This window comes from Thunnus albacares, chromosome 12 (assembly GCF_914725855.1).
Source record: "Thunnus albacares chromosome 12, fThuAlb1.1, whole genome shotgun sequence".
NCBI classification, from domain to species: domain Eukaryota; kingdom Metazoa; phylum Chordata; class Actinopteri; order Scombriformes; family Scombridae; genus Thunnus; species Thunnus albacares.
In genome coordinates, this window is record NC_058117.1 from 7909043 (window position 1) to 8053221 (window position 144179).

Consider the following 144179-nt stretch of genomic DNA (forward strand, 5'->3'; position numbering starts at 1 on the left):
TACTGCACTCAATTTTGTAGTATTTCCATTTGATGCTACTTTATACTTCCACTCCACTACATTTCAGAGGGAAATATTGTACTTTCTACTCCTCTACATTTATTTGAGAGCTTTAGTTACTGTTCAGATGAAGATTTGACACAATGGATAATTTAACAAGCTTTTAAAATTCAACACATTGTTACAGATGAAACCAGTGGTTTCCAACCTTTTTGACGTCTTACAAAAAGCAGTGTGTAGTCAGGGTCACATTTCAGATGTCTATGAGTTGTTAACAGCTCCACCAAATAGTGATTTTTCCCTCTAAACTTCTCACATGGTTTGATTTCAATAAATGTTCAAATGATCCAATGTTTCACCAAATATCATCAAAGATTAGAGAAAAAGTCTAAAAAGATTTGTGTATCAGAACTTTTAATCATCTCATGACCCCTCAGATTTATCTGGTGACCCTTTGGAGGGGCCCGACCCCTAGGTTGAGAACCACTGGACTAAACTAGCTAACTGTATATAAAGTAGTTGAAACTAGCTCCACCTCCAGCAGCTACAACAGTAACATGCTGCTCGAACACTGATGCTTCAGTATCAATAATCTAATGATGTCATATATAATAATATATCAGTCAGAGGGACCAAACCACTACTTTTACTGCAATACTTTAACTCCATCAAGCTCATAATACTTATGTACTTTTATGTACTTTTCATGCAGGACTTTTACACGTAATGGAGTATTTTTACCTTGCTGTATTGGTACTTTTACATAAATAAAGGATCTGAGTACTTCTTCCACCACTGATAAGTACCATATGTCCACAATAAACTCAGAACATGTCACAGTCACTCTGTAAGGCGTTATATCTAAATAAAACAGAATGCAAAGGGGATTCAATTGGAAAAAAAAAAACGAAACCTGAGCAGGATTTACAACTAACCTTATTGGCTCTGGGTTTACATGAAGAAGTCTCACACGGTGTCCGTAGATGAGAGTTTTTATTGAGCAGATCTCTGTGGAAAGCTCGCATCCGGTTGTTGACGAAGGGATGGAGGCCATCCTTCAGTATAAGCAGACACCGTCCTGCCTTCAGCCAGTTTTTGTACTCTCTGTCGTTGAGTCGGAACTCCAGCTCCCCGTGAACCATCTTGTCCTGTCTATCTGACAGGAAACATAACAAAGGAGCAGCGCAAGTTCAGACAAAGTCCTCGTGTTAAGCTCCACCCAGGCAGTGCAACCGACGCAGAAGCCACAAGGTGGCGCCATCTACCTAAGAAAGCAAGGCCGTGCTGCTCCCTGTTTACCAGGAGGATTACAGGTCCATGAGACAGAGTGTAAATTGTTAGGGTCTGATGGGATGTGTCCACAGTTTAAGACTTGGCTCTGTGCATGGAATCTCACACAGAGCAGGCTGTTTGAAACAATGTGGTTTCAGCAGCCTCACCTGGCTGAAGTGTAACTTGTAGTTTTCCTGTTGAGATTCATGACTAACTATCTGCCATTTGGTGCTGGGCAGGTTTTTTAAAGACGCTTTTAGAGATAACTCTGCCTTGTGGAGCTATGCAATGAGAGCAGTAACCAAAACAGTAAAGCTGCAGACCATAAAACCAAAACAAAGACCTGAAAGACACTAAAACGCTCTGTAGAGCTGAGGGGATCTGTATAGTCGCATGATAATTCTCTGTGGGCTCAACACTACTCGAGATCCCTTTAACATTACACATTTGATCATTTGATCCATTGTATAAAAATATTGATTATAGTGGCTTTAAACTCCCCCTCCCCTCAAAAATGTGTTTTTCTTCTTGTTCTCTCAGTTGAATGTCTGAGCTTCACTGTGCAGAATGATGTATGTGCAGAGTTTAACACTAGAAGGATGTTTTCACTTTCATCTGCTGAAAGTGGGAAGTTACTCTGAGCTCATTGAAAATATGATTTTAAGTGGCGGGCCTACAAGCATGATTTGTGACATCATCACTAGTTTTGGAAGCCAATTGTGGTTCAATATCAATTTAGTGTGATGTGGAAACTTTAAGCCTTCTGTGCACAAACAGAGAGAATGGACTTTATAATGAAGCAGGAGACATCTTGTGTCCAACAGTTAAACTTCTGATGTGAATTTGCATATTTATAGCTTCTGTAATTTTTAATGAGAAAGGAGTAAATGCCATTTTTGGATTTTAACATGATCATTTGAACACATCAGACACATTATTGTTCCAAGCAGAATATTTTTGTATGTCTTAATACATGTCTGATGGGAAGCTTTTGGTAAATATCTCATAAAACAATAAAAGCTTAAATTACTTGATATTTTGTTTTTAGGAGGTCCACATGACTGATCACATCTGATTCCCTAACTGGGTGGAGTTGGAGCATTGTGCCACCCTGAGGCAGCCCCCTGTGAGAGGTGGCATCACTAAGGTGCTACATGTGCTGTCTGCTGCGAAGAGGAGGGCTGGAAAACGCAGAGGAGCCTGACCAGCAGCTGCATGCACAGACGTCCCCGAGGCTGCTGCAGGAGGTGTTCATCAGGGAGGAGCTGGAGTTTCTGACAGATACCATGTATTAACTGAGACTATAGGGGCTTGCAGGAGGAGAGAAGATACTAACCATTGCTTTTTCAAGCTTGAGCAGTATGGACAGACATTTTTGAAAGAAAATACACCCTAAAACACTTCAACTCAAGTGACAGCTATTGAAACTGGACCTTCCATTTAAGGGTCTAGTGTGTTGTTTGGTGGTGTATTGTTGCAGATAACTGTCCAAACTTGGGCGACACTGAGATATTTCCAGCCTAGCTGCATTTTCACAGCACAATAATTTCTAAACTATCTACAACTTCTACAATATCTCCAGTAAATGTCGGATTTTGGTATCAGAAAGAGTAAAACTGCTTTAAAACTGCTTTCCGGAGTTGAATATTTATATTAAATTATAATTATACAAGTGGAGAATTCATCATAGAGGAGACTGAGGTACCAGTTTATAAAGCAACACATTGTACATGCACACATACTGTACATACAGAAAGTCAGCAGTTAACAGCTGGTTTTAAGCTCGTTTTGAGACATGTAGGAAATCATTTACTGAAACTAGAGAAGACAGGAGAGATAGGACCATAACCTTACTGCAGTTTTCAAAATGCACAAAACAATGTGTGGGATATATAACACATTATAGAGTAAAAGATACAGTATGTTACTATGCAAAAACAGACGCAGTAGGCTTATAAGTAAAAAGGCCTCTCTCTTACAAGAAACCATTTTCTAGTCAACAAGTTTTTTAGGAATGGCAATATGTCCACTGTTAGTTGGTCTTTGGTCCCAATTACTTTTATAATAAGTGGCTGTATTGCCATACAATTTTTAACATTCATTTTTTGTACAGATAAATCCTAACGACTTTAGTTACCCACTTATTTTAACTCTATTGTCACCATGAGGCTGACATTTGTGGTTCAGAGTGAAATGTCTAGGCAACTATGAGATGGACTTCCATGAAATTTGATTTATGTCCCTCTGAGAATGAACTGTAACAACTTTGGTGATCCCTTAATTTTTCATCATGCATCACCAGCAGGTTAAATTTTTAATTTGTCCAATACTAAATACCTGAAAATGTAATGACATGCCCATCAGACTCAATGCTAACATGTTAAACTCAGATGATGAACATGCAGTAGAGAAGTTCTTTACATAAAACATAAAAGTCAAGACAAGATGTAAAAAAAACACAAGACATTATGGTAAACATTATCCACTACCTGCAAACCATTAGCATGTTAGCATTATAATTGTGAGCATGTTAGTATGCTGACATTAGTATTTAGCACAAAGTAGCCAGAGTGCAGCTTCACAGAGCTAAGAGGTCAAGAGACCTGCAGTAGTGTGTATACAAGTATGATCATGTATGTGTACAACATGTCTTTCCTTATAGGTGGGCAATGATGTAGTTTCTTCTTTCTTTTTCAAAGTAATGAGAGACATACAAGATAAACAGGAAGACTGAAACTAGTGTTTGTCTGTCTCTGATAGCTCTCTGATTGACTACCTTCTGCCTGGTGCATGCTGGGATACGCTCTAGCCCCCGTAACCTCGACTTGGAATAACAATGGAACGATACGAGAAAGAAAGGTAAGAGTAATAAGTCATTATTCATTTTTTAACTGTTGTACAAGATAACCTAGAAATGCAGCTGTGGAAATAGGGCGAGGTAGTCACAGGATCCCCAATTAAAACATATTACATTACAATTATGAAAATGAAAAGACATTTGTGTTGTATCAAATAATTTCATCTTTACATGAAAATTTAATTAGTCTTTTAGGATGCACAGAGAAAAACAAATATTCCTCTATCTTTGTAATTGGATCTCTACGGATTTGACGATAGTTAAAGTAGATTAGACGCCCTGGAGTGTGTGTGTGTGTGTGTGACTGAATGTGTGAGTGTGTGTGCATAAATGAGCCCTGTTCAGCAGTCAGTCGAGGGGACACAACAATATTAATGTGAGTGTGTATGCGCTTGTAGGTATGTACGAGTGTGTGCAAGCGTGTGTATAAATACATATATGCATTGGTGTGCATGTGTGTGTGTGTGTGTGTGTGTGTGTGTGTGTGCCCACAATCCCAGCAGGGAGTTTTTTTTTTTAAGCAGAGGAGATCAAAGAGACATTAGTATTCTGAAATAAATCACATGCTCAGGCCTCACTGCGTGGGTCCCCAAACACATACACAGGAGACACACACACTCCCTCTCTCTCTGTCTCATTCTCTCCGTCTCCTCCTTTTTCTTTCCCCTACCATCTCTCTTCAAAAGACACAACCAGCCCACACCTCCACCACCACCAGCGCACCACCCCTCTCCTCCACCCTACCCCCTCCTCTCCCAACTCCACGGCCCCTAGCGGCCTTCAGAGCTACTGTATCTGCTTACTGGCTCTGAATCCTTTGTTATATCCTTTCAGTTTCTCACGTTCCAACTTGAGCCCCGTCTCCTCCCTCCGTCTGCAAATAAGCAGGAAAATGCTTTGTCAGAGAAAACTGTTGTTCATCGCCGAAAAAGTCAGAAACGCAAAGTAGGGGTTTTTGACAAGTATATCCTTGGGGAGAGACCTCTCATTTTCTCCCCCTCTCTCCATCTTTCTCCTTTTCTTCACCCCCTCTTTCACACCTTTCTTTCACACTGCCTCAATCCAACTCTTCTAAGCTCAGCAGCAGAATGATTCTGGGCGATGGTGATTTTTTTTTTTTTTCTTCAGTTTTTGGTGCGGGAATACCTTTTTGGAGGTGTGTGTGCACTTCTAAGACTTTTGACAATGCTAGGACTTATTTGCAAGTTCTGAAGTAATGGGAGCTGTTCTGCCAGGCGGGAAGCATTAGCCGGACTTCACTTTGCTCTGAAAAATGGTCACTGCTTTTGCCAGCGGGAAAAAAGATGGGAATAGACGAAGAGAAGTGAGAGGCAAAGGAGAAAAATGATTGACATGGTATAGCTGGGAGAGGAAGAAGCTCATTTTTAACCACAGAATTATAATGAGAAGCACATAAATGCCCCCTGTAGCTCCCTGACAGTTACAATATCCATGAGATTCAGGGTTTTCTTTGTGCTTTGTTGTGTGTGTGTGTGTGAGTGTGTGTGTGTGTGTGTGAATACGCATGTATGTGTGCATGTGGGCACGTGTGTGGGATGGATAAGTTTAGGCCAATGTGTACATGCATGTACTTATTTATGTGTGTGCATGTATCTGTGCATGTCTACTTGTGTGTGTGTGTCATTTTGATAGCCACCCACATGAATATGCAGATCAGTTTTAGAGAGCGTATGTGCTCAGCATTAAAGCCCACTCTCCACTGCTGACCCAATTTCACAGTGCAGTGTATGTGTGCGTGTGTGTATGTGTGCAGGCGTGCACTTGCTTATCAATGCATTTCGCCAAGCTTGGAAAAATCGTGCAGCTAAGACGGAGGCGTGTGAGTAGGTGTGTGTGTGTGAGTGTGAGTTAGCCTGTGACTGTTTATAGTGTTTATGAAGCAAAAAAAAAAAAAAAAAAAACACACGCGATAAGTCTCATCCACCACTTACACATTCACAGTTGGCTGTGGATAACAAAATTCACATTAATACATGCTGACCAACCTGCAGTCCTGTTCTGCTTCTACAACCTGAATCATATTGCTCAGTCATCATTTCTTCATTTCAGACACATTGTTGAGCTGTTTGCCTCACTTTGACTTAGGTTTTTTCCATATAAAATGTACTTTATATAATATAATAATATAATTTGTACATTTTACTATATTATGAAGGAAAAGGTTAGAGTGATACCTTGGGCAGAAAGATTAATTACTCTCATATCTGTAGGATAAATATGAAGCTAGAGCCAGTGCTCAGCCAGGTTAGCTTAGCTTAGCATGAGTGGAAACAGGAGGAAACAGCTAGCCTAGCTCTGTCCAAACATAAAATTATGCAGCTGCCAGCACCACTAAATCTCGTGAAATACCATGTTATATCTTGTTTGTTTAATGCGTACAAAGACTGAAGTGTAAACGTGACAAGTTGTGCTCTTACATAAGTACATTTCTTGCCTAAGTGCAGCAATTTCCACCTGCTTCTAGTGCCTCCAGTGTTTATTCTAAGCTAACATGTCTCCTGTTTCCTGGCTGTAGCTTCATATTTAATTAAATACTTCGACTTTCTGAGAGATAGAAGAATGATTTCTCTTTCATGTCTTTTACTCTAAATATGAGGCAAAACAGCAGCTGATTAGCTTAGCATAAAGGCTGGAAAAAAGGAACAGCTATTCTGGCTCTTTCCAAAGGTAAAAATATCAGGTTACCAGCACCTTTAACGCTCAGTTAACACATCTGGTTTCATTAACCAGTACAAAAACTGATATGCAAAAATGACAGGTTATGTTAAGCTAAGCTAACTCAATCTCCTGGTGGTAGCTAGCGCCATATTTACCGGACAGACATGAGAATTGATCTTCTCATCTAATCTATTCCTTTAAGCAGAAATGGCAAAATATCTATGTTGATGTCATAACAAGACAAAAAACATGACATGAATAAGGATAACATGAGGATTCAGGATTAATTTATCTTCCATGAGGTGTGGATTTTGTAATCATGCTTTATAATTTATCAAACTGACCAAACAACAACCTTTCCATTCAGCAGTAACAGCTCCACTTGTCAATAGAAATATGTCTGTATCGGCTAATCTCTGACAAGTTTAAACCTTTTGCTTGGAAATGATATGAAATGCAGCAACTTTACCTTTTTTAAAAGTGTGGAGTTTATTGAATTACAACAGACATTATATCAACAGTCTTCAATGTTGTCAACTCAGCAGTGCCAGTCAGCAGAAACATCCAGGACAAGCCGGCGGTTCGTCAAGCCACCGGTAGATGGAGACGTTGAGAGGAGAGAGGCCCAGTGGCAGAGCTGAGGTAATGGCTCTCTGGTCTTTTGTTCCCTGTATTCATCCTCACCCTCCACCCTCTCCTTCTGCCTTCCAGTCTAAACTCCCCCTCATGGACTTCAAAGGAAAGGAAGGAACTAGAAAATAAGGTGAATTAATTTGCGCCCCCCCCCCCCCCCCCCCCCCATTCCATGCCTACATGTTGCAGCGGATATGCTTTTTAATTGCTTGTGCTAAATACATAACCTATTTTTGTATCCTTTACAAAAGCCTAAATGATGATCTGGGTAGAATCTATGCAAATGCTAGAAGCCCTCATAAAACATTAAAATTACTTCACAAGTAAAGCACCTTGAAAACAAGTTACAAGAAAAAAAAAAGGACACTGTAAGCTCGGCCAGCGTATGGCTTAATAAGATCTGGCACCCAGTGCTGCAAACTCTGACAGACATTCCTCGGCATCTTTAACCCTCAACTCAGAAGCCTCAGTGCAGACTGAACTCTGTGAAGTAGATCAATGGGAGGATTATCGCAGGACCAAGATGCCAGTTATAGAGCAGCTCTGTGCTGCCTCAGTGAGGGGAGAAGATTGAGAGGCTTTCCTTTGATCTTGTGCTGGCGCATCTGAGAGGGGCCGCTGCTGATGATAATGATGCTGAGGCCCATTGCAACGCCAGGCTGGGGCTCGGTCCCACTCTCACTCCCATTCCTGTACTGGAGATATAAAAGGCTGGTCTGTGGAGGGTTGAACGGGACAAACGGATTTAGTCGGAAGGATTGTGGCTTCGTGTGAATTTATCCCAACAAATGTTTTTGTTTTTGTTTTTTTTCTGAAAAGGAATGTTATTGATGCAACAGTGGTGTGTGTGTGTGTGCTCCAGTTGTTTCCTCCATCACATTAGATCCAGCTGAACACCTCTGTCCTCTTTCAAGGACACCCCTCCCTCCTCCGTGTCTCCGTCCCTCAGCTTCTCTCTCTGTCTCACTCTCTCTAACACACACACACACACACACACACACATATGCGCACACTTCACACACCATCGCACTTTCTCTCTCTCTCACTCTGTGTGACAGGCCACGGTGCTGGAGATGGCTGCTGACATTCTGGACAGTAAAAGGCTTAAGGTGGAGTGTGTGTGTGTGTGTTTGTGTGTGTGCAGAAGCAGATAGAGGAACCTCACAATCCTTCCTTTGGTGTATCTCTGCGTTTTATCTGAGTGAGCGCTGTTGTCACACACAGAATCTCTAACAGTACACCAGCGCTGGCGTCTGATTCTTGACCATTTCTGTCATTTTATTGACTCCTGTTTCTGTTTGACTGTGTGCCAAAGCCCGATGATTATGATAATAGGATGTGAGGTCAATAATCTCTTCATTAGTGCTAAATGGGAATTAGATTAGACTTTTGTTCATTTTAGAAACAGCTCTAGTTAACCAGATTAGCGCAGTGCGGATTAGGTCCAGGATGAGGACGGAGCAGTGGAGGTTAGAGAGGGAAAGGCTGACATGTCGGCCTCAGGTCACTACCAGGATGACCAGGAACACGTCATCTGATTGGCCGTCAGTCATGTTTGGTGAAAGGTGTTGGGACGGATTATTGGCTACTGACCAGGGACAACAGCGTGCGATTGGCTGGCGGGTAAAACAGTTTGACAATGCAGTGACACAAGACAAAATCTTGGTGTCTGAGGACGTTTTCGTTACTTCTTTGTGTGTGCGTGTGTGTGTGTGTGTATGCCTGTATTATGATCTCGAGCTAACTCCCAGAGCCTATCTAACACCTCTCTCACACATGCTATCCTTTCTCCTCCACTGTTCTGTTATTTCTTTACCCTCCTCTCTTTCTCATCCCTTTGCTCCTAAAGAGCTTTTCTGTTCAACTGACCTCCTATCCACTTCATTTGATGGGCCCCCGCTAAGAGGACTCCATCCCCTCTCCCTCTCTCTCCCACCCTTTCCCTCGTCTTCCTCCCTCTTACTCTTTTCTCTCCGTCTTTGCACTCTCTTTCTCTCTCCCTCTCATCATCATCCTCCCCGCCTTCCTTCCCTCGCTACCCCCTGTCTATTCTGTGGCCCAGCGTGGGTGGCTGAGTTTAATGAATTCTCTTTTCTCTCTGCAGCCAGGCGCTGATTTCTGATTGTGAAGAAGTGTGTATGTGTGTCGGTGTGTTCTGAGTGTTTTTAAATTTGAATTTATTGAAAGGATAGCCCCTTGAGATGGAGCATCTCATTTTCTAGGGGGTCCCATTGACAACAAATGCAAGATTATAAAACACATACAAACCAAAACAGCATTACATAACAAACATACACTGCAAATACACAGATACAGACAACTCGTTCACCCTCTCCCACCCAAACCCCCAGCCCTCAGCTGCTGTACAAGGAAAATTGGATACAATGACCCGGATAATAAATCAATTACATCAGCATAAAGAGCAATTGAAGCACTTTGTCTTCAGTTTATTTGTAGCACAGATAAACTAAAGATTGTAAGTGCACACAAATTGTGTGTGTATATGAATGAGCGAAACACACATTTTTTACTTACTCACTTTCACTAGCATGGCTGTGATTGTTTTATAAGTCTAAATAAATCTCAGCCTTTGTCCTGATCAAGGTTTCAGGTTGCACTTCCTCTTCCTTACAGGAGAAAGTCACCATCTGTCAGCTTTAAAATAGATCTGCCCCGGGATGTGTCTGTTGTTGTGAACACTACCTGCTGTCTCCTGCAGCCAGAAACATGAGTCAAGAGTCTGTTTTGTCCTCTGCCTGTGTGATGTCTTACTAATGCACAGAAAAACAGTAAATGACTGCAGAAAGTGTGTGTGTGACAGGACCCTGAATGATTTTTAGTCGACCAGATTGTTTTATTGTTCAGACTTAATAGCACCAGTCTAACGGAAAAGTTGTTTGGTCAACAGAATTTCATTCAGGCTTCCTATGTGTGCACAAAAGTCAATCTGCTGTTTGGTACCAATGAAGCATCCACAGCAGATTTTAAGTCAGTGTTAAAGTGCTAGAGTGGAGCTATAGCTTTCTGTACTGCATTGTGGTCTGCTTATATTGCCTATAGCCTGTAACACAGTGGCTAATGCTAGTTTGTCAATCTGTACTATTGACTGTTTTTGGTGGGATCATTAGGCACAGTTAGATGGCTTTGAAATGTTGTTTTAAATCTTTAAGGGGACATATTATGCACATTTACAGGTCGATATTTTAAATCTGGGGCTCTACTGGAATATCTTTGCATGATTTACAGTTCAAAGAACTCTTTTTTTAAAGCATACTGGCCCTTTAAGCAGCCCCTCAGTTCAGCCTCTGTCTGAAACAGGCCGTTTAGGTGTTCTGATTGGCCAGCTTCTGGAAGCTGCATCTTGGCAGATATCCATGCATCAAACTATAGTAGTTTGATTTCGCTACTTTTTCTCATCATGTCTCATCATCTCATCAAATGTGAACTTCTCTAATACATCCAAACATGTTTGAGCTGGAATCCAATCCGAAATATAAGAGTGGAAAACACAAATAGCACATGGAAAAACCTTAGCAACAACTTTAGTAAGAGTGACTAAGGAATGGACGATGTCGGCAAGGTAGAAAAACGAAGTGTTCAGGGCACTCCAGGTCCATTTACTCACTTGCAGCTTGCTGCACATCAGCAGCTTGAGTTTGCTTTTACCCAGTTGCCATGGAGCTGTAGGTTTTCAACTTTTCATGAGTTTCATGGAGTCTGTTTGCCACCATTATCATCCGCTGTCCTCCCTTGCCTTAGTTTAAGTTAATGTTGATCCCTGCTGTTCCTTGGTGTCCTTCATCAGTGTATGCCAGTGTGTTACATACTTTTTTTAAGGTTCACTGCACATTTCATTCAAGAATCAAGGTAAGTCATAGTCTGAAAATTATGGTGTGATTACTTTGCAATTATAGTGGACTACAGGGCAAAATGGTTACCCTTTCATTTTGAGACTTCTTATTTCGTTCCACTGTAACTACATTATTGTACCAGGTAATTATTTTGTAAGTGGCCCATAGTTGGAAAATGAAAAACTGTGCCCAAAGGTAGTGTCTACAACGTCATTATTAACAAACACAATCCTGAGTGCAGTATAAGGTGATGTTATTATTTTCCCAGTACAGGCTGACTGTGCTATTTTTACTCTGCAGCCCAAAAGTTTCAGATGTGGGAATGTTGCTGGTTCAAATCCCTGCACTGGCTCGGCAAATGTGGCTTGAGAACCCCCGAATGAAAACTGTCTTTTGAGGAGCAGCAGGTAAAATACCCAAGTGACTTCATATTACTCCTGAGGCCAGCTGTTAAAGATCATGATGGCAGTGCAGCACCAAAGAGTGAATCTCCTGTTTAAAAATGATGCTGAACTCTGCTTGGAAAGTAAAGTGTGGAGTTATGTAGAGCTCAATCAACTTTCCCCATAAACATGAAAAGTAGAATTTGAAAACTGGGTTGCATTCCCCTTTCCATGCCAAATACGAGACTTCAAAAGGATGAAACAATCCTCCCTCAAATCTGAACAGCAAAGCTGAAAGTGGATCATCTCCACATCTCCACATCTGTCTGAGGTCACCGCCAGGGAGCAGGTGCTGCTGCCTCTGTCCTGCTTGCTGATTGGACAGATGGATTAGCTGCTTAACGAGTGGAATTTGTTTAATCTGATAATTGTCTCGGCGATGAAAACATATTCAGTAATTCTCTGTGGACTCTGTTTTCCTGTCCTCCTGATTAAAGACACTTTCATTCTGGCACACACAGACAAATAATGGAACAGTTGTTGTTATGACCAGAAGACAATGCTCTGAGGTGCGCTGGCACACACACATACATACACAGACACACACAGTCCCCTGTGTGTAGCCCCGCTGTGGTATGGTAATGAGCTGCTAATCTCTCTGGTTTACACAGCCAGAATGTGTGTGTGTGTGTGTGTGTGTATGTGCATTAAGGTGCAGTGTGGAAAAGCCCGAGGAATTCTCTGAGGCCGTCAACCTTCTGCTCTCACTTGGGCGCAGGCTGTCAACACATTAAATAGTGGAATCTATGTGTGTGAGAGAGAGAGAGACAGAGGGAGAGAAATAGAAAGTGAAAAGTCGACAAAAACACACTGTAAAGGCAAAAAAAAGAAAGAAAAAGAGGAAATTAGGGTAGAAACAGAAAGCAACAGTGTGGATCAGGCAGTATCAGCGCATTTGTTTACTTCCCTTGTAAAAGTAAGCTTTCTTCATCTGATCTGTAAATCCTGACTCTCCTCTTACTCTCTCTTCTGTGTTCTTTTTTGTGTTTTGATGCTGCATTGGTGTGTGTGTGTGTGTGTGTGTGTGAGCGTGCACGTGAGTGTGCGTGTTTATTTATTATGCCGAAGTCACATCACTAATTAGTCCCTGGGAGAAGCCTGAGGCCATTTGCAAAATCCCACTGATTAAAAACAAGTCCAAATCCAACTTGTGTTGTTGTGTTGCATATGCGAGCACACACACACACACACACACATACAGTCAGACACACAGAGGCACATACTGTATACAATTTGCACTCACACACACACTCACATCCACACAGCCATGTATGCTGAGGAAAGCTACTTACTGTCAAGGCTGGAACACATGTGGGCGAGTGTTTGCGAATGGGGGGCTTGTGCATGCATGTTGAACGGCTGCTGAACGCGTGTTAGAGAGCTGTCAGTTGTTAAGGCCAGTTTAATATTTAAACTCGCCGTCTAAAGTTATCATTACCCCGGGGTGGCTCCTGTCACATAGGAAACACACGCGCACACAAGGGGCACACACATACGCACACACACACACACTCTCAAAGCCTTCAGGAGCTTCAGCTTGTCACAAATCACACTCAAGATGACAAGGGCATCGTGCATTAGCAAGTGTGACAGACAGAGGCAGAGAGAGAGGGAGAGAGACAGACACATACAAGACAGAAAAAGAGAGAGTGTGTCTCCGCAATATTTCATCTTCATTTGGAATTGTATTTACATTTTTTTTTTTTTTTTTACAAAAAAAAAAGTCATACAGATTAATCCTATTTGAATTTTAATTCAAGTCTGAGCCAAAGAGGGAGAGCAGAGGTGACGGATGGAGACAGAGACTGGAAGGAAGAGAAGACACGAACACAGGAAAACACCAACAAATACATGTAGAGCAGAATTAGCAACTGATAATTAACATTCAAAAGAGAGCACTCAAATTGTTTAATCACTTTAAATCCAGCCTCATAGACACCCTCCATTCCAAAGCCCTCCAAACCCAAGAGCTGAGCCCAGAAAGGAGTCCTTTATGTCAGCTGGTGCTGAGACTAACTGCCCCTTCTCAGTCACATTCTGACCAGTCTCACACCAACACTGCTTTCCAGACACAAATCAGAGTAAACCAAATTATAACATAATGTGAAGAAACCTATTTGAAACATTGGACAGACAAAACTAAAAGCCAGAGTAGATTAGCATGTTATCTGGCCCTAAAGAGAGATTATGAATTGGCAGAATATCTCTCTACTGTTAGAGACAGAAAGCAGAGACAGATCCTCACCAAGTACAGGCTCAGTGACCACAAACTGGCAACTGAAAAAGGAAAACACAAAAAACCATGGCAACCAGAAGAAAACAGAATATGTGGTCACTGTTCGACAGGTGAGGCTGAGACAGAGATGCATGTCCTTCTACAGTGTAAAACATTCAATGAAATAATGAACATTTACTTTAACAAGTTCAACTCTGTAATTTCAGATTTCAAAGAGCTTAATGACCTCTTAAAATTAAAAATACTCCTAGGAGAAGGAGACAGGGCATATCTCACAGCCCAATATGTATTAACATGTCACAACCTGAGGGACAGTGAATGACCTACACACACACACACAAATGCATGCATAGGCAATACTGTATATATATATATATATATATATATATATATATATATATATATATATATATATGTGTGTATATATGTATATAATATATATCAATCTTAATGTTGTGTTAATGTTCATATTACTGTTATTGTGAACTGTCCAAATATTTGGACAAATTGTACTTTGATGCTTTGGCAACATTGTTCTTGAGACCTACATGCCAATAAAGCCATTTGAATGGACTTGACTTGAATTGAGGAGACGGTGACAGCATGGGGAGAAGGAGGAGGGAGTGAGGGATGATGGGAGACGCAGAGAGGAGGAGGGAGATAGTGATAAATTGCTTTGAACTTTAATGGACGTCTCAGATGCTCCTCTAGTGATGTGTTCGGACAATACACAACATTACTGGCACACGTGAGTGCTGATTGTAGCTGACAGCCAAAGAGGCCTGTCCCCATCGACCTAGAACACACACACACACACAGACATGTGCACATGATGCGCAATAGCTTTCCAAAAGTCAGCTAAAGGAAGAAGGCAGGGAGACAACTTCTTAGCAGAAAGTGCAGACAAGAAAGGGGAGGAAGGGGCCAGATGAACTGTGTGGGTGAAGGAGAAAAAAAAGAAGGGATGTTGTGGGAGAAAAGAAAGAGAAGGAGAAGTGTAAAGTCCAGAGGGAGAACGAGGGAGAAGGAGGAAAGAGGAGAAGAAAAGTGGAGAGGAGGAAGAGGAGTGAGCAGGGGAAGGTGTTGACATATGGTCAGGGTTGGGTTCAGACAAATAAAATGTTGCCTTCTCTCCACAGTGGTTAACTACACACAAATGAATCAGTAATGGAGCACTCATTCACAGTGACAAACCCATAGACACACACACTCATGCTTGCACACACACACACACACACACACATGCACAATGGCTGACATGTGAATGAAACTCAAAGACATTCACACAGAAGGAGCAATAAATGTTGACGGAGGTGGGCGGGCGGGGTGGGAAGTACGGAGGGTTGTTTGTGAGGTTTGTGTGTGTGTGTGTGTGTGTGTGTGTGTGCGTGGCAGTGTATCGTTGGAACCGCCCCACATCCCTTCCACCCGGCTGCCTCTCTGTGAGTGTGTTAGTGTGTGTGTGCTGGCCTGCTCTTTGTATCTGTTTGAATGGGGGGTTTGTCCCTCAATCTGTGCCCCTCTACTTCGCCAGATTTCTAATGATTTTCCAATGATGATTTAGGTTGTGTGTGTGTGTGTGTGTGTGTGTGTGTGTGTGTGTGTGTGTGTGTGTGTGTGTCCAAGTGCTCATTCAACCTTACTCTCTCCATTCTCTGCCCAGCTATTCTTCACAGTGCTGTTTCATGGTTCCTTTCTGAGTGTGTGTCTCTACAACACTAATATGAGTATCATGTGAGTTAGCAACAGTGTATCTATGTATCTGTGTATGTATGTATGTATGTATCTATCTATCTATTTTCCTTCCTTCCTTCCTTCCACTTGGCAGTCATGATTAGATCTCAAATGCTTAAGCCCACAAACTACAAATGTATACAGTATTTTCTTTTCCTGTTCCCGCTGATCATTTCCTAAAGTTTACTGTAAGATTTGAGATTAATTTCCTACCTTCCGGACAGCTGTTGTTTTCCATTCATTTCACTGCATGATAGAAATTCAGCTTGCACAGACTTACCAGCTTGAAATAGTTGAAGTTATCACTGGAAACACTTTGTTACCCTTATTTTTCGGATAATTTTGAAAACTTTTCTTTGGTGGCTCTTTCAAGGTTGCGCCAGCATCCAAAATGCATTTAGTTGTCTCACAAAAAGCGTTGCATTCATGTTGTTGGAAAATCAGACCTAGGACAAACAATGAGCAGCCTTGGGCGCTGCAAAAAAGAATGAAGTGGATCGGATCATTTTTTGAAATAAAAAAGTGAGTACAGCAACAGTGAATGCTTTGAGCCACATGGTGTAGCTCTAAGGATGGCAATATCAGTCTGTTGCTTGGTCCACACTGAGATGTCTCAACAACTAGATGAATGGCCCAGAAATTTTGTACAGACATTCACATCCCCAGAGATTTGATTTACTCTGAAATGTGTCAACAACTGTTGGATGGATTGCCATGAAATTAGAATGAATTCTGGATAAAATGCAATAACTTTGGTGATCTATCTCCATCATCAAGAATTTCACTTTGTCCAATTGCTTATGACTTGATGAAAGATTCCAATCATCCTCAGCTGCACTTTGTTTTTAGTGCTAATTACCAAATGTTAGCATGATAAAAAACTTAAGTAAGATGGTGGACTTGGTAAACAAACCTGCTAAACATCAGCATGCTGATTTTAGCTCAAAGCACCGCTGTGTACAGTTTCACAGAGCCGCTGGCATGGCCGTAGACTCTTAGTGTTATTTACTTTACAACTTGTGTTAACTTTGACACAAAATAAAAGCAACAAAATGTTAATTGTGATCTCAGGGAATTCTTTGAAGGTTCATTTTCATACTGGAGTGAAACGACTGGAAGCCAGTGGCTGCCTTGAAGGTAGGAAATCAATCTGCAAACTTGCGGCTTCATTTTGAAAATGGAAAGCAGTAATGAAAAGTTTATGCCTTTTGTTGTTAATGGAATAAAACATGCAAAACCACTGGCACAGTCCTTTATTGGAATGCATGAAGTAACAGTGGACATCTCTGTGGCTCTGTTAAGTAGGTCAAAGTAGGTTTTTTCCCTCCAAAAAGCCAATAAGACATGTTAGGGAGTCAGCAGGACATGTGTCGAGGCGGAGGTGGCAGACGAGCCCCCAAAGCTTCTACCATAAAGTGAATGTTTCGTCCTTGTGAATAGAGGATGAGTGCCGAGAGCGTGTATCAGTCTGAACAAGAACCTGAATGTTTCATAGCCAGACAATGGGGATATATTTGTGTTAATGTTTCATAACCGTGCGTTTATCAAGGCGTGAAGCCCCCTGCGTATGTCTGTGTGAGTGCACGCAGGTGTGCACAGTTTTAATGTTTAATGAAGGTTTGAGGTTTGAGGAGGGAGGTGTTTTGTGGTTGTTTATGCCTCGATGCGTCCTCTTTGGGTTTATTCACAGGAGGATGACCTGTGAGCTCCAACACGAGGCTGGCATTTCTATCTATGTGTGTGTGTGTGCATTAGAGTGTGTGTGGGCTTTCGGGGGGGGTGGGGGGGGGGCGAGGGAGCCATAAAAGATTCAGCTCCTCTGGCTGTATTGTTGTGGAGATAACAAATGTTTCCATTTAGTGATCATGCATGAGTTATAACTCCCAGGACATAGCTTATGCTGTTTGGGTGTGTGTGTCTGGGGTTGTGTGTCCTCACATTTTCACAGCCTCCATATAGCTAACGAGCGGTCAGACCCTGGCAAAATGAACTCAGCGGAGTTAGACCATTGTGTAGTTCGAGTACAAATTTTTATGCCTCAGGTGAGCACAAAGACAAATTTCTGCCTCGCGTATCAGAGAGTTCAGTCCGATTCTTCACACTCAGCTCTATTCTTCACACACAGATGTACAGACACAGATAGGCAGATAAAACACAGATGCGCATACACACATGTACAGACACACACACACACACACACACACACACACAGCTCTATTATGCAGTAGACCTCTCCATCCAATTGATCACAGACATGAATTTCAGAACAAAAGGGAAATATTCCACCTCAAAGAGCAGAGAATTTCTAACAGAATGCCTAAACGCGGTGCACACTGTCCTCACCGTATACTTCTGAAGCCTTTGTAACACTGAATGAGTTATAAAGACAGTGTGAAACAATGTGCGTGCAGGCGTGTGTGTGTGTGTGTGTGAGCGCATGCACATCCACAAGGGTAAGCCGCTGAGCACTTCAAACCAAGGGCCTAATCAGCACCCCATAGCCCACCCACACAACCTCTCTCTGTATCTCTCCCTCCTCTGCTCATCTTATTTTCATTCCCTCTCCCCCTCCCACGGACTCGCCTCTGCGTTCTTCCGCTCTCCCCTCCTTCCAGCCCTCGTTTTGTCCCCTTCTCCTCTTCCTGCTCCTCCCTCGAGATGGCAGTGGTGGTTGTGAAGATGGGGGTGATGGGAGGTCCGGTGGTGGTGGCGGTGGCGGTGGTGGTGAGGGGTGGGGTTGGGGAGGGGGTGGGGGACTCCTGGGAATGCTGGGCACGGCGCGAGCTCAGCTCCGAGGTCAGCCGAGTGCTCTCCCTGTCCTGGTGGTGATGTTGGAGGGTGAGGACAAGCTGGGCTGATCTAGGATCTGTGTCCCCGGGGAGAGGCGGTGACAAGGCCGCCGGCGAATGCTATGACGCTGCTGAAATATTAAAGCTAATGGATGGCGGCGGTGCGTGCCTGCATGTGTGTGTGCATGTGTGTGTCTGCGTGAGCGTGTGTTGCTCATGAGTTGCAGCTACTTGAAGTGAAGTGGAGTGAACAAAGTGGAATGGAGATGGATAATGCATTACACTCTAAACAATGGCACGGAAGAGAGATCTTAGGCCGTAATAGAACAAACCCTACTTCTGAGCATGAAAAATGGTGGAGGAGAGAAGTGATAGGGAGAGAGGAGAGGAAATGAGATTAGAGGAGATAGAAGGAGAGGAGATGAGTTAGGAAGAGAGGAAATGAGATAGGAAAAGAGGAGATAAGAGGAGAGGAAAAGAGAGAGAAGGAGAGGAGATAGGAAGAGAGGGGAGGAGTGGAGATGAGTAAGAAAGAGAGGAGCTGAGAGGAGGCGAGTCAGGAGGAGAGGAGAGGAAAGAAAGGAAGAGGAGGAAGAGGAGGAAAGGAAATGAGAGGAGAGAAAATAGAAAGACGATGAGCACATAAAAATTAGAAAAAATGAGAGACTGTTAAGATCCCTCAGCTGCCAATAAGTAGACACACTCTCACACACACACACACACACACACACACACACCGGCTTCAAGCTATCATACATATCGCCTGGAGCACAATACAGCTCGTTAGTGGGTACATGCTCAAAATGAGTCCCTCTCCCTCTCTCAACCCCTCCATCTCTCAAGCAGTTGTCAATGTTATTATTTCCAAATGAATACACACAAATGCACTACATTGTCTGACAGAATATGCTATAAATACACTGTGTTTGTGTGTGTGTGTGTGTGTGTGTGTGTGTGTGTGTGTGCCATATGACAAACACACAGAGTAAAAGAAAGGGAGAGTGCAACACTGCAAACACTGAACTCTATGATGCTATATGTTTGGGGGAGGGAGAACATGAACAACAATTAAAAATACAGTAGTAGGTTGACTAGTGTGTGTGTGTGTGTGTGTGTGTGTGTGTGTGAGTGAGTGTGTGTGTGTGTGTGTGTGTGCACGTGTTAGAAAACACCCACAGCAACACTTGTTCATATGAGACCTGAGAGAAGCGTGTTGAAATCAGTGTTGCTCTGTGCAGCTCGTGGGCATTCGGTTAAATTATGGATTTCAGTTCTGTGTCTCTGTCACCAACCCCCCCACCCCACCCCTCCCTCCCCCCACATTTCTCTCTCTCTCTCACACACACACACACACATGTATATACATGTATATATACACACACACACAGAAGGCGGATGTGGGATCTCGTTGCTGTAAGATATAGACAGAGTGCTGTTTTATCACCACGACTGTGATGTTAATTAAAATCAGACAGACGTTCGCAAAGAAATAAGTTGAGCTCATTTCCATTCTGTGTGAGAGCGGGGGAAAGTAGGCCACGCTTTGGAGGCGCGCCACCTTCGCTGTCCTACGGATGAGAAATGACTGACAAGCCGGTAGAGGAGAGGAGAGGACAGGAGAAGGAGAAAGAGACGGCCCCCCTTGTTTGTTATCCCCCTGACAATCCACACAAACAGCAGACTGCCATGCCAATGTGTCACACACTCTGGTTGTCACCTATCAAGTCTCTAAAGGCCAGAACTGGGCCACAGACTTGACTGTTGCTAATTCTTTCCACCTCATCCTCAGGCTCAGCAGGGCCCTCTGTGTCTCCTCACATAAGGCCCATTGACTTGTATAATAGGTATGAACGCTGCTGCTCAGCCCTGATGGTGCACTGTGCCTTGTTAGTCCCGGGTAAAACACTGGTGGAGCTGCACATTAAAACTCTGCGTGAGGCATCGCCGTCGTCCCTCGAGTTGGTCACACGAGCTCATATGCATAAGCTGCCTTTTATTTAAACGACACGCATACATGTAGCCACCTACAGCAAACGCACATATGCACATGCAAGCCTCCCATCAGCCCTCGGTGAGATATACACACACACAGAGACACACGCACATACACCTAATTTCCCAAAACCCACCCTGTATGTGCCTGCTGAGATGCAAGGATTTAAGGGAATTTGCCTGCCAAAGGGAACCGTGCTGGATTTCATCATTCAAATATGTTATTCCTACGCCTTAGGGCAATTTGCCGTGTATTAGTGAACATTCACGACTGGTTTCCTTTGCCAGGAACAAGATAGTAAAGTTTTCCGCTGCCAAGCATCTGTGAATTCACATTGATGCCGGAAAATAAGAAATTAAAGTGGAAAAGGTCACTGGCAATATGAAAAAGGATTTTTCTGCATGGTAACAGTGCATTTTCTGGTTCAGAAGTGACAGATGATGTAAATTTGGATGAAAAGATATTCTGTTATTCTACCATTTAGTGTCTCCCATACTTTATAAGGGATGTGGCTTTGTGGTTTGTACCAGAAGCTCAGTTTCTGTAGTTTCTGGGTTTGGCAGAGAACTGTTCATATTCACACAAAATTGATTGGACATGAAGGCTGCTGTGAATTAGGGATTTAGGTGAAATGTTCCTGTTGAGATGAATGTTATAGCTGGATAGCGCCTCAGTACTTCAAGTACTGTACAAGTCTGAGGTACTTTACTTGATTATTTCCGTTTCATACATCAACTTCACTACCAATCAGAGGTTTTATTTTACAAATATTGTAGTTTTACTTCCACTGCATTTGTTTGACAGTACAGATTTTACATACAATAGTTAAATGAGTGCTTTCACTTCTGATACTTAAAGTAGATTTTGCTGATAATTCTGTCTATTTAAGTAAAATTATCAATGCAGTATGAAGGTAGTAGCTGTGCTTGTAACTGAGTATTTTGACAGTGTGGTGTTGCTACTTTTACTGAAGTCCTGAATATTAGGGAACATGGGATTAAGAGTTCTGTTATTTACTGGAAAATCCAGAAGCTATTGAAGCTGCTACTGGACACAAAATGTTTCCTACTTTACTGTAAAGTCCATTCTCAGTGTGTGCTGGAGGCTTCAAGTTTCGACACCACACATGACCGGCTTCTAACCTTGCTGTGATGTCACAAAATTATCTTGAACACGTCTTGAACTGAGATTTAAGGTGAGCACTGAGAAGTTTTCCAACTTCAGTAGATGACTGTGGAAACAGCTGTCTGGTGTCAAACTCTGCACAGTGAAGCTCAAACATCCAAGTGAGGGAACAATATGCAAGACAGATTTTTGAATGGAGGCGGACTTTAAAGTTCTATAGAAATGTATATATGACTGGAAAGCCACATCACTGAGCCAGTGTTGTAGTCGAGTCACTGAATCTCCAGTCTGAGTCGAGTCTCCAATCATCAAGGTTGAGTCTGAGTTGAGTCTCCAAGATGGGCTCCAGTGCTCCACTTTGGCACAAAGAGCTGACACACCAATAAAAAAGGTCTGCAATAAACAAAAATGACATAGCTGTCACCGTTTCATGTTAATATCAATGATGAACCGATTGCAATTTTCTTGGCCGATTCTGATTTCCAATTTTTTAAAATTCCGATTTTCCGATCTTTCTTTATAAGAATTAAATAAGATTTTTTTGGATTTTTGGACTTAAAGGTATAACAAATTGTGAGCTTTGTGTCCTCTTCACTCACACTAAGAACTTCTACAACAACGACATGTTGTGTGCGTGTTGTGTCCCCTTTGTAGGACATGACCATACCTGTAGGCCTAGTTGTCTCAGACAGTTGGTCATAACTGTGAGATACATAACTCATAATTATGACTCACTATGTCAAATCCTATGTCACCAGATGCCCATGAGATGCTTGTTTTTATCATCCCTTTAACTATTTAATTTAATAGATTTCCATACTGATATGACTGCTTTTCCAGAAGATGCAGACCACGTATTTGCATTCCGGCCAATAGTAGACGTTTCATCTGTCTCGTTAGAGTCTAAACTCATAAGACTTGGCTGGTTAGCCTGGTGCAGTCTGCAGGGGTTTGCGGCTACAATATAACTCCCGCTGCTGGACCCATTCTGCACCGTTTAGCGAGGAAAACTCTCTGATGGCTTTTGTCTAGTATGGACTAATGGTAGAATAGCTCAGCACGACTCTTCTTTGATGCTTTTGATGCGCCTCATTAACAGTTTAAATTTACACCTGCCTCATGCATTCCTGCGGGATCCCCCCTCACATGTGAGTGGGAATGTTTGTTCTGTATAACGAGCCTCGTGAACATCTCTGATGTCTTAATGATGTTGCAGCTTATTGGTTTTTAACATTTTTTGCATATGCAGTATATAAATGGTGTAGTTGTCCATGTGAAACACCATGTGTGCCTTAATAACCCTAATAGGCTAAAATATTCCCGCTGTGGCTTCTGACATTTGTATTTAACAGCCTGCTGTAATTCATTTTCTTTGATATTATTGACCTGCAGCATCCCTTTTATAAGAAGAGAGAGTTTGTGGATGTTAATTAGACTTGATTGACGTAAATATAGACTGGTCTAAACTAAGATACAAAACTGAAGGTAATTCCAAACACGTCAAACATTCAACCCAAAGGGAAAACTGTGGGTTCACGGCCGGGAGCTATTATCCTTAGTTAATAAATGCAAACATTTGTTCCTGATGGCTCACTTAACCTCTTAATTTATGTATGACCACCAGAGCCCTATTCAGGCGAGAGCCATCGGTCAAACAGGCCTTCACAGAGAGGCACCGCATGGCCTCTTTCCCTCTTTCATCTCCGCTGTAATCGCTGCGTGTTTCACGCAGCAGCGAGCGCCGCTCCGCAGCCAGAACTGGCGCTCAAACGCGCCTAATTGTCCTTCGCATTGACGAGTCGGTTCCGGTGCATTACTGATTTTCCACTGCTTCGTGACGGCGCTCTGGCTGAGTTTGGGACATCTGTGGGGGGTCAGGGGTGAGGGCAGCCCCGGAGCTGCGTCCATCTGCCCAACAAATACCCACGTCTCTTCAGACACAAGCCTGCTAAACACCTCTAATAGCCTGTCTAACATTTGCATTATTAGCCCTAATGAGCGAGCTAACGTGAATAGAGAGTAAGCCTATTACATTATCAATGAAATACCGCCTATAATAAATGATTGCTACAGAGTAAGATGAAAATAATGACACAGTGCAAATTCTCCCCATTATCCTGGCCCAAAGCAGCACAGCCAGAGTGTCTTTCTTTTGCAATCAAAAGGATATCAAGCTGAATCTAGGACACAGACATGAAACAGCAACTTCGAGATGGTTTCCTAATCCTCTAATCTTTTTTAGGAGGACAACTCTGAGATATGTCCTTAAACTCAGTGGATTTTGAAAGAATATTCAGATCCACTGCTTTGTGGAATTACTGCCACCCTTAAAAAATATAAAAGCAGAGAAAAATAAACACTTCATTTAAATGGCTCCACTCTATATACTTCATCTAAATCCAATGAATCACATTTTTATGGATCTACAAGTGACCCATAAAGTTGAGGGTGTAAATTTAAAAAGATGGAGATCATTGAAATTCATGTAGGCTGTGTTATCTGATTAACACGCTAATAATAAAAGCTCATCACTCATTATATATAGCCTCTCATCATACACCTGCAGTGGGCTCTGTGTTTTAAATTTAAGATGATAATACCATGATAGGAATATATATGAGGACAGATGGCATGCCATTTATTTGTAAGTTGCAATATCATTACATGTGATGTGCTTTTCCCGCTTTACAGAAAACTGACCTTTAGAAATGAAGAACATCACAGATCATGTGGACTGTGTACGGTGGCCTGACAAAAAAACAATATATATTGTAATAAATCTTGCTTTAGGTATGAATGTTAAATAACTGGACTGGCTGAAAAACTACAACTGCCTCCACCTTTTTCCTAGCATGGTCCAGTGAGATCTGAGAACACCACACACTTACAACGATATACAGATAATATATAGACTCTTTATTTTACAAAGATTCATCAGACAACAGCATATTCTTAGTGGACCGAGGTTAAGACTAGCCAAGCTATAACATACCCCCATTAGACAGTGGCTTAGACGGGCAGACAACCCACGATGTGCATCAAGCTCCGCTCCCCAGAACACAGTCTCGCTCTCTCGGCTCTCTTTTACCAGTTCACCATCTCAGCGATCAAGGCCAGCTGAGAATGATCAACTCACAGAGTCTCTCTCTGTGGTGACAGTTCAGATCAGGTGAAACCCATTAGTATTTGATTAGTTGTGGAGCCTTCACAGAAAAATTACAACCCAACTTCACTACAATATCACATTTTCACAATCAAAATGAGTGTGTGCCAATGAATGAGAACAGATCTCAAAGTAAACATTTAAAGCTTTTGGCCGTTTGTGTTGATCCAGTTGAGACATGTTGTAGGCTCAACAATGACATGAGCTAATAAAGTTAGCAAACAGTTAGCTATTTACACATACAGCAGACACAGAGCAACATTCAGCTGGAGTTGTGTTTGTGTTAAGCTGATGAATGTCATTTTTTACTCTTCTTTTCACCCTGTTTCAGTCTCTACCATGTGCTGAGGAAAATATCTGTCTCTTTAACTGCTAGATGCTACGTTATGTTCATCAGCTAGTTGCTAACTTCACACATTTGGTGCTGGGAAGGTGTCATACAGCTTGTTTGTTTATGTGGATTTATTTCGCTGAAAATAGCTGTGAGATTGAAACAAACCATAAAGTTACAGGCGGTAAAACCAAAACAATGAGCTAAAAGAGGCTAAAATGTTCAGTAGAGCTAAAACACTACAAGTTACTCCTTTACAGTACACTTACTCCTGTGATCCATTGTTAATATATTGATTACAGCAGCTTTAAAGGATCATTCTGGTGTATAAAAAAAATTGAATTATCCTTTAATATACCACCATAAAAGATAGTGGGCTGGAAGTGAGTTCTCAGAAGTCTCAGCAGGAGATAAAGAACTCAGTCAGTCATTGTTTTTGAAGTATTAGGGTTCCTTTGTGCTGCAGTGTGGGAAAATAATGTGACATATGCACCTGTAGTACTTTTCACGTCACAGTACATCAATCTGGGTCTCTGCTGTGATGTAACCAACTGGATTAGCTCATTTAAGGACAAGTGGAACTTGAAATCCTACAGGGTTTCTTATGTAGTCCATTACATACACACTCTTCCTAATATAGGCTGCTCGGCTGTGGTGAAATCCAGGTTTTGAAGGGCCCGCCTGGCCCCTGTACCCCAGCCAACCACACCCACCAAACACAGACAAAAAGGCCCTTGCTCTGGCGGAACGAACCGAGTTTGGCCCACTCATTGCGTTTGTTAGCCCCACAGAGACCCTGAATATAGAACAGCTATTCTATCTAATGAGGCAGAACTTCATGGCTGCCTCTATAAAACTGTCAGCCTTCTGTTCTCTGGCAACAAAGCCTGAATTTTTTAAAGTTTCACTCATTTTTTTTTCCCAGTGACACACAAACTGTTAAGATGAATCGAACGCGGGCTTTTTCCTCTCGGTGACGCGAGACAAGTGTTGCAAACAAAGATGACTATGTGGAGAAATAGGGCGCTTAGACTGGAGGAGCGATCAAGAATAACGCCTCCGCAGGGAGAGCTTTTGATGACATGGGGTTGTAGTTTTATGAAATAGCCTACATTTGGCTTTGTGTCGAGGGTCTGTGAGGAATTGTGAGTGAGGATGTTTTCCTCCTCTTTTTATATTCTAATCTATGAAGATACTTCCTAGACCCAATACTAATTTGACTATTTCTCATTTATTGTGAGCGGAGATAATTGGGTGTTGCCTGCTGTGTGTGTTTGTGTGCCTGCAAGAATCTCTGTGTTTACATAGCTTGTTTTTTTTATCTTTGATGGCAATGGAGACTCAAAATGTAGCACGCTGACAGCGTTTCATAACTTTATCACTTGAAATTATAGTCCTGCAACCATAACACTTTTTATTTCTGCATTTTATAACACAGTGTGGAGTCAAAAGATTCTCTGTGCTGAATGCAGCTCTGGGATCAAAGATTTAACATCACATTTAGGGACTGTAGGAAAATTATTGAGGTGGTAAGGGAGTGTGACCACTATGTTTCACTTTGTAAAAAAAAAAAAGCAAGTCATCCCCCAGGGTTTCATGTTTTCTTTAAACTCTCCACTTGACTGAGAGAGAAAAACTGCAAAAACCTCCCCACAACATGTCAGAATAATATGAGTGTTAAAAAAGTATAACTTGCCAATGTCCACATTAAAAAGCCCTGATTTATAGTCAGGAGTGTTGCACCTTTAAGAACCATTTTTGATGTATTTATGTAACTATTAACGGTGTTGTAGAAGTCTTGAGTTTGCTAATTCAGAAACTCAGAGAGATACGGATATCTTAAGCAAAGAGATTTACTGACAAACACAAACTTGATCAATCAAGGAGACAACAGTTACATATCAAAGTGCCGGTGTGGACACAGTGAAATGTCACATCAAGTCTGAAGGAGAGTTGTCTGCATGCCTAGTTAAACCTCTCGCCCCATCCAGATTAGGATTCCTGCGTCGGCCTTGGCCCAAATCACAACACGTAGAACCCTTGCCATACTTGAACACCCGCTCCCCCTGGCAACAGCCTTGTGGAGAGACTGAGAGAGGTACGATTTGACCCAAGAAAGGACAACTGTCTGCCTTTTCTCTGTTTCATTTTCATAATCCTATGTATGAAAATTCTGTCAAAAACTGTATTGCAAAGGAGGGCCGCAATGAAATATAAATTTAGGACATGGAAAAAAATAAAAGACCCTATGCAGCTCTCCCAAAAAAGTCTGTCTAACCCACCGTCAAAATAATAATACCCTTCCCTTTTTCCAACCTCTACCCTCCTCTAACAATGTTCATACATTCCTTTATGTCTTTTTAAATATTTAAACTCAAATGACTACAAAAAAAGACACCATATGACTATAGGGCAACGTCTCTTTGTGGTTGACTAAACTTTGATTGAAACTTCCTTATTTGGGGTCAATCCATCAAGAGTGGTTTATTTGCATACCACGTTCTTCACATAAAATACAATTCAAAGTGCGCCGACAACAAACACAATATGAGGCGCGAGGACTTTGACACACCAGATCAGAGGGAAACACATCTGTGCTCTCTTTGACAGATATGCCTACTCATAAGTTGTCATGCAGCTGAATGTCTCGAGTGGTTCACTTCAGTAGCGTCTCATACTGGGCAGAGTGCGACTGATCCAGGAGATCTGAAACATAATTTTGTCCTTTAGTAGATAGCCTACTTTGTTGAGCACATTGTCTTTGCAACTTCGCCTCATTAGCCCTCTCATGGCCTGCATGAACAATCAAGGCTGGGCTGCTGAAATATTGATTAGCTCTATAGTGAGCGGAGAGATATTTCAGTTTTTGTTTTTTTTGGTGTGAGGCGTTTTGGTGCATATAGACTATTTGTTGAATATAGTTATTTGTCTTCTGTGGTTGTTTACTCCTAAGGGAAAACAATGCCTTCCCTTCAAAGTCTCTCTGGCACATGCAGAGAGGACACACTGATCTCATAATGCTGTGGTTGTGCGCATGTACGCTGCAGCCTGCCTTCTGTGTGTGTATGTGTGTGTGTGTGTGTGTGTGTGTGTGTGTGTGTGTGTGCGAGGAGCCTGTGCGCTGTATGGGTGTGTGTGTGTGCGTGGTGTCCCCTCATATTTTGCATTGTTTTATATGAGGCATGTGCTGTAACGTTCAAAGAGAATTATATAGTATTGTTTATGGAGGGTGAGTGCATAAACAGGGGAGCTTTAATGCTTTAATGGGGTGGCTGTGGCTCAGAAGGTAGAGCGGGTTGTCCACTAATCAGAAGAGCGGCGGTTTGATCCCCGGCTCTTCCGGTCCGTAAGGGGTGTCGAAGTGTCCTCGGGCAAGAACCCCAAATAGCTCCCAAAGGCTGTGCCATCAGTGTATGTGCGAATGAGTGAATGTTGTCATGTAATGTAAGGTGCTTTGAGTGGTTGGAAGACTACAAAACCATTATAAAAATGCAGTTCATTTACCATCTGTGAGCTGGACTTGTGTTACCTGTACAGTCCTATTTAGTCACATTAATATAGCTCTCTGTCACACTCAGTGCAGTAACGCTGCAGGGACTTGAAACAGAAAGAAAGTAGAGAAAGATAGACATATAAGGTAAGATTGGAGAGGAGTGGGAGAGGAGATAAGAGAGAGGAATTACAAAGTGAGTGCAGAGTGGGAGTTCTGTTGCCTATCAAACAAGCAAGTTTAAGAAGCATTTCCACCTTGGCTGCTAATGCACTCGGTGATTGTCTTGTGTGACTCATAGACTCTATAAAGTAGGTTAGTGGGTTATTGCTTAAAGTTAAAGAGCTAATAAGCCTCAAAATGTTTTTACTCATGATGGGAATCATTCAGCAGTAAAGAAGTCTGTCGTAAAGTTTGTCTATGATAATGAAATGTATCATTAAAAATAAAATGTTATAAGCCCACAGAGCAAAAAAAGGCTTATTTATTTGTCAGACTGCAGACCAAATCCTTTGATCTCATCAGGAGGAGTCATTTAGGCATTTTACCTCTCTGATCAGTATAAAGAAGACATCTGAGCAAAGCAGCGCCTGGAATTTTGACACATGATGGCGGATCTAACACCAGACCAGTAATGAGTGAAATAACAAAACACACATATCGTTATCATGTGACAGTTCCATCCTGAGCCATCTCCATTTGATGAATGAAGACTATCATATGTGGTTGGTTGAAAGCTCAAGTTCAAGAATAAACTTCCATGCTCAAATATACTGTAAAATTGTTGTAATAATTGTGTAAACAAAACTTTTTTTTTGATTGGCAGTGACTGTCTAACACTTGTCAGCTTTAAATAACTGTGTGTGATAGAGCTGTGGAGCATCTGTTAAAAGTGTTTCTTATATAAACACTGCCCTAATGTTGATGATTTGACTGTCTTGCCACCTTTCTTGGTAATGCTGTGTGTTATGCATCTGTTAAGGATGTATCTAATTCCTCATCTCAAGTATGTAAGGGACTGTATAAAAAAGATTAGGATGGAGTGGGTGCCTGATGTTTCACAAAAGCAAATCACTCCCCAGAGTTGTTAGTGTTCACTTTGGGCTTAGAATAAAGTGCAATTATTGGTACAACTCAGTTGATCCTGATTTAAACAAAAATATCTCAATGCAACAATTATAAAGCCCCCAATACCTAATTAGAAGTGACATTTTGAGAAAAAAGACACAATAGGTTGCAAATGCTAGTAGTCCAAAACTACCAATATGTATGTTTGATTGACAGATGTCATCAACTGTAGGAATTATGACAAAATTTGCATTTGGAGGAGGTTGGGGTGAATAACTGACTTAACAAAACAGAGGAGACTGGTGCAACAGGAGACCGCTGTTAGTTTCCTGTTTTGAGCTGTGAGTTTCACATTTCCAACTGCGAGTCAAGTCAAGTCAAGTCAAGTCAAGTTTATTTATATAGCACATTTCATACGACAGGCGTAAACTCAATGTGCTTAAACACAAAAGCAAAAAAAAAAGATCATACATGACAAAAACATTATATTAACATTACATATATAAAACATGTAAGACAATATGTAAAATTAGCAGGTAAGAAGGTATTACAATAAGGAGAGTATGATAAGACAGTATTCTTCTTCTTATTATTAAAAAGGAATAACAATAATAATACTGATTCTAAAATGAAGATTTTACCTGTTAACCACACACTTTAAACCTAACTCAAAGCTTGCGAAAAAATATGTTTTTAGTCTGCTTTTAAAAGAAGACACTGTTGTAGCAGACCAGAGCCCATGTGGTAGAGAATTCCAGAGCGTAGGACCACAATGACTGAAGGCATTATGAGCTGATTCAGAGTTTATTCTCGGTATAGTGAGGAGACCTTTATTTGATGATCTCAGGGGTCTGTCTGGTGTATATTCAGAGAGCATGTCAATGACGTAGGAGGGAGCTATGTCGTTCATAGCTTTGAAAATAATAAGAAATATTTTAAAATTAATTCTTTGTTTTACTGGGAGCCAGTGAAGAGAAGTTCAAATAGGAATGATGTGTTCACACCTTTTGGTTTTAGTTAATACTCTGGCTGCTGGAGTTTATTTAAAACCTGCTTTGCCGTTCTGGCAAAAAGTGCATTACAATAATCTAGTCGACTGGAAATAAAATAATAATTTATTAATAATAATAATGCACAAACCAACTTTTCTGAATCTGACTGTGATAGGAAAGATCTAACTTCAGATATATTTCAAAGATGATAAAAAGCAGAGTGCACAGAGAGCTACGATCAGCATCCAAAATCACACCCAGGTTTTTTTTACATGCTCACAGGGTTTTACTGACAGGGGAGTTAACACAGAGCGAATCTGGTGCCTCAAAGCCTTTGGACCTGCTAAAAGAATCTTTGTTTTGTCTTCATTTAGCTGTAAGCAAATTTTGGCCATCCAATATTTGACATCAGTAATGCACTAGATGAGATCATTCACTGGGTTAAAGTGGTTGGCAGAAACAGATATGTATAATTGTGTGTTGTCAGCATAGGAGTGATATGATATGTTGTATTGTTGAGTGATGGACCCAAGTGGGAACATATATAAACTAAACAGCAGAGGACCAAGAATTGACCCTTGAGGGACCCCATATGGAATGCTGACTTCATCTGATTCAAAGTTACCAACAGAAACAGAGAAAGATCTACCAGTAAGGTAAGAAGAAAGCCAGTTAAGAACAGTGCCTCTAAGGCCTAAACAGTGTTCAAGGCGCTGAAGGAGAATTACATGGTCAACTGTATTGAAGGCAGCACTGAGGTTGAGAAGTACCACAACAGAAACTTTATGGTTGTCAGAGCTAATTTTAAGATCATTCACAACTCTGACCAGGACAGTTTCTGTACTGTGGTTGACTCTAAAACCAGACTGGTGAACATCAAATAAATTGTTATGTGACAGATATATGTGCAATTGTTGATATACAACATTTTCAATAATTTTTCCAAGGAATGGCAGGTTTGAGATTGATCTATAGTTCTCAGGGACAAATGGATCAAGATTGCTCTTCTTTAACAACAGTGTTACGATAGCATGTTTGAGAACTGTAGGGAAGAGCCAAAACTCGTCCCCTAACCTTAACCACATTATTATTACTGTAACCATGATGACGAAGGTCGCCTTACCTTAAGGAGGTAGTAAGTTCAACCCAAACCACGTTTCCCTTTGTGTCCCATTTGGGAAACCTACCCTTATCTTTCCCTAAACCTAACCAAGTGGTTTTTGTGCCTAAACCTAACAAGACCTTAACCACAGCGTTGTCACACCATAAAACATTGTCATTTTATAACAGTGATTTGTAAATTTGGAAAACACAGAGAAATGATGTCCTGCTGATAACTGCCAAAAGAGATTAGAAAATGCTATTATGTGTTGTTTTAGACAGCTTGGAAAAACAACTTATTTGGTCATTTAATTTGGAGGACCTGACATTTCAATACTGATGGCAATATTTTTAGTGAAAATAAAAATTACCCTCACCCTTTTCTGTCCCGCCTTCACCTACTATAATTTTGTTACACTTCCCTGTCTTCCCTATAGATCACTATAAGCCCCAGACAATGTCCAATTGATTGACAGATTATCAGAGGCATTTATGGCTACCAAACTGCATTTGGCTACACATCAACTCCACACAACTAATGGAGCTCATCTGCATGCTGGTGCCTTTTTTTTTTTTTTTTTTTTTTTTTTTTTTTTGAATACACACGCAGGACCTTGCAAAGAGGAGAGAAGAAGGGGAGACATAACTTCACATGAGTGATATCCAGACGTCTGCCATTCCCTCCCTCCATGCTTCTCTTAACTCATCCACCCCCATCTGTTCATCCAAGGCACAGCGCAATCTGGCTCCCTGCAACCATCAGGTGTACGCACGCACGCACGCACGCACGCACACACACACACACACACACACACACACACACACACGCACACACACACACACAGAGACATACACACGAACAGCCCCAAGCCTTTCATTAGCGCACACTCTAACTTTTAGTTCATGTTTGTTTTTAAAGTAAGGAAATAAGGATGTGGTAGAAACTTGTTTTCACAAAACATCCTCAAACCAGATACAATCATCTAATTCTTTGCCTCAGGATCTCCAACTAGACTTAAGCAGGGGCAAAGTTGGTCCAATGTTACTCCCCATATATCCTCCCTTTATTCGGACTTGATGTGTGAATCTTTATGTGCGCTCCTCCTGACCTCCCCTGAATCTTGCTCCAGAATGCCAGTGATGGAAACAGCTCTAGACAAAAGCGGATAAGATTCAAAAGCAGTGAAAGGAAGAATGAGAGGGGAGGTGGGGGAAGTTCGGAGGGAAAGGGGCCGTGCGAGCTTTTAAATCATCATTGGAAAGTCATTAGAAAGCTGGCGGGGCCGGGCGGAGACGGCCGCACAGATTGCGCGCTCCCGAGCACAATACTGGTAATGAAGTGGAAGCGAAGAGGGAGTGTCCCAGGACAGATTTCTTTGCACTAGTTACTCCACTGGCCCTAAAGTTTCCCCACAATCTGTGTGTGGGGTGTAAAAAGCTGCATTCATGAGATGTTAACCGTTTTGTTTGTCGGGAGGAATTTATTCAAAGTGTTGCAGCAATCAGCGACAGATGGGCTGGAAGGTGATGGATCAGAGCAGGAGTTAACTAAGAGAAAAGGAGATGGAGAAAAGAGAATAAATGTTTAATGTAACTGGACGTTATCAATCTGGTGGCACTCTGGTGCCAGTCCATGCCTGCTGCTCCATTCAGATCTGGCCCACTTCGGTTCACTGCCTGTTGCAGTGTAGACTATTGGCCCCCTGTTGAATGTCCATCCCATTACTTTATTCTTACTTAATGTTGATTTCCTCATATTTCCAATGCAGTTTCACCTGATGGTCATTAAACAATCTTATTTCACTTATTTAGCGACTGTAAGAAAATGATCAGAGCAGGAGAGGGGATCAGAAAAGGGCCATGTTGTTGTACTTTATCTACAGATGAATCTACAGATTAAGATGGACTGCATGATTAAACAAGTTGAATGTGACTTATATTATTCTGACATGATAGACATTGACAAACATTGACTGGTTCCAGTTTGCCCTGTAAGAGAATTTGCTGCTTTTCTTTGTCTTAGTTAACTATAGCTGCAGCATTTCTTTAGGTCTTGGACTGTTGGTCAGACAAAACAAGACATTTTAGATGTCTCCATGGACTCTGGGAAGTTGTGAATGGATAGATAGATAGATAGATAGATAGATAGATAGATAGATAGATAGATAGATAGATAGATAGATAGATAGATTGATACTTAATCAATCCTGGAGAGAAATTAATAAAATATCTATCTATCTATCTATCTATCTATCTATCTATCTATCTATCTATCTATCTATCCATTCACAACTTCTCAGAGTCCATGGAGACATCTAAAATGTCTTGTTTTGTCTGACCAACAGTCCAAGACCTAAAGAAATGCTGCAGCTATAGTTAACTAAGACAAAGAAAAGCAGCAAATTCTCTTACAGGGCAAACTGGAACCAGTCAATGTTTGGCATTTTTGCCTAAAAAAATGACTCCATTGATGAATCAATCAAAATAGTTGCAGATTATTTATTTATTTGTCAATCATCAACTAATGGTTTAATCATTTCAGCTCCAGAAAACATAATAACCCCCAGGGAGAGCTTTTTTTTTTTTTTTTTTTTTTTAACATTCAACCCCCTTTTACACCCCGTTAATTTTTGTGCAGTCCCTTAAAGTTAGTTACAGAGAAACTTTTTGTCACTTTGAGCCTATTAAAAATAACTATAGCAACTTAACAATTCACTATTTAAAGTGGATCTTTCACTGTGAACTGTTATGACCCTAACAGACACGTAGTCTCAGCCTTCAATCTTTATTCTTTACCGTGTAGGGGCCACACACAAGGGTCTGATTAACCTGCACACCACTTTATCATGTATTCCATTTCGATACGAGTTTAGGAATAATACAGGTTGAATGAGCGCATCTACCCACTATAAGTGAAGTGCCATCTTCTCTTTAAGACCTCTATACAGGGCCGTGACACAAGTTCCTCAAGTGTCGCGCTCTCGAGCTGATGGGCGCACTCATTCCTAATCATTTTCATCAATAGTGTAGAGGATGAGGCCATCACCCAGACGAGCCCTGGAGATCTCCGGTGGAGAGGCGATAATTGGATAATTAGTGCTGGGAACCAATTAGGACTATGCGCTTGTGATGGCACGCGAGTTAAGCAAAGGTTAGCTGAGGAGGGGGGGATGGGGCGGGGGAGTAAAGGGGGTTCAGCGCTCTGATCGATTATCTTAGACACCCCCTCCGCCCCCCCCGCCCCCCCCTACACACACACACACGTACATCTTCTCTTTCTCACCCTCCTGCTCTGTCTCCCCACTTTCTCCTTCAACCGCTTATCTGGTGGACAAAAGACACCAAATCGCCTATTTCCATCTCAATGAGTTAAGCCCCAACAAGAGGCAGGGATCGGGCGACCAGCTTCAGACCCCAAATACCCGGCGATCACTAGAGCAAATGGGACCACAATGCTGAAGAAAAGAAAGAAAGAGGGAGAGGGAGGGAGAGAAGGGGGGGTCCTCAAAAGATATATTTATATATGTTAAAGAAAATGCTAATATGGCCCGTGAAGAATAGAGGGGGTTTCAGAGACTCTCTCTAATTCTACTATTGTTGAACTCGCGTGCAGACGGGCGAGATTGACACGGTGATCACGTGAGAGAATTATTATTTTTTTTTAGGTGTATGTGTCCTTCAACTGACAGCTTTGCTTTGGGGGCTGAGGATGCAAAAGCCTGTCCAACATTGTCTTTGTAACGCACGCGCACATGCACGTGCGTAAAGTTTAATCCGCGAGGCGAGACTCAACATAGTGTAATTTGCTTTTGATTGCATGTGTCTTTCTGTGTCTGTGTGTGTGTGTATGTGTGTGTGTGTTTGAGTTAGAGAATGCTGTATTAGCGGTATTAGAGTCCGGTGTGCTCTAAACACATAAAGAAATGAGAAGAAACAGGAGGAATAAAAACAGCCCCGCAGTCAGCACATTATTACTGTGCCTCAGTATATCCTCTCTGCCTTCAGAATAGGCTCTTCACAAAGCTTTTGACTGAATAAAGGATCTTCTGGATCCGACTTAATGTTGCTGCTGAAACAAATTCAGAGTTACATTATCTTCATATTATAATTGACATTTCAGTATTACTTTGCTCCCTTTGTAATGTTGTGACTAATAGTTTATTCATGGCAATAAATCATTAACTAGCTCAGTTACAAGACATTAATTAGAACACATTTTAGGATGCTAGGTTGTGAAAATCACTTTAGCTGGTGTTTCTTTGTTCCTTCCTTCTATGTTCCTCTCTATTATGTAATAACGCAGTTATAAATGATAGTAGTCCATTAATAAATGCTTAATACATTGTTAATGAATGGATTCTTCCAGTATGTAAGTGGTCATACAGTCCAATATGAGTTCACAACCTGGCAACCCAAAAGTTGCAGTTATTATTATACAGATCTATAAAGCTAGAGTAAATGATTAGCCTAATTAATTATTAATAAAGCCTTTATGAGGAATCTCTTATTAGAAGGCAGATATCACTCCCATGAAGACTTGGCTGTGATTTATGTCTTATAAGTGACCTATAAGGTTGTATTATGGTGTATTAACCTTATTTAAAGCCGTTAGTTACAACATATAAAGCTAAAGGGTGCCTTAATGGAAAGGAATATTTCTCTTAACACTCTAGAGTTTTGCTGTGGTGTCCTTAATTACTCACAGGATGATAACTCCTTATCGTTTAGGACAGGCCTGACTGTGTCTAACTATGCAAGCTGCTTGACTGGATGTTGTCCATTCAGGTGTCTCCTATTTGACTTTCTGTGGCAGATGGGTTCTTTATAGAACATGCCAACTGATATTAGCTTCTACTGCAAGGCAAGTGTTGCCCCTGAAAAAGGTGGTTGTGTGCGTGCGAGGGGAGGAGAGGAGGAGGAGGAGGGGGGATGAATGTGGAGGAGAGGGGAAAGAGAGAAAGAGAGACTGAGTCCAATGGGAAGAATGAGAAAATCTCTTAAAGAGCCGTGACGGGGCCCCGGCCGCTCTCTAAATGTATTTTAATAGGAGAGACCCTGATGTCCAGGGCAATTCATCTCCCATCTCCATGTAATGAAAGGAGCCGTGGCCGGGACCGGGGCAGGTCTGAGGAAGGGGGGAGAGTGGGGATGGAGGGATGGTACAAAGGCTGCATGTGGCTTTGCCTCATTATGCTGCAGTTAGGCGGAGGACTGCATGGAGGCAGCGGGGGTTAGGGTCCCCACAGACCGGCTCAGGGGCCACAATACCGGCGTGGACGGCTGCAAAGGGAGACCCTACCATGCCATTATCCCGCCGCTACTAACGAGGGCTTCATACGCCTTTGATATAATCTCACTATTGAAATCCTGATAAATCCCCCCTGCGTTTACAGCCAAATCCCATTTGTAACGGGTTCGTGGAAGGCTGTGTGAGTGCGTGCGTGACCGTGTAGTGTGTGTATGTGTGTGTGTGTGTGTGTGTGTGTGTGTATGTGAGTGTGTGTGTGTGTGAGTGTGTGTGTGTGTGTAGTTTTCACCTGCACCTCTCTGTTCTGGCAGGCGAGGCCAAGGAGAGTCACATGTTAAACCGGGCCGTTACACTGGCTTTAATTAAAAAATCCCCTCTCTCGCGCACAAGACATCTCGTGAGCCGATCTGAGCTGAGACCAAATTAGAATAAAATCAATGTTTAAGTGGATATAGTCCTTTTCCTGCCTCAGATATGATCTGATAGGCAAACAATTACTGGATTACAACACACTAGGGGGATGAATAATAGAAGGCTGAGCAAATTTATGGAATTTATTAATGAGAATAAAATGTGCACTAAATTGATGCTATTACCACCAGTTACACCACATTTTTTTTCTGAATGTCTGGTCCTGCCATTATTCAGCATGTTAAGCTGTCTCAGCATTATGAGTCTATCAAAGGTGCATTATATGAAATCTTATCTGTCTGGGTGAGTGGATCCGGGCACTCTGAGATTGGAGTAAAGGACAAATCATGTCGTATTATTGCATGCTTGAAGTTATTTTCCTACATCGGAAGGGGAGAGGTCACTAGGACAGCTCAGCCTGCCAGTGACTGTTGTTACTCCAGTGGTTTACACGGGACACGTGCGTGGGGATCCAACTGAACAGTGTTTAAGCATAAATCTCTTTACACTGAAAGTGCGCCTATAGGGTATAGCATCCTGAACAGACACTGCTATTCAAATGCTTTGTCCTCTAGCTCAGGGACACTGCGCATCTCTGTGCTCCCCCATGTGTTGGTGCGCAGACTCATTTAACAGCCCGAGGAACATAAACAAGCAACGGAAACTATAGCTGTATTAAATCAAGCCCCGCGTTTAGCCCACATATTGGGTGCCAAGTTTCTCGCACAGTCCAGGAATCTCTAAACAGGGTTTAGAGGTCTTTCAGAAGTCCCCCTTTTTTTCCCCTCTCAGAGCCCGGATTGGTCACAGTGCGGCTCATTTGCATGCCTCGCCGTATAAACCCTCCTGCAGACACTGCAGCCCTCTTGCGCTGAGAGAGCAGCACACCTCCAGTAGAGAGAGAGCGGAGCGCATCCAGAGTGCGCATTGAAAGACATATGGAATATTTATTACATGCTTTATACTAAAAAAAACAGCCCCGGTGAGTCGACAAGTGCGGGGAAGGAATAGTTTTTTTGTAGGTGCGTTTTGTTTAAACTCTAAATTGGACTCAGTTGTGACAGTTTGCTGAATTTCAGATTATTTTGGAGTGAAGGTGTCAAGATGGGAGAAACAGGGTGGAACGGGTTGTTGTTGCTAATGTGCGTCTCTTTGGCGAGCCTGGCTGCTGTCACATATGCAAAGACTGTGAAATATCAGACATTTGAGGAAGACGCACCAGGGACAGTGATTGGAAACTTAGCCAAGGACATCTCCTCCACTCCCTCTTCCTCGGGGGGCTCCCGGACCAATTTCAGGATGATGAAACAGTTCAACTCCTCTTTCATCCGTCTGAGGGAGAGCGACGGGCAGCTGACCATAGGAGAGAGGATAGACAGGGAGCGCATCTGCAAACACACCCTGCACTGCCTCATCGCTTTCGACGTGGTCAGCTTCTCCAAAGAGCAGTTCAAACTCATCCACGTCGAGGTGGAGGTCAAGGACATCAACGATAACTCCCCCGAGTTCCCCCGGAAAGAGTCGAGTCTGGAGATCTCCGAGAACACAGCGGTGGGCACGCGGATCCCACTGGACTTTGCCGTGGATGAGGATGTTGGGGTGAACTACATCCAAAGCTACCAGATCTCCGTCAACAGCCACTTTTCAATTGACGTGCTCAGCAGGGCCGACGGGGTTAAATATGCGGAGCTGGTGCTCATGAAGGAGCTGGACCGGGAGACGCAGGCTTCTTACGCGCTGGAGCTGGTCGCTATGGACGGTGGTAACCCGTCCCGCACCGGAACAACGCGCATCAACGTCAAGGTGAAAGATTACAATGACAACAGTCCGGTGTTCGACAGGAACAGCTTCTCCGTGGACCTGCCCGAGGACGCACCAGTGGGCTCCCTCTTGTTGGACCTGAACGCAGAGGATCCAGATGAGGGGCTGAACGGCGAGGTGGTGTACGGGTTCGGTAACCAGGTGCCCTCAGAAATACGGCAACTCTTCAGAGTGGACAGAAAGACCGGACGGCTCACACTGGAGAGCCCGATTGACTTTGAAAGTAAGAACACGTACGAGTTTGACGTCCAGGCCACCGACTTGGGTCCGAACCCGAGCCCGGCTATATGCAAAATTGTAGTGCAGGTGCAGGACGTTAACGACAACGCACCGGAGATCTCCATCACTCCCATGACGTCCATAACGGCGGGGATAGCGTACATCACCGAGGCTGCGGCCAGAGAGAGTTTCGTGGCTCTGGTCAGCACCTCGGACAGAGACTCCGGCGCTAATGGGCAGGTGCACTGCACGCTCTACGGACACGATCACTTCAGACTGCAGCAAGCGTACGAGGACAGCTTCATGATTGTGAGTACCAACCCATTAGACCGGGAGAAAATCCCTGAATATAACCTCACAGTGGTGGCTGAGGATCTGGGTTCCCCTCCCTTCAGGACCATCACTCAGTACACCATCCGGCTGACGGACGAGAACGACAACGCTCCGGTGTTCAGTAAACCGGTGTACGAGGTGGCTGTGGTGGAGAACAACGCACCTGGCGCATATATCACCACGGTCGTAGCGCGGGACATGGACATGGGGTCAAACGGGAAGGTCAGCTACAAACTGGCGGACACCTACTTTATGGGCTCCCCTATCTCCACCTTCGTGTCACTGGACCCCGCCAGCGGCTCGCTTTACGCGCTCCGGAGCTTCAACTATGAGGTGATGAAACAGCTGGAGCTCCGAATCACGGCCAGCGACGGCGGCTCCCCTCCCCTGTCCGGCAGCGCAAATGTGTATGTGAGGATAGTGGACCAGAACGATAACGCACCGGCCATCACTCATCCTGCGCTCAATAACGGCTCCGCTGAAGTCCTCCTGCCCCGGGACGCACCGACCGGCTACGTCATCACCCGGGTGGAGGCACGGGATGCGGATGAAGGCGTGAACTCGGAGCTGTCCTACGGGCTGGCCACAGGTGAACCCTCCGTGTTCTCCGTTAACAAAGCCACCGGGGAGATCTACCTCAACCAGGTGCTCAGCCACGACGTGGACGAAACCCTGAGCGTGACCGTCACGGTGAGCGACAACGGGAGGCCCGCGCTCACCTCCACCGCCACGCTCCACTTCCTCATCATCGCGGGCTCCCCACCGAGCGACAGGACAGTGTACCAGTCAGGCGGCGGAGACGAGGTACACGCGCAGTGGGACCTGTCGGTGGTGATTATCGTTGTCCTCGCGGGGAGCTGCACGCTCCTGCTGCTCGCCATCATCCTCATCGCCACCACCTGCAACCGGCGCAAACGGGACAAAAGCGGAGAAGACAGCGACTCGTACGGAGAGAAGGGCACGCTGGAGCGGGGCAGGAGCCACGTGGTGGACAACCCGCTTCTGCCTCTCCACGGCGCCGGGGGAGAAGCAGGCTTTGAGGGACACTCCTACAGCAGCCAGCCCGGTGGGTTCACCTCGGCTCACCCCGGGGGCAGCGACATGTGCTCGGCCTCAGAGGACGGCAGCGAGGTCCCTTGCGTGTATGACTCAGACAGCAACAGCAAGCCCAGAGGGAATAAACACGAGGTGAGGATGCACCTCTGGGACATGTGTGCATAGGGGTGGGTGAGGGGACGTGTAGAGTGGCACACAACAATAAGAAATCTGCATTGTGTTCATCCAGTAGACACTAACCACTGCTTTTCTCTCTTATCTCATCTTGCAGGGTTACTCCACTCTGCCTGGCTATGGGAATGGTAAGGAGGCTGTGAGGCCCATCACCATCTGGAAGGGCAACTCTTACACCACCATCTCTGCCAGGGACCCAGCCTTCAGTGGCAAAGACAGTGGCAAGGGGGACAGCGACTTCAATGACAGTGACAGTGATGTGAGTGGAGACACCGGCCTGAAGAAAGATGGAGCAGTGGTTCCTCCCATGGGTGGCCAAAATGGTAAGGGAATAAAAATTGGAAACATTTGAGTGGATTCATGATAGGAGATCAATTATTGGCTCAGAATCTAACTCCTCTTTCTTATCTCTTCTTCTCTCAGGTCTATGGGCTTGCACCAGTGAGTGTAAGGTCCTGGGTCACTCGGATCGCTGCTGGAGCCCCTCAGCAGTAAGAGCCAACGCAGCACCCTCCCCAGCCCCAACCCTTTCCTCCTTCAGCAACCTCTCCAAGACGGCCTCCCTGCCCCGGGACCCCCACCGCAGGGACAACTACTACCAGGCCCACATCCCTAAAACAGTGGGGCTGCAGAGTGTGTATGAGAAGGTGCTGCACAGAGAGTACGACTACGTCCTGGTCACCCCTCCCAGGCCTGTGAGGGTCCAGGAGATCAGTGATATAACCATCCCTGTTTACACGCCCACCCCAACACACTGCCCCAACAATGACATCTAAAAAAAGACATTGTATACACACACATACACACATACATCTACGCTCACTCTCAAAGAAATGTATATTGTACTCAAAATTTTAATTTATGAATCACTGACAATGAGAATAATGTAAACAAGTTATTTGTTGCTGTGGAGAGTGTGCATATATACGTTTATATCCTAATATTTGTGCATTTTTGTTCTATTGTAAAAGTCACATTTGAAGTCCATCCACTTTGAGAAATTTTGTTGGACATGAAGTGTATCATATGCAAGTTTTGTACATATACAGAGATTTTATTTTTTATAAAAAGTAATAATTAAGTGAAGATATGTAAATACAAATTGTAATTATTGATCTTTAAGCATGCTTCTATTTAAAATGGCCCCAGAAACTGTTGAGTTTGAGGGTCGGTGACACACAATGTATCAAATTGAACTGATGTATGAAATTATTTGAATGCAATAATAAGTCATTGTACAGATTTTTTTATCATCACAATATTCTGACAGAAAATAAACTTTGAAATACTGTTCTTGAAAATGTGACTCCTGTGTTTGTTGGAAAGATAATGATCCAGGTGAGCAGGGTGTTTGTGAATGCCTTGCAGGAATATCAGTCAGGCCAGTCACTTATAAAAGCCAACAGGCGTCGCTGTTATTGCAGCAGTGAGCCTCCGTCCTTGCAGCGCTCTGAAGAAGGTCAGTTTAATTTTTTTTTCTTTTGTGAATACGACTTTGTTGGTAAAATGCCAGAGCAGGCGCCGATGATTCACTCTGTCGCCTCAAGAATACCAAGAACAAAACCCTCACTTGTTGTTATTTTGTCATTTTCAATGACTTCATAACTGAATTTCAAGTTATGCTCAGGTTGTCATCACATAAATCAATCACCGCCCCCTGAAATGTGCGTATGGAGGTGATACACACAATGAGAACGACTGTGCGTAAAAGTGCATTTACTTGTCTCCAAAACACGAGGGGAGTCAAAATTTAAGTTTAACACCACATACAGACATTCAAATATATGTACTCTTTGTCAAAGAACATTAAGTCCTTGTGAGCAAATCTCCCTGCTCCACAGCATCCTGTCACGATGTTTTTTGTCTATCTGCCAAATGCGCACGGTGCGCCCTTACGTAATCCCCCATTATCATTCATGGATTCAGGGCATTTTTAATAGCGGCAACGGCAGCTCTGGACTCAGTTAAAGAGGGTACACTCGGTGCAACAAGCGTCCGCTTTTGCGCACTGTCCTGTAAAACATAATGTGTCCGAGCTGGAGAAAACATGCGACATTCCGGCAATGTCACCTCTGACCTGCAACAGTCTGTGGAGGCAAATGAGTGAGAAAGAAAAGGAAGGAGAGGAGTGGCGTACAAAGGTGATTTGAGGAGACATCCTCACCCACCCTTCATCTTGTTAATTGCTGAATAGATCTTGGTCTATCCACAGAGGTTGTCATAAAGCTTAATGATCTGAAATTCTGAGGATCATAGCAGGAATCAAACTCATGTAAGTTACATGAGCGGCCTATATGATCTTCAAAGGGAAAAAATGATTAATGCTTTTCTTTTTGAGAGCATAACTTCTTGCTTAAATTAGTGGTCTCTCACGGTGTGGCGATCATCAGCTGAAGGTTATACTTTACCTTTTTTTTTAAAGTCGCAGAACTTGAAATTTTATGCACAGTTTAAGTGTTGCTGGGGTCACAGAGGGAAATGTACAGTAGCTCTGTATAGGCGACTCTGTGGTTGTTCTGCTTCCTCAGCTGGTAATTAAACACGACCTGTATGAATGAGCAGGAGGGTCCACCCTCCTCCTCCTCCTCCTCCCTCTCCACGAGAGAGGGAGAGGGAGAGGGAGAGGGAGAAAGAGGAGGGGAGAGAGGGGAGTTAGTGGACTCGGTTTCTTCAGGTGTTTGGCTCCAGTCATGGCTGGGAACTCAGAGAAAGTACCGATCGCCTCGGCGGGACCGGAGGACCTGCAGCAGTTCATGCCTCCGGTGAGTGTTTGTATAGGCCGGTGCAGGTCAATGGTTCAATTATATTGTGATATAGCATACAGCTCAAAAAAGTTGGGGATCAGTGAAGGGCCAAAGTATAATATTATGCAAGACTGTGTCCTGTCATTTACCTTCCATATATGCCTGATAGACTAGACTTCATACCGTAATTTATGTGTAATGTGTATGTAATGAATCTGTCATCATATAGGCCTATAAGCTTAATTGGGCTATAAAAAGTTGCTTGTGTTAAGGCTCCAGTTATCTGTATATGTGTAACAGGGTGATATACGGTAAAGATGTGGAGATTTTGTAACTTTTGGGGTTTGTATGTTTTTACCGGAGGCCTACTCCGCCGTGGCTGTGAAGCCCGCCGCCACCGGCCGCCTGCTGAAGGCCGGGATCGCGGTGCTGATCGCCGGAGCCCTGCTGCTGCTGCTGGGAGCCGTCGGAGCTTTCTACTTCTGGAACAACAATGAAAAACACGTAAGACTGGTGTTTCTGTGACGTCTGGTATTCATGTGTGTGAGCGCAGATCATGAAATTGCAAACATTTTTTTTGGGTTGATTTTATAAGACAGTCAATCAAGTATTCAGTCTGATCAGCTGGTTCAAAAGCAGCTTTACTTGACTTCTAAAACTTTCTTTAGATAAGTTGCACAACCAGAACACAGCCCACACTATTCCTACTCCATTAAATCAATGTCATTTGATTGAAGAAATTGTTGAAATAAGTCGTATTGAATTGGAAACAAGTGGTAGATTTTCTTTACTTGTTTGAATTAAAGAGAGAAGACTCAATACTACACTCAAGCAGTTTTTCAAGATGGGTTTTTTCAGTGTAAGCAAACACTAAAATGTAAATGAAACACTCCAGTTCCATCGTGCAGTCTGAGGCAGAGCTCAGTGAATGGAGGCGTTGTGTGTATGTGGTGTGTGTTGGAAGATCTGGCAGGGTGGAGTGGGGTGGGGGGCCCCTCTGGTCCGGCTGATGCTCCAGGGGCAAGAGGTGCAAGAGAGGAGAGGGTATAATGCAGTTTTCTGAGTGTTTTTTTCTATTATGAAGTTAGAAAATGCTATTAAAGCAGTAAAGACATGATAAAGTAGGCTATGCAGAAGGTTCATCATCAAAGAGCACTGTAAGGATTGTATTCTTCTCACCAAATCTGAACAAATGTCTGAAAGAGAAATTGAGGAAAGAGAGGTTGTATGTGTGAGGAAAAGTCACGAGGTGAGATTGGAGAAGGAGGGTGAGTGTTGAAAGAGAGAGGGCTGGGGGTGGGGTGACTCTCAGGACTCTCATACCTTACATGCCAGTCTGAAATCTTGTGTGTGTGCAGGTCTACAATGTCCACTACAGCATGAGCATCAATGGCAAAGTGGAGGATGGTGCAATGGAGATTGATACAGCCAATAACATGGAGAGATTCAGCACTGGCAGCGGGGCAGACGAGGCTGTGGAGGTCCATGACTTTGAGATTGTGAGTTACAGACTTAAAAATAATTAAAAACTTCAGGAAACTCAGGTAGAAGCAGAAAACCACATTCATCAGCACTCCCCGAGCAATTTGGAGCCACTAAAACTTTAAAAACCCTTTTGGGGACATTGGTTCAATGCAGAGAAATTAAATAGACATGTTTTCCCCTGTTAGGCCAATCAGTGTCAAGCTGCATCGTCCCTCCAATTTTCATTAAATTCGGACTAGTGGTTTTTGACTTTTAATTAAAGCACCCCAATCAGGCCAATCAGACTAGGGAAGCAGCTGTTTTGACCTTTTAGCTATTAAAATTTTGACCTTTAATCATAGCATCCTCGTGGGTTTAATTTCTTGAAATATAGTGCCAAAATACATCATCAAAATCAGACATATCTGCAGTGATGTTATTTCATATGGATCTGAAGTCCCAGACACCTGCAGACACAGCTAAAGAATTTATATGGTCTAACTTTTTGTTTGTCCCCTATCCTTCCTGACATCCACCGACTTCTCCAGGGGATCACAGGGATCCGGTTTTCAGGAGGAGAGAAGTGCTACATCAAGACTCAGGTGAAGGCTCGTCTGCCTGACGTGGAGAATCTGAACAAGGACTCAATGACGTTCGACCTGGTGGGTTGGTCTTGTCTGACTTACAGTATATGTGCGAGACAGCATGTTCTCTCCATGCTGTGATGTGGTTTTCAAAGAATTTACAGATAGCCTTTTTCCGCCACAGGAACCTAAAAGGCCCATAATGAGAACTTTTAAGAACAATGTGAGGCTTTGATACAAGATTCTTTCTTGTGTTTCCACTGTGTTTGTACAAATGGGGACATTTCAGCTTTCAGTAGGAAAAGGGTCGACAGCACAGAACTAGCTTTGAGCACAGGTCACTTACTGAGCGGTGTCCAAATTTAGTCACAGGAACTCATCTCTGAGGCAGGCATGGAAAGAAAAGTGGAAAGAAAAGCAGAAGTTGCAACCACAGCTACACTTCATTTAGTTCCTGCAGTGAAAAACATCATGGTGTCTGGACAGTCATCTCTTTGGTACTTATCTGTTAAGCAATCACAACATAAACACCAACATCATCTGCATATATTCCCGTTCCATACTCAAACTACTTTCTAATGAGGAATACTTCATAATTGTATAAATTGAGACCAATGGCTTTTTAAATGGTTACTAAATAATTTATTAATCCTTTACAGATAAATAAGCCATTAAGTGAAGAACTTTTGGGTTGCCAGGTTGTGAAAATGGATTTGGCTGGTGTGTCCTCTTTCAACATAATATGCTTTGACTAACTTTTCATTTAGCACCACCAGCAGGTCAAGGTTTTCAATTATCAGTGAAATACTGTATCTAAACATCTACTGAACAGATTAGGACAAACTTTGATACAGACGTCATGTCCCCCTCTGGATGAACTGTAATAACTTTGGTGATCCCTTAATTTTTCATCTAATGTCATCATTGGTTATTTTAATTATTCCAACAATTTTATTTGTGACAAAATACAAAAATAGTGACAACCCCATTAGCCTCAGCTGTTCTTTGTGTTCCCTGCCAATTAGCAAATGTTAGCATGCTAACATGCTACAATGAAATAGTGAACATGGTAAATATTACACTTGATAAACATCAGCATGTTAGCATTGCCATTTTGAGCATGTTATTGTGCTGGAATTAGCATGTACCTCAAGTTATTCAGCTGTTTGGTTAATCAGGAATGGATTGCAGTTTGACCACTGACCTGCATGTGGGGCAACTTTGCCAAAATCTATGTACTATAACTTTTATAAACGTAGATATGATGGATTATTGTATTGAAAGTACCTTTTATTAATTTATTAATGACTTACTAACATTTATAACTGCGGACATGACAGCTTAACATGAAAGCATCACCCTTTAATAATGACTTGCTAGTTTATCTGATAAACCAACAAGTATGTGGTTACCAATCTTAGTAACTCATTTATAAAGAGTTATGAAGTTCTGAGGGATTTTTCAAACCTTGCAACTTGAAGGGCTTATTACAAATTTATAAAGCGATAATAGATAATTTATTAACCAATAATTACAACATATAAACCCTTTATGAAGTATAGTCATATTAACTGTTTTTTTTACTGCATTGTTACAGTATTCACTGAGTTTTCTGATATAATATTAGTCACTTACCATATTCAACACAATGTATGCTGAGGTAATAGCAACATAGGCAAGGATCTGTACCAGGAACACACAAGTGATTTTAGTGTGCAGGTTCTCACCACTTAACACATTAACAACTTTACCATCAGACCAATCTGCCAGAGGCTTGGTGGACTCTGTTAAGGTCAAAATGACACATGAAGAGGTGTACATATATAGCAGCATCTGTGTGTAACCCCCCCCCCCCCCCCCCCCCACACACACACACACAAACACCACCCCTTGTGATTGTTCAATTGAGGCTGTCTGATAATTAAAATCATTTAGTTCTGCATAAGCCTCACATCCACATAAATCCACATCACCAGAATTGTCTTCATGACTGCGAGTACGCATAAAACACACACATGCGCGTGTGCACACAGATGCAGGCACACAATTAATTATCACGCAGGGCTGCTCTTATTGCCTCTCTCTGCCTCATAAACGATCGTTTATTTCACGTTTGTGCTTTTGTGTGTGTTTGTGTTATTGCCTCTCTTTGCCTCATAAATGATTGTTTCATTCACATTGTGTGAGAGTGAGTGAGTGTGTGTGTGTGTGTTTGTGTGTGTGTGTGTGTGTGTTTGTGTGTGTGTGCGTGGAGAAAGGGAGATGTTGTTATAATGGTTGCTGCAGGCTGGTCATTTGCTATAATTTAGAGTGATGGCAAATATGGGTTAGATAAGTGCGCACACACACATACACACACATGCATCCCCATCCAGGGAGAGTGGGTCAGATAAACGCTTATCAGTTTAGCAGTGGAGAAAGACCCCCGCTTTTATTTGTCCCTCCAGCAAATCATTTGAGCTGGAAAAAAAAAAAAACAGCAGCATTTCTGAAAGGTTGGAGGATAACATTCTCGAAACATGGCAGTGGCTAGTGCAGTGCCGCCCTCAGGAACAAATGCCTCCGGGCAAAATCATCCCCACAGAATTCCCCTCATACCTGCAGGCTGTGGATACAGAGTATGTATGTTTACACAGTCCCTCCTCTGGAAACCTCATTAGTTTATCTGCTGCTGTTTTTCACAAACCTGTATATTTAGGCCATCCAATCTCTCCTTGCCTTCAGATCTTGATCAGTCCTGACATTGTGTATCCAGCTAAATGTTAGCACAAAGGGAGTCTGGATACTGAGGCCTCAAGGGCTTCCTTTTCACTACTTGATTTTATGTTGTTATGAGGAGCTTTAACAGCCCAGCATTAATGCAGATTAGACTCGGACAGAATGCAAAGAGTGTGGGCTGTTTTAAAGGGGAAAGCTAGTAACAAGATACATAAACAAGCGGGATATTATGCCTTCAGCGGCCAGGGACATCTTCAGATGTTTTGTTGTGATGTTTGCATGTGCGCTCGGCTCATTTCTCCTCACCGACGTGTTGCCCCCTGAAGGAGGACGAGGTGATGCCGGCCAAGTTTGAGGAGGATCTGATCTGGGTGGCGGCTGACACTCCCCTCTCGGACTCCGCCTTCCTCAGCAACAAGATCAAGGATTTGTGTGGAGACCTGCCAATCTTCTGGCTCCGTCCCACCTACTCAACTGGTAAGCAGACACTAACACTATGTAACATAATTTTTGTTCCTGGGTAGTGTTATTTCCTAATTGCTCATATCCAAAAAGTATAGAAAATGTCTGTTATTCCCTTCAAACTTTGCTTTTGTGACCAAGACAATATTTTGAAATGTACTTATTTCCAATGGGAAAACTGGAAAATGTGCACATTTTCATTCACATAAAGTCAGATAAACAACATATGAATCAAAATGAACATGTATTTATACTTAAGTTATACAAAAGTGACCACAAAAGATTTAGAAGTGAGTAGTTTTTTGAGATTTATCGGCCATTCATATGTTGTTTTTACTGACTTTCTGACACTGTGAATGAAAATGTACAAATTCGCCCATTTTCCCATGGGAAAAAGGTACATTTCAAAATATCACTGTCCTAGTCACAAAAGCAAAGTTTAAAGGAAATAATAGCAATTTTCTATACTTTATAGGCAGAAGCAATTAGGAAATATCACTTACTACCCAGGAACAAAAAAACAAGTAAAAAATTGTTAGATGGTGTAATCAGCTCATGGTGAAGATTAGGAGACGTGAAATCTAAAGATAACTCTAAGTAAAACACTGTTTTTAAGGCTATGTGAGTTTTTCACAAAACAAAGAAGATATGGGTCAAACGTTCTCAAGTATTTCCATTTAACATCGCAGCTGTTGGAGCCTCAGAAAAAAAACAGTCTAAAAAGAAAAGCACAAGTCCTTTTGAAGTTTAAGAGCTACTGAGTGTACAATTTTTAGCGTGCTGGGAGGTCACAAGTTCTCAAAACACAATTTTATTCTACTTCATCTGAGGACTTCAAAATACTGCCAAGGACACGGCTGTGCAATCAGAAGCTGTGTCACATTAGCGCCACTCTGCTCCTACATTTGGTCTGCTGTCAGATACTGACACTGTGATGTGTGCAGGCGGACAGAGGAAGGCGAGGGCCGCCCCCCGCCGGCGCCGTCAGGCACCCGCGGCCGAGGAAGAAGAGGACGTGGAGGCAGAGTTCAACCCGGAGAATCCCTATCAGGTGAGTCACACAAACAAACTCACATGTTCTTCTTCTTCAGCTGCGCTTCCGCCACCGCCACGGCTTTCACAACTGTCCGTTCAGATCTGAGGGCTACCTGAGAAGCTGAGGAGAGTTTCTCACAGCTGTGCGAGCAGCAGCAGATGCCGGGGTCACGGCGGAGGGCCCGCATTGTCACTGCGAATCTGAGTGTATGCGTGGGTGTGTTTTCTGTTAGTGCGTTTTTGTTTTTTTGTCCATGTGAGGCTGTCTGAATCTCTTTAGAACAGCTCGTCCAAAGCTTTCCTTTCAGCATGGAGGCTGTATGAATAATTCCACAACACCCCTCTGACCCCTCCTCTGCTGCTCTGCCCCCTTTGCCCTGCTGAGCACACACAGACTTCCATACATACACATCTTCATCCCCCTCCAACCCCCACACACCCATCCTCGTCCCTTATGCTGGGCCCCACTCTTCCTAATCTCCCTCCTCTCCTCTCCTCTCCCTCCCCGGCCCTCAGACTGAAGCATCCCCCCCACACTCCTGACAACCATGGAGGGGGGTAAACAGCGAGCAGTGTGAGCCGTACGCGTTTGAAAAAGAAAATATTTGACAACAAAAACCCACATCTGACAACATCCCCTCCTCCCCATCCCGCCTGTCGGAAACACATTTTTAATTGGTTTGAAAGGAGCTTTCTCTGCCGCTAAATATACAGTATCACATGGCAGAGTGCCACACAAACACTGCTGACCTCTGTCCTCTCTGTCTTCTCTCAGAGAGCTCTCGAGGGCGAAGGCTCCATGAGCAATTACAACACACTGGACCACGAGGGCGTGTGCTGCTCCGAGTGCCGTCGCGGCTACACCCACTGCCAGAGGATCTGCGAGCCGCTGGGAGGCTACCACCCGTGGCCGTACCACTACCGTGGCTGCAGGGTGGCTTGTCGGGTTATCATGCCCTGTAACTGGTGGGTGGCGCGCATTCTGGGTATTGTCTAAACACCCCCACCCACCTGGGAGATGGTGGAGTCCAGGAGGGAAGGAAGGAGGGAGGGAGGGATGGGGTTTGTGTTTTTTTTTTTTTTTTTTTCTTGAAGGGAGGGGGAGATGAAGGGAAAAGTTAAAGAAAGGCAGATGGTGGCTTCTTGTTTTTATCTGCAGCAGGTACCTGTTGGTCTGAGCAGATTTCTGCAAAATGAACAGCATCAGTAACCGTGTTCAGACATTATAAATGCATGGCACAGAATCTAGGACACACATGATCTCACATGTAAAGGTATGCAGTGCCTGCACACTGCACAGCTTGTCTTATTAAAAAAACATGCCAACTATCGATTTAGATCCATCTGAACTACAGAACAACATGCTGTCGAGAGAACAGAGGTTAAGATGAAACATCCAACAAACCCGTTTCCAGTTAAACGCATCGACATCTATTGACCCGAGGATTCAATTGATATACATATATATACAAAATGCCATCCACTTATCTCTAGGATAAGCAGGTAAGCTTGTATTTATAGAGCTGTAATCGGCCCTTTTCTTTCATTCTTTGCTTTTTGATGTAAATAAATGTATAGGGTGCAGTCAGCTGGCTCAAACAGCAGTGTTTGTTTCACTTTCCATCACTCTCCTGAGAAATGTTTGACTCCTGTGTTTTTAACTCTTCCCTTTCCTTGTTTTTCTCTCCACAAGTAGCTCTCATTACAACAATGTACTGTAAGCTTTCACACACTTTCATCTAAATGTGTTTTCATCTGCATCGAAGAAGCAATCTCAAAGTGCAATATCACTGAATAAACTTTTTTTTAAGTAAACTCTGAAGCGTCACCCCTCTATTTTTTGTTTTGTTTTGTTTTCTCTTCTTGACCGAACGACTTTATTTATATCCTGTTTGTAAATACATATTGCGGTAATATATGATTTATTTGGGAACACCCGGTCTCTCTCACTCAAAGACACTTTTCAGTTCTGAGATGTGTCACATCTGGTAGCTGCTCCAAAGGGATGAGCAGAAAGAAGTTTCCAGAGTTCTTTAATGTGAGAGTTGCAGCTCTAGAACTCTTTAATGAGACTAAAGACTCTGTAGCCGTCACGCTCCCAGATCTTACCCACGATGCAAAGCGCTTAGCTCCTTTTGATGTCACAGAGCCGCCTCAGGCAGGGGTAGGGGGTAAGGATGGGGGCGGTGTGTTTGTGTGTATGTGTGTGTCAAGGATTGTGGAGGGGTGTGTGTGTGTGTGTGTGTGTGAGAGAGAGAAGTTAAGAGTTCCATCCAGAGCCACAAATGGGCGTTTGATCGTCATGAGAGATGAAACGATGTGTGATGAATTCAACACTTAACTCAGTGTGAGAGGCTTGATGATGCGGTTTAGGAGGCTGATCCATATTAATGCTCTCTTGCCTCGGCAGGACGCCCCCTCACAGTTACAGCTACCGCATATATGTGGCTGAAGAACAGGGGAGGAACCTGCTCTTCCGCATCTCCCCGACTGCAAATCACCACTCCACCTCGGAGGCAGCATCCTCACCTCCTGGCCAAACAACTCCGGGCTCTCTGACTTGATACCAATCAAACTGCGATACGTAAAACCATATCCTCAAGCTGTCAACCATATCTGAACTGCCTGCACTCATATCAGTAATGCCACATTTCATCCCTTCCAGCACATTATCACATGAGTATGGCTTCCTGTCATAATATACTGCTGGTTTTTTGCGGCTGATGGATCCCTCCCAAGACCTTCCAACCTGCCCAAAAAACAGTTTCCAGTAACAACAAACCATAAAACACGAGACAAAGTTTTTTGAGCCAAACAACAAATCTTTTATTTACACTGAAGCTTGAATCACACTGAGGGAACGACCGGCGCTAAGCCACTGGCAGATACAGATTCCAGACAAGTCAGTTTGCAGAGTATTGCTGAGTTTTTACTGAGTGTACAGAAAATAAGAATAAGATGCGTTTATGGATATCATTGAAACAATCTCAATTCATTCTTATTGTTAAGAACTTTACATTTGTATACAAGTGCTGTAAATAGAAGTCATAAAAGGCTCTCAAATAGAAAGGCTGTAGGCATTTTCAGGAAACCAGGAGAGACAGAGGAGTTGAGAAGAGGGATGATTGGAAACCAGATTTGAAAGTTTTTTAAGTTGAATCAGAACATTTCAGGTCTATCAGTCACATTTTAAATCCAGACCTCAGTTCCCCTTCGAGTCCATTGGCCTTCAAAACAAACAAACAAACAAAAAAATCAGATAATGCAAATCAATCTGTTCAACAGAGTGTTTAAATGAAGAGAGACCCCATCTGGCGGTTAAGCTATCGCAGAGAGCAGGCCGTGTGTGTGGTTTGGTGTGGTGATAGTAGGAACGCTGTGGCTCTCTGCACTTATAGGCGGAGTGAAAACACCAGAGCAACAACACAACTGAGGGGCTGGGAGGAGGAGGAGGAGGAGGAGGAGGAGGTGGACGGCCATGGAGACTGCAGAGCAGCATGAACGAAGGTAGAGAACAGTAAGGTTAAACAGAGGGGGGGGTAGTTCAGTACTTCAGTACTTCTTCAACTCCACGTCGTCCGGTGGGCTCACATCCACTTTTCTCTTGCCCACGTCTTTCCAGTTGGTGCTCAGGACCGTACCGCCTGACTCCATCTGCACAGGGAGGAGAGGCAGAGAGAGGAATCACTGCAGTGTCATTTCATTAGTAGTCTAGTTATGCAACATCTTCTCTCTGCTTAAAAATGCCTACAGCATTACTGGTTTTATTCAGTTCAAATTCAAAAATTAAATCAATTATCTTCTTGCCCTCTCAATTAAAAAAACTAGTATTGATGATCATAGTGGAATTTTTGACTAGTAAGCAAGTTTTGTCATTTTCTTGTTAGTTCGTAACACACAGAAAGACTAAATAATGAATGATTACTTGAAATGAATGTGAAAACACCATCAGCGTGTCGGAAATGACAGAAAACTCTTTTTAAAGTGTAGAAGCATCATGACGTCATATCTTTAATAACAGAATGCTGCTTCTCCAAAATCATTAATCCACACGTACTTTACACTCTGATGGAAGTTCATTAATTATAGAGATAATGTATTGCATTCCTTTTCTTTTGACTTTTTAATTATGTGTAGATGAATGAAACAAGCTTTATTCTTCATGTTTGAATCAAGAAAACATTTCATTTGTGAACTGAGCAAAAAAAAATGCTGTTGTGCAGTTCATTACTAAACCTGTTGGTTTAATCCCCCTGGATTAGGGAGGCGATTAGGTTCAACAATGGGACACTTTATCCGCATTGTTTATTTCTTTTAATTCATTTAAGAATGAAATTGATTTATGAAAGTGTTGAAGGATTGTATCTGAGGGCATTTTACCCCCGTTAGTAAGTAAAGGCCAGCAGATTTAAAGCAGTTTATATTATCTCAACAGGCAAGACGTGACTCATGTATGCAAACATTTGTTCTGTGTTGCACAACAAGACTACAGATATCACACGGTAAACAGTGGCCTGCTCCGTTTATGGTTGAATCAAAGTAATGCAGCATTAGAAAAATGCCATCAGCACACCGTTTCTGTTGGACTCGACACATATTTGTGTTTGTGAGACTCGAGTGTGCTCACAGGCTAAAGGCGTGAAATTGAAATCACAGGGTACTTGTTTAATTTCAACGATATAGATCGTATTATTTATCTGTTAAGTTTATTAGATTTCATTTAAACATCACGGTTCAGACACAGTAGCTGCTTCTCTTCACGTCGGGTCAATATAAGATGTTATAGAGTCATATTTACTGGGAATGACATTGAACACATATTGTTATCTACAGTAGCTTTATGAAAAGTTATGAAACAGTTAATGTTAATGATGGAGGGGGGGGGGGACACGTGCTTTTGTCCGGGGGTCAAATAATGTTTTTTAGAAGGCTTAACTGATTAGTGACCCAAAAAAACCACACGCCACCTCAGCGCAACACTCACAAAAGACTTGTTCATGGCTCGCTTGACCTCGTCCGAGCCGTCCTTGTAGATCTGCTGGAAGAGCTTGTTGAGCGCCGCGTCTCCTTCCAGCTTCTCGTTCTTCTCCTCCTCGCTGATGTCGACCACCATCTTGTCCCATTTGCGGGTGTAGTGAGACGACGTTGGGTACAGATCTGATGAAGGAGGAGACAAAAGTGTTTAAAAAAAAAAAAAAAAACGCAGTGCGGTTTCCAACTAAGACCGAGTCATGAGCAGCTTTGCTTGAGAGAGATTTTTTCGAATCAGCTCAGAGGCGTTTGGCAAGACATAAAGCGGAGCATAAAGAAGTGAAACTAATAGATGATCGCTTTTATGAAACAGTGCGAGTGTTCAGTTTTTTTTAAATTGAGAATGATCAAATATATGTCTTCCTGGCATTTTTAATTTATTTACATGGTGTTATTATGGGGTAATTCACATTGCATTCAGAAACAATGGTCACCGAGGATGTTTTTACACGGCATGTTAAACCGAGACAAACATCTGATTTAGCTACGGAGTCGTTCCACTCGCATGCGGCGGGATCACATTGTGATTTGACTTCTATATTTTCTGAATGCAATACGCTGGATATAATCCCATCTAGAGATGAAGAGGGGGGAGCGATGAATGTAATCCAGATACAGATTTACATAAATACTGCCCCAGACGTGCGGCAGGCAGACATATTCAGGCCAAGTGTGGACATACGGCAATGCGATCTCATAATATCAGATGTCAAATACTGTGTTCGAATGTAACGGCGCTCCTCGAGGTTGAGCTTGTTGGTGGAAAGAATAGTTTGGCTGCCCACTTTTACTCCTCCACCACCACCACCACCACCCCCCCCCCCCCACACACACACACACACACACACTTACATAAGTAATTAATCCTGTCAGTAATGGGAAAGTGTGGGCTAAAATACTGAGTCATATTTCGCTGTCATACCTTTCTCTTTCCTGCCTACTTTTACCGTCAGACTAATGAAAGACTAGCAGGGCTTGACTGCCCACTCTCATTTTAGTGCAAGAACAGACAAACACTGGAGCTCATATTGATCTTTGCAGAGAGAGAGAGAGAGAGAGAGAGAAAGAAAGAGAGAAATAAGAGGAGGTTTAGGGAGATGAGAGCAGATACAGGAGAGTTGGAGAGAGAGAGAGAGAGAGAGAGAGAGAGAGAGAGAGAGAGAGAGAGAGCAGGAGCTGTGGACTGACTGGGATTGAAGTGTTTGATGTTGGACTCCTGTCCTTCTCCCTCCAGCTTCTCCCATCTGATGGCATCTGTCTTCTTCATCTTCATCTCCACCTGACAGAGGAGAGGGGTGACGAGACGGTGGGGGGGAGGAGGGGGAGGAAGGTGGGGGGAGAGGAGGAGGAGGAGGAGGAAAAGAACGAGAGGGAACAAGGGGAGATAACAATGTTTAACAAAATGGTCTTCTTTGGTGCGCGGGACAAAAATAACGCTTCCATTAGAGTGACGTCTTAAAAGTACAGGACATCAGATCATTATTGAGGCCAGAGAGACTGTCTGTTCAGAGCTGCTGTCGACTCAGCCTACGAGTGTGCGTGTGCATGTGTGTGCGTGTGTGTGTGTGAGAGAGAGAGAGAGACATCAGGGATATGCGGGGGCACAGCTCAATCTCAAACCTCACTGACAGACATACTGCACTAACGAGATGCCTGTCAGCCAGAGGGCCAGTGTGTGAGAGACGGAGCGAGCGGGAGGGAGGGAGGGAGGGAGGGAGGGATGGAGGAGGAGGGGGGGAGGGATCCTAATTCCACACAGCAGCATCTGATCCAAATCATTACACCGGGAGAACATGGGAGAGGAGGAAAACAATGAGGGGAGAGAGGACATGGACACACGCTTTTAACACTGAGCTGCATTGACAGGGCACATACCAGCGAGACACGCAAAGCTGCGACGCTACGATATGTGTCCCCCCCCCCACCACCACCACCACCCATTAATGGCATGTGCGTGTGTGTTTGATACGTGCGATGTGTGCACGTGAAAGGCAGCGCTGGTTATGTCGGTGCAATTAAGGAACATTTCTGCTCTGCTGGGCGATGTGATGATTCATTTATGAGGGTGCCAGAAGAGAAGAGGGAACCAGAGGTAGACGAGGTTAGAGATGAGGAGGCAGAGAGGGCTGACTGGCGGAGTGAAGCCTGAGTGAGGGGAGCAGATTGAGGGAAGTTAAGAGCGTGATGGCTGCTACCTTCTCTGCCGGGGTGATGAGCTAGTGCGAGCAGCGGTAGATAGATCACTTTGGTATGTGTCAGCGCTTTCTCCCCCCCCCCCCACCCCTACCCCCCCAAAAAGGGCCTTGTGCACAGCGAGGCATCTGTGCAGCGTCCGAAATTAACTTTGTTGGCTCACCTGCGAGTGGCTGTGAAACTATAAAAAGAAGCTCTTTGCTGAAAATACAGGTCAACCGAATACTTCATATTCATCTTTCAAAAGAATGTAACTTGTTGCCAGAGCCGGTCTGTCTGTACAATCAGGTTGTGTATTAGTTCAAATTCTGCTCGCTCAATTATAACGAGGGAAGACTGCTGCTGCTGCTGCTCGGACGCTGGCTGGGGAGACATCAGCTGTTCGTATCAGCTGATCTGACCAACTGCTCTGAGTTGCACATCATAGTGAGCTGGATCGATATCAATAAATTAGGTTTGTACTGGATTACTGTGTTGTAAAATAGCAGCAATTAATGAAAAAAATGAAGCTGTGAGGCAGAAAAACTGCCATTAGTGAGTTCTGTGGCATTTTATGATTTAAATCTACCCCAGAGGCATGTGTGTAAATATTTAGTTGTTACTTAGAGTGATGTTGTAACTTCTCTCCGTGGTGAAACCGCTTTCTGATCTGTGCAGCTTGTTTGTAATTTACTGCTGGCTCTCATGTCTCTGTAACATTTTGATATCTTGACAACGCCGGAGCACAGATTCACTGTAAACAGTGAGCTTTGTGCTATATTCAGTGAGTGATAATGGGGGTGGAGTGTGTGTGTGTGTTTGGATCAGATGGCTAATTCTTACACAGTATACCTTTAACTAGGACTTTCAAAGAGCATTTTGTTATAAGACATTAAATCATCAAGCTTAAAACTCTGTTGTACAGCCCCTATAATACATCTGGCATTTTAAAATCAGTTCACTTTGAGGTCAATTTTGTGTTTTGTTCCTCATTATATTACATTAAGTGTTTTGACTTTGCTGAGGCTGTGACTCATGCCTCTGACGGGCTTCTTCTCCACTAGTGAGCTCATAGAATTTAGAGACACCCCCCCCACCGAACCAAACTGAGAGAAAACACATTTTTTTCAAAAACAAAGTTGAAACTATTCAAACTGATGACCACGGCACAAACCTGCAGTAATGTTAAAGTATTCAGAAGGCTGTTAAAACACTGTTGATTGGTTAAACTTGTGACTGTTGTTCCTCTTGAAGCAGTTTGTGTTCGATAAAGTGGTTTCCATTGATTTTTGAGACTGTTCCTCAGGGTTTATTAAAACCACTGGGTTTTTTTTTTTTTTTTTGACAAATGTGCCAGCGATCACGGCGCTGATGCTCTTTTGAGCTGTTACAGGTCTCATGTTGTTTTGAAAACTTCAGTACCTGTCAAAGTGCTAATATGCATGACCTGTTCTCATAGCTGACAAATGCTGCTAATTGGCATATTCAGCCCACCTCTGTAGCAATGTCTGTAACTCATTAAATGACTTTGAACTTCTTTAGATCTTTTTTTCATCTTGTGTATAGATTTTTTTTTTGTTTATCTCCATTGATGAGCAGTTTCATACTCTGATATTAAGAGTTCAGTTTGAACAGCTGAAACTCAACAGCCTGTCTGAATGTTATGTATTCATTTGATTTGTTTGTGATCAAAGTCTGAGAGCAGTAAAGGACTAAAGATCGTAGACCGAGCTGATTAAACCTTATCGTCTGAAAATGACCAGCCAGTGTTGCAGGTGCCACTTTACTGTCTTGAATGTTTTTGTGATGCAAAGTGTGGCGGGCTCTGCGTGTGTCCAAGTGTGTGCGCTTGTATGCGTGCTCCTGGGCCATACAACATTAATCTGCTGCCACATCTGTGTTTCCTGGCTTTTAAGGGACATGGCAGGCCGGGTGCTGTGTGTGTGTGTGTCTCTCTGTGTGCGTTTCTGTGTGTGTGTGACAGGCGAAGCGGTGGCTCGTAAAGGGATGTGACAGCAGAGCCACATACAGGGGCCACCACCCAGGACCCCAGGGCCTGGACTATACAATACTACACTACACACTCACACACACACACACACATAGACACACATGTTGACACACACATGCTATTTACAGAGGGGCACTAGGGGTCCCGTGTCGCTTGTCACATGTGTTTGTAACCATCGACCCCCCCCCCCTCTTCCCGCCACGACTCCTCACCCAGCAGTTTCTCCCTCCTTTTCCAGATCCCTGCGGATTTCAAAACAAACTCGACTAAAAAGACGCATAAATGAAATAAATATAAACATTCTTAGACGTTGACAGGCATGCAAATTAAAGAGGGGAGACGCCACTTTAGCTATTTGCCGAAAAGAGATGAGTTTGGAACTGAATGAACAAGCGAGTGTGGGTCCGACGTCGCGTTTGAGTGTGTTTACGCGCGCATGTCTGCGTGTGTGTGTGTGTGTGCACATCAGCCGTCCGTTCTGATCAAACACACTGGTGTGTAATTGGCTCCCCGTTGTCGCGGTGACCCCTGCGGTTGGAATGTCTGTCGTGGTGGAGGACAGGAGGAGGTCGCACTGACGATAATGTGCTGCAGACGATGCTCACGCATACACAACACTGCAAATACTTTGTGCAAATGGCACAATTGTGTTGAAAGATTACTGTTCAGCCTCTGTGTGTGTGTGTGTGTGTGTGTGTGTGCGTGTTTGTGTGTGTGCACGCACACGCACACCCATGCCTGGCTTAGCCTCCCCCTGCTAAGTTGTCTTTAAAGACAGCGAGGAGATGAAGCGTAAACATTGTGGAGCGAAAAGTGCAGGGCAGCCTATTACAGAGACAGACAGACCGACATTGGTTGGGAATCAACAGCTCCCAGGGCAATGCTTTTTTTTTTTTTTTTTTTTTTTTTTTTGCTTTTTTTTTTAAAAAAAACGCTCATTAGGGATGCATGCCAATCTGGAGAAACTTGATTTGCTGATGCTGTTGTTCATTTGAATGTTTTTTTTTTCCCCCCAGTGGCTCCTTGGCTTCAGAAAAAATGAAACAGCTCCAAAAAATTTAAATGAGACACGCATCAAGAAAGCTGCTCAGTTTGTTGGGGTCTCTCACATTGTCGCGCACGTGTGCACACATTTCACCTGTAGAGTTTTTAAAAAAGAGTTAGGAGCTTTTATGCTGTCTTGGATCTTGTAATGCTGCAATTAGCAATGAGGGTTTTAGAGTGCTCGGTGGCGTGTGTGTGTGTGTGTGTGTGTGTGTGTGTGTGTGTAGGGGCCATGTGTACCCGAGGAGCCCGGTGGACCAGCGAACAGTCAGGGCTTTGTGGGAGAGGAGGTGAGTTTGAACACTCGCTCTCGTTATCCTAGAGGTAGGTGTGTGTGTGTGTGTGTGTGTGTTTGTACGAGCGTGAGACAGGGAGAAAGACAAACGATGTGTGTGTGTGTGTGTGTGTGTGTATATATATGTGTGTGTGTGTGAAGGGGCAAGGAGAGATTGACAAAGCAAAGATAAAGAAGCAAACGAGGAGGAAAGAAAAAAAAAAAGCCACAAAGACTGTAGAGAGATGAGTGTAAGACCATCTTCAGCTGTGGTCTCTGTAAGACTGAGCCCTTGTTTAAGCTGCAGCCCACGTGCACCTCTGGTATGCAGTGTCTGCTGTTGCCATGGAAAAGAGAGAAAGTGAGTGAGTGTGTGTTTTTTTTTTTTTTTTTTTTTTGAGGGGGACAGTTTTCTGTGCAGGTCAGCCTCTACCCAGCACAGTGTAGCCAGTGGATATAATGCATGACATAGACATCAGGTTATGTTATGCTACTAATCAAATTCCTCAACATCATTTTTTTTTTTTTTTTCTGCCTTTGCCTTTTCATTCTCTCTGTGGCCTTGATGTAAAATAAACCAAGTTAAACATCATCTTTGCTCTCAGATGCTCTGTGGTTTGGCTTTTTTGGGACTTTTTCTATGTTAACACCGCAGCATATCTGAAGCTGTTTTCACATGAGAATCAGGTCCAGACGTTTTCTGGAGTTGCCTTTGCTCACATGTAGAACACAAGCAGAGATTGTCTGTGTCAGATGCGTTCTCACCTGAAGGAAATAACTACGTTTGGTTTAGTCGAGGGGTGCAGGAGGCAGGACGTGATGTAAAAAAGTACACTGTTGTTATCCTTAGTTCTATAAAACATCTGAAAAATTGACGTCCGTCCCGGTTTCCTAAAATCCAAATCTTCAAATTGCCTGGTTTGTTAGACCAATAGTCCAAAAACACCCCAAAGATAATTAATTCACTCTCACATAAGACTAAGAAAACCAGCCAATCCTCATGGATGGCTGAACCTTGAGAATGTAGCTTTAAAAATGACTGCAATGATCAATCAATTGTCAAAAAAAGTGGCTGATTATTTTTCTGTCGATCAATTAATCGGCTAATCGTTGCAGCTCTAATAACCCTAAAAACAGTCAAAGGGTCAGATTATTGCGACACTTCCTGCTTCGTCTACATGCAGTGTTTTATAGGGTAGCAGACTCTCTTTGCAGATACATTTAGGATAAGATAAATAACAGGTGGAGACACGTAAGCACAAGTTGATTTTATATTCTGTTAAGGTCACGTGATTTGCGACAAGTCTGTTTCATTAGCTTCAATGTAATTTACATGAGCCACAAGAAAGGTCGTGTTGGGAAAAAGTGATGTGATTTTACCTGTATTTTACAGAAATCTCTTGTAGTTGCACCACAAAATGAAGCAGAGAGCTGGATTCAGCTGGATTTACCCCTTTATAAATAAATAAGCCTACAAAATATAGATCTAGAACTAATCTGTAACGGGGGGGTGAGGAGCTCTGGCTTGTGTTCATAAAACTTGATATTTCTATAGTAAAAATAACAGGCAGCGACTGCACTCTGTTTGACTAGGCATTTATATCATGCTTATTAATACATAATATATAATGCATCTGACTGCATCGCTATTCAAATGAGACATCAGTCGTATCGATTCCATCTAGTTTCCACTCCCCCTGTGTAGGTGGTATATCTTGTGTCTTATCACATCTCTTTTTCCATTTCCCATAAAGGTTGTCAGTCTTATTGGATTATTAATATTACTAGTCCCAAAGATTGTATTAATATTATAGTTTTATGAGAAAAATACTTTCTTCCTCATGTGAAGTTTAAATGCAGTTAAAAAGTAAACATTTCACCATCATTTTCTTATTAAATCTGGCCTCAAATATGTCGAGTATTGTATACAGGCATTAAATATGTGTTGACCACCTGTGTGAAGTGACAGCAAGTAGGTGACGTGAGGATTACCCTTTTGCAAGCTGCAGTTTAAAATCTAATGAACTGATTTTGTTGTTGAGTTACTTCTAACGAGATACAGCTTAACATGCATCTACACGCATCGGCCACCAACAGTTTCTAGACGTAAACAGAATCCAAAAAGAAGCGATGCAGAGCGTTACGTTGGACTGTATCGACAAGACCGGACTGATCAATGCCCTAAAAAAAATTCACCCCCCCTCAACAACTAAAACAATCAAAACAAAAACCCGCCTCTTGATCAGCAGACTAAAACCCCAAAGTGGTCTAAACCCTGAATCAGCACACATTCAGCCAGCACGCTCATTAGCCCACATCCTCTATAATACACACTAATTAGTCTATAGTAAAAAAGTGCCCTTCCTACTCATTAGGCCCATAATCACCTTAAACTGTGCTGAGGAAATCTGGGTGAGTACAGTCCTAATAAATGTGTGTGAGGTGTGTGTATATGTGTGTGTAGGAGTGAGGATTTGTGCATATGTGTGAATCTCCTGTTAGCTGCTCAGATGAACTGTTCTGACGTCTCCACGGGAGCCCGACTATATACGGTGAGAGTGGATTTTCTCATTTCTACTCCTGCTACAGTGAGCTTTACTAGCATTAAGGAATTATAGGTAGTGGCAGCGTACTTTATACCGCTTTAAATTATTGAAGAGATTAAGATGTTAATCTCAGCGCGGTAACGCGAGTAATGATCAGTCACAGCTTCAGCGAGCTTCTTAAACTCTGCATCAGCATAGGTTCTCTCCTTTGCTTTTTGTAGTTGTCATCTCACATCTGATTCTCTGTCTTTAAAAAAAAAAAAAAAATACAGAATAAGCAAATTAATTAATGATCAAATATTAAGACAATAAAAACCTGAATACACAGAGAAACAAACATGTCATTTCATGCTCTCTGGTAAAACCTGCATACAGGAAAGAAGTGCTCACGTTTCTCATATTTTCTTTATAACGACATCAAAAATGTTCCCTGACATGTTTAATAGTCTCTCTTTTATTCTTGAGAGTGACTACTAGGATGGTGAGTAGTGACGGGATCCTGTACTAAATTGGTACTGGTTCCTGACTGGCCAGTACCGAAATATTGATAAACATCTGGACAAACGGTGCTCCTATCTGTATTTATGTAACATTAATACATTCTAACACAGCTGGCATTTTCAAATTCCTAACCGTCCCCTAACGATGACGAAGCTGCCGGCGTCGGGCGATTATATTTGACGTTGCGTAACTGCGTGTTTACATCTGGACTCTCCAGTCACGGCTGAACACGCTCAGAGGATTGGGCTCACTTAACTAAATTTAATGAAAACTCAGCTAAATGCAATATATGTAAAACGGTAGTTGCGTATAAAGGGAGTAACACCAGCAACCTCGTGAAACACTTATAAATACAATATTCTATAAATAATGCGACTGTCTCCACCTCGTCAAGTCAAGGTAACACTTGTTATTGTTAAAAATAAGTGTAGTTATTAACTCAGGACACAAGTAGCATCGGTTTTAAACACTAATCTATGTTCCTAAATAATCCTATAGACAAGATCAGCTTCATCCCTCATTAGATATATTCAGGCAACTCAGGAAACAATTTAACTTGTTTATTTGTCTTTATTTTTTGCACCAAATCATGGAGAGTACCAATGAAATTATCAATAAATATTGGTATGGATAAGAATCATCAGTATCGATTAAATCCTAACGATAGCCGCCCGTAACGACGAGACTACACACAGCGTTCTCACCGATTCCTAGTAAAGTTCGAGACTTTCAAAAACTTAGTTGGAGTGTTTCCATGACCTAAAAATGTTGTTTCTTCCTTGTTTGTTGATGTTTTTCAGCTCAGAGAAAAGTTGTTGAGTGGTAAACAGTTTATTTTCCACTAAAGCTGGGCTCGCGCTGGAGAAAAACATCTTAAAACCAACTTCTGAAAACCACAATCTCAAGCTACTGTATGTCTGAAACAGGTGATACGATTTACTGTAAAATTCCCTTTTATTCCACGACTCCACCAGAGGAAGTATCAACTTTCCCTGATTTTCCGATGACTGGAACCCATCTCTGACAATTCAGATATATTCTAGAAACTACACAACCAATGGAAACCCTGTATGTAGTCTTCATCTTCTGTCCTACATCTATCATTTAAACACTGATGAATAAATTCTCCGCTTAGTTTGACGTCGTCTGAAAAGTTTTTTCGCCTCAGCGTTTGTCATCGTTGGTCAGTGTGACCTCAGAGAGGGCAAAAACCAGCAGTTTTTTTTTTTTTCTTCTGAACTCCTGAGCTCCAACACCAGAGAATACACATCACAATGCTTTGATGTACCTTTTAGTGCACAATGGACCATTTAACACAATTGGTGCTTTTGAAAGCCTGCGTTTCTGACAGACGCCGTTTGTTTCTGCTTCGTGAGCATGTCATCTGTCTCGCTGAAATGTCTGCGAAACCTGTCAAAACATGCCCGATCATTGAAAATGTATGACAGAAATAAAATATGTAAAATAGCTGCTAACGTTAAAATCAAAGTTCTCTTCCTAAGACTCCTCCGATGATTTAAAAGCTTCTCCGGCTAAACTTGAGGTGACGGTGATACCTTGGTGGTGAGGATCTTGAAGTTGCTCTGTTGAGGGATGATGGGGTGCATGAGATGGAGGTGCAGGTTATAGTTCTCCCCTGACGCCAGCCGTATCGTGGCAGAGAGCTACAGAAACAGAGATATCAAGCATTAGCCTTCATACGCTCACTTCTACACGGATTTACTGATAATCCAGTGAGCAACTAGGAAAACTAACAAATATGAAATAGTGAAATCATTCATTCATAACATTTATAAACAATTCTTGTTGGATTAGACACAAATATAACAATGCACACAAAGTTAACTGCATTCAAAATCCAGAATCTAGTAAACAGTCTTCAGAAAACAAAAGCTAAGGAGTAAGAAGAAGAGGAGGAGGAGGAGGCGGGGGGGTGAAGGTGTCAGCATGTCCACAGGAATAATCATCTGATCTGGCTGGTGTGACGGCCAGGAGTATCCTGGCGCTGTCCCCTTCAGCCACAGAGTGACCACTGATGAAGGAGGGTCAGACAGCTCCTAACAGCCTGTCACTCACTGGGACCGGGTGGGTGGCTTGTTGGTTTAGAGGGACGTGAGCTCGGCTGGGTCCCAAACCCTCGCGCTCCTCATCACACGCTCGTCACACGCCGTCGCAGAGAGAAGAAGCGTTTTTGGAGCGACGTACAGTAACATCACTTCTTCGACTTGTAATTGTTGAAGTGAAGTGGACTTTTCTTGATTTAGGGACTAAATGAATGCAAGAAGTAGTTCATCGGGGATAAAAGCTTCGAAAGTTAGCTGGAGTAGCTTTTGGGCAATTCCTTAAAACTATAAAAGCCTTAATATTCAGTTCCAGTCGAATTCCTGCGCTGTCTGTAGGTATACAGCTGCTGCATACTCAGTCACTAGGGAGATTAACTGGAACCTCCGCCTTTCATCTTTAATTTCTTTTGTATATACTGACCTAGTAAAAAATATATGAACTTATCTGTACTTCTCACCACAGAGGGAGCTTAACAAGTGATTGTGTGATTCGGAGCGAGTGAACTATTTCTTGTGAAATGGGGGTAAACTCAGTTTGTTATTCTATTAGGAAAGACAAAGCCGTTCCCTGGGGTGCCCTGCAGTTACCCCTCCGAGAGAGGGAGAGAGAGAGAGAGAGAGAGAAGTGGAGAGACGGAGAGGAATAGAGGAAAAAGAGAAAGAAAAGAGTGTTGTCCCTAGAGGGCTCTGCAGCTGATCCTAGATCAGTTATACCTTCTATCTACAGACAATTAGGAGGTTGGAGAATCTGGGGAGGGTAAATTGTTCTTAGATCTGTACTTTGGGGGCAATGTTAACAAGGCACCACTGGAGGCATAGTTGGGTCCGTGGGGAGTGTGTGTGAGTGTGTGTGTGTGTGTGTATGAGACCCATCTAATAGGCCCCCCTGAGGAAACACCCAAGAGCTAACCCATCTCTCTTCCACACACACACACACACACACACACACACACACACACACACACACACACACACACACACACACACAAAGCTCAACTTTTTCAAGACTACACTTAAGTGTGTGTTTATACCTCTTTTTCCATGAAGTTGACACACACACCATCCTTGGGTACGTTTTTTGCCATGACTGTGATGATGACTTGAGATTCTGTTTGGTACCAGTCATGTCTGCAAAAAGCGCACACACACACACACACACACACACACACACACACACACACACACACACACACACACACACACACACACACACACACAACTGATTAAGAAGTCTGAATAACATTAAAATAAGTGGAATAAGAAGGCTTTTTCCATTTTTGACAATTAAGAGGAAAGAATAGAAAAACTTTAGGTAATACAGAACATCAAAAAAAACAAAAAAAAAAAAAAAACAGTTGATAATCATCATCACTAACTTGGAGATAGAATTTTAATGGACTGAGGTTTGGTTATAACATTATTCTGGTATAACAGTCAAATTAAAATAAAAACCAAGACACCTAGATAAGGTGTATGAATGTTGATGCACTTACTTGACAGGTGGAACTGCTGGTGTTTGCTGGGTCATTCAGCCCCCGAGACAGGATGACAATTAGAGAGGAAGGTGTGGTTGATAAAGCAGAGATGAAACAAAAAGCACACAAAGACAATTGAGAAAAAAAACAACAAAAAACAAAAAAAACCACACACACACACATGACAGTAACAAAAGAAGCCTTATAAAGCTTCCTTCTTTGAAGCAGTATATGAGGCTGATTCTCTCTACTGATGCTGAGAGCAACAATGCCCCCAGGTGGCCGCGCAGAGAAACTCACCATGTTGACGCTGCCGTTTTGTGTCGTCTCTGCGGGGAGAGAAGAAGAAAAACGTGGGTGTGCGGCAGGTGCAAAGGTTTAAAATATCGTTTAAACTGTAACTCTTCTCTCAGGGATCATAGCTAGAAGTACACAACTTATATATCTTAGCGAGCACATGTCCATACATCAGTGACGGCAGACAGACGTGCCCCACCACCACCACCCCCCACCCATCCATACACACACACACACGCACGCGCGCACACTCTAGCCTTGCCACCAGTTTGTTTACTGGTCCATCCACGCCCATTAAAAGCCCTGTGAGCCCAAGCAAGCCTGATCACCGTTTACCAGCGTGCTATCATACATTATTCACTGACTTCATTACAGAGAGAGCGAGCATGAAGAGAGAGGAGAGAGATGAGATGCGATGATAGGAGGCGTGTTAATGTTGTCTTAATGAGGTCGTGTTTGAAATGGTGAGGAGGGGGGCTGTTAGGGGGTGAAAGAAAAAAAAAAAAGGCTGTGTGTCTGTATTTGTGTATTTTCACACAAGCATACACGCCACATGTGACGGAATAACCAGGTGCCGCCTTTGTATGTGTGTATGTGTGTGTGTGTGTGTGTGTGTGTTGGTTGGTGGCAAACTGTAAACTGTCACTAGAAGAAACAACTGACACTCCTAGTATGAGCGTGAGCAAACACAAGTAGGGAATTTTAAAGTTTGGGAGGCAGGTGGGGAGGAGTGATGTACTGTACAGCCTGGTGCGCATGTATGTGTGTGTGTGTGTGTGTGTGTGTGTGTGTGTGTGTGTGAGGCTTATGAAGGAGTTCGGTCTCATCGGGGGTTTTCAAACATCAGTAACGTTAACTGTGATGAATCATACCGCTCCTGGGAGTATGTGTGCACGCGGGTGTGAAACGCATTTGTCAAAACTCATGCACTTGTTTACTTGAGATGATCCAGAGGGCCTCGGCATCACCGGCAAACAGAAACACACCACCGCAGACATGGCATGCATCTTTTATTGGACTAAGCAGCTCTGCCTAAACACTCCATGACTGTGAGCGCATACTGTAGATTCATGGATGTGTGCGTGCTCAATTTGTTTCATCAGAGAGGCTGATCAGCTCCCTGACTGTGCTATTTAGCTACGTGTTTGATAGCGGGGAGAAAACAGTGTACAGGAGTCAGAGTGTAACTGCTAATGGTCTTTTTTAAACGAAAACTGCCATAAGGCAAAAAAACAAAAAAAATGTCATATCCCAATACACCTAAAATGAGCTCTAAATACTGGGCTAACATGAATAAATATACATACATGATATAAGTTGCAGTTTGCTACTCACCCCTCATCATCTCCTCACACCGCATGATCCAGATCTCAAACGATTTGTCAGAAACTGTGAAAATCACAAAAAAAAAAATTTAAAAAAAGAAAAAAAGAAAGGAGGTGCTCACAACTTTTTCAGTACAAAGTCATAAAAAACCTGCTAAGGGCATCGGTGAGGTGTTACTGAAGTCTAAAGTGGTTTGACTAAGTGCCAGAGCAAAGGCTGAGGGCAATAATTTAATAGGTTTTATTCCAAAGGAGAAATTACTTGAAAGTAAATGGGCACACGTAGCTAGCAGGTAAGTAAAAATATGTTTAATACATTACTGTAGGTTATGTCAGCAGCACAATGGATACACGCATTTCACAAGCTAAATTTATTTAACTTCAAAAAAAAAAAAAAAAAAAAAAGGGGGTTCACAGCTCTTTTGACAAACATAGTATTAGTGATTTTTGGACTCTGAGCTTATTTTATTTATGTTTTTTTTTTTTTTTTTTTTAAACACTATTTCAATTTGCTGTAATTCTGACCACAATTCATCAATTGCTGCATTAAGATACTCGGGTCACGACTGCCAAACAAGAGCCCTACGGGGTCAACACTCATGTCTTTTTGAACATAGTGACAGCTTGTTCTCTAATGAAATCCATTAAAGTCAAATAATGCCTGGATGACATCCACGCTGTCACAGCCACACCTTCTGCCAAATGTATAGCTGCTTAAAATACTAATTCAATAGTGTATGTACACATATCTTTATGGAGCGAGCATCCATGTGTTCCATTGTTTATGTTTTTTAGGTTGATAGACAGAGTTGGAGACACTGTGGCTCTACGGTAAAGACATTATTGACATTTTGTTCACAACTCATGGTTATATGACTGGCTTCACTCGCTAATGTGATCTGGAACTGCACAAACACTAGTAGTTACTGATTTAAAATCACAGCTGGTGTTGAGGAAGAATGAAAATGTGAAGCTGTTGAAACTTCTCATCTTTAGTAACAACATTAGCACATGAGCTAAAATCAAGTGGAAATGAAGCAAGACGTCAAGTAATTCAGCCCTACAAGGATGTGATGCAACTACTCCAAAACGTGATTCTGATTGAGACACAATAAACAGTTTTACACAATACGGCAACTTTTTATAATTATTTTGATAAGACTTTACTTAAGTATTTATAATCTGCTTCATGTTGTCTTGCTCGTCCGTTCATTGTTTGTAAGTGTTTAGTACACAATGTTTTATTTTATGTAATGTACATAAATGAAGTCTTTCCAAACAAATGCCGATAAAACCGACATTGGAAAAAGTGTACAAAAAAATAAAAATGGCAAACTGCTGGAGTTAACCTTTGAAAAGAAGAAGACAGGAAGTAAAAAACAAGGGATGGGATGAAAATAAATCTGTTATAAATCTTAACTCTTTCATTGGCTGACGATACTGCTATAATGTATGTTTTAGGTCAGAAGAATGAAGGTATGTGAAAGTTGTTGTTTTTTTGAAACTGTATTAAAACAAAGTGAAAACAAACATGGAAGATAATGATACACTTTTACACTTATACGTACAAACCGTTTGAACAGTTAATTTATGCATAAACACAGTTTAAAAAACAAACTGATGCTTAACGTTCGTGAACTCATATGCCGTCAAAAACAGGCAACCTCTTACTTTACCTGCCCGACTAACTGAAAAGATTACGTGATAAATGAAAGACACATGGACGGCATTTATATGGCGCTTTTATCCAAAGCACTTTTACAATTTGCATCACATTGACACACACATACACTCCCGCTCTGATGGCAGAGAGCCAGAGAGTCTTTTGCTCAAGGACACACATACAGTACATGTGAACAGGAAGAGCCTGGAATCGTACTGCTAACGCTGTGATTATTGAATAACCCACTCTTCCTGCTGAGTCACAGCCACCCCACACACACACACACACACACACACACAGTATAGTCCTACTGCTTTAGGTTCAATACAACTTTCAAGTTATACTGCCTCTCTCTCTCTTTTTTTTTTTTTAAACTATATTTTGATGATGATTGTCCATATTGTCCAGCCCTAATAACAAATCAGCGCGTTAGGATTTAGCACCGTCTTGTACTTTGTCCCTAAAGATGAGGACAAGTTTAGCACTTTGTATTCAATGAGTAGAGTGAATCAGACAGAGCACTGCTGGGAACAGTAGTCGGTGGGGAGTGGGATGATGGAAAGTTTGTACTTGAGGCAAATGACTGTACTCACCGTCCATTTGGTGTCCCTGAGTGAAGGCTGCATGTGCTGACTCATAGTGGTTCAGGTGATACTCTGCTATTCTGCAGTCAGGAAAGAAAAAAAAAAAAAAACACACCACTGACAGATCAGAACATCTTGGACAAATAAAAGTGACCTCATGTGACATAACAGTTTGGATCATGTATTTCGTTAAAGTAGCAAAGTCACTAAAACTTTTTGTACACAAACTTTATGGCTGTCTGGAGAAAAAAAAAATAGGTGTAACTTTTCATTATGAACTCTATTATAAAACGTGCAAATTGACATTCATCGTCAGCATTTTTTTTTTGAAATTCAGATGGTTCTGTCAACAAACTGTTTGAATTCAAAGGTCTTAACATGACTCAAAACTTTAGAAGCAAAAACTATCATGTAGACGTAGGAATGATCAAACAAAATATGTTTACTGATTTAATTCATACTTCAGCTTTTTCCCACACAACACAGTCATTTGGCTCCATTAATAGCAGCAAATACATGAGCTCGTCTGAAGCTACTGTATTTACAGAATCAAAATATTCCTTCATTTCCACCGTCATGCCACAATACACACCCTGTTCGCATGAAAGCAAGAGGAAGGCTGGGTTGGAGCTGCTGTGCTTTCTTAGCGTCATTAGCGGCACCTGTGGAGAGAAGATGATACTATGTTTACCATACATATATATTAACACAGCTGCTCTTGCCACTCCAATTTCCTATTGAGAATGCATGCTGATAACAGATTTATAATTCAAGGAACTTACAGGAAATGCACTGTTCTGCATTATAGGGGCATTTGTTTCTTGCTACCAAATACTATATCACACTCCTGAAAAAGAAGGTGACAAGACACATATTGTATGCAGACTTACAGCCATAGTTTTTGAGAAGTATGTGGGCATAGGCACGCTGGCAAAACCACTCAGCGTTGTCGGAGTCTCCTTGCAAGGCCTCATTCAGCGCCTAGAAAGAAAGAGACGGCTTTTATATGCACAGCTTATATTATTACTCTGATTTAGGAAGAGATGTGTTAATGCAGGAAGAGCAACATTGAGGCAAAATGCTGATACTGAAGCTGGCGTGGTTGGCTCCTCTGTGTGAAACTTCAGCTGTCACCACCAAGCAGTTTTAAGTGCTGTTGATGTATTATTCATGAAATCTGGTAAATAAAGCAGCTGAAGTGGTGATTCTGAGTAGCATGAGTAGGTTTAGCTTGAACTGCAGCGGTGGCTGTTCATGATCACAAAATGAACTGTGGGATAGCTATCTGGTAGGTAAAGTGTGTTTAAAATGCTTATAAGTCAACAAAACTAGAATGACTGTTGAATATATGGCACCTGTTACTGACTTGAATTGTGTTATTCTTCTGAGAACTAACATTACAATAGATAACTTAGTTAACGACAAAGTCTGCCGACACTATCCAGTAATAACTCCATAATTAATTTTTTACTTCTAATAAAGGTCAAGTACAACACAATAAAAACCCACATGACTTGGAGATGTTAAAGTTACTCAAAGTTAAGATGCTCTTCTTGCAAAGTTAGCTAACCTGGCTAACGTTAGCTAGCTACCAGAAACGTTAGCCTCACTGACGCCCCACTCAGTTTCCTCTCTATAACAGTTGGTAAAACATTTAGGATTAATGCGATAACAAGAAACAGACATCAGATATGTGTTATTGTTAAAATCGCTAATGTAAATTGTTTATGGCGAGCTAATGTTTACCTCCAGAGCTTTCTGTGGATCTTCATCAATGAAGCTATCAGGGAAACGGCTAAAATCGAAAGGAGAGACCAACCGTCAACTTACAAGAGGAACAAATGCATGAAAATATAAGATAGAAGAACATTGATTTGTTTAGTTTAACTTGCCGTTCGGTTGCCATTGGTTTGCTGCGGATGTGGACAATATGTCAACGTTAGCAGGAAACTTCTAGATGTGGAGACTACTGGAAACGTGATAGCAGTGACAGTAACAGCTCCAGCCCACCAGCAGGCCTGTCAACATCCGACTGCAGCCTGCTCTCCCCCCGCCACTGCACCACCTGTCGGCCCGGAGGACTCCTGCACTCACAGCTTTCTGCACGAAGATGACGGTTAGTCTCAGCTACGACATGAAAATACACTTATGCAAAAAAAGGTAATTATTCCTGAAATACTGCATTTTTAATATATCACTAATAACAAAAATAACCGTGTATTTTGGCCGGTGGAGGATTAGTATTTGTAAATAATACGTATTGATTTACTTACTGTAGTGGTAATAGCTATATCTCACTAAAAATATTTCACTAATTCATGCATTCCAAATTTTAGCACTCATAAGTCACTCATAAACTACTAAAATACTACTAAAATATATAATACCAATAGTATATCATATTTATATCTCTAGTCTCTTTATTCTATTATATATATATATATATATATATGTGTGTGTGTGTGTATATATATATATATATATATATATATATATGTATATGTAGTTATATTTGAGATAGGTGAATTAATCATTGCATATATGTCAGCCTGTAATTGTATTTGTTTATTTTACCTACCTCGCTGTTTTTGTATTACAATTTATGTCAAGTGGCTGCTTACTTTAATTTCCCTTGGGGTTAATAAAGTATATCTATCTATCTATCTATCTGACGATCTTATTAAATATATTAAACAACTGGATAATTATTACTGCTGCATTATTGTGTAGGCAGATTTTAATGTTGCAGCAAATTTTACCTACTCAATGTCCTGGGCAGTTTCAGCTATAGAAATCTTCCTGATTATGTTTTGTGAATAAATCTTAATTCCCAGAGTAACTAATAAATATAGCTGTCAAATAAATATATGATAGTAAAATGTTACAATATTTCCCTATGAAATGTGGTGCAATGGTACTTGGTGGTGTACTTACGTACAATACTTGCATAGATATGCTTTATTTTTCACCAATGATGTTGGTAAACTAAATATGGGTGAACAGATGAGTGAAAATTTCACACAGATGATGACATGATTAAGTTTATTTCATATAATAGACCATTATCTTTTCAACACCTCTGGACTGTATGAAAGCAAACACACCAGAATAAGCAACAGAAAACTCCACCTCTCCCTCTGCTAAAAGCTAACAAAATCCATATCAGTAAAACTTACAGTATAAAGAGACCTCGAGATAAGAAAAGTGAGGGGATTTCAAATGAATTCATTATAAAATGAAACAAGTTTTGCATAGGGTTCCCTGGGGGCAAAGGCACAGTTATAAGCATCTCTTAACCAAGGTTAGCCTCACACATGCCAGCCTAAATCTTACAAGCTCAGTTTTCATGTGGAGTGATTTTTTTTTTTTTTGGGCTGGCTTTGTCAGGCTAAACTACGATCAACTGAATAGAAAACACTGCACTTAGCATTACTTCATTATAAAGGGCCAGCCATTGTACTCCTTGCATAGAGTATATAGTCTGTGCAGCAAAACAAAATTTTACAATCCTGAGGGAGAAAATGGCAACAAGGCACAAGTCAAGCATGTTCACAGACATACAGTACATAACACACAAAACATAAAGATATCAAGGCTTTAGAGGTCCATATAAGCATTTTGCATAAATGTAATAACTAAACACAATGTGTGCATTGCAGAAAGGCTAAATAGTAGCAGTGTGACTCTACAGGAGGAACTGCGGCTAAATAAACAGCTATAAGACCGTTTCACTGGTGATTGTCAACCAAAGGAAGGTCCACTGTAGATACATCAAATATAAACAGCAGCAGTGCTACATTACTAACCTAGAAATAACAGTGATCCCTTGTTTTCAATAATTCACAATACAAATATAATTCAGTGATCTTAGAAAATAATAATATGGAATGTTTTCCCTCATAACCTCATGATTGCCAGGAACAGAGGAAGCAGGGGCAGGATGGACTGAGATCTTCAGGCACTTAAGAGAAGAAACATACAGCAGGGGTAAACATTAGTGCAAAGTCATTTTCAAGGCAGAGGAATGATTCAGCATGTGATAATACAAAAAAAAAGAAAGAAAGAAAGAAAGAAAGAAAGAGTGGGCAAGAATGAGAGTAAAGGCAGAGAAAGAGGGCACAGTGTGCTGATCGGATAATTAGCTCCATGACACTGGAGCTGAAGTGCAAGCAGAGAATGTGTCTGCAGAAGGTGCAGAGAGGCTGTAGATTCCAGTGCATGTCTGTCTTTGGTGTCTTGTATAATTAACGGATACATAAAAATGACAGAAGGCTGAGATAAAGGACTTGAGTTTTTACGGTCTTCCTCTACTTAGAAGGTAAACTTCTTGAAGGCTGTGAGACTTTGGTTCCTGCCAATCGGAACTCAGATGTCAGGGAGGAAGGACTGACCTAGTTACCAATAATGTTACTAATTCAAATACAAAAAGAATCTTAGATCAATACTCCCACTCTTTGACACTTAAGAAATATAGGCCCTGGTGTGCAGACATTTGCTACAACAGCAAAGTGCAGCTCTACAACTGGTCCTGAGTCTATGGAGTGTATGTGCATGTGTGTGTTTTGGGGCTGGGTCTGTCTGTTCTATTGGTCGGAGCTCGTTAGGCGCACCAGCTGTGGAGTCTCCACTTGTGAAGTTTTCTGTCCCGGGTGTGACTTTTCATTGGGTGTCTCCGCTGCACCCCTACTGTCAGCGGAGGCCTGTCGCTCGCACAGACTCCCCAGCAGCTGAGCCGTTTTGAAGACTGAGGCGTGACCCGCGGGCTGCAGGGACTGGACCTTCGGCAGGTTCTGGAGGGTCCGCAGCATCTCAGCAGACACAATGGGCAAATGCTGCTCCTGGATCAGACTGGTGCTAGCTGACCGCAGGACGGTGTCACGTTGGCCTGAGAGCTTGGGTGCTGGCCTGGTCCGCTGAGTAGCCGGGGCTCGCACAGAGCTGAACGATGTCTTCTTCTCTGGTGGGATGGAATCTTCCTCCTCCGCTGATTGGTCACTAGAAGACATTGTGCTGTCATCAGAGTCGTCGCTCAGACCTTCGTCGTTGCAGCTGTTGTCGTCGTGATCGTCTTCCTCTTTGGCCCCATCTCCGTCTGTGATGTAAATCATGTCTTTGGGAAGTGTGGTGAACTGGTAAACTAGCCGCTGGCCTTCGACCTTATTCAGGATGCCTCTCTGGTAGTAGTACCTACATTAACACAAAGGTTCAACATGAACAAAACAAACCATGTATCTACACACACATATCTTCGACATATCTATCACGAGCACGTTATGATGACATTTTTGAGTGGTCCTCTTTCTGTACTGTACCTGAGTGCTCTGCCCATGGTCTCATAATTCATGTCTGGCTTGTTCTTGTGTTTGCCCCAGAGTCTGGCCACTGCTTTTGAGTTGACCAACTTGAAGATCCCTGCCTGGGGATTAGTCCATTTGATGTAGCGGGGGCAGACTTGTCTGTCCTGGAGCAACTCCATCAGGAACTGCCACAGGTACAGTGTGTTTCCTCCTAAAGCACAAACACGGGAAACACGATGGAAAAGGAAAGACAAAAGGGAACACTACGGGTGAGATGACTTTTGTAAAAAAAAAAAGAGAAGAAAAACATATAAAAGTAACTGATCTCAATCCAACTGAGGCATGTTGAGTTCTTTCAAATATACTAGAGGAAACTGTTATGTGTAAATACATACCTTTGTTGTATTTGTCCTTCTTTACTATAATGTCTGGTGTGGGAGACTCTGCTCTTCGATGTCGAGATTTTCTACCTGAGTAGTTGAGGAATAAAATCATGTTATTTGCAAGATATTTTATAAAACCATACAAGCCATTCTTCACTTTCAGATGAACTGATAACCCATAAAGCGACTGACCTCTCTTTTTGGACTGCAGCTGTGCCGCGGGCCTCTTTGTGTGCAATGAGTGCCACTGTGGCTGGTCAACAGCTCCCACAATCCCCTCTGCTGACACAGTCACCTGAGTAACAGGAGTAGTGATGACATCACCCAGTGATGGCAAGAAGGTCTGGGCTGCAGGGGGCATAAACAGACTTAATGAAAGAGAACAGCGCTGTGACCAACATGTCTAAAAATAACGTCTCGCGGTCGAAAACGTCCTACATCAAAAAGTAGCCCAGGTAAGGTTTTACTAGGGCATCGTTACGTCATCGGCGTGCACGTGAGTAGTGTTATCACGAGTGTGTCTGTTTGCGTGCTTACAGTAGTGTTGTTCCAGCGAGAGGGTGTCAGGGCAGTCCATGGTGAGAAGCGAGTCCGCAGCAACCAGTGTTTCCATGGTCTCTTCGTCTCCACTTTCACATGGCTCCACTACAGAGAACAGAGAAGGGAGTAGCATATAAAAACAAGTTTTCAGCAAGTGGAGGAGGGTGGCATTTAGGAGGAAGAAAATTAAATGTGAGCTGTACTGGGGGTCAAGCTCAACTTAAAAAAGGGTCGGTTTGCCCAAATTACATTTTAAAAAAAAGCCTTTTCTCAGTTCCCTTTCGTGATGTCTCACTATGAAGATTTTGGTTTTATTTGACAAGGTTTTAAGATACTGTGCCTCTGAGAATTCTGTTGCCATCCCAATACAATAGGGACGATAGGAATTTCATTTTAAGTGTTCAAGGTAGTGAAATATTACATTTTAAAAATTCAACAGCAACATCTCCTTCCAGAAACAAGGTACTCAATACTCTGGATAATACACAAGACACGTTGGGAACCATCTCGACAGGAACTTTTCTTCTGTAGGAAGTAGCTCACCTTAAAACTGTTCACTGCGAGGTCGGTAAATAGACCTTTTTTTACAGCACACATTTTGACATTCCACAGTATTAAAGCACAGGTCTAAATAATAAAAAATAATCATGGCTGAATTACATTTAGCTGCTTCAGTTTCAGGGTCCTGGTGTTGTGTATGCTGGCTCACTGTCATGACTTACTGAGACGCTTGAATAAAACTGAACCATCGTTAATGTTATCAGTGACATCTGTGCTTTTCCTGCAATGACAGGTCAAAGCATCTGCTGCACGAAAGGCCCATTATCTGTAGTAGCTGGGACATTGTTTCTGATAAGAGACATTACTGTTGAAATCTTTAAACACTATTTTGATATGTTGTAAGTAGGGGCGGGCCTTGCGACGACTACATACAGTGAGATGATAAAAATGTATCAACAGTCAGACATTTTGCCACTCAGTTTATACGGCAGTATATATGCCTGTAACATCTCTGGTTCAGTTCATTGTGGGAAATCAATGAGCAGGACTGCTTTATGGTCAAAATTGTATTTTTATATGATTTTTCCAGTAATGTGATGATGTCTCTTGATATGTCCGGTATTGAATTTGCTGGAACAGCCAAGAACAGACATTCGTAATAATAAATTGTTACTTCAGTCTGTAACAATTTCTCAACTGATTTTCCAGAAAATGTATTATATCATGATATATATTGATGGCGTGGTATACAGTCACATGTATCGTTACAGAGGATTTAATCCATATTGCGTGCTGTAGCCCTGGTTGTGAGGACCACTATGAATTTAAATTGTCCTCCATTGCATTGGGGCGGGGGTGACATTTCAGAGATGGATATCTAAAAACTCTGACAAATAAAACTAAACTATCTGCATGTATAGAACCAGTAAGAGATAAGAGAGGAAAAGTTCTTTGTAATTTCGGTGAACTAACCCTTTAATGACCCACACAGTGCTGATAAATGAGCAGAGTGCATGCACTGAATGACTGAGCAGCCACCTTGATGGTTATTATAGTCATTTTGCTCCAAATCTACAAGGATGAACTATTTTATGTACTTCAGTAAACTGCAGCACACATTTATAAAATACACGTGTCTGTGAGGCTCCACTGCTTACAATGTTATCTCCACACAAACAATATGGGCAGCTATGTGCTTCTGTCATTGATATACATCTACATATGAATGTCTCTGCAGCAAAACAAATGATCAAAAGAGAGTCTATTGTTTCCTGTGACGTGCACAGGCTGTGAGGTAATGAGCTAGTAAACATCTGCAAGCTAACAGCTGTCTGTCGTGAGCTCAAAACTCTTTGTGCCGCCGAGAAAAGCAGCCTGTCAAAAACAAATGGCCATGTTTAAGAAACAAAGCGGGTGAGTTACTGTCCCAACGCGGTTATAACAGTGAAGAAACGCTCCCTATTTGTCAGCGAGTGCTGCTTTGCTGCAGTTACCGTTAGCTAAGTTAACCAAGCCTCGCCATGCCTAACTTCAGCTGCTCCTCCAACCTTGAATATCGACGGAAAAAAACGACCCCGTTCAGTAATATAACTTACTTCTCATTCCCAGCACTCGTGAGGAACAAGCTATAGCATATGTGCTGTAGCCGGATTTGACCACGTCTACATCCTAATATGATTCATTAACTGTCTTTCCCAGGGCTCAAGCCAGGAATGTTTTGTTTCACTTCCTGATTTTTTACAGAGGGTGGTCCATGTGCGAGTGTTGCGAGTGCGCATGTGCAGTGCCAGGCTTTCTTTTTTGGTACCTCATTTTCAAACTTTTAGGCTAATTTTGTAAGATTTGAATGACAGCATCACTTCACAAAGGTTAGACTGTTGAATAACTGTGAGGATGGATGAGACTGCAGATGAAGTTCAATCATGAAATGTGACAGTCAAACAAAGGCTGGAGCATGCACCTTTTATGTGTGTGTGTGTGTGTGTGTGTGTGTGTGTGTGTGTTGACTGTGTGTGCACTGACCTTTGAACAGCTGCTGGTGAACATCCTCTGTCTGTGACTGTTCACACGCTAGACCTGAATATGACAGCAGGTGTGGATGGGGGACCTGCTCCACGATCACCGCGGGGTAATCTGAGTGACTTCCAAACTGCAACACACGCACAAGAACATTAGATTAGATCAGATTACAATTTCTCATCAGGTTCCTCTCAAATTTGTCTTGCATCACGAGCTAACTCAGTTTCGACATGCGCACTAAACTAAATCAACTGCAAAATGAAACACTGCTCGACGTGTACTCACCCCTGACAGGTTAATATGGTCACTGGCGAAGTCAAAGATGAGCTCTGACTGCTGTAGCATGGCTGAATGTCCCAAACACACATGCGACTCTTAACTGTATGACAACAGCATCACAGCTTTCCACTGAAGACTATTAATAACTGCACAGGTCTGACGTGTGTTTTTGTGTCCTGACAGATCCAGTTTTTGGAGTAAATCTGATGAACAGCAGCTGACTGTGTAGATCTACCAGTCGGTCGGATGAGAACGTCCCCCAGGATACGATGAAGCCGGGCCGGCGTCTTTCCATGCAGCGTAACTCAACAGTGGAAGAGTGATGTGAGTATACTAATTGACCAGAGACACAGAGGCGTCACAGGAAATAGCGTTCACTTGCTCTGCTCTCGACTCTCGATGAGGAAGTGGGGGCTGTTTAACTGTCCTGTGGTAAGAGAGAAACAGGAGCAAAATATGTGTGTTAGGGAGGGGGGCGAATCACACACTGAAAATACCACACCTGTGGTGGAAGTCAGGTGGTGAACAGTTTTTAGTAAAAAGTCCAAATAATAAAATGTGGTCAGAGACATGCTGATCTGAGACGCAGAGAAAATAGCGCTGTTTGCTTCCCTCTTTCATATATCTCACTCTTTTGCTCTTATCTTGCTTCTAAAAGAGGCTAAACCAGCAACAGGAAGGAAGCGTTTGCACTGCAATGTGTGCCTGGGCTATGTGTGTGTGTGTGTGTGTATGTGTGTGTGTGTGTGTGTGTGTGTGTGGTGCGAGAAGGGGGGAGGCAGCTGGTGTTGAACTTGAAACATCATGTCTTTGCACAATGTTCAAGGTTTCAGGGCCGTTACGTGCACATTCCTTACAGCATGACTATGAAGGGGACTTTTAGAACAAAACTACAAAGCCACCTACTCTCCGTTACTCCCTCTCATTCCCTCCCCCTCACATGTTTTTCTTTGCCTCCTCTCTTGTCCTCTGGCCGTCACATCACTGTTAATTCCTTAAAATCGTTCCAGTCTTTCCTCTAATTTCCCTGCCCGAGTCCCTTGACCATCCCTGCTCCTCTGTCCTCCATGTTTAACTAATTCTGAGGTTAAAATTAACTGCTGAGCGACTATAGTCTCCTCTGTTGCCGTTGTACAGTGGCCTCCTACTTGCGAGTGTCAAATTTAAATACAGTTGGCACACCTGCACTTACCTTTAGCCCCTCTCTGCTGAAGATCACGCCAGCATTTAAGTTTTGTGTACACTAGATTTCATACTGTGAAAAAAAAAAAAAAAAAAACGCTTCCGAGGCATTAATTCTAATCACTGAGCTCCAACATTTTAATCCTATTAATCCTCAGTTTGGTTGAAACAGCTTTAGTAGTCTCACAGTTCCTGAGTTTTTTATACCGCGGCTGCCAAAGAGAGAGAGTGAGAGAGAGAGAGAGAGAACGTGAGTGCGCTTCTTTGTCTGTGTGTGTGTATGTGTGTGTCATGGAGGCACAACATGTTTGGGTCAGTTATCACACAGGAAGCACAGCTCAGTTAGGAGGCACCGCTTCCTGAGTTCCTGTGCCAAACCGCTGCCAACATCTCTGCCAGCAATGGCCTTCTCATTTTCGACTTCCTCTGATGTTTGCAGTTGTTTGGTGCTCGATGATTTAGGAGGGACACGAGTGAAATGGAGGCTGGTTTACTCGTTAAAGCCGTGTAAGATTTTCAAGTCAGTGAGGAGAAATAGTGTGTAGTAGAATAGCGCAGTATGTAAATCTTGATTGTAGGAGAGATTAGAGCTTAGAATATTAGTTGATTGATTTGTTTATCAATCGACAATTAATCAGCTACAATTTTGATGACTGATAAGTTATAAGAATCATCTTCAAGCAAAAATGTGAATATTCTTAAATGTCGTAAATGTGAATATTTGCTGTTTGAGTTTTAGACTATTGGTCGTTAAAAAAAGCAATTTGAAGACGGCACTGTGAGCTATTTTCTGACATTTTTTGGATCAAACAATAAATCACAGATTTTACTGAGTTGGCTTTTTTTTCATACACCCGCTCTGATTGTCTTTTCAAGTTATAAAGCACATTGAACATAATTAAAGAACAGCTACTTTCCATGTCCTAACCTGAAAATCAGGCTCTGAGTGTATTATAGAATGGCAAGGAACCATGCTTATTTTATTGGCAGTGAATGCAGTACAAAAGATGAAGAATGCAGATTGCATTTTGTGTTTTGCTGAAGCGAAGAGGATCATAAAAGGTCGCTGCAGTTTAGATCTGTATTTCCCACGTTTTTCTTTCTTTGCTGACTGCCATTGTGCCATGTGTATATTCATTGTCAGCGTGCCCTGCAGCCTGTCACTCCTATATAGAGGAGTCTCTAACAGTATAGAGCCTTTGTTCATCAGTACTCTGGTCACATAGGTTTGTCTCTGTGGCCTCGGTACTGGGATCTGAGTCTGTGAAGTGGCTGCCAGGCCCCTAAGGACACTGATAAGCCCCCATAACATTCATTCCCCAGTTTGCGTATGTGTGTGTGAGAGTCAGAGACCGAGATAGAAAGAGTGTGTGTGTGTGTGTGTGTGTGTGTGTTTGACAGAGAGGGGCACTGTGTGTGTGTGTGTGAACTAGGCCAGGCTGATAACAGTATGGCAAGTGAGGGAGCAGCTGATAAGCCCCTCTTGTTGCTTGGGGTAACCGGGCCTTGTTAAATGAGCACAGTGAATTATGGTGTGCATGGAGAGGGGGACATTGGGAGTCGGGGAATTGTGGTGTTGGTCACAACACCTCTTTTTTTTTTTACGACGTTCCCGCAGATGTGTTTGTGTGGTTTAGCTGTCGTTTAAAGTATATACTTTAAATCGTCATATACAGGTAATTTTTAATAAACATTTTCTTGTGTTAAAACAGACTTGGTGCCTCGAACCGCTATGCAGACACACACTCTCTTGAAAATACTTTCACTTTCCCTTCAGCACATGTCATGCAACGTACAGTCACGAGAAAGGCCAGTAGCCTTTTCTCTTGTTGTTTTAAGTATTTGTCATTATTCAGAGTAGCAGGCCTACTATATGAAATGAGAAGCAGCGGGCTTACCTTGTGTTTATAGCTTGTGTTTGTATGTGGCAGAGCAGCAGCTGGCTGGAGGCTCCAAAAGAGAAACGGAAATTGTTCTCATCTCTTCTGGCAAACATAGAACCTTCATCTGCTTACAGACCTGGGATCAGTTTTCTTTTGCAAATTTCCAAGGAAAGTACCACACAGACTTCAGATCAGTGTAGATCGTGTTGGGTTTTTTTTTCTTCCCTTCAGTCCTTGTCAGTTCTTGCTTCCTCTTTTTTTTTCCCTTGAACTGCCCCCCCTGTGAGTTCTGATTGGTTACCTGTGTTGTGAGTCAAGGTAACCCATAGTGACCATTGTCAGTGAGGAGCAAATGTAAACACGGGCGTATTTGCAATGTAAAGCAGTAGAGAGCCAAGCAACTGATCTGCAAACAGCCGTGTGGTTTATATGAGGGTGGATACGTCACGTATGTGTTTGATGATTACACTAAATATCGTATTAAATCATTCAGCCGTTGATTTTCAATATTTTGAACTTCTATTTGTTGCCTTGTACACATAAGACAAATGTAGACTGGAAGTTAGAGCCAAAAGTATGGACAAAAGGACCAAAAAAAGGCTCGTTAAGAGACACACAGACAGATAGGAGGCACATACATGGGAAGACATGAAGTAAAACAGAAGTCAGTCCTTTATCCAGTCCCTGATGCTCCCTAGTGGTAAAACTCTGCACCAACACCCTCAGCAACAAGTCTGATCCATCCTTTCATTTCCTTTTCTTCCTCTCCCCTCCTTTCTGTTTTAATGAACAACAAATGTAATAGAAACAAGCTTACACGATCACCCATCCCAAAGTGTGGCTCAGTGGTACTGAGGGGGGACCTGTTATAGGCTATGTGATCCCTGTCGCCATGTTTCTTGGATATCATCAGCTCCCTCATGAGAATGGGGCCTTCTGCAGCCAGGCCTGCTGTCTCTGTGTACTGTCACTACTGTAATGGTTGCATAACTACCCTCCCTGTGAACTTCATATAGGAGTCATGTTGTGCTTAATGGTCATATGTACACAAATGCAGAGATAAAAATGGACCATGTAGCATGATCAGGTCTTTGACAAAACTCAGTATAAAATATGTTCTTTGCTGTCACAAGACTCTATTTAGCCACACTGAAGAGCGTAGAAACTGATGTAGAATTTCAGAAAATAGACACATTTTGGCAAAGTATTGTGTATATATAAATGTTATAGAGTCACTTGTTTTTTTGTTTTTTTTTTGTTTTAAATTTGGTTTTGAGTATTTTACACTATTTACACTATTACACTACTACTATACTACTGTACATCTCATATCAATGGGTGGAATTGCACTAATAAAGTCATGTCATGAATCAGGAGTAAGTCATGGCTCCCCTCCATTACTTCATTTGTTTTTGTCAGATTTTCATTGCTGCAATAGCAGGCAGCTTCAAGAATGTGCTGGTTTGGCTCAAAATGAAGTTAACTCCCATAATGGTTTTATAAAGTTGCAGGGGACAGAGTCTGACTATTACAATATGTGAGGTTTTGTGTGTGTGTGTGTTTGAATGAGAGAGAGGGAGGGTGGTATTATTATTGTGAAGTTACTGTTTATTTGCACGTAATGCAGTGAACCCAAATTTAAAGGAGTAATTCAGCATTTTGGGAAATATGCTTATTCACTTTCTTGCCAGGAGTTAGAAGATCAATACTCTCACATCAGTATGGTTAATTTGTAGCTGGAGCCATATGTTACATATATTATATCATATTATGTGACCACCATAAAGTGTGAAGTTATTCTCAGGTACAGTAGCGTCACATTTTCTGATGATCAGTGTCAGAAATGGTGACCTTTTTTCTGCTGTTTCTGATGACTTGTACTGGAAATTATACAAGGCTGCATCCAAATATTGTCAGGTACTTGACCTTTCTCTCACTTTCTATAAAGACTGAAGAGTCTACAGTCATGCTAGTCTGTGCTGACACAGCTGTACTTTAAGCTAAATGCTAACATCAGCATGCCAAAATGCTCACAATGACAATGCTAGCATGTTGATGTTTAGCAGGTATGTTTACCATGTTCACAGTTTAGTTTAGCGTGTTAGTATGCTAACATTTGCTAGATGAAAAGACAGGGGATCAAAAATATTTCAATTCATTCTCTGGGGACCATGAAAGTCTATATAGTCAAGTCAATTTTATTTATATAGCCCAATATCACAAATCACAAATTTACCCCAAGGGGCTTTACAATCTACAGCATAAGACACCCACTATACTTGGACCCTTGATTTGGATAAGGAAAAACTCTCCCCAAAAAAACGCTTAACAGGGAAAAAATGTAAGAAACCTCAGGAAGAGCAACAGAAGGGAGATCCTTCTTCCAGGATGGACAGACATGCAATAGATGTCGTGTGTACAGAATAGACCATCTGGAAATGGCACAGACAGCCAAGGGAAGGAGAACGGTCCCAGGATGGCTGATGGTCCAGTACAGAGAATTCTGAGAGAAAACAAGACAAGGAGAAGAAAATAGGGAGAGAGAGGGAGAAGAGGGAGAGATCGAGAGAGATAAGGACACAGCTTGGACTCTCATGTGCTTGTGAGGCAACAAACAGAGGGTTAGAGATGGAACAGTTATCAGGAGGTTTACAATAATCTCGTCAACAGGACAGTCATGGTTTTGTAATTACTAAGGCTGAATAAATTCATTGAGACTGAGACCAACCCGCCGGGTGAACAACAGGAACAAAGGCCTGAAGTAATCAAATAATAAGAAAGATGAGTTTTAAATCAGATTGTTTGATTTCAGCAGGGAGATTATTCCAGAGAAAGAGGGTCCGATAGGAAAAGGAGCTGTCGCCTGCTGACTTCTTTTTAAGTTTGGGTACACACAGGAGCCCTGAATTCTGAGAGCAGAGAGTTCAGGATGGAATATAAGGTTTAAGGAGATCAGACAGGTATGATGGGGTGTGCCCATTTAAGATTTTATCATCATCATCAGAAGCAAGTTTGATCTAACATGGATAGGGAGCCAGTGAAGGGAGACTTGGTGCAATATGATCACATTTTTATGTTTTAATTAAGATTCTAGCTGCAGGATTTTAAACCATCTGAAGACTTTTAGTACTAGTTCATGGCAGGCCTGAAAACATAATGTAACAGTACAGAGTGTGATGATCAAAAGAGAAGTTAGTATCAAATATAACACTGAGATTCTCGGCTGTCACACTTTGTGAAATTACACAGCTGTTGAGAGTTACTGTCACTTGATCAAACTGTCCAGCATCTCAGCTTTATCAGAATTTAGAAGCAGGAAATCATATGACATCCAATTTTGCCCAGTAGCCATGTAAGCCTCAAATTTAATAATTTGGGTCTGATCGTCAGCCTTTCTAGGCACATACAGCTGAGTACCATCCATGTAGCAATCAAAATGAATTTCATGACTGTGTATAATTTGGCCAAGAGGTGAAATATAAAGAGAGGAAAGCAGAGGGCCAAGAACAGAGCCTTGAGGTACTCCATATTTCACATCAGAAAATGTAGATGTAGTATTACTACAGGAGACAGACTGTGTTCTTTCAGATAAGTAAGACTAGAACCCAAAGCCAGGCCAGAGGCACCAAAGTGATTTTCCAGAGTATATAGTGATCGGTGGTGTTAAAAGCCGCACTGAGAAACTGGTCAGTAGTTATTAAGAAACCCTGGATGAAGGTGAGGTTCCTGAAGTAGAGGTTTAACAACAGCACTCTTAACGTCATTAGAATGTCATTCTCTAGGGACGCTGAATATATGTAGCAAATTCCATAACAATCCATTGAATAATTATTAAGAATAATAAGATATTTTACTCTGAACCACAAATGTCAACATCATGGTGGCTCTGGAGGAAAAGTCAGGGGATCACCAAGACCACAGGGGGAAGCAGCCAACTCCCCCTGTTTCCTGACTTTATGTTAAGTTTGTCTTTATTTAGTGTTTAAAACCAGAACCAGATTTAGTAAGTGCACACGTATACTGTGTGAAGCTGAAGTGATTTGTCAATTAATTTAGTTGATCAACAGAAAATGTATTTGCAACGTTTCAATAATTGATTGATTATTTAAGTTATTTTTCAAGCAAAACGCAAAATTTCTAGTTTCTCTGGATACGGTGGTTGTCCTAGTCTTTTATGATAGTAAATTGAATATGTTTGGGTTTTGAACAGACAAAACAAGCAATTTTAGGACGTCACTTTGGGCTCGTGGAAACAATGATGGGCATTTTTCCTATTTTCTAACATTTTATAGACTAAACGATTAATAGATTAATTAAGAAAAGAATTAATAAATTAATAATAATTACAATGACAATATTACAGAGCTTCAGCCATAATACTGTGTGTCTGTTTTAGAGTATGATTCTGGCTTTATTTTCACACATTAACCCTTGATGACAAACTGCAAGCAGCTGCACATTTACCTGATGTAAGCTACATGTTGACTGTTGTCACATTTGGAATATTTGGCACTAACCAAACCGCACGCCATATGTGTGTCTGTGGTTGATAAATCATTGTTTATCTTGTACTCTGGTCCCATATATTTGTCATCACATTGTCAGACAAGCAGTAAAGGGGAGGTACATTAACAGAGTAGGACTATGACACCGACAGCAAGAAAATTTAAGTGTCTCCTCATGTGGAACTGAGTGGGAAATAGATGAAAGAAATGCTCCAGAGTCCATGGTACGTCAGTCTGATGAATTCCTTCTGCTGGCCACGTCTGCTCACCTTCTGCTGCTGCTCAACTTGTGTGTGTGTGTGTGTGTGTGTATGTATGTATGTTGTCTGTGCAAGTCTGTCCATGCTTGTGCAAGTGTATGACATTTGTGCATATGTGAAAATGAGTGATGAGTTGCGTTTTTGTGTCAATTATCAACCAAGTGCGATATCAACGGTGCATGACCAAAAACAGCTCCTCAAATTAGGCAAAATACTACTATACTTAAACATGCACACTCACATACCTATGGACCTTGGTGTTAATACACTCACACATGCACTGATACGGGGAATCCAGCTCACATACCTTTTGTTTTGTGTTCTCATAGGCAGTTTGAGGGTCTTAGTTTGAGCTTGGTTCAACATTTTTCCCTTGAAGTATTTCCATGGCTGAACTACACACACACTTTCACACTCATAATGAAAGCATATTTTCTTTGTTCTTCCCAAATGTTAGTAGAAGCTATGCCAGACTGAAAGCTCTCCTTGTGCTATCAATCCAGGATAAATATTCTAAAACTGAGAGGGAAGACAGCGAGTCTTATACATCAAGAACTGTGCCTATGCTTTTAAATTATTACATTTCTGTCAGAAAGTGTGTTTCAGATGAGATCAAAACACAGGAGTGATAGCCAGGGAAGGTAGGGGAAGGTATTAGATTATAGAGACTGCTACAGTATACATCTACATCAGCTTCTGTACCATGCCAGTCAGTGCCGTTTGCTATGTAGGACAATTCAATGTGCACCATAAGGTTAAGAAAAGGATAAATTACTGCCTCAGTTACTTGAACGTTAAGTCAAACATCATGTTGATACAAATCCTGCCAATTGTCTTTAAATGCAGTTTGCGGGCAAAGTTGTGTGGAACATGCTGTGTAAATATGCAAATGGTGAATTGTTGGGGTAGAGAAACGTGAAAGAATGTTTGGAGAAGGAGAGAGCAGCCAGGGGCCAAACCAGGTCTGTTCACACCCTGACTCCTGAGACCCAGAACCCAGAAACTATCAACCCCCCAATCCAGCCACTTTCTGCCGGCTTCTCTGTGATAGAACTGTGGGCGTGGAGAAGACAAACGTGTGTCATGGTGGGTCTGTTTGTGTGTTTGTATGTTGGTGGGGGTTTTGGAGAGACAGTGTGTGTTCCTGTATGTACTTAGAAGGAGATACACCCTCATTCAAAATGTTCAAAATTAATAAAGGAGAAGTCCACAATGTTTGTTAAGTGCAAAAGAACAACAATAGTATATCAAAAATTTACAAGTATTTTATTTAATTGCTAAACAGGGAGCTTTTATCTCATTACTCTTTTGGCATCCATCTGCTGTGGGTTTTCATCTTTTTTTCACAGCTCGGAATAGCAATAAAAATGACTATAACTTTCTACAACAGACTGCAGATGCCACTGAGCATGCGTGGGAATGCGGTTTTGTTTATAGAGCTACACTCGCTTGTTGTGTTACATTTCGCAAACTCTTGACTTTGTGCTACATTGTAAATTTCTCAAGAACTTCAGCACAAAGTCAAGAGGTTGTGATATGTAGCACAGCAAGCTAGTAACTGCATCCCCGTTAGTTAGATGAGAAGATTGATATCACTGTCATGTCGGTATGCTAAATATGAAGCTACAGCCAGGAGAGTGTAAAGATTGGGAACAGGTTAAAACAGCTAGCATGGCTCTGCCTGAAGATAACTAAATCTACTTTCAAGGACCTCTAAAGCTCACATATTAACATGTTAACATCTTGTTTGTTTTACAAATTGTGGTAAAAATGATGTTGTGATTTTACAAGGGGCTAGGCCTATGTGCTGTTTCCCCATTTCCAGTCTTTAAGCTAGCTGTCTTCTGGCTGTAGCTTCATATTTAACAGACAGATATAAGAGTGGTATCAATCTTTTCATCTAACTCACGCCAAGAAAAGTGAATAAGCATATTTCCCAAAATGTAAAAGCATTCCTTTAAGGCAAGTTGACCTACTGACTCTGTTAGGTGTTAGCATAAACCCTCTGACCATATGTCTGTAAATTAGGCGTGCATGGGCCAATAAGTGATTTTTATTTATTTAATTTTTTTTGTACAGCAAAATATGAGATTCTAAACTGACCCTGAGTTAATTACACTTTGATTTATAGATTGTTCAGTAAGTAGCTTACTGAGCAACATTAACTTTCTTTGCAACTTTTTGTTTTATTTTTGTAGCTTCACCCTCATAGAGGGCAATCCATCATATCAGTAGAGGGCCAATGCCAGTATCCACAAGCAGATACATCAGTGTAACCTCTGTTGGGAGTAGAAAAGGAGATAATTTAGGGAGGAATGTACTGAATGTGATTTCTTTCTGTTATGGCTGCTTACAGCACCAGTGGGTTTGATTTAATGTCAAACAAACCACACTGAATTGTTTGAAACCATATTGGAGGAACAGAGGGGTAATAGGGAGGAGTGGAGAGAGGAATGCAAAGAGCGAGGGAAGGGGAAAAGACGGTAGAGGACACGGAAGAGGTATTTTAAAAAAACAAGGAAAAAACAGGCAGAAAGAAATGAGTCCAAAAGAAGAGAGAGTGAAGGCAAGGAGAGTGGATGTAGAGATGAGTCGAGGAGGGGTGGTGAGAGATCACAGGACAGAGAGCTTCTTTGACAGCTAATGCGACATGTGTGACACTGGTTTAGCCTGAAGGAACATTCCCAGGTCAAGGCTGTGTGGATGTGTGTGTGTGTGTGTGTGTGTGTGTGTGTGTGTGTTTGGAGTGAAGAAAGGAGAAAAACAGAGATCACAGTAATGTTCTGTACTAGCTTGCACCATCACATGATGCCGCCTGCCATCACACTTAAAATCAAACCCACACGCACAAATACTCTTACACACACAGACACACAAAGACACACACAGACACACACATACACACATAAGAGGCAAAGCTAAAAGATTCACAGTCACATAAATGATTGTGACTGAGTAAATAATGACGAGAAAAGTGGTGCTTTTCTTAAAAAAAAGTACACAACTGACTCATTTCTTATTTATTAAATTTATAATTTTATTTATTTATTGCAAAAAGACACCCACTACCTCTTTTCATACCAGCTGAGGTAACGAGTCAGATTAAGATAATGTGGAGAAAATACATTATGAAACACATAAAGCCTCAAGAACAGGCCCAATACTGAACAGTATAATACAATAGCTGAATAGTCACACAGCTGAAATCACACATCAGTAGTTCAATGACTAGTGGGGGAAATGACAAAGAAACAATTCATTTAAAGGCACAAATGTGACAAGTTATAAAGTATGCAAAATGCTGCTGCTCATGACACATATTTTAAAGGAAATACAATGCAATGAAATATGTAAACAAGAGCATTAGATTCACTGTTTAGCTTTTTTACAAGCGACTACAGAGTGTAGTAGCAACACAGTTACGCAGTGTCACTCTCGAATATAGTCCATACAATGCGGAACTTATTGCAAGATTCAAAGCCATGTTCACTATCCAGGCTGCGAGCCTGATGAGTCGTTGCTAATTGACCCTTAACACCAAATTATACGTAACATAATAATGTGCTAAACTTTGCCCCTAGTCAGTTCCTGATATTTGGTGTTAACACCAGTTTTAACACATTTCACACTTATCCAAGAATACAGCTTTTGAAGTGCGCGGGTGCTTATTGCTCCTTGGACAGGGAGAGTGTGGAAGCGCTCCATGATGGCAAGTGTTCAGAGTTTTGGGTTAGGATGAGTTTCATCTCAGTGAGGGCGGGTTTCCAAAGGCACGTCTGTTGTTTTCAGGAATTGAGGGAGCTTTCTTATGATGTTCTAGATGAGGCAAGACTGGACACGTTTCCTCATTCAGTCATTCATACTTTATTATTCAGTTTGTTTGTTTTTGTCATAGTGTCTCCTCTTTTCTCACTTTTAGGCTACACTCCTCAGGCTGTAGTGGACTTGTTGGTCATGCGGGAGTTGCTCTGGTCAGAGGCTCGTTCGGTGACTTTCAGCTTCATGCACGACTGCTTCTCATCCATCAGCATCTCGGCCGGTAGGCACCAGCAGCACAGGCAGGACTAGAGGAGGAAGGAGGATGGTGAGAGAAAGAGTGTGAGAGAGAATGTGCAAACAGTGTTCACAGCTCAGTAAAAGAAGCTGTAAAGCCAGTGGTTCTTTATTTTTCTTTTTTTGTTTTCACTTTGCTTGTATCATACATTGCGACTGAGTTGCATCTTACCCTGAAGCAGCTCTTGAAGCGCTTGCTGACCATGTACAGGGCGATGGGGTTGATGCAGGAGTTGACAGATGCCATGTTGATGCCGATGTAGTCCAACACCAAAAAGAAACTAGAAGAGTTTCAAAGACATATGTTATATTTCTGGATTTTTTAATTGACAGAACCATATTGTCTGTTCTACTCAACTCTCTCTTTATTATGCACTATGGGACATTTATTTCTTTCCCTACCTGAGCAGTTCGCAGCGGTTTGGATCTTTCTCATCGTAGATGGTGAGTTTCAGGATACGGCTGAGATGGAGAGGCAGCCAGCACAGAGCGAAAACCAGAACCAGACAGAAAACTGTCTTAGCCACCTCCCTCCGCTGAACACAAACACACATAAATCACTATATAGTAGCAGATTGTAGTGACGGCTTGGCACAGAGATGGCCGTGGTGAAATTTTGCTCACAAAGAACTCTTTTATCAGTGGAATCCTTTTTTTTATAAGAGCTAAAAAATATGTTTATGTGGAAAGTGGTCTCAAGCAGTCTCAAGTTAGTGCTGGATTAAAGTTGGTGATAAGAGGGCATAACTATGTTTTTTTTTAATAGCTTTAAAAGGGTACACAATAGGTCTTGTGTTAAGTTTTGAACATTAAAGTATTCTTAAGGTCAGTTTTGTGTTTGTTACTAAAGTAGGGAAATGTCTCTTTAACTTCAAACTTTCACGATGAAGACAGTCTGTATTCAATTAAAAAACAGGCAAAATAACCTGCTTCAGATGGTCACTGAGGGCGATATGGACTCCGTTCTTCTTCCTTAGCATCTCACAGGTCATCAGGGTGTAGAAAATAGCAGTGCAAGCCAACGGCAGGCAGAAATATGCACTGAACAGCCACCAGTCCTTTGCTGATTTATAAAACTAAAGAGAGAAAATAGGAGAACAGCACTGCATTACACACAAACATCTGTACAGTCAGACATAAATTTAATGGAGCATGTCAGCAGTCTGACCTGGACGGGAATGGGAGACTCAAGGGTGTGTCTCAAATTCAGACTTGTTGATGTACATTTAACAATCAATTTATCAGAGACCTCAGTGGGATTAAAACTGTTACTTGTTGTTATTTTAAGGTTGATGGAAGACACATGAACACATATATGCACACACACACACACAGACGCTGCAGCATTTGCTGTCAGCAAAGAGAGTAATAACTCCACTGATATACATTTTTTGGGGTTCTTTTTTGACAAGGCTTCATTTTCTGTAAACTCTGTCTCACCCTGATCTAGTCAAGAAACTATCACAGTATGATTGTAAGCGTGTGCTCTTTTAGGTTAAGTATGCATATATATTAACACACAAGTCAGCATGTGCACATCTGCATCCATATATGTGTCTGTATGTATTATATGTGCATGTGCAGGTTAACAGTGTGCACAGCTGTGTCAACAGTCCTCACACACTATTTCTCTCTACACTGAATTGTATATCTGTCAAGGTCTGTGTGTTAAAGCTCACCCTCATAAAGTCTGTTTTCTGCATGGGGTGCAGCAAACAGATCCTCAAGTCTTCTCCTTTGTAGTCCATGGTGATCATGTCGAAGGCTATTGCCTCTGGCACAGCCAGGATGATGGATAATATCCAGATGAGCGCTATCTCAATAGCCATCCACTTTGGAACTCCAATCCCTTTGATTCGACTCCATGAAGCCACAGCACGATACCTTGAAGTTCCATCACATGTGCAGTCAGTTAACCAACAAATGAGAATAAGGTGAATAGTTCGACATTTTGAGAAATTCTTTTTTTCATGGTCCTGTTGAGAATATTGTCACATCTGTCATCTCTGTACAGTATATATGTAGCTAAAGCCAGCTGCTGGTTAGCTTAGCTTAGCAGCATCTCTAAAGCTTGCCAAAACCACAACATGTTGTTTTTATTTTTTGGCTTTAGTTTGGGTTTAGTTTGGGTTAAACAAACAAGATATAACATGTTAATTAGTGAGCTTTAGAGGTGCTGGTTGGCAGATTTGATTAACTTTGGACAGAGCCAGGCTAGCTGTTCCCCCTGTTACCAGTCTTTGTGCGAAACTAAGCTAACCGACTCCTGGCTAGCTGCATATTTACCGCACAGACGTGAGAGTGGTATCATCTAACTCTCATCAAGAAAGTGAAAAGGCTACACATATTTTCTAAAATGTCAATGTTCTTTTACTAATATCATCTGTGAGTTAAGTATAACAACTTTGCTGTGACAAAAATGTTAAAAGGATCTAACATTCTAGCTTTTTTTTACCCTAAAGGCTTTTTAAAAAAAGACACTAGATGGGCATACAGTACATATGAAGATTATAAATATGAAAATGACTAAATAAACTTCTTATTTCAAGCCCACAGTATAGATGACACTTATATCCAGATGAGCTCAACAAGTGCAACAATTGAATAAATGTCAATTTATAATAATATATAACCCAGGTTAAAAGCAGCCAGTAGCAAGGAAGTCAAAGGTGAGGTCAAAGGTCACTGCTCTAACAATGTTGTTGTAAGAGTGAGGTGGGGGCGTCAGTGTTAGAAGCATGGGTTTACCTGTCAATACTCAAAGCGCACAGACTCAGCACTGTGATCCCCACTGAGGCTTTCTGGACAAACGGGACCAGCTTGCACAGAGTCACCCCGAAAGGCCAGTCCTCTGCCAGGAGCTGAAGGGAGAGAGGAGGAGAGACAGAGACAGAAAGAGTTGACGACAGAGTTAAACCCTGGTAGGGAGTGAAGCAAATTGTCTGGCTCCACGTTGTTTTTCCCAGCCTCAGGCATCCAGTGTTGACCAGACATGCGTGAACCTGAACTTATCGGTTTCTGTGCACATCAAAGCACCGTAACCCAGAGAGGTCCAGTAAGCTCTTGGAGAACAACAAAACTGGACTGTGTGACTGGAATGTGAGTGTAAATCTATTGGAATCATATGTGGCCTGTATCTCCCTATACCACCCTGTCTCCTGTCTCCTCTCTCTGCTCTGGTATGCAATTGCGACCAGTTGTTTTAACATGCTTGCCCCCTTACCCAAATATACAGATACTTTGGCCCTCTCTCTCTCTCTCTCTCTCTCTCTCTCTCTCTGAGCCCAACAGACAATAACATGCCAGAGACATAAGGGGATATAGAGGGGCTCAGAAACCAGTAGAGTAATAACATGTAAAAAGTACTTGGAAGCCCCCCCTTAAAGTGTGTGTATGTGTGCACTTTTGTGTGCGTGTGTGTTAGGAAATGGTGTGTGTGTGTGTGTGTGTGTGTGTGTGTGTGTGTGTGTGTAAAGGATTAAAATCTAATATGCGGCAAAGGTTTTGCATATGACCTTTCAAAAGTTAATGTAATAAACTTAGAACAACAGGGCAACAAAAAAATCATTTAAAAGCTACTGTGTTGAATTAATTGGACATAGAAATGCTATAAATCTGTTTCTGTAGAGTTTTTATCTAGTACATTGACACTGAAAGTAAGGCTCACCTTGTAAACATTAATGGGAATGCCAATAATGATGTGCAGAAGGTCTCCGAGTGCCAGGCTCGCAATCAGGATGTTCGGCCCGTTACGCATGCACTTATTCTTATAGATGATCCTCAACAGAGTGGAATTTCCGATTATACCGACAACAAACACCAGGCAGGAGACCACCGTGTTGATGTACTTGAAGGTGTCTCGGATTTCTGTGGGTCCGGTGCACATGGGCGGAAGTCGACGGCGCGGCATGGTAATGTTGGGCCTCACTGGACCCTGCACGTCCCTCTCAACCAGTCCAAGTCTCTGGGTGACGGTAAGAGGGTCCTGGGGCACTTGTTTCTTTGGCTCCAGCTGCCCACTGGTCACAAAGAAGTGAACCCCCAAGAGGAGTAACTCCAAACAAAGGAGATGAGTCTTCATCTTGAAGTTTGGTTGAAAATATGGCTTTTATCCAACAAGGCTGCAACTGATCCTCCTTCAGTGTGCCTGGAACACAAATTGTGAGAACGTACTGTATGCAGGCAGGAACATAATTGTATCATTTGAAAGCAAACAAGCTCACTGTCTGGTGGGCCCATACTACAGTTCCTTATAGGGAAATTGGGCTCCAGGATTTTTATGTGACTTTAGACTAACCATCTGTCAGTCAGCTCTGTATAAACTCACTAAAACTTCACAATTAAGAACTGCAGATTCACCCTGCACTTTGGTCATTTTAGTTTAGGGACTGTATGACACTTTGTGGAGAAGTGTGGAAGTATTGTAATTTGTCTTTGGTTGAAGGTAGGATAGACATTTTAGGATCTTTAGTTATTTTTTAGGGTCTTTTTTTTTTTTTTTTTTTTTTTAGGTTTTTCTTGCTCTAAATTTATATTTTATTTCAGCCTTCCTTTGCAATTTACTTAATAGTCACAACAAAACGGCAACTTTTACTTACATGCTGGTTCTTAATGGTGCAGTTTTCCATATGCAGAGAACAACAGTTCTGTCATGTATCAGGGTTTTATTACAAGTTTCGTTAAGATATTAAATTTAAATTGGGGTACACAATTAAATGACTAGCACCAATTTAACACTTCTATATTATTGTAATTTTTTTCAAACATAATGTGGAGAGGGTGTTGCAGTTTTTTTTTTCATGTCAAGTGAATGGTTCAAAGAAAACATTAACCTGGGGAGATCCTTTCTTTTGTTACAAAATGCAACACAATGTTCCACCCTCATCATATTTGTCTTGCAGTCCCTTAAGTAAATCAGTCAATAAATTCCCCTCAGTCTCTGTTATCTAAACTCTTACTTACCTAACTCCCAAGTGAGGTAGAAATCCACCAAAATATGTGCCTCTAAGATCAAACTTCCCCAGTAACTCTCAAGCTCTCAGGACAGAGAAAGATTCCCAAAGCGGAGGGATGCTGTTCCTGCAGTGACAGTCCAGTCATCTCCAACAGCAGTTGTCCTCTCTGTCACTGGTGTCAAAGTAAAGCTCCAGATCTGTGCTCCAGAGGCAGTCTGCCCCTCTGGTAGTCCACTTCTCTCCAGTACTGGCTGCTGAATCTCAGTGTACACACTCTCAAGAGTTTGCTGAGTTGATCCCTGCCATCCAACCCCTCCTCTTTTTATGTAAAGAAGGGGGTGGAGGAAGACGGAGGAAGGCAGGCAGGATGTTCATAAGTTACTCTGTTTTCATCAAAGTGCCCTCATTTTAATGGAGGAAACAGGATAAAATCATAAATCAGTACACGAGAGATATGTACAAAGGAGATATTGTGTGTTCTGGTACTTACCTTGTTTTTATGGTATTATTATCCCCTAAAGACACCATCCATTCATATTCTTACAGGGATTGATCGTTGCTATTTTGTTAATCCTATTAATATTTTAGTTTAACCCTTTTTTTGTTCCTCTTTGTAGTCAAACAAAACAAAGCCATTTCCTTTAATATACATCCACAACAATCATATCACTTGGATCTAAACTGTGTAAATAACCATGTTCGCTTTCAATCATTGTAATGAGAAGTCACATCAAGAAAAATGCAGAAGATACATCAGTTCCTCTTTATCTGTCAAACTTGTTTAAAGTATTTGCTAGTAATTGTTAGTTCAGAATATGACCAGAAAACTGATTTTTATGAGATTTGACAACATTTAACATTTTGTCAGAGATCCACATTTTCATCAAAATATATATTTGACCTCTACCTTGTCATATAAAGCTACAGATGTCTCACAGAGGGGATGTTGCTGACCCTTGTTTCACTCCATGGACGTTTGGTTTCCATCTTTGGCTTTTCAATGACGAGGATGTTAAGACAAAGTTCACTTCTTTAACTATTCTGTCATAGTGAGGTCACGTATGGATCCAGTGACACAACTCGATGTACATGACAGTGTACACTGATATATATACACTGATATCTTAAAATGAATGTGATAATCACTTTTAACTTCTGTACATTGTACTGTCTGGACCACACCTTTACTGGCCTATTGTTCATCCTCCCTGTGGGGCTCAGGTTTTCTGAGAAGAGTCTTACTGAAAGGCCAGACGACCATCAGCACCAGATGTGTTTCTCTGTTGATAGATTACCATCTCAGTGGAGCCTGAAGAACTTCTATTAGGTAGCCTCTGAGTGTTTTTCTGTTTGTCTGCTATGTGTGCACTTCAGAAGGAGAGTTCAAGAAAAAGAGATCCGTATCTTTCTACTCACTAAAACCCCCTTCTCTGCTTTCCCACTAGATCAAATGTATCCGCTATGAGAGCTCAGTTCATATGTTTGTTTTCCTCTAATACAAATCTCTACGTTACAAGTTTGTTTCAGCGTGTGACAATTTCGTGGCTCTCTTAGGGAATGCATGACGTGTACTTCAGCTAATGTGATTTACTTGCTAACATGCACTTATGTTTTGCAATATGATCTGAAGACTTTTAAAAACACACGGATCATCAGTAGATCATCAAGCACAATCACAGGGAAGGAGGACTAATGTCTATTTACAAGTCATTTCAGAGCCCTCTCCCACCTTTACTGTCAAACAGTTGTTATGTAAACCATAACGATGGGTGGATGTGGAAAATGAATTATTGAAAATTGAATGTCAGTAGATTTTCCACCTTTAAACATTCAAACTCACAGGGTTTAATGAACTATCATATGAACCGTCTTTACAATGCTTCCTGTAAAGTAACTCAGCATATGTAGTGTAAGCATGCTGCCTAGAATATGCTATGTACTCAGTACTGCACTTAGTTACTTTATATCTCTACTCCACCATATTGTACTTTTTACTCCAAAACATTTATTTGACAGAGATTGACAAAGATTTTGCATACAAAGATATGATCAGCAAATAAAATATGATGCATTGTTATAGATTAAACCACCCATAGCTCCTCCTTGAACAATGAATGATGCTAGCATCACCAACAACAATGATGTATTGTTGTTATCAGAACTATTATATTTTAATATATTTTAATTACATGAAAATTTCCTACAGCTTTTAGCCACATCTGGTGACTTTAGTCAACTTTGCCCTGAGAATTTATTTATTTATTTATTTGCGTATTGTCAAAATACTATTTCCAAAGTCAGTAATGAGCCTTTGTTAAATAAGAGAACAAAATATGAAGATGTTTTATCCAGAGAGCTGAGTGACAACATGCAGCTGGAACCATCTGACTATTCTTATTGTATTCTGACTACAAATGAATTATTATTATTGTTACATACTTCCTCACTTAGATAAAATAAAATAAAAATTTGATCACAAAAAAAAATGCAACTGGAAATGTCTGAGATCAAGAGGAATAGGTGTGTTTGTTCACAACTTGGTAAGAAACTAATGATGGTCAGATGACTAAATAATTATTTAGTCTAAGTCTATTTTTCTAAACTTGGCCTCTTTGATATGTATCTATAATCATTTGCACTCTCACTTATGAATCATTAGTTTATTCCCTAATCTAGTGTTTTAGATTTATGAGAGCCACTTCGTTCAAAAAACATCCATTAATGTCCTTTCATGCAGTATGTCAATAACATTATCTCCATTTCGTCCTGTTCTTTCTCCCATTAACTTTTGCTTGCAGCTATGTTCATGTTTGAAACTGTGAAATGTGCTACATGCCATGTGATGGCAAAGCTATCACAATATCATGCCTAAGATGTGAGGAGCAGTAGGCAAGCCTTGTGAGTAGGGAGACAGTCCTCTGGCCAAGGTTCAGGCCCCCGAGGCAACAAGCGTCGAACACTGAAACTCTACATGACTCAGCAACTTTGCTCTGTAACGAAGAGAGGAGAGAAAGGGCTCTCTCTTGGGGAGCCGTAATCATTACCATGAATTACATCACATGGATATAAATGGATATAAATCAAAAAGCCCCAACCCCCACACACCTCCAAAGAAAGTTGTGGCGTGAGAAGGCCTACTACTAGAGATTTTATACATCTTAATTCTTGAAATTCCACAGTTTTTACTCACATTTTACTATCTCCCATAAACAGATTTTTACTGCTTTTGTCTGACAGTGACGGATGTCCAAATAACAGATTTACAATCTAGAGCAAAGAGGGACTCACTCGTTCTTCTCAGCATTGTCTATGTTTTTTACGGGAGCACTTCCTCTGCACTGATTTAAGTGTGAAGAACCCGCCCACTTCTAAAGGCTGGTTTCTTTAAGAAGCAGAAAATTCTCTTCAGATATACCAGAAACTTCAAGGACAAAGGGCTGACTTGTTTTGAACAAGCTTGAATTCATTGCCTTCAGTGTCAAAGGGAGGGCACCTTACCTAACACACAACACATCCTCTGAGCTCGATCGGTTACAAGCAGGACATACTGGCTTTACAGCTGAATTATGCTCACCAGTGTGTTTTTATGTATATGCCTTGTGTGTGTTGTTGTCCTCAAGGGTCAGAACAGACCAACTGGCCTTTGCCCTGTAGCCTTTGTGAACTGGGTGGTGGGTTCATAGAGAGTAATTAGCTGCCACTTTATTAGATCTATAAAAGAAGCATCCCCTGGGTGAGTCCTTTCTTCCCTACATCAATCCTTCGTTCTCTCCCTGCTTTTTCCTCAACTGCCTTTGTCCTTTCATTTCCATAGAATCCCTGTGACAATTTATGTTGACATACTGAATTTCCACTAAGAAAGTGTTTTGCATTCTTTATTTTTCTCTATTACTGACTGAAAAATAATTTAATTATTGTTGATAAAAATGAACCCAGGAACTCCTCTGATCATGGAATTTCTGAAAAATCACGGGGAATGTCAGACTTTGTGTTTTTCGTTGAGTCACTTGGTGAGTTCATCGGCTGTTGATCTCGTCTGTTCAATCCTAAAGGCTATAAAGTTGTTCTGGGGAAAAAAAGGGACATGAAAGTCTTTAGGGTATGGCAATATATATCACTCTGTCTTGTAAAATTATAAAAAGAGCAATTTGGTAAGTAAATATCTTTAAATGTCTCCCATCTGCGTCAAGGGCAGAACACATGTTTTCACCAACTATGGAGTTGCCAGAGGTGAGACATTATGTAATTGGGCAGCGAACAGTGCAGCAGCAGTTTTCTCTGTGATTTACTGTTGATTTATCTTTTAAGATGTGAACGTATTTCATTACTAGCCCCTAATTTGCTCTTACTTTTGTGTCAGCAGTTAATTTGGAACAGTAAGTGGATTACCTAATGGAAACTCTTTTTACTGCAACATTAACATACCAGTAAGGAGTATTTCTTTGCTTTTTTCCCCAGATTATTTGAGATAATTCTTTGTGATATTTTAGGCCTCATGCTAAGTATGATATTTAGCTTAGCTTAGCTCAACTGGCCATGTCTCTGACATGTTCAGGACCATGTGAAGACTTGTCACTGGATAAGACATACTTAGTGTTTACTTCATGACTCTGTTGTTTGATGTTACAGGAGCTTTGATGATTGGCAAGAAGGCTTTTTGCTAGCACAGGTAGCATGTGTCTCAGAGACTGATGCTAGTCAAAAAGTGTTAACCTGCTTCAGAGGGTTGTGTTGAGTGTGTGGGTGCAGGTAAAGACGGAGTGGTTCAGGGACGCTAGAACACACTGTTGAGCCTTGTAGGTGTTGTTGACCCAACTCCACGAGTGGGTGCTCATTGGATAACCATGTTCTTGCCTGCACTCTTTGAATCTATGCTTAGACTTAGCTTCATTTTGAAATGGCTTTTTTACAGGTTAAGGGACATGATTCATGTGTGAAAAAAGATTATAGCAGAAACGTTTTTGACCTAACGTACCTCACCCAAGGTACCAAGCCAGTGGGGCCAACCGTGTAGTTATAAGGCCTGTTTCAGTATCCGCTCTTTGCTTGGTTGGTGCGTTAGGTCAGAGTTAGAGAATGGTGTCACCTGTCAGAGGGCTAATGACCATTTAAGATTAAATTATTCTCAAAAAGAAGCTCATACGATTTGATGTCTGACCATGTGGGAAGGCAAACGTGTTTATAATAGTTATGAATGGCCATGCTTGGAGGCAGGGTGAAAAGGCAGAGGGGCGAGACATGATAACCATCTCAATACGGGGATAATGGCACAGATTTTCAGACAATCTTTACTGGAAGGCATTCATAGTGCACATGAAAAGTGGCAAACATAGTTTTATCAAGAATGAAAAAGGAGAATTTAAGAGAAGTTTAAACTCTGCTTCCTTTCTCACCTCCACACACCAGGCCAATCACTACGTGAAGTGGGCATTAACGCCACATTTGGAAAGTATCCGAATCTGAATCTGTTGATTTATCCTCCAATTACAACATCAGAAAGGCGTAGGGGGAAGGATGGATCCAACATGCAGTTCAGTTGGTGCATACTGACGCCTTTGGTATTGAGCTTCCATAGGAATGCTCACCCAACTTCTGGCACGTTTCACCATGTGTATTGATAAATATGTCACAGCCACAGGCAGAGCCCTTCCCCTCCTCTCTTAATGGCTAATGATTTAACTTGAGAGGCCAGACTGCATTTTGTAATTACAAGGTTCTTCCACAATGAAAGGCCTCAGTGCTGTTGCAGTTGTCATTACAGAATAACCATGTCACACAGGTAGGAGCCTGTTGTAAAACGCCTCCTGTCTCCACTCTCTCCCTCTGTTCCTCTTTTCTCATCTCCCTTTTATCTGCTGCACCCTTTCTCTCCCCATTCCTCCCTCCACTGTCTCCACTTTTCTTCTGGCCCTGCCTGTGTCCTTTCCCCCTCTAACCATCTCCAGGGTTTGATTTTCCCCTCTGCTGAGAGACAAAAAGGAGAGGCTGTGCACCTCTGACACTCCTCACATCAACAGTAAGCACGGATGAAATGACTAAACTGCAGCCCTCAGGCTACCCCTGCTCCCTGGATCCGGCGCTGCATGTGTGTGTGTGTATATTATTGTATCTGCATGTTTGTGTGTGTGAGTGTGTGTGTGTGTGTGTGTGTGTGTATAGTCCCCCTCAGGCCATCTTCCTCTCTGTCTTTCCCTCTCTGCCTGGTTGTCCTCCTGTGATAATGCCCTATTAGCACTGAGCCCTTCTTGGCAGCAGCACAATACTGTCTTATGCGTGTGTCTATTATCCAAAAGTCTTTCCCAATTTTTCAAGACAACAAATATGCATGAGTACAAGAACACACGCAGCTAATAGGGAGAAACACTGCTGATTTTCCACAAGCACTGTACACAGTGAGAAGAAAAAACGGAGAGAAGTTTCTCTGAAGAGTGTTACAAGTATCTGAAATATTATGCTGTTGCTTGGATACGTGTGCATTTCTTCCAGCAGATATGAAGCGCCAAGCTCCACATACTGCACATGAAAGGGTGCTGATGGTTGGTGTCCACATGCATGTAACGGTTGCACAGAGGCAGGAAAACACACATCCATACACACATGTTCAGGCTCAGGATAAAAACAAAATGTGGACTATGAAAGATATGATAACATGCTATCAGCGTTCACATGATGTGCTTGCATACATGCTGTATGTGCTCTGAGTAACATTTAACAGATGTTAAATGTCCACGTGACCATCTAAACAGAACCTGTCTGCAGTGATTTAAAGTGTCTGTGGGTCTTTTTTGCCACAATGGTGTTCCTTCTTTCCCCTGTAACATCTCTCATTTTGCACTTCCATGAACTCCTGCACACACGCATTTTTGCAACCGTCCTTTTGACTCTTTCACCATAGAGATATCACATTGCCAGACTTTTTTTTGCATATATTTCTTCTTCACTCCCTCCCTTCTCAAAGGAAACATTAATCTTTACAGTCTCTTTTGCTCTCCCTCCTCTTTCCCGGAACGCTGCTGTGTTTATTTGACATGTGGACTCACACACACACACACACACACACACATAATAGCACTACCAGCGTTTCAATCAATTAAAGAGGCATTTTCACCTTGGAAGGGGTCAGGATCACCACTGAGGCTGTGCTTATCTTTGCAAAAGAGAATAATGTAGTCTCATCCGGTAGGAGAGAGCAGTGGAACAGCGATTCTGCTTCACTGTCAACATGTCTTCTGGACTCAAGAGTCCGCAAAGAAGACAGTTATAAAAGATCCACTATGTGGGAATGTGACTTTTCCTAATTCAATTTCTCCCTCCATCTCTCACTCTGTCTCTTGTCCTTGAGTAAAACCCTCACAGTAATTAAACTGGTTCAAAAATAATTATTACACTATTCATCCCCCTGGCAGTGAAACGTAACGCATGATAGTCTTCACATGGTGTAAGCAGTGATATAGCAGCTTAGTGCATGTAATATGCCACAAAGAAGGCTCTCTCTCTCTCTCACTCTATCGTTCTCCTTCCGTCACTCTCTCTCTCTCTCTGTGTTTCTCACACATTCTGCACAGTCCATCATCGAGCTATCACCTTGGTTTGCAGAAAAAAACCCAACACATTTTTCACACAAACAGTCCAGCTCTCTCTCCATCTCATGTTCCCTCCATCTTTCTGATATTGTTCTTCACAAAGACTGTGAAAAATGGGTTAAAGAAGCATCATTAGTGCTATGATATGCTTTTAGGCTCCCACCTAAAGCAAAACCAAGCATATCAATTAAATAAAAATTGTACTAAAGCTTAGCTGTACCAGAAATAGGTAGCCATATTGTGCATTTGCAACTAGTAATTCCACTTTAGCTAATAAACAACACTAAAGGGGAAAGTAGCTTTATTTAGTCAGAACTGCTAGTCAGATGGTTGAATAGCTTCGGACACCTCCTCCCCCGACACTTTTCTGACGTCGCTGAGCCATTTCCGTAACTTTCTGAAACTGAAAATCTGACATTCACACCCACTTCACACAGTGACCGACCAGCTGTGAGAAAATTGTCAGGGTTTTAACTTCTCTCTCTAGCTCTCTTTTTTACATTCCTGACAACCATTTCAGTCACTTTTAATGTGAACAGTCACTATGAATGCCTTCCAGGAGAGACTGTCTAAAAAAGTTATCACAGTTATCCTCGCAGTTAAAGAATATCAAGTCTCCCCCTTTTCTATGACGGCCGGCTTTTCACTCTGCCTTCGAGTGTAGCCGTATGAAACAACTGTAGACGCTGTTGATTTCCACCATGGTCAGACAACATGTCATATGAACCAGTTTTGAATGACCAGAAACTGACCCTAAGTGCCATGTTTACTCTTCCTCCTGGTTTGGTCTCCTCCAACTCCTGAGAAAAATATCTGACTCTTAAGCTGCTAAATACTCTACTATCTTCACCAGCTAGTCACTAACTTTGTCTTTCTGCTGTTTGGTGGGAACTTTTGTTCCCTGCTGCTGCCCAAAACAACACTGGTGAGAGTGAACCAAACAGTAAAGTGGCGGGCCATGAAAACCAAAACACTGAGCTGACAAACACTAAAATGTAGAGCTGAGGGAAACTACAGAGTTGGATGATAATTCTCATCAATATGTGTAGGCACTAAAATCAGGGCTCATATTAAAGTCAATAGAGAACAGTGTCTGAGAGGCTTTATTGAGTTAAGACAAAAAGGCCTTCAGGGCATGTTGCTGTAAAGTCAAGATCAGCTTTTATTTTGTTTGTTTTCCCCTCCTACTATTGGTTTGCCCTCTGCACAGACACACGCTCACATATACTGTATACATCCGTAAATTAATATGGATGACTGCTCCGTCTCTGCACTGCTGTCTCTCTCTTTTTTTCACTAGTCTTGCAGATGTGCAGCACACATGCACATTCACGCACACACATACACGCACAGAGTGACTCCCATGGTGAATTTTTGTCCTCATGGAGAGGAGCTGTAATGGGAGGCATGCATCACCAATCTTGGTATTAAGACTCCATTCCAGTGTTAACCTACTTACAGTGTGTCTTTCTTTCTCTCTCTTTTCTACATCACTCTCTCCTAAGATCATCCTGTTCAGAGATCAGAATCACAGTTACATATCTGCTCCTTTTCTTCTACATATTGGGCAAAGGTGCACTGTGATAATGGTCATGATAGTTGAGTTTGGGCTGTGATATCAACTAAAACTAGCTGTTAAATACTGAGATGGTCTGGACTTATTATTGGTATGGGTTATGACTTTGTTGTGCTTCATTGTGTATCCCATGAAGTAATTCCTTGAAAACCTTGTAACTTGCTCTCACCAGCTGATACAACATGACATGATTAAGTCAATTCCCAAAAGCTTCTCAACTGTTCTACTGTTTAAACAACATGACTGATGGATCAATTTTCCCAAGCTCCAGAGAAAATTCACAGGAAGGGTGGGAATGAACAGGAAAAGAACTGGCTGGATAAGTGCGGGCAGCATTAAGGGTCTGTAATATTTCAATACAAGTAAAGGCATAAAAGAAAAGGAGTCCTAGCAGTTCTCATAGAGCGTTGCTTTTAGCTTGGCATGCTAAAATGCTCACAATGGCAATGTAAACATGTTGGTGTTTAGCAGATATAATGTTCACCATATTTACTCCCTTGTGTGTTAGCATGCTAAAATTTGCTAATTAGCACTAAAAACAAAGTAGAGCTGTTGGGAATGTCATTAGCTTTGCAGGTATTTGTCATAAACCAAAGTACTGGACAAATTCATATTTTGATCTGATGATGGTGCTGGATTAAAAGTTGGTTTGACTAACAGACCTCCAGTCATGCCGCTAGTGTGGCTAAAAATACATTTCCTCCACAGCATGCTTGACCGAAAACCAAAGAAGAATTTATGGTGCAGTGCAACCATGTCTGCTCCCTACATCTGAAAGATAATAAGATAACCATGTAATGTATTTATCTAGTAATGCATTTATTATATTATGGATACATTTTTGTCATTATTGTATGGATATATTGACATTAGCACAATGATTGACTGGACTTTCCTCCATTTTGGAAGTGTGCATGCTGCTGATCCACCACCACCTGTTTGTCTTGGACTGACATATGAACCAGACTCAGAACAGAACAAAGTCAGTTCATTCCCATCTCATCAGAAACATGTTATACTTCTTAAGTCATTTCCACTGACAGCCTGTCCAGTACACTCACTACATTCCCCAAACTTTCCAGATGTAACAGCTACCCTGTTGTTGACTGACACTGAACAAAATATTTTTCGGGGCACACACAAATCTGATTAGATCAACCAAAATAAAAGCTATTTTTCTGTACTAATTTCTCAATTTAAATCTAAATTAATCCCAGAGGAGGGGATGTGGTAAAAGAGAAGCACACCAGTCTGAAAAAGATCTTAAAACACTGAAACAACTGAGATGCAGCTGCTTTTGCACAAGCAAATCAATATCAGAAGGATGTTTCTGATACTTTATGTATTCAGCGTATTAAACTCCCCCTAAAGGAATGCAGAAAGTGTGCGAACATTTGTTTTGTATTTCTTTAGTCCCACAAGATTGCCATCTGTGGGTTTGTCTCAGTCTCTCCCCTCTTCACCCCAACTTGAAACCAGAACAATGCCAGGACAGTACCAACAAATATGTGGAATCCTTGTAAAACAGAGTATATACAATGTGGATCACTGAATACATATTCACTTGGAATTTTTAGCCACGGTAGTGACCTGGTCCTTGAGATGTCAATGCCTGCTGTCCGTCTGTCCACTAATTTAGTCCAGACTGAAATGTCTCCACAACTATTGGATGGATTGCTATGAAATCTTGGTACAAATGTCCCCTTTAGAATTAATTGTAATAACTTTGGCACCCCCTTAACTTTTTATTTAGCACCATCATCAAGCCAAAATTTTAATTTGTAAAATGTTGTATGACACCACTCATTGATATGCAATACTTGCAAAACTAATGACTTTCCCATCAGCCTCAGCTGTACTTTACGTTTAGTGCTAGTGCTAAATAACAAATATTAGCATGTTACCATGTTACTCTAAAATGGTGAACACAGGGAACATTACCTGCTTTACATCAGCATGTTAGCAGGGGAAAACAAAATAAAAGCTGGCCTTTATTTTACTGTAACATGCCCTAAAGGCCTTTTTCTCTTAACTCAATAAAGCCTCTCAGACTCTTAACTCAATAAAGCCTCTCAGCCTCTGAGTTGAGCCCTGATGTTAGGGGTCCATCATCTGAAATTCAATCATTTCCAGGTCATTCAGGGCACATTGGTATTGTCCCATTATTTCAAGTTATTTATTCCTTATTGCACGTGTTTTCATTTTGGATTGTAAACCCACTGAGGATAATGCTAATTTAAAACTGCACTGATTAATGGCCTTTAATTAAGAATGGAACAAATGACTATGTTTTAATGTGAAAGGGGTTGTTTATATATTTATGATAAACTCACAGAGAATTATCATCCAACTCTGAAGGTCTCAGCATCTACTGAGGGTACTAGCATCTCTCAGCTCAATGTTTTGGTGTTTATGGCCCACAACTTTACTATTTGGTACACTCCCACTGTTCTCATTATGTTGTAAGAGTTAAAAGAAGAGCAAATATAGGACTTGGTGGCCACAAACATGAGCCAAAATGAAGTTTGCTATATCAACTTCATACAGTAATAATATGTCAATTTTGTGTTTAAAGCTTGTTTATGTTGCCCCTAAGTGGCCCAAAAAGTCAATTTTAAGTCAGTTAATGCAGATTTAAAGACTGATCAGGGTTAGAAGAAAATAATTATTGAAATTCCAACTTATCAAACGTAGACCAAATTAAGTAGTTTAAGGCCTGGAGGGTAAAACCCTTTGAAATGGAGAAACCTGTCAAACACACACACACACACACACACACACACAGACACACGCACACACGCACACACACACACAAGTTTACTTATGTCACTTTTGGGGTATTTACATAGACTTAGATTCATTTCCTGGACTCTTACCCTAACCCTAACCATAACTACTACTTTCCTAACCCTAACTCTTCCCCTAACCTTAACCACTAACCCAAAAATCAGCGTTTTACCAATTAGGGACATGGATTTTGTCCCCAATTGCACAAACCGTCCCCAATTAACTGGTCTTAAAGAGGACCTATTATGCTCATTTCCAGCTCTAAATATTTATTTTTGTACTCCATTAGAGTAGCTTTGCATGATTCACAGTTAAAAAAAACTCCTTATTTATCTTATACTGGCCCTTTATGCAGTTCAGCCTCCGTCTCTTAACAGGCAGTTTTAGCTCCTGTCTCTATAAGACCCTCCTCCCGGGAGAAATAGTACAAGCAGAAACAGCCACAGTGATGATGATGTTTGATGAAGAGCTGCAGCATGCCTCCAACAGGTAAACTGCTTATTTTACTTTGCAGTGCTGTGTAATGGAGTCATGGCTCTGTGACTACCCCCAAAACAATGGAAAAATGCCATAATGTTAACGGAGCAGTGAACTTGCGTGCTGTGTGTGGAGCAGATGACCATATAAAGAAATCTGTCACAAACTGACGTTGACTCGGGCTGAAAGTAGAAAAAAACCATTGGAAACTGGCGTTCAGAGCAGTCTGAAGCCGTAGCTTTTTGCTCACAGGGATTACTTCTACATATGTTTACCTCATTATTTGACACATCAGCCACTTTTAACATGAACATCTGACATTGTGACATTATATATATGTCTGAAAGTTAGGGAAAGCATAATAGGTCCCCTTTAAGTCTGGTGTGTGTCCCTGAAAGTGATTTAAGTCACACGTACACACACAAGCACACACTCAAACACACGAATGGGGGATTCCCTCTTAACCTAATAACAGAAATGGGCCTTAATTTGGCTTGAGCAGCCCACTTAAATATTAACATATCACACGTAGCGTGCATGGCAGATTGATCTTTGTGTCTCTACCATGAAAGAACAAGCCCTCAAGCTCTTTCACAACCACACTGGCCCTTCTGTATGAGCAGAGGTCAAACGACTATGCTTACTGAGGACATAATTGTGTGACTTTAATTGGTACTGTGACCTCATTGGAAAACAGTTTCAATAAATCCAAATTGCTGTCTGAGTTTGCGTATGTGTTCCTGTGTGTCTGAATGTACAGTTTCTTAGAGCCGCTCAGTCCTCTTTTGTCTTGCCGATCACCATTTGCAAAAGCAGGAAAATATCAATTTATAATGCTGCCCATTAATCAGCACAAATCTGATCTCTTCTTCTATTGTCACATGATCGGTAACGTCTTTTAGTTTCACATGACATGACACATGACATGAGTTTCCTGCCACACTGCCACAGTTTGAGTCAGACTGCACCTGTGGAGCAGAGTGTGCGTTTTAGCAGAGAGAGAGAGGAAGAGAGATGTGGTAGGCCTCTTACCTCTGACAGTCTGCAGCAACAGTGGTGCGATTGTTCCCTCAGCAGATTACTGTGTGATATGGAGCCTCATGCCTTCAGAAGACATGTGACTCTTATTTGGCTGAGATAGGAGAGGAGTTATACTGTGTCTATCGCTCTTTTTCCTTCAGTGTGTACACTATGTATGTGTGTGTATTATTATTGATCTGTGAACCCCTACAGTGCCTGAACTACTTGTCTAATTAGCTACAGTGAGGTGAGCTCATGGCATGGTTGAACCTGGGAAGCCACTCTAAAAAATTTCTTCTTCAAGACAATTGGGAAAAGCGGCACAAATATACTCCTATTTTAGCAGTAAGACTGAGAATTCTGCATAAAATGTTTCTTGAGAATATACTCTCAACTTGTGTTCGAGAAGCGGCAGGCAGGTGGCTGCTTATCCACACAGAGGGGGTGAGTCTGCACAGTAGTTGCAAGTTTTTTTCTTTAATCTCACAGATGACATGGAGCTCAGAGACATTCAAAGAGAAATTCTTAAATACGCCAAGTACAGAATTTGACTCTCTCTGCAGATATTAAGATTGTACAAGCAATGACACACAGACATCAGCATAAAGTTTGTTAGTAATGTCGCTCCACTGATTTATTCGGGTTTTCCCTTTAATTTCTTACCCGTCTGTATGTTTTATATACGGTGTTTGTGTCCCACCTAGACAAAACAAGATAAAGAATTGTCACTGCAGTTGCACCTTTTTGTCAAAACTGTTTCGTGAGAGTAACAAAACAACTCTCCTCCTTTGACAACACAATCTTAACTCATTGTGCACTTAATAGCTTCTTGCAGAGCTTTTAACTGTCTCTGTGTGGATGGAGTTTGCTTAGTTGTCATGGAAATGGATTTATCCTAAAAGTGCTATTGTAAGAAAGAAATCTATCACCGTGACAAGTTAGCAAACTCCATCCTTTGATGAGGACATTGTGAAAACCAAGTAAGTGGCCCTTGAGTTGGGATTGTTTTGTCAGACTATTTCCAAGGTCAAGAGTTCACTTTTATACTTGTTGTTAAATGTTTTTTTAAAAAAGAGTCAAAATTAAAGCCACAGAAGCTGAGATATCCTGACTTTTATACCCCAGTATGAGTCAAGTTCCAAAAACAGATCCTACATTTCCCATAATGCAACCAACAACCACTCTTCATTAGACCAAGTAAACCTCCTCATCTCTTAAATTCCAAACCCCCAGTTGTAACGCAGGCTTTAGGTGATAGATACAGTACGTAGCCTTCAAGCCAAAGCTGAAATAACATCACTATGACATCATCAGGGTTGTCTTGTCAGACATGACAAAACTCCTCTTGAGCCTTAAGACAGATACAACTGTCTTCAGCTGAGTAGAACTCTTCATGACAAATGAACTGACCGTCATGAGTGAAATTGGTGGACTTTTCTCTATACCTTATCATCTTGAGAGATTTAGAGATTAATATAACTATATGGCTGCTCTTTCAACCAGTGAATCACTGGGTATCTTGCCCAAGGACACTTTGACATATGGACTGGAGGAGTCTGGGATTGAACCACCAATCTTCTGATTAATGGACAACCTTTTTGCTTTTTGCAACAACTTTGCTTTTACCGGTTACTATTACCATCTGCTTGGGAGTCAGGCTCTGCTTTCAGTTTAGCTTTTTACTAACCAATTACCAAAGTACCTTAACCATCACAGCAGGAACACTTTATAAGCTTATTGCCCTCTTTAAAGGATAATCACTGTTGTTTTCAAGTGTTTTTCAGATTTGGACTAAGTAAATATTGCACTGGCTAATATGCATCTGGCATCACAATTAAAATAAAAACATTCTTTCCACTTTTAACTGGTTCCTAGACTGTTCTCGAGTCAAATAATGTCCTAACCCTTTGTCTCACAGCCCATTTGTGTCTTGAGTCTTTGGCACAGCAGCTGACAACCACTGTCTTAGAGGCTTCATATGGATGCTAATTGGAGTGCAGCAGAGAATCAGGACATGTGTTGCATCCTCTCCTCTCTCCTACCGATCCCTTCTCTTCTTGTCATCTTCTATTCTCTTTCTTCAGGAGCTCATCTCTGCTTCCACGTCTGCTGAGTTCCAGTAAAGTTTTTCTCCATATCTCCCTGTTGACTCCAGCTAACATCTCATTCCATCAGCTCATCTTTATCCCCTCTCCCCCACCTCAGTCTTTCACCTCTCTTTCCCACCTCCTCCAACTTTATCCTCCATCCCTCTCTCTCTTTTTTTAATAAGATAGGTGAGAGCCAGAGATAAACAGGAGTGGAGAACAGCAGCTTCAGACCATAGTGTATATATGGGAGGGCTCCGGTGTCATTGAGCAATCCTGCTAACGCCACCAATACACATCAGAGGCCCCTGTGTATGTGTGTGTGTGTGTGTGTGTGTGTGTGTGGGTGTGTGTGGATTGTGCATGCTGTGCCGGCATGCTGCGCCTGCTGTGCCTGAGGGCAGGGAATTTTAAATCAGGCGTCCAAGGAAACTGATACGGCTGAATATTTGAATATTTATTCCTTATCAGAAGCTGGGATATTAATGAGGGAGCTGTGACTGAGCGGGTTACTGAGAGTGAGACAGAGTCTGGTGGTCGGGGACAGGCAGATGGTGTGTTTACTCCTCTGTTTTCATGTCTTAGGAGGAAGAAAGCACATGAGCTCTGCCTAGTGTTTATCCTCTGGAATTACATAAGATTGAACACATCTAACAAGGATGTGGTGATGTTATGATGGCAGTATTCCCTGCTCTTCTGTAGTTAAGTCGTTTTTTAACACTGTTTTTTTATTTGTTGTCTACAAAAATTTTGAGTGCAACCTGAGAATAATGAAGTGAAAATCTCCAGAAGATTCCTAAAACATTTTTTTTGAAAGTTTTTTTATAGATGAAAACACCATAAAATACAATGAAGTCACTATAAAGTCTCTACTAAGCACCACAGACACACTATAAACTATGAGCATGACTATTAGTGATACCACAAGGAATAGTTTGACATTTTGGGGAAAACACTTATTTGCTTTCTCGCTGAGAGTTAGAGGAGAAGATTGATACCACTCTGAAAGAACCAAAGGAGGCACTAAAAGGTCACTTAACCTCCATGCAGATGTCACAGGGACATTAAAGCGTCTTCATCAGTGACACAACTTAACTTTCCCTGACTCTTGGAGTCACAGAGTCAAAGAAGCCAACATGTGGAACAAATCTCCCCTCGCTTTATCTCCTTTAACATTCACTCTGTTGGCCTGTTCCTGTCATATTGGAACAATGGAGCAGCATTACCAGCGGCTCATCCTTGTGATCCTGTCTCCCTGGGGTCCGAGTCCCCTTCCAGTGGTGTGTAAATGTAGGTCGACTGCGCTGCGATTTAGCGGGCCCGTTGTTTGTTTGGATGAGGAGTTTTAGTCGAGATGAATCGTTGACTCACGGCACTTGAGTATGTTTACTGGTGTGACAAGAACTGGAGGCACCTTTCTCAAACTGTCTCTTGTTAATGATGATCGACAGCCGGCAGTGCAAAAGTGCTGCAGCACAACAGCAGGGACTCGTAGTGTGTCTGTGGTTTCTCAACAGGGACTTAAAGGAATAGTTTGACATTTTGGGAAATACGCTCATTTGTTTCCTTGCCGAGAGTTAGATGAGATACAATACGTGTACTGTATCTGAAGCTGAAGCCAGCAGCTGCTTAGCTTAGTTTAGCACAAAGACTGAAAAAAGAGGGAACTGCTAACAAAATCCGCCTACTAGCACCTTTAAAGTTCACTAATATACATTAGTATATCATTTCTTTAATCTGCACAAAAACTGAAATGTAAAAATGTTAATTTTCAAGGGGTTATGTGCTTGACTGTTTGTTGGGAGCAGGGAGCAGTGCCAGGAAACCAGCGGAGACTCTGTAAAACAGGAAATTGTCAGCAGAGTAAAACAGCAAAGTGTTTACAGTCTTTGTGCTACGCTAAGCTAACTGGCTTCAGACTCTTGAAAAGAAAGCAAACTTATCAAAATGTCACACTGTTCCTTTAATAGTGATCTCACCATACTTCATTTTTATCATCCCCTAGACATTGCTGTAATATTCCTTAATATTCCCGCAGGGGTTTGCTCTTACGTCTCTTTCTGAAATTTACAATCAAATTTCCTCTACTGTTTTGCAGAGAAAAAAAGAGTTCCTAAATGATCATTTGACATGCAGGATCTATTGCCTCAACTTGTTTGAAATCCTTCACAATCCTGTTCACAGGCCAGACATACTGTAGCCGAACAATTCATCAAAATATTTACTACAGGCACAATTTCAAATTGCAGAAGGCTGCACTTTTTTTCTCAGAGAGAAAGATGTTTCAGACAGCCTCCTAAGCGAGCTATTTTATTTTGATGTTATGCAGAATCCCTGGCCTGTAAACAATGTATTTTCAGGGGAGGAAATCATTCATTTTACTCAAAACTAAGCACTCAGGCATTTTTTGAGCATCTTTCAAAGCTGAGAAAGAAAATCTGTTCTGTTGTATTTCAAGCTATATCTCAACTGCAATATTGAGCAAAAAGAAATGGCAATAGGCCTGTGATTTTTTTTTTTCTCTCTGTCAGCACCGTGCAGTCCAGATGCGGCGCAGCCCTTGTTCCAAATGGATCAACAGACTACGATAGATTTGTCTCCTTGTCTACATTTCCATCCGTTTGTGCATTTATCCATCCGTGTGTTGCAGCATGCAGCATTTTCATCTGAGAAACGACTGAAAGAACAAAAAAGGAGGAGAGAAAGGGCAGGGTGTTTGGAGCAGAGCGGAGCCTTATCCCTCTGACACAAAAGCTCGCTCTGATCCCTGGAACACAATAGAGCCAGCCCTCCTGCACCCTTGGGCCAGGCAGCAAATAATACCCATAATGCAGCATGGCTGTGACTGCCGGAATCCCTCGTGGCTATACTTGTCCAGCTTGTAGAAGACTGTGCCAGGGATGTGATGCCAGGCAGGCTATAATGCCAACTTATACAGTGGATGCCAACTCCTGGCAGAAGCCACACATTATTCTTATTCCCTCTTTCAACTGGCCTTATGGGCAGTGTGGGATGTTTTTGTGCCTTAATTTGACATAAATGTCAGCTGGTTTTTCCTGCCCGGTATGTATGTATATACTGTACACAAGTTTAACCCAGCAAATAAACCAGGAACAACAGAGAGACCCTTGTCTCTTCCATCACGCGCTGTGGCATTGTTATTTAATGCAGCCGGCTTGTCACACCAACAGCATGGCAGTGCAACTTATGGTGGTTTAGATGAAGCAGATACAAGTTTTCACACAAGTAATAAGTCTCATGGTAATGCTCCCTAAATAAAAGAACAAGGCGCACAGAGAGACTGAAGTTCAACGTTTCCCACTGCACTCCCTTGAGCTCCCATCATCTCCTCAAAACAGCTCTGATGAGTGAAAACTGGGAATTTACCCACAGAAACAAGAAGAAAAATTACATCTTAGACTCTCCCTGAATAATTCATGAGTCACTGTTTGTGAGATGCTGCACGAACATGTGTGTTTGAAAGAAATCGGGCTATCCCTCTGAAACAACATGACTGTGCTAGATTTGTGGCCTCAAAGTTGAGGTCTGGGAATTTAAGAAGACTCATAAACAGCTATTTGGAGTCAACTGGGTCACATTCTGGAGGATGAGTGCAGCTACACAGCGCCACACTGTGGCGACCGCAAAGAAAAACACCGACACAGCATAGGTTTCTCTCTTTTATTTCAATTATACAGAACTAGAGCAGCATTTACATCAACATCAAAAAGTATGACAAAATGACATCGGCTTACACTTTGGCAGCAAAAGCAGCTCACACATAACAGCCAGCGATATATTCATTGTTAACAATGAAAGCATAGCTCACAGAAAGCATACTGCGTGCAAATACAGTACATGAAAATATACCTGGAGTTAACTGTGGATCATGTGCAGTGGTTTTAGTGCCTTCAGGCAATAAACATCATCAAATGACACACCTCAGACACCCTAATCTGTCCTGGTGGTCTAAACTTAAAAAGGGTAAGGGGGTTGAGATGAACATAATATGTGGGCTTACATAATGTTTCATAATGCAAGTTTCAGTTTTTACAGTGACGTGTTCATTAACACAGGAACCCATGAACCCAGGGAGCACAGCATCAACCCCAACTTCCTGAGGATATGTTAACCGTCTGCACTTGCTGGCATGAGGAACAACTAGTCTCGCCACATATGAGCATATGATGTGTGTGTGTGTGTGTGTGTGTGTGTATATCCTGTCGCAGCACCCATTGGCTGTTTATACAACTGTTATTTATCACAGTACACCGTGATGTATTCTTGGCTCTAACTCAGCAAATACTCCATGAAGACTCTTAGAATAAATAATAATTTCACCTTTACACACACCCATCGCTCAATTTAGAAATATATATATATAAAAAAAAAAACCCCACCAGATCTTCATCCATGTCTGTTGACTCATGCACACAAACATTTTTCATCTTTTTCAAAAGGGAATGATCACTGCGATTGTCAGCTGCTATCTGACTCAGGCATCGACAGCCTGTACCACAAACTAAGGCACTCAGTTTGGAGGCCACTTCAAGTGTAGAAGACTGAAAACCCTCATGTGTTTTTTTTTTAACTCATGACTTTTAAAGCCATTTCAAAGCAGCTTCTGATTGGGAAAAGATCATTTATGAACAATTAATGGAGTCAGAGTGTTCCACATCCTAGATTACCAGTCATTAAATTAATAAATCAGGTGACATGAATCCATGGAGTCAATATGAAATTTAAGTGAATGCTTAAGCTTAATGTAGCAGTTGGATGAGCTAAAACAGATATGAATGTTTGTTTGAGTGTTTAAGTTGCTTCCACACTTGCCACAGGCTTTAGGAGATGTGTAGCCCCAACAGGAATCAGGCAAATTCTCATGCCGCCCTGAACATGGGTCAACATCAAACTCCCATTGACCATTCACTGGCTCCATTAAGGTTCCATCCCAATCAAGCCATTCCCCGATTTTTTGGTCCTCTCTGCTCGTCTCGGAGCATGTGCACATACTCGTCTCTTCTTCGCTCTCATCCTGCCGATCACACGTTGATCTTCTTCAGCTGCTCATACGTGAGGAAGAACTGGATGCGGAGTAAAGGAACACAGGCGAGATAGGGTGGACATTGTTGTTGCGAGGGGAATGTGAGGTGCACTGAGGACGTTTTGGCTCCTTCTGTACTTCAGCTCAAAGCCTTCCTTGTTGCCCTTTCCTTATTACCTCAGTCTGCTCTGCTGTAACTCAACAATTCAATAATCTCATTGCATTTTTAGGCCTGGTTGGAGCTCAATGACGACCTGCCAGCCCCTCTCTTCCCCATGTGACTTCCTCATTTCACAATACCTGCTTGATTATCTTTAATCAGATCTTAGCCTTTGCAGAAAGGCTATCATAGAGTTTTCTCCCCACCCTCTATTCCTCTTACCCCCCATCAAGGGCCTCTCTCACCAGGGGGGCAGTGGGGAACTGAGTCAGTAGTTTCACAAGGTTACATAACAGAATTAGCTAGCACTAAGCTATAATAAGCTGTCCTCCACTGAAGCACGGCTCAGAATGAACACTTAACGTAACCAAATGCATAACAGAATTTACAACTTTTACCCCGCCAATTTCTCCAGCTCAAAAGATGTTGCATCACAGAGGATATATGTAAACAAAGCAGTGAAGTAATGAGATCATTAAAGGATACAATGATGTTCCATGGTCCCAGGCGCAGCCAGTTGGGAAAGAAACCCTTGTAGAGGGCCATGAAGCCCTCAGAGCGCCATGTCTGAAAAGAAAACAAACATGTTTAAAACCAACTTTAACTTATTTTCCTTTGATAATCATGTGAAAGTGCTCCCTAGGTGGTTTTTAACTGGGACTGGGAAAATCAGTGACATTAAAGTTTGATCTAGATACTTAACATTACTACATGAGTTTAAATATTTGTCATCACGGGAGCCAAAAATCAAACACAAACTTGCACCTCTTCATGGCAACAGACTGGTGATCGTCAAATATAAAGTAATAATTTTGATGCTGCTTTAAATGTCAAAATATTTGCGGGATTATTCACAGATAAAAGTCAGAAAGATTTCTGTACTTGAAGAGGCACACAAGTAATTTATTGCTGCACTTCCATAAACTTGGAGAACTCACAAGAGACAAATAAAAAAAGAATGGTGAATTGAAGCAGCAGAGGCTGAGATATCTTAGTCTCTGGTATGTCTCGAGCTCCAAAAACTCCGGATCCTACATTTCCCAGAATGCAACCAATCGCATCTTTTTGTTCTTCATCGGCGGTTATTTTCACAAACTTGCTCCCTCTAAAGCCACAGAAGACATTATACAGCTGTTGCTACAACTGTTCACAGGATGAATAGGAGTCCCCATGACGACCACACTGATCTTCATTTGCAAAACTGTTGGAGTGCTCCTTTAATGTAGTCATCTACAAACACCACATCAACAGGAAGACCTACAAGATCTCCTGTCAGGAGTTTTGACTGACCTGCAGTAGACAGTCCAGTGTTCCCTGGTACAAAGCTCCTCCTCTCTGGTTCATCATGCGCGTCCGGACTACGTCCACTGGGTTGGAGGCCAAAGCCCCCGCCAGTCCACATACAAAGCTAGACCTAAGGGACCACAAGGGACAGGCTGTAGTTGTTTGCAGCAAGTGCAAAAAAAATATCTCAAAGTACAAATGGAATGCACAAATACCCACACAGCATTCACTGCTATTAATACACAGAGTGAAGAGAGCTTTTGTCAGCTGCAACCTTACATAGATATTCAGAAATTACAGTGTATTTTGAGATGCTTGGTGTTTGTTGAGTAATGTCTGAAATAGAGCACAGAACCTGGCTGTTCATGCTGAGTGTGAGCAGCCAAAAAAAATGCAACGATAGAGTAGTGAGCAGAAAGAATTTGTAATTTTACTTCCAGTTTTCAGACGTGAAAGTCAAATATAAGGCTCACTACAGGTCAATAACACTAAAAATCATGATTTATGTATAACCAATTACAATCTTGTAATTTGAAGTGTGTTTGAAATGTCGAAATTCAATCCACCATAAAAGGGATTAAAGTATATCTTTCCCTGAGAAGCAATTTCCTGCCAGTGATAACATCACATGACAGATGGCAGGGACATCCTCAAGTATCTGCCAAACTTACAAGAAGTGTGTGTACACAGTGTCCCCCATGTGACCCGACATGATCAGATGCTTCTTGGTAATGTCATAAACTGGTAGCTCGACCCCGACCACGATCGCTGCCCGCTGAGCTGTTAGAGAGACACCCTGACAGACAGACAGACAGACAGACAGACAGAGGAAGCAACATTAAAGATTTGAGTACAAAAAGAGCAGTGTCTGTGTTACCTGACACCCACGGACATACAGTAAAGGTCATTAATTAGTACAAATAAAAGCATGTTTCCAGCTGTGTGTACCTTCCACAGTCCTCGTGTTCCCTCCTCTTGGTAGATGTTGATGAAGTTGCCCATCATACTGCCCTGGATCACATTTCCCTGAGCCTGCATGCGGATCTGCAAGAACAGACAGAGCGAGTTGTCCACAAAGTCAAATTTTTTTTAGACAATATAAGCTTGCACACACACTCAACCAGTGTTGAATGCTGTAGGTTCACTAAGCCATGTACGGGGATGTATTAGTCAGGCCTCATTGGAATGCAAAGTCAAAAAAAGTTAGGGATTTTTGGCGTGCAGTGTCCTGAAGTATTTTCTCTATCGCTGTTTCCAGGAACCTTCTTCAGCCCAGGCTTGACTTGTCTTGTTTTCATTTACAATGGCTGCTGTTTACAGATCAGCCCTGGTTTGCTGTCTGGCTTCATGGTGACTTGGCAGGCTCAGCTAGAACACATCGTGATGAAAACATAATGTTCCTAACCTGCAGCCATGTCTACTAGTTTGTTAACCCTTGATAAACATACACACTGTAGACAGGAGGTCATTACGCCTAATAGGGCATGGTGAGAAGAAACCGGGCAGAACATTATGAGTACATATAAGCATGTGCACACACACGCATCATATTTATGCACCAATATCATTTACAGAACACTATGTTAAGCCTTGGGGGTGGCAGTCTATAAATAATCCACTAGTGGGGTCTTGATAGCACCAAGATGCCCTTCACGCCACTAGGCAAGCTACCAAAAGAACACACCTATAGACTCATCTAGAAACGGCTTATAAATCCCTCTTGTATTCAATAAATACTGTGATTGCCTTAGGACAGTCTTTCACAAGGGTGCATGAGTAGCAGCAGCTGTGTGTACTGTTTAACAAAACAACACTGAAAGAAGACTTTTGCACGCCATACAGCAGCTTCAAGGAATTAGTCAAACCTGTTCTACTGCTTTTGTGCACAACCGGCTGCAGGTTCAACACAGGACAACACAAAAAAGTAGGTCAGCTCAGTGTTTATGTGCAGCATCAGCTACCTTCAGCACATCAGTAGGGTTGGCAATGGAGGAGGAGATGACTCCAGCGAGGACACCGCATGCCACATTAGTCAGCAGTGTCTCATCTGAAAGGGAAGAAGAGTGGGAGGCAGATTGTAACTGTGAACAAGCAGCATTTGATACCACGCATCAGCCAATTTATCTTTACAGTGTTTTACAGATGCACGGTTATAAAAAGCTATTGGTATATAAAAATGAGGTCACACAGGTCTCATACACAGGCACATCTGTGCCTCCTCTGTGACCTTCAAGAGGAATGTGCATGTGTCAATGGGTGGCCACGAGCAGCCTGCCAAACTATGTGTTTAAGTGTGTGTGTGTGGGTGTGTGTGTGTGAGACAGAAAGAGAAACTGGGACTCACCCTCTGGTCTGTCAACCAGCAGTCGCTTAAAGCTCTGGTATGTGCCAATTTTTATGGTCCCATAGGATGCCTGGCGCAGCATGGCGGGAGCTATTCTGTAAAAGTGAAGTCAAGTTCATTTCTATAATCTAATACCACAGTGTTTCACACACACAACTGTGAGTCCTGATGACACAACCAAAACCCTTTCACAAAAACCTTTTGGGGAAAAAATATCTCTCCCAAAATCTTAGCATAAAAGGATTAAACACTGAGAGGCAAATTAGACAAATGCACCCCTCTTTGGATAGATGCAAAAGGACTGCAGGAAAGATAGGTGGGACAATGGCTGTTGTTGCAAAAGCAGGAAGTCTGCATCAAAGAGGAACTGTAAACACTAATGAGGAAATACAAAGTGCAGTGTGATTGTAACGTGACAGCAGGTCCAACACACGTTTTTGAGACCGTAAAACTCACACATCCACCATACTGACCCTGAATAGAGAGCCCGGAGCCCCTCCTCTCTTCCCACCCTGGCTAAAGTGTGGAGCATGCCTCTGTAGCGGATCTCTCGGTATTTGCTGTCGCCCACTTGGCCTTGAACTTGAAGGCGCGTTTTGGCTAAATCGATTGGGAAAGTCCCTGCAACACAGAGCACGAGACACTTTCTGATAAGGCTCTAACACACAACCAAGATTTAAATGATTAACAGTAATCCACGCAGCTCGGCCTCCTCGCCGCTTCCTCACACATCAACTCACCGCATTCCGCCGTCACAGACGCCAGACCGCCGAAAACAAACGGCTTCCAGTTGACGTTGGACATTTTTTCCTGCCTTGTAACTGAGTCACAATGAAAAACCTCCCGGGCGAACCGGCACAGGGGGAGGGCGGGCGACAATATGAAGTCTGCAGCTAATACTTTAAAAGGTGGAGCTGCGTTTCAATCACAGTCGGCGTTTGAGGAGTCCAGCCCGGCGTCCCTCCCCCTGCCGCCGGCCTTGAAGGAAGGCTCCGCCCGCCGCTCCCCGCCCACCGACAGTTGCTAGGCAACCGCGCCAGAGACGAAAAAAGAGACGAAAATCTTTTAATAGTTGCTCACTTTTAGCCATTTTGCCCCTGGGAAACTTCCTGTGGCGGACACGTCCTGTTTAATTAAAAATATGCCCTCTCCAAATGAAAATAATTTAGATATATTTTGCCAATTCCACAAATATAAGTCAAAATCTTCAAAATTTGCTTCAAATTTTAGAGCTTTTTTTTTTATTTGTATGGTCTATTTACAAGCAGCGACATGTTAAAAAGGTCAAGACTGCCTTAAACACATAGGAACCGCTTTGCCAAACATTAATTTACTTATTTTTATTTATTAATCTTTAACACACCCCTTCACTCAATAATATGCAGAATGATGTACATGCAGTTTAACACTAAAAGGCTGTTTTCAAATTCATCTGCTGAAGTTTCTCTAGTCTGTGCTCACCCTAAATCTGAGTTTAAAGATCCCCTCCAGACATGTTTTAAGACGTATATAAAATACTCTACTTTGAATAATGTGATTGTTCACAAAAAAGTCCAATTATCTCGTTAAATCTTTCAAATGACATCTATTCCTTCTCCCTCATTAAAAATCCAGCAGCTATGAATATGCAAATATTTTTAAAATTAAAATTAACTACTGGACACAAGATGTCTCCTACTTCACTGTAAAGTTCATCCTCAGTGTTTGTGCACTGGAGGTTTCAAGTTTCCACATCACATTTGTGTAAGTTGCATATTGGACGACGACTGGCTCCAAACTAGTTGCGATGTTACAAATCATACTTGTAGGTATATACTTTAAACTGAGATTCAAGATGAGCACAGAGAAACTTTTCCTCTTTCAGCAGATGAATGTGAGAACGGACTTCTGGTATCAAACTCTGCACATACATCATTTTGTGTGAAGGTCAAACATCCAACTGAGGGAACAAGAAGAAAAACAAACTTTTGCGCACGTGGGGACTTCAGGGCACAGTATGTACAAGCATGATTATGTGATATCACAACTAGTTTAGAGGCCAATCATGGCCCAGTATGCAACTTACATAAGCAATGTGGTAACTTGAGGCCTTCAATGAAATGAGAGTGCAAGAGCTAAAATTAATGCACACTCTGACTCTCTGGTGTCTACCCATGGGAGCCTTATTTGTCATGCATGTCTCATAATTCTATTAGGGTTGCTTTTATATACATATATATATTTTTTTAATTTTATATTTTAAAAATTTTTAATGATTACTTTTATAGCATATTTGGGGTTGGCCCCTGATTATATCACTGACTCACTAACCCCTTACGAGCCTGAATGCAGCCTGAGATCCTCCAGCAGAGGTCTATTAGTAAGTCAAGGCTAAAAACCGGAGGAGACCGAGCCTTTGGAGTCAAGGCCCTGCATCTCTGGAACAATGCTGGAGGAGATCAGGCAGACTGGCTCTATTTATTCTTTATTTATTTATTCTTAATCTCTCTTAAAAATGCACCTTTTCAGAATTGCTTTCTCTTGAATCGGTTATTCTTCTGTTTTCACTTTACTTGTTTTTACTGTATTTTAGAAAATCATACCTCGCTTGTCGTTATTACTGTATCAATTGTACTTGTTATTTATCTAGTAATTTCTCTTGTTTTATGATTTTGTAAAGCACTTTATAACTTGTTTTTGAAAAGTGCTATATAAATAAAGTTATTATTATTATCATATTATTGTAAAAAAGCAATATGGACTGTGATATGTATGGCTGTGTGTCAATTCTTTCTATAGTTCAACACAAAATCCTACATATCCTGTTTGTTACCATCACTAGTCTACAGAAGGCTGATGTGGACTCATATTTATAGTAAATATGACCTGAACATGACACATAATATAGTCTATATTATGTGCCTAAAACCCTGTAACTGTCATGCTTTCCTCTAGTGCAAAACAGTAACATATTGTCTAAAACTTTGAACACTTTGTTGTCCAGCTGCATAATACACATCAACATGCTAATTTTACCAAGACAGTCATGTTATAAAGTTTATTTAGTGGCTTTATCTGTTCTCATACCACTCTCTTGATGCAACAATGGTTACAGCAACTTACAGTAATCGATTTGGTACCTGAAACAAAGTCTGCAGAAATGTACATTAAGCTATCTTGGTTTAACTTGTTTTAACAGACTAACTATTCTTCATGTGTAACTGGGGTATGGGAGAAGTTAGAGCTCATGATGTCTTTGCTCAGTGTTTTTCATTAAACAGAACTTAAGCCTTTGGTATGCCTAGTCTACTGTTTTTATGAGCTCTCCAGAATAGAACCAACTAAAAGCTTGAAAGAACAAATGAGTCTACAAACATACTCTGCAAGTGGTCTTGTAACCTTTTTAAATACTTCTAGGTTAATATGACATCTGAACCCGGCGAGAAAATAGAACTTTCTTCTCTCTACAGCTCTGCAGAGAGGTCAGAGGTCACAAAACATCTGGAGCTCATATGTCCCTTTTATCACATTAGATTTCCAAAAGATGAATGTTATTAAAGGAAAAATTGCATTAATAGTTACAAAACAGACAGCCAATCCTATCGTTGATTGCCCAAAGTGTAATTATGATTAAGAATAAGCAGTAAAATGGAGGATTATGTTGGAACATAAAGATTAAAAAAGATAATAAAGTGTATAGTAAGTAAGTCAGTAAGTAAGTAAGTGAATCTTTATTTATATAGCACCTTTTTTAACACGGTTACAAACAAAGGTTACAAAGTGCTTTACATCAACATCGACAGCGCATATACAAACACAGAAAGCATACAGCAACCAGTCACCACCAAGAGCACACACTTGAAGTTATCAAATGTTATGGAAAGACCACCCTAAAAAGGTGGGTTTTTAAATATTGTTTGAAACAGTCAACAGACTCAACTGATCTAATGTGAGGGGGGAGATAGTTCCAAAGTCTGGGTGACATGGCAGCTAAAGCTCAGTCTAAAGGCAAAAATCAGAAAAAAGATCCGCACACTGTCCTAGTAGCTCGTAGTAGCTAAAGCTCAGTTGCCTTTGGTTTTTAGTTCTGCACGTGGTATGGCTAACAGGTTTTGGTTGGATGACCTAAGTGACCGCTAGGTAGTGTAAGGGCTTAGTAGCTCAGTAATGTAGGCCAGCGCCTTATAGGGCCTTATAAGTGATTAAAATAACCTTATAATCGATCCTCAACTTGCCTGGCAGCCAATGCAGTGAGACTAAAATAGGAGTGATGTGAGATCTATGGCCAGTCCTACTTAACAGCCAAGCTGCTGCATTTTGTACAGGCTGAAGACGTGCCAGGGCAGCTTGACTAAGGCAGTTGAAAAGGGAATTACAGTAGTCAAGGTGGGAAAAAATGAAGGCATGAATGATATGTTTTAAGTCAGAGGCCAATAATAATGGTCTTATTTTTGCAATATTCCTTAGTTGAAAAAAACAGGATTGAACCAATTTGTTGACATGGTGTTCGCATTTCAATTTAGGGTCAAACATAACACCAAGATTCCTAGCGTTAGTTTTGACATGGGGGCAAGTGGGCCAATATGCTGAATTATGTGTAGAAGAAAAAAATCCAGTAACACAGCATTACTAACAGATCTCTTTGTTCACCCAGTTAGGGGTGACCAACAACCCTTGGTCCTGTGCAAAGAGCATAAACACAGGAACAAGTACACATTTGTAAATTCCTACTGTTACATACATCTTCATATTAGTTCTTTGATTAATGTCTACACATGATGTATAGTAATACAAGTAGGTGTTATGTCATACCATATTCTGCTTCAGTCATGTTCAGTCAGTGTGAGGGTGGATGTTGAGGACACTGACCTTTAACACCATTTTTGTCTTGGGAACCTCCAACACTGAGGCACGCAGATGTCTGTATGCATGTTCAGCTACCCCATTGTGGTCAGTGTCATGTTACTGAGTTATTGAGGTATTCAGGCCATGCACTTAATGCAGGCTGGATAAGGTGGTCATGAAGGCTACTGTAGCTCTGTCGTTAAGATGAACGTGGACTCACTTGAGGCAGCAGAGCACAAAACAACACATTGCTTAAACTAAGAAACCATTTTATCATTTCTATTGGACAGACTCAGCCTTCTTGAACGCTTTATTTAAAGAACTATACATTTCCCCAAGTCAGTACAGTCTTTGTTTCCTCAGTCTGCCAATATGCCTCTTTACTGCATCATTAGATAAGTCATTGTGTTTTAATGGACATATCATATGCCATTATGTCATCACATTATCATCATACCAATATGTGTTGGACCAATCAGGACAGTGCTTCATAATGCCAATATGTCTTCATGTGTCACTGTATGCTCATGTAAATATGATTTACTATGTGTAACAATGATTATGTTTACACTGTGCTATACCTTTTATATAATTTTAATGTATGTGTGTATGTGGGGAGGGTATATAGAGGATATGTTGAATTGTATTGTATTACTACAACCTTCATTGCAATGTTATGTCTAGGTGATATGGGTGATTGCACAGGTGGTGATTACCATACCTGATTCTTTATTAGTTTTTACATAGAATATTTTTGTGTTGTTAATTAGCTCTTCAGTTTAGTGTTTTTGCAGTCACTGAAATTCATTCAAATCTGTCACAGCATCTCTTTTGATATACAGTATGTTTGATTTAATTTAAATAATTAAATCAACCTGTATTTTTATACCATGTTTTCTTAGAGAGTCCAAAATAGAAATAACAGAATAGTAATAACACATAAATACCAAAATATCCACAATAATAACAGAAAAAAACATTAATAAAAACTGTAGCATTGAGGAGCAGTAAAATAATTCAGTGAACACATTTCTTCATATACCTCATATAAAAGTATGAATACCTTAACTCTTTCATGCATGAATTATGATAACCTCAGTCAGGATTTTCTGTTTCTGTGTTTTTATTCTCATTTAGGCATGAAAAAAAAAAATTGAACTTAATTGAACTCTAAAACATGCATTTTTCAAGGAGTTTTTCACATGTCCACTCAGGTGGACAGCATGCGTTTGAGTTTTCAATTGAAGGAATATGTATTTAACAAACCAATTAATAAAATGATATATTATTTGAAAACTATAAAATAATATATATTTTCAAAGCTGTTAAACTAGTGTTAATATATCTCAATATATTCTAATACTGTTCAATGCAATGGAAAACGCTGAAACTTGTTCCTGACTCCTCAGCCTCTTCCCTCTGTCTTACTGCATTTATTAGCACATGATGACAGATGACTTGAAATGCGGAAGATCCTTCTTTTCTAATCCAGACATTATTTTGAGGTGCCAGGCATTCCTTCAGCATCCTCAGCTCCCTCAACATCCTTATCCCACTCAGCCCCCTCAGCATCCTCAGCCCCCTCAAAACTGAAAGTTACAGTCTAATAACATAAATCAATTGATTTACAGCCAAAAAAGTTACTCCAGATGAAGTATTTTCAAGAACAACAAAGTTGCAGTAACAGTATAATTGTAGTTGAAATATAGTCAGTGATGCATGATGTCCAACTTAGTGGACAGATGATTAATTGTCATTTTCTCCCAACATACAATCAATACTTGGAAATTTTAAGAATTGTATTACTCCTTAGTTGTTACTTGATGTTACAAAATTTTATTTACCTGCAAGGGCCTACTACCATAGAAGGATTGGCAAGATATTTCTGAGCTGCTGAGTGTTTCTGGCCAGCTGGCGGTCATCTTGGTTTTGAGTAATTTGTGTTGCACTTACAAAGGCTGGCCAATGGATGGCAGTGTATGGGATGACACACTAGCATTCACTGTGGTGGCAGATGTGCAACTATACCATCAAAACCCATGCATATATAAGAAAATGGCTTTTGAATAGCTGTCCGCTGTATTGACCACTATACATGAAAGGGTTAAAGAAGCATTGAGGTCATTAATCAACACCAGCCAGTCGCTATATTGAAAGACAGTTACCTGTATATAGTTAAAAGGTTAATATTTACAAGAATAAAGCCTCTACTAAATACATCCTCAGATTACGAAGCCTTTCATTACTTGCTTGGTTTACTCAATACTATACACAACACATAAGTACAACACTCAACCCTCATGTCCTCTTAAAGACACCAATGCAATGTAAGTTACTCCAAATTACAAGAACAACACCTCTGTAAAATAGATCCTCAGACATATAAGCCTTTCAGTGCTTACTTGCTTGGTCCCTTGGCCATAAACAAATGACCAATTACAAAGAAACAAAGAAATACAGCCCAAAATATAGAGATATACTACAATTCAATGTGTGCCACTTAAAAGGGAATAATACCAAAAATGCAATACTTGCTATAAAAGTAGTATGTGGCTGTTTGGAATATGTACAGGGTGTGAAAACAAATCTCCCTCTGGGACAATAAAGACATCTATCTAAAACATAAAGGCAAAGAACTCACAAATAAAGGAGTGGAATATGTGAGTTTAGAGTGTTTGTTGGTCAAAACAACACCTCATATGACTTAAATGTACTTCTGAATGTGTAGACAGTCTCAGAAGTGTTGAAGTCTTTTGGCAGGCGGTTCAACAGCTAAACATTTTCTCATCAAAGGACTATGAAGCACGTGTGAACATGATGGAATTTAAATCTGTTTTTATATCTAAAAACCATCAAAGAAACTCAAAGTCTAAAATATATGGCAAGCCAATGAGATGATTTTAAAACAGAAGAGACATCTGATTGTTTAGGATTCATCTGGTGTGTTATAGTGTTATCACTTTGCCACTAGAGGTCAGGACAGCACAAGTGTAATATTCCTTCAACGCCACGGCCCATTGCACAGATTATTGACAACACAGTTCAGTCTCTTGTGCTGGTGGCACCACCACGGGTGAATAAAGATAGACACATAGACGCATATATTACATATAGGTCAATCAATCATCACTTAATGAGTGGACACAGATAGCAAGAGGACAGCATTTATCCATACTGGGAAATACAGATATGACAATATGTACATATAAAGCAACAATGCCCAAGTGAAAAAATAATGTACTTCAGTAAAATGCATTGATATATTGCAAGGTATGTCTCAAGTACATTTATATAAATGTGTACTTATTGGAAATAGATTGAAAGTATATTAATATTATGCTGTCATGAAATACTCAATAGTATATTTTTTACCACTATTAATTTAAAATTGAAATAAAGTGTAGTTGTAATAAATGGACTACGGTGAAATACACTCACCACCCACTTTATTAGGTACACCTGTGTAACCTGTGTAATCTGATGCAATCCAAAGAGCTCTGCTATAAATTCTAGTTTTACGAGGCTTATACAGTTCAGTTTTGTTGACATTGTCAGAAAGGTGATAATTCTACTTCATGTTTATTATTGAGGTCGTAGTGGTCGTAGTACTGAGTATTGAGTCGTAGTTTTTGTCTACTCCATTAACATACATGAAGGGGGCAAAATATTAGGAACACCTTTTAACATAATGCACTCCAGCACACTACCACCACCCACTACAACCTCAATAATACACATAAAGTACAATTATCACCTTTGTAATATAAAAAGAATTTAACTTAATTTCTATGTCTCTGCCAATTTTATGTACTAACATTAAATACAGAGAAGCCCTTTATACATAATTTGAGAATACACGAGTGTTGTCACGATCCTGTGTCCTCTACCTGTTGCCACTCTCTCCCACTCTCTCCCTGCATGTGACAGACTTTGACCATTTAACTGGGGACAGCTTGTCCAACTGGTTACAAAAGCTGTGACCCCAATTGGGAAAAAGCTGATTTTTGGGTCAGTGTTAAGGTTTGGGTTAGGCAAGTAGTGGTTATGGTTATGGTAAGTCTCCAGGAAATTAATGTAAGCCTATGTAATGTCCCCAAAAGTAACCAGGATTTGACATGCGTGTGTGTGATTGTTTGCAGGTGTGCCGGAGCCACACCAGCTGCACTTCATCTCAGTAATCAAGCCCTCTACAAATACTCAGTCCTGCCACTTTCACTCTGCCAGATTGTAGACTCTGCTACCCGTCAGTGTTACTGCGCCATGCTTGACATTTTAGCAGAGTATGTTTAAATACATGTTAGTACAGTTTAAAGTCTCAATTATATACATTTAAGGAACATTAAGTTACACTTAATGTGTACACTACACTACACTGCAATATGTAAAAATATATTAATGTAAATGTACTCTATTGGTAGTACATTTCATGTACATTATAAGTGCATTTTAGTTGAGTTTATTTAAGTAAATTGGTAGTACACTTTAAAGTCTCCCTTGTAATACATTTGTAGTTTTCAAGTACACTTAAGTGTAGTGGAAATGCTCAAGCAGCATGTAAAAATACACAAGTAGACTAATGTAGATGTATTTGTAATCTATTAATGTTAGATTTTATGTACATTCAAAGTACAATTTACATTACATTACAAAAGTATTTGTTGTACTGTAAATTAAAGAAAAGCATGAGCAAACATGAAATGATTAGTACCTTTGCAATATATTAAGTATAATTAAAGTTGTTCCATTTAGCACAGTCAAGTATGCTTAATGTATACTTAATACAGTAGGGCTTACTTAACACACTTAATACAGCAGGGCTTTTGTACAACTTTAATACTATTTAAATGTAATAAGTACAAAAATAGATGTTCCATTTTAGCACACTTTAAGTGCACTATTTAACAGTCTGGACATAAGTACACTATAGTTACTGTTGTGTACTAACATTTAGTATACTTAAGTGTATTATTTTTTCACTAGTGCATAGAGGTTGTCTGTATAGGATTTGATTTTTCATGAATGACATGCTTGTCTGAATCAGTGTGCTCTGCTTGTCAAAACAGATTTTCACAGAAAGAAAATATTGCTTGTGTAAATACCTCAGTTTCATCTTATCTGTTTTCTATCACATTTGTCCTACTGGTCTCAGCTTCTGTGAAGCAGTGGGTTCATTCTCAAGACTGCAAGACATTCATCTAGAGGATGTTTATTATGATCATATGCTAGTTGTATTGTTTGATTAATGGGTTGGCTATGGGTCAGTAACCTCAGTATTGCCATCAGTACATTATTAACGACCAAGGAGAAAGAGGAGGTGTGTGTATCACTGTGCATGTTTCCGTGCGTGCACGTGAGTGTGTGTGTCATGTGCGTGGACGAATGCTACACACAACATCGACGAACGGAAATAGATGAATGGAAATATTGCAGTTTTATCTGAAACCAATAAGCAGAGGGAAGTGGGGTGCGCCCAAAAATGGCCACATTTAATGTGGTGATTTGTCAAAAGGAGCCTGAGAACAGACCTGGGATAGAAGAGGAGGGGATATATCTGTGTTTGGTGGCGTACAACATGAGAAGGGAGAATACATTTGTGTTATTTTGAGCAGGGAACTCAGAATACATAAGCCTGAATTACTATATATCTAGAAACAGAATCATCATAAACACTTGTTTCATATTTGTGAAAAAAAGCTGTGACACTAAAGTGAGGCATACATGGGTAAATGTGTATTACTGTTGCAAAAATCTGCAATTCAAGTGTTCATGGCATTATACACACATGTAGAAACACATCCACACACTCTAGTTTGCTGCACTGATTGCATTATCCTCTGGCACAATGTGCATTGTGATGTTATTGTGTCAGCTAAATAGGGAGCACTTGTTTTGTGCTCGCCATGAGTGACTGCAGGAACATCGTACTAATGTCACTAAGCATTACTTGACTGGTGTTTTACACAAGTAAATCCCTGTGTAGAGAAACGTGTGTGTGCATGTCTGCCTGTGTGTGTGTTTGTGCGTGTACTGTAATATATGACAGTGAGTTAAGAGGACAACATATTACAGTGTATGACCTAGGATGTATATGGACTCAATCAGAGAGTATGCAGTTACATAACCATATGCTAATTGTATGAAACACTCCTATATCTAACACACACACATGTACAATGTCATCTACATGATGGAACATGTTTCATTATGTTGTGATTATTTGTTTTCTGCTTAGATTTTGATGAGAGCTAACGGGTAGTTAGTCCAGGTTAGCATGAAGACTGCTGGCAGGTGTATTTTGTCACCTTCAGACAGAACCAGGCTAGCTGTTTCCCCCTTTTTCCAGTTTTTATGTTAAGCTTAGCTAACTGTCTCCTGGTCCCAGCTACATACTGTATTTGATGCAAAGACATTAGAGTGGTATTAATCTTTTCACCTAATTCCCAGCAAGAAAACACCACGCCATGGTGTGTTAAGGCATAAGGCCTTTTCATGCTGAAGGGTTTAAACACTCGCACACATGTCCTATATAAAGGAAATCATGATTTCTGCTTTTGTTTTTTTCCCTCTTTGAAAAATTACAGTTAAAGTTACATTTACTTAACTCGATTTTAAGGAGAATGACTTACAGGTGGTTTGAAATCCCAATTTCATTCAGTTATAGCTGTAAAGAGATTACAAGACTAAACCAGTGCGCTTTCATAGGCTTCCCACCAAACATATCGGTGACAGTTTTGCCTGTATGACTTGTTTTTTAAATATTGTGTAAAAAATGTATAGTTTTTTTAGTGGGATAATTCCAGTAATTATTTTTCTTCCATTAAAATATCAGTGCAAGGTGAGCATGCCACACATACACACACACAGACACTGGTGTTGTTTTGGTCCCTCTCTTCGTGATGAAGTATTTTTACCCCATCCTCAGGGCAGCACTGAACTTAATGGGAAGCGAAGGCTTGTCCACAATAGTTAGTGTGTGTGTGTTTGTGTGTGTCTTCGTGTGTGTGTATGTGTTTGTGTGTGTTTTCGTGCGTGTGTGTGTGTGTGTGTGTGTGTGTGTGTGTGCGCGCGCCTGTCCTAGTTGTTTACCATGCCCCCTCTCACTCTGCTCCTCACACCCTCCAGCTCTGAGAATGTGGACTCGTCGCTACAACGATGGATGTGACATGCTGCATTCTGATTGGCTGGGATGGGAGCTGTGGCCTGCCCGCTCCTCCAATCTGCATCCAGACTGGATGTGAGAAGCGAGCCGCAGTTATACAAAAGCCTCACATCATAGTGACGCAAAAATAACAGTGTTTTTCCAGACCCATATTCTCCTATAGTCACATTTATTATTTAAAATCCGTGCTTTGAATTTTTATTTTAATGACCATATAAGGAATTCTCATAAGACGTCATCACAAATCCACTGATAGCCTACTCCACCTGTTAATCTCCCTACATTTCAGTGCACTTGTGTAGATTAATATGTATTCCTTATTCAGTGTATACAGACAGGGTAAATATATGGACGGTATAGCCGGTGCAGTTGTGCTGGGGCCCGCGGGGGTGGGTGGAAGTGGGGGGTGGAGGAGGTCGTGGGTAGAGCAGGCCCTCCAACAATGTGTTGGGTGGAGGATGGGCCCTTGCGAGTCATTCACATTGCCACCCGGGGAATACACCTGTGTTCAAAGAACTTATATTAAATTAAAAATGGTGCCATTTGCCATATATACTCCCTCGAAAAAGCAAATCCATCTCCGTCAGGGTTTTCTTTTCTTTTCTTTTTTTTTTTTTTTTTTGGTAATATAGTCTGAACCAATCCATAACAAAATTATAGGCTTATTCTACATAAATTATTAAAACTATAAATACACTACTAAAAAAACTATTCAATTAAATGAATAATTTCTTATTGTCTTTAGCATTTTTGTCATATACAGATATGCAATGATGATTGCTGGGTAATATGTATGTTGTCCAATGTCAAATCTCATCATGTGATTAGTCCTGAGATGATACAGCAAGTTTAGGCGCAAAATCTGAACGTCAAGACTGACAAGCGGAGCACATGCAAGCCAAGCAAGCAGTCATGCCTTTTAAACATAAAATCGGCAGTAAGAAAAGACAAGAAAGAAAAGAACAGGAAGAGAAGATAACAAAGCTCCTTAATTTAGATTCCTTTGGCTTTTTTATAAACAGTCACCAGCCCCCTGACGACCCCCCTCTTAGCAGCAATGCAGCAGTTCAGGTGACATCAGCATCGCTGCTCTCAGTGATGTAGCAACAACCATGCAGCAGGTAACATTAGGATAGCAAGCTAGATATAACATTAGCCCTAAATAATCGTAATGTTAGGCTATTGTTAGATATAAATTTCAAGACAGGTTACACATATGTTATGGTAGGTTTACTAGGCTACAAGTTGGGTAAATTATGGTTGCTACCAGGTCGATAGCCAGCCTATAAATTATTATGGTTAGCTAGCCAATAGCCTGGTAGATGCTAGGTAGGCTATTCCTAGAATTAGATAACACATACAGTCAAGCGGATGTCAAGCACGGTTTACGTTACGGCAGCATGTTCAGGCCCTGTTGTTGGTGAACCACAGGCCCACAGTACAGTAGTACTCAAACACAGTTTAGAAAAGTCATGGTGTTGAGAATTACCACTGGGTGATACATTATTAGTCTTGTTCTGAATAATAAGAAGATATTAAAGGACCAGTGTGTAGGATTTAGTAGCACCAAGCGGTGATGTTGAAGATTGCAACCAACTGAATACCCCTCCCCCTCCCCTTTCAAGTGTGTACGAGAACCTACGGTGGCTGCAAAGCATGAAAAACGAGAAAGGCCCTCTCTAGAGCCAATGTTTGGTTTGTCCATTCTGGGCTACTGTAGAAACATGGCAGTGCAACATGACGGCCTCCATGGAAGAGGACCCACTCCCTATTTGGATATAAAGGGCTCATTCTAAGGTAACGAAAACACGTTTCTTAGTTTCAGGTGATTATACACTAACTAAAACAAACTAACATATGTTTTTTTGTTAAATATTGCAGCTCTCTTCTGTCTCGTTGTGTACTGTAGGCTTAATTTTACTATCATCTCTTGCCTTCATATCAATTAGGAGTGGACTTATAAGGTCAAAATGCCTTTTGTTAAAGTCAGCAGTCATTTCAGCACCACTGTGAAATAGGCAGCTCCCCTACTCTCAGGCACTGATGCTTGTTTTCATGTTTCAGCATTTCACAGTGTTGACAGATTCCTTTATCTCTGCATCGTGCGCACATGAATTTATTGCCGTTTGTAGAGCATGTTCCCATGCATGTTCATGAAGTAGCCTGTTTTTTCAGTACTGTCCGATAGGACACACACACACACACACATACACACAAATTGATGGGCCTTTTTCCCTCCACCAATTATTGCATGATTGGGTAAGCAACCTTGAACAAATTTCTTCATTACTGTACTCGAAATACTGTACAAGTGATTTACACCATGACACAACAATTGTGCAATAGAGGATTTTGAATTGCAGTAATGACACATCTGTCACACTCTGCCTGGACTTTGTGTGTTTTTTGGTCTCTTTGTGTTTTTGTGTTTTTTGGAGTTTCCTGTGTTGCACCTCTGTCAAGTCCTTCTGGTAATGGTTTGTTTGTCATGATTTGGGTGGTGGGTTTAGAAGACTACCTTTGTTTAGCTTAGGGTATTGTGTTTTTTGGTTTTCTGGTTTCCCTGTGTTTTCATGCGCTCCTCCTCTCACCTGCCCTGCATTGCCTTCATTAGCTCTGCTTTTTCCCATTCCCTGATTAGTTTGGTGTGTTTTTATAGTCCACTTTTGAGTTCAGTTCTTGTCGAGTCATCTGTGTTTGTTCCTTTGGAAATGGTCTGTGTTCCTATGTTCCTGTGTCTCTGTGTGTGTGTCTGTGTGTTTGTGTTACCCAGGTTTGTGATTTCTGGTTGTCCACTAAGCATCCAGCCTCTTCAAGGTTACTGTCCTGTCAGCAGGATTCCCTTATCAAGGCTGTCCGCTGCTCACTGAAGGCCTCTAGAGAGCTGAAGGTGGATAGATTTTCTCTGAAAATGGTCAAATTGGAAAAGTTGTAAGAAACTCGAATGGAAGCGTGACTTTGCCAAGGCCTTTGAGGTTCACCTCAACCTTCAGTTAATAACTTGTAAGAACAGCTGACTTACTGTACCTTGATCTGCCCTTAAGGAAGTTTCTGTTGTCGCCTAGAGGAAAGAGGAGCGGGATGATGACACGGAATCCAGCAGTTTGAGATGTGATGTATGTATAGGATGTGAAATATGAATGCGGAAACATCCTCAAAAAGATCTGCTGGAACACATCACTTGGAAAGTCTTAAAGTTAGATCATGTGTGTAAAAACATATTGAATTGACTTTTTCTGGATAACAAAACTAAAGAACACCAGAAAGTCTTGCAGATTGATAAGGGTTTGAGGTTCAAATTGTTGTAAATAAATTTAATTGATTGATAAGGTTATTGGCAGTGTACAGAATGTTTTAGTGGAAAATGTAATGGTGATGTAATACAAGTGAGAACAAAAGGCTTAATTGAAATCACAGTGTAATATATTATATTGACAGCTGTTGAGGTTGTGAAATGAGGACGGGCCTGCGCTGGCAAGTGGGAACAAGTTGCAAGTTGCTGTGTTTAAACAAAGCCGAAATTAGCAGGAGTTTTGCTTCGTCATGAAACTCCCCTTCACTCAAAAATGTGTTTTAACTTAGATTTGAGTTTCGCTTGAAGATTTATGTACTGTTTGTGGAGAGTTCTCCTTCAATCTGATGTGTTCATATAAGCTTGTGTTCATACTCTGCATGAATTTCAACCTAGAGATGACATCATATACACACTGTTCATGTTTTTCTCTGATTTTGACCAAAATGCCCTTTGTGATCATCAACTATACAACTTTAAAAGTACTTTAATTTCATGTCAGGACTATGAAACACAACTTCAGAGGCTCATAACTTCTAATCAAGAATGTGATACAGCTTATGTTACAATGTGTGAGATAAGCAGGAATAATATTTGACAATACTATAGTATAGCAACTCTGCTGTTGCTTTTCCCTTGTAGAATAAACCGCAGAGAGACAGTGAATGGGGAACTGCCTATAAATGTATTACAGTTGTTTCTTTTCTTTTTACAATTGCTAACAGCCATTTCTCAGTTAATGCCACATCTTAACTGCACTAATGCAACCATTCATCCATATTTCATCTCTAGTATCAGAACACTGACAATATCTGTCTCCCAACAAAAAAGTTGGTCACTCGTTACATGGTGACCTAAAAAACACAAAAAACAGGTAGCATTACAGTATATATCATTGTTAGCATTACAAAAACTGTAAAGGGCACTCCAGCACTTTAGAACTGCACTTTTGTAAAGTTTGGGGACTCAGCTGAGGCTGAAAAGTGTCCAAAATTTTAGTTTGTAGTATGGGTAAGCCTTAGAAAATACTGGATCCTACACCTCCCATAATGCAATTAGATAGAATCTTTTGTTAATTCTCCTTGCCTCGTAAATTCCCACTTCTTTCAAACTCCACACCTCTGACTTTGGGCTCCCTTCAGAGCCACAGAAGACATCATTAAACTGTTTTCATGGGCTGAGTACTCCTCATGATGAACTTCATGTGTAAAATCAGTGGAGTGCCCCTTTATAGTAATTAATTTGTACAATTCAGAATGTTTTCAGTTAAATGTGTGTGTGATAACTGATCATTAATGAATGTGTGAAGGTGTATTTGAGCTGTGAATTGTAGACTGTTTGCCATAGATGGATGACAAAGAGGAACTCGGGGGACGGTACAGAGTCATATCGACTGCACAAGGCCCATAATTCCTAGCGATGCCCCTGGGTACATTTATAATAATCTCTAACAGTTCTTCATTCTGTTTAGGTCTGTATTTAGAGCCATTAGCCCAACGTATGTATCCTCTTCTCCCACACTCCTTCACTCTGCTTCCTAATAGCCTGGATTAGCCACCGCTTTAATAGACTCATCCATCTCCTCTATTTATTCACTAGTTTCCATCTCTCTCTCTCTCTCTCACACACACACACACTTTCTATCTCCTTCGCCCTCCATCTCTCTCGCTCATGGGCAATTACACAAACAAATGCAGTTTGTTTTCCACCCAGTCCAACTGGAAGGCAATGAATGGATTTATCAGGCCATTACATTTTTAGTTTAAGGTCAGTTGTTGTATTATATTATCACCGAGAAAAGGTGAAGTCCCAGTGTCACTCCTTCAATTTGCACAGCACATTAGCCATGCAGATTTATGTAAATTCCTGCCACAGAGTTTCGTTCTGATTGGCCCGAGCTTTACGCCCCTGCAAAGCAGACTCAGAGCTTAAATCCAAATTTGCATAACTTGACAGGAAGTGAGAGGGGAGGCAGAGATGAACGGCTTTTTGTCAGCTGACGTTGCAGACATACGTAAGACACCCACGCACAATTGAGACGAGAGAACGTATGTGCTGCGTGAGCTTTGAGTTTGCTATGGACTGTCATCATGAAGGGCAAATCAAGGACGAGCCCCCAAGAGTTTTTTGTTCTTTTTTTTTAAATTCTAGATCTAAAGATTTTTCCAAAGACCCAACATGAAATATTTTTCTAGTTTTGACCCCTACTTGAGCTTTTCAAAATAAGACACACAGCTTTGAGAAAGGTGTTATTCTAAACTCAGTTTATTCTACATCACTGTAGCGATGTCGATTCTCAATAAGCTGACTGACAGTAGGATGCAGGAATGTGTTTGTGTGTCTACATGCTGTTTATTGATTAGCTGCCATTTGCCTAAACCAGCCTGTAAAACATAGTGGCACCCTGGGATCATACCAACACAAACACACACATACACGTGGGTTTTAAGCGAAACATGTTTGACCTAGTGTTACTGTAGGCGATGATGGGGACGCCACTCACCCCTCAACTTTCAACTATCACAACCTCCCTCTGTAACGTTTCCCTTCTCCTCCCCCGCGTGCCGACCCCTCTCTCCACATCTCTTTCCGTCGTGTTTTCCCTCTGCTTGATTCCCCGAGGGTAGGAAAATTCCTCTTATCAGCCCCAACCAGATGCAGCAGTGTGTGTGTGTGTGAGGATAATCCCCTGCCTTTCTTTCATTGGCTCAGTACTAACACATTTTTGGTGTAGCTTGATGACTCAGGGTTTCTTTTAGAAATACCAGTATTTCATTAAGCATTTTAAAGGCTGTGTCTTTTAAATGGCACAACAGTAATTACAAGGTGAAACATCTTAGAGTGGCATTTCCGAAAATTCATTAAAAAACGTTAACCCTTGGTTAATCAAATTTGCTTCCGCTGACTGTATTAGAGCATCAATGTGTGTGTGTGTGTGTGTTTGTTGGTATACAGTGACTCACTAAGCTTGTCTAAGAACGTTAGTGTCAGTTCAGCTCATTCTGTTTTTACCAGCCGGCTCCTCCACAGAATCTGCTTTCCTCATCCGTATTCCTGATTCCCTCTGCTGTATGAGTGTGTGTGTGTTTGTGTGTGTGTGTGTATGTGTGTTTGTGTGTGTGTGTATGTGTCTTCCCATTCAGCAAAATCAGAACAGTCCACCTGCACATGCAAATTAACACCCTCCACTTCATTATGGGATGAGTTCACATGACCCAATCACTGCTTCTGTCACAAACATCTAATGTCAGCATCCATTGGCTGCTTTTCTGATTCATCCGTCATTCATTCAGCGCTTCAGCCATGATCACATGATGACTGTGTGTGTGTGTGTGTATGTCCGTGTGCAGCTCTATTGCCAAAATCGAGAAAAACGAAAATCTCTCCCCGCTGTAGTTGCCATAGTAACCAGCAATTCGCCGCATCTGGCAAATTATAGGGCTGTATTGAAGGGCGAGAGGGTGCGCGTACGTGAGAGTGTAAAGTGTGTGTCGGTGAGTGTGTGTGTGTGTGTGTGATTGTAGGAGAGTACGAACCTCTCCTGCATACAAAAGCTGATCCTCAGGTGAAAATGAAAAGCAGAAATGGACAATCAATTATCATTTTTTTCAGCCAATCAATATTAGATAAGACAGCACTCACACAGACACACCAGACACATAGACACACACTCACAAACTGGGTCATTAATGCCTAGACTCTAAAACTCAGGGCCTGTTGAGATGATGTCTTCCCAGAGGGCAGCTCTCTACGCTGGTGTTTTATGACTTTGTGGTGGACTACTGAACGGAGACAGAGACGGGAGAGAAGGAGGGTATCTCTGTGTCAATGACCTTGCAGTAACCTCTCATCTCCATCACTTATGAATGTTGTACAGCAGGTATGAAGAGAAAGAGCAGTGGGGTTCAGGTGATACAATTCCTGTGTGGAGACGTTGGGGGTCACAGTGATTTTAAATTCAAACACTCTCCTCCTCTCACTTACATAAACCCAGTAAAAGGAGGTCAAGAGGAAACACTTGTTCCCTTACAGTCATTTTAGCAACATGCAGTACTGGATGTACACACACACACACACACATGCACACACACACTTAAATATTTCATATTACAAATTATCTTTTTATAGAAAGCTGAACCAGAGTTAGTTAGTAGTTAGTAGAACTGCGGAGGTGAGTGCAGATTGTGCTCAACTGACATCTTCCTCCCTCTCCTCTTGCACTTGTCTTCTGAAGACGTTTTGAAGTGGGCCTATAGAGAGAGCGAATCCTGGGTAGAAAGGTCACGTAATTCCTAGGTAGTGACAAGATATTCATGCAATTCATGGGTAGTATTGAATATCCGTTTCCATGTCATTCCTTGGTGGTATTGAAACTATTGATAATTGTGTAATTCTATAGGTAGTATCCTATCTGACTCCTGTGAGAGAGACAGTAAACAGTAAAGTTGTGACTTGAAAACCAAAACAATAAGCTGAAAGGCACTGAAACAGACAGCGTGAGTGATAATTCTCTGTGGGTTCAAGCAACCGCTTTCACATACAAGTATGTGATCTCTTATTCATAAAAAATATTGATTACTTGATTAATTAATCTTTAAGTACAATACTTCTACTAACTGAGTAAATGTGCTCAGTTACTTTCCACCTTTAACAGAAACACAATGAAATGCAAAAAGACAGCAACACCTACAACATGACTGATGGTGTGAAATGTTAAAACATCTGGTGTTTTAAACCAGTGGATCAAATGTATTTGTAGCATAAGTCCATGTAGAGAAGAAGCCTAATTACTGTCATCACATGGGCCTCCACTTCTTAGTTATTATCCAGTGATTTCACTGTCAACCAATGACTGTAGTGACAGTCACTGGCTGACTGTTGCTGAAGGATGTTTAAACTACCTTATACTGTTATAATTCCTCTGCTGTCACTGCTGTCTATGTTGTTTTACTCCTCCAAGACCTCACCATCACCACTGTCAAGGTTTATGTCTCCCCAGAGTTTATCTTTGAATGGCTGCAATTTATAGGTTTTAACCCCCATAAAATAATCTAATTAACAAGGTCAACTTCAAAGTTATTTAATAATGCATTCCTGTTTTTTCATCTGCTTGTAGTGACTTTGCTGACCAAAAAATAATGAAAAATAAACTTTACACCACACTTGTCTTTAGGGAATGCATTGCATCCTCGATTTAAACTTGAAAAATGACAACCCAGACACTGAATGTATGCACAGTGTGAGCATACACGCACACATACTGTTATAAAGAGTATTTTATCCATTTTACAGGAGATAAACAGCAGATCAGCCTTGCTGAGAGGCTGCAAGCATTGCTCTATAAATCACATGGGTAAATGGTCTGTGTTTAAGGTTTAACCACTCCCCATTAGAGAGCCATGTATGGCTGTCAGCATGCTATTTATTAGGAACATTAAGCTATTTATATGTATATATTTATATATATAAAAAAATGATAGTATTACAGTGTGTTTGTGCATTCTCTCCTCTTCACCTGACAGCATCTAGAGTCCTCCTCACCCTCAGGATGATACATTGGAAATTTTGTTCCCCCCTTTAAACTGCACCAGACTTTGACATCTTTATTTTTACTGTATTTTCAATTAACTGAGGGAAGGAAGAGAAGTTGGGAGCTGTCTCCTGAGAGAGGAGGAGGAAGAAGAGGAGGAAGAAAAGGGAAAACGGAGGAGAGGAGATCTGAGATGGACTGCAGAGAGAGAGAGAGGACAGAGAAGAAGAGGAAGATGGAGAGGAAATGACGGATGGATGTGTGTTTGTGTGTCTGTGTGAGAGAGGAGAGAGGTATACAGAAAGAGAGAGAGAGAGATGTGTGTGAGGGCACCATTAAAGCCTTGTACTATAAATCTCTGACAGTGCGTGTGTGTGTGGAGATAACAGAGGGTTGTCTCTCTCCATTCTGGCTCTGTCAGAATGATGTATGCACCCCTTTCTTCTTCCTTGTGAAATATTAGAGGAGGGCCCTGTGTGTGATCTCAGCCCGCATGTGGCCAACATGTTTGGTAATTCCTCACCTCTTATCAGCGCTCACATGAGGTATTGTACATGGGAGACTTGTGGTCGCCTGGGAAAAGAGGCAAAACGACCCAGAGACACACTCACACACATACAGATGACCACACCAGAATATGTACAAAATGTGAAAGAAAGTCTGAGACAAGGGAGGAACAGGCAACAGCTGACAGTGACAGCTTTCTTGATCGAGGGCTACGTGCTTGACAGGTCTGATTGATCACGTAACGGCGAGCACATTTCAGCGCTCGTGCTCTTCATTTAGCTGACAGCATTTTCTTTATGGCACCTTGTGTTATGGTATCATAATCATGCCCATGCTTCTGGAGCGCCCGAGGAATAAATCTTTATAATCTCTCCCGCACCACGTGACACACCAGGAGATGCAGCTGAGCTGTTGCAGCTGCTGAGGCCTCTCTGTATCCTTCACGGTGTTTCAAATGGCCGCCTCACCTGTCACTCAAATAACCTCATCGTTCAACTGCGTCATGGACGGAGAAAGAGGGACAGAGAGACATAGAGGAGGAGGGGAGAAACGAGAGAGAGGGTGTGTTCCTCCTCGGGTGCCACCTCGCCATCTTCCTTGTCAACCCTGGGGTCTAGTGAGCGATGGCATGCCAAATACAAACTTTAACAGACAATTATAAACATTTCAGAGCACCTAAAACATGGTATTTCTCTTTAAAGCTGCACTAATCAACATTTTTATATAAGCAATGGATGAAATGACTATATGTGATGTGAAAGGGATCGCTCATAATTACAAACCTACAGTGAATTATCACCCCACTCTGGAGCATGTTAGCCTCTTTTGGCTCATTGTTTTGGTTTTTGCTGCTTTCATGATACTAGTTTCCAGGCACAGCAGGCAGATGTTTTTAGTTAAATTGACTGTGCACTATGTGCCAAATGGTAAACAGACATGGCTGGTGACTAGCTGGTGAACATATCGGGGTATTTAGCAGCTAAAGAACAACATATTTACCTCATAAGTTGGTGGAGACCAAAACAGAGATAAAATCAGTGTAAATACTGAGCTTACTTTCATCAGATGGCCAAAAATATGACTCCAACTGGCTGCAAATGTTGCTCCGTGTCTGCTGGATGTGTGTAAAAAGGGAAGTAACATAACAATTTAATAAGGTGATAATATGTTGTGTTTACAGCTTGTTCTGCTGCCACCAAGTTGCCAAAAACATCAATTAATTCAGCTTTAAAATGAAATATTTATTCATTCATCCAAGTTAAAGTTAGAGTTGAGAACAAATCATGCTTTGTTGGGACTGTATGGGTATGGTATGATCACGTTTGACTGACTGTGGTGTCTCCATGGTAACATAAAGAGACAACTCAACAGCTGTCGACTGATTCTGAGAGCACAAACAAAACAGAAATATAGAAATCTCTCCCATGAATTAAGGATTTAAGGATGTGTGTGTTTGTGTGTGAGAGAGAGACATATAGAGAGACATTGGGGGAGAGATTGCAAAGGAAAAGTCAACCAATTCTACATGTTCTTGTTTTTTTTCTCAAAGGAAGGTATTAAACCAGCTTTGTGGATCTTTGTATCAGGATCTGGTTTATGAGGTATCCCACTCTGTTAAGCCACCTTACATTTAATG

General features: G+C 41.4%; 7 protein-coding genes across 9 annotated transcripts in view; 2 read left to right on the plus strand and 5 right to left on the minus strand.

The window, feature by feature from the left end:
• Positions 1-1226, minus strand: part of LOC122994532 (uncharacterized protein CXorf38 homolog) — a 5668-nt gene extending 4442 nt beyond the window's left edge. The window contains exon 1 of one of the 2 annotated variants that reach the window (XM_044369263.1): positions 936-1226. In XM_044369263.1, the coding sequence (XP_044225198.1) occupies positions 936-1142 (207 nt within the window). In that variant the 5' untranslated portion in view covers positions 1143-1226. The remainder of the gene's footprint in view (positions 1-935) is intronic. The other variant, XM_044369262.1, reaches the window with a different exon arrangement.
• A 37077-nt stretch (positions 1227-38303) lies between these two features.
• LOC122993908 (protocadherin-8-like) lies at positions 38304-42279 on the plus strand. Its single transcript, XM_044368360.1, has 3 exons — positions 38304-40977; positions 41117-41342; positions 41443-42279. The coding sequence occupies exons 1-3, from the start codon at positions 38521-38523 to the stop codon at positions 41793-41795; spliced, it is 3036 nt and encodes a 1011-aa protein (XP_044224295.1). The 5' UTR covers positions 38304-38520; the 3' UTR covers positions 41796-42279.
• A 1076-nt stretch (positions 42280-43355) lies between these two features.
• On the plus strand, positions 43356-51071 carry LOC122993940 (leukocyte cell-derived chemotaxin 1-like). The gene is made up of 7 exons (XM_044368396.1): positions 43356-43781; positions 44127-44267; positions 45122-45262; positions 45776-45889; positions 48856-49006; positions 49936-50042; positions 50802-51071. Exons 1-7 carry the CDS (start codon positions 43710-43712, stop codon positions 51021-51023), a joined length of 948 nt encoding a protein of 315 aa, XP_044224331.1. The 5' UTR covers positions 43356-43709; the 3' UTR covers positions 51024-51071.
• A 1764-nt stretch (positions 51072-52835) lies between these two features.
• Positions 52836-73070, minus strand: sugt1 (SGT1 homolog, MIS12 kinetochore complex assembly cochaperone). Its single transcript, XM_044368275.1, has 13 exons — positions 72905-73070; positions 72759-72807; positions 71903-71993; positions 71605-71674; positions 71022-71092; positions 68776-68829; positions 67444-67472; positions 67162-67187; positions 66700-66796; positions 65162-65269; positions 56246-56336; positions 55011-55183; positions 52836-53680 (listed from the first exon to the last, which is right to left on the minus strand). Exons 1-13 carry the CDS (start codon positions 72916-72918, stop codon positions 53579-53581), a joined length of 975 nt encoding a protein of 324 aa, XP_044224210.1. The 5' UTR covers positions 72919-73070; the 3' UTR covers positions 52836-53578.
• A 967-nt stretch (positions 73071-74037) lies between these two features.
• On the minus strand, positions 74038-80396 carry LOC122993822 (ETS-related transcription factor Elf-1-like). Of its 2 annotated transcripts, XM_044368288.1 has the most exons (7): positions 80038-80396; positions 79756-79882; positions 77230-77337; positions 76885-77040; positions 76705-76779; positions 76325-76520; positions 74038-76199 (listed from the first exon to the last, which is right to left on the minus strand). In XM_044368288.1, exons 1-7 carry the CDS (start codon positions 80095-80097, stop codon positions 75596-75598), a joined length of 1326 nt encoding a protein of 441 aa, XP_044224223.1. In that variant the 5' UTR covers positions 80098-80396; the 3' UTR covers positions 74038-75595. The 2 variants fall into 2 exon arrangements, with proteins under 2 accessions (XP_044224223.1, XP_044224224.1); XM_044368289.1 differs by lacking the exons at positions 79756-79882; positions 80038-80396 and adding an exon at positions 79329-79524.
• A 10483-nt stretch (positions 80397-90879) lies between these two features.
• On the minus strand, positions 90880-97150 carry ednrba (endothelin receptor Ba). Its single transcript, XM_044368290.1, has 8 exons — positions 96877-97150; positions 95582-96061; positions 94663-94775; positions 93594-93798; positions 92841-92990; positions 92317-92450; positions 92087-92195; positions 90880-91925 (listed from the first exon to the last, which is right to left on the minus strand). The coding sequence occupies exons 2-8, from the start codon at positions 95993-95995 to the stop codon at positions 91791-91793; spliced, it is 1260 nt and encodes a 419-aa protein (XP_044224225.1). The 5' UTR covers positions 95996-96061; positions 96877-97150; the 3' UTR covers positions 90880-91790.
• An 18916-nt stretch (positions 97151-116066) lies between these two features.
• On the minus strand, positions 116067-122208 carry LOC122994228 (kidney mitochondrial carrier protein 1-like). The gene is made up of 9 exons (XM_044368807.1): positions 121972-122208; positions 121705-121852; positions 121232-121326; positions 120849-120934; positions 119836-119931; positions 119559-119683; positions 118894-119017; positions 118090-118170; positions 116067-117483 (listed from the first exon to the last, which is right to left on the minus strand). Exons 1-9 carry the CDS (start codon positions 122033-122035, stop codon positions 117442-117444), a joined length of 861 nt encoding a protein of 286 aa, XP_044224742.1. The 5' UTR covers positions 122036-122208; the 3' UTR covers positions 116067-117441.
• Between the last annotated feature and the right edge of the window lie 21971 nt (positions 122209-144179).

Excerpts from the sequence above, each read along its gene's own strand:
- LOC122993908 (XM_044368360.1), top strand. The coding sequence starts at position 38,521 with ATGGGAGAAACAGGGTGGAACGGGTTGTTGTTGCTAATGTGCGTCTCT. Across the intron at positions 40,978-41,116 it reads CCAGAGGGAATAAACACGAG|GGTTACTCCACTCTGCCTGG; the intron begins GTGAGGATGCAC and ends CTCATCTTGCAG. Across the intron at positions 41,343-41,442 it reads TCCCATGGGTGGCCAAAATG|GTCTATGGGCTTGCACCAGT; the intron begins GTAAGGGAATAA and ends TTCTTCTCTCAG.
- LOC122993940 (XM_044368396.1), top strand. The coding sequence starts at position 43,710 with ATGGCTGGGAACTCAGAGAAAGTACCGATCGCCTCGGCGGGACCGGAG. Across the intron at positions 49,007-49,935 it reads CCGTCCCACCTACTCAACTG|GCGGACAGAGGAAGGCGAGG; the intron begins GTAAGCAGACAC and ends TGATGTGTGCAG. Across the intron at positions 50,043-50,801 it reads ACCCGGAGAATCCCTATCAG|AGAGCTCTCGAGGGCGAAGG; the intron begins GTGAGTCACACA and ends GTCTTCTCTCAG.
- sugt1 (XM_044368275.1), bottom strand. Across the intron at positions 67,188-67,443 it reads AAAACGGCAGCGTCAACATG|CAAACACCAGCAGTTCCACC; the intron begins GTGAGTTTCTCT and ends TGAATGACCCAG. Across the intron at positions 53,681-55,010 it reads GAGCCATGAACAAGTCTTTT|ATGGAGTCAGGCGGTACGGT; the intron begins GTGAGTGTTGCG and ends CTCCCTGTGCAG.
- LOC122993822 (XM_044368288.1), bottom strand. The coding sequence starts at position 80,097 with ATGCTACAGCAGTCAGAGCTCATCTTTGACTTCGCCAGTGACCATATT. Across the intron at positions 77,338-79,755 it reads TCACCAGCAGCTGTTCAAAG|TGGAGCCATGTGAAAGTGGA; the intron begins GTCAGTGCACAC and ends TGTTCTCTGTAG. Across the intron at positions 76,200-76,324 it reads ACCATGGGCAGAGCACTCAG|GTACTACTACCAGAGAGGCA; the intron begins GTACAGTACAGA and ends GTGTTAATGTAG.
- ednrba (XM_044368290.1), bottom strand. The coding sequence starts at position 95,995 with ATGAAGACTCATCTCCTTTGTTTGGAGTTACTCCTCTTGGGGGTTCAC. Across the intron at positions 94,776-95,581 it reads TTCCCATTAATGTTTACAAG|CTCCTGGCAGAGGACTGGCC; the intron begins GTGAGCCTTACT and ends CTCTCCCTTCAG. Across the intron at positions 91,926-92,086 it reads GCTTCAAGAGCTGCTTCAGG|TCCTGCCTGTGCTGCTGGTG; the intron begins GTAAGATGCAAC and ends TTCCTCCTCTAG.
- LOC122994228 (XM_044368807.1), bottom strand. The coding sequence starts at position 122,035 with ATGTCCAACGTCAACTGGAAGCCGTTTGTTTTCGGCGGTCTGGCGTCT. Across the intron at positions 119,932-120,848 it reads ACCCTACTGATGTGCTGAAG|ATCCGCATGCAGGCTCAGGG; the intron begins GTAGCTGATGCT and ends CTGTTCTTGCAG. Across the intron at positions 117,484-118,089 it reads TGGGACCATGGAACATCATT|TTCTTCCTCACGTATGAGCA; the intron begins GTATCCTTTAAT and ends CTCCGCATCCAG.